General features: G+C 40.0%; 13 protein-coding genes and 1 non-coding gene across 20 annotated transcripts in view; 9 read left to right on the top strand and 5 right to left on the bottom strand.

Annotated features, from left to right (window-relative positions):
• Positions 1-1,517: 1,517 nt before the first annotated feature.
• Positions 1,518-9,736, bottom strand: LOC115565422 (uncharacterized). 2 transcript variants are annotated; one of them, XM_089264087.1, is made up of 5 exons: positions 9,642-9,736; positions 4,639-5,012; positions 4,383-4,509; positions 2,011-3,327; positions 1,518-1,925 (listed from the first exon to the last, which is right to left on the bottom strand). In XM_089264087.1, the coding sequence occupies exons 2-5, from the start codon at positions 4,957-4,959 to the stop codon at positions 1,786-1,788; spliced, it is 1,905 nt and encodes a 634-aa protein (XP_089120213.1). In that variant the 5' UTR covers positions 4,960-5,012; positions 9,642-9,736; the 3' UTR covers positions 1,518-1,785. The 2 variants fall into 2 exon arrangements, with proteins under 2 accessions (XP_089120213.1, XP_030246438.1); XM_030390578.2 differs by lacking the exon at positions 9,642-9,736 and having other exon boundaries at positions 4,639-5,025.
• Positions 9,737-16,073: 6,337 nt separating this feature from the next.
• Positions 16,074-16,146, bottom strand: TRNAM-CAU (transfer RNA methionine (anticodon CAU)). The gene has a single exon. It is a non-coding gene; the product is annotated as a tRNA-Met (tRNA).
• A 6,598-nt stretch (positions 16,147-22,744) lies between these two features.
• Positions 22,745-48,273, top strand: LOC115564554 (uncharacterized). Of its 3 annotated transcripts, none has more exons than XM_089263303.1 (5): positions 22,745-22,936; positions 24,146-24,399; positions 45,621-47,067; positions 47,147-47,338; positions 47,401-48,273. In XM_089263303.1, the coding sequence occupies exons 2-5, from the start codon at positions 24,319-24,321 to the stop codon at positions 47,619-47,621; spliced, it is 1,941 nt and encodes a 646-aa protein (XP_089119429.1). In that variant the 5' UTR covers positions 22,745-22,936; positions 24,146-24,318; the 3' UTR covers positions 47,622-48,273. The 3 variants fall into 3 exon arrangements, with proteins under 3 accessions (XP_089119429.1, XP_089119428.1, XP_089119430.1); XM_089263302.1 differs by having other exon boundaries at positions 22,745-23,243; XM_089263304.1 differs by lacking the exon at positions 22,745-22,936 and adding an exon at positions 23,250-23,579.
• Positions 48,274-51,513: 3,240 nt separating this feature from the next.
• LOC115564553 (monocarboxylate transporter 9) lies at positions 51,514-58,667 on the top strand. Its single transcript, XM_030389006.2, has 5 exons — positions 51,514-51,850; positions 51,992-53,077; positions 57,913-58,057; positions 58,124-58,244; positions 58,311-58,667. The coding sequence occupies exons 1-5, from the start codon at positions 51,749-51,751 to the stop codon at positions 58,561-58,563; spliced, it is 1,707 nt and encodes a 568-aa protein (XP_030244866.1). The 5' UTR covers positions 51,514-51,748; the 3' UTR covers positions 58,564-58,667.
• A 320-nt stretch (positions 58,668-58,987) lies between these two features.
• Positions 58,988-60,025, top strand: LOC115564556 (uncharacterized). Its single transcript, XM_030389009.2, has 3 exons — positions 58,988-59,424; positions 59,481-59,600; positions 59,665-60,025. The coding sequence occupies exons 1-3, from the start codon at positions 59,116-59,118 to the stop codon at positions 59,845-59,847; spliced, it is 612 nt and encodes a 203-aa protein (XP_030244869.1). The 5' UTR covers positions 58,988-59,115; the 3' UTR covers positions 59,848-60,025.
• Positions 60,026-60,170: 145 nt separating this feature from the next.
• LOC115564555 (uncharacterized) lies at positions 60,171-61,467 on the top strand. The gene has a single exon (XM_030389008.2). The coding sequence runs from the start codon at positions 60,201-60,203 to the stop codon at positions 61,353-61,355; it is 1,155 nt and encodes a 384-aa protein (XP_030244868.1). The 5' UTR covers positions 60,171-60,200; the 3' UTR covers positions 61,356-61,467.
• A 2,544-nt stretch (positions 61,468-64,011) lies between these two features.
• Fim (plastin-2 fimbrin) lies at positions 64,012-82,286 on the bottom strand. 2 transcript variants are annotated; one of them, XM_089263265.1, is made up of 6 exons: positions 71,238-71,397; positions 70,680-70,852; positions 66,541-67,651; positions 66,175-66,453; positions 64,900-65,153; positions 64,012-64,821 (listed from the first exon to the last, which is right to left on the bottom strand). In XM_089263265.1, the coding sequence occupies exons 2-6, from the start codon at positions 70,755-70,757 to the stop codon at positions 64,621-64,623; spliced, it is 1,923 nt and encodes a 640-aa protein (XP_089119391.1). In that variant the 5' UTR covers positions 70,758-70,852; positions 71,238-71,397; the 3' UTR covers positions 64,012-64,620. The 2 variants fall into 2 exon arrangements, with proteins under 2 accessions (XP_089119391.1, XP_089119392.1); XM_089263266.1 differs by lacking the exons at positions 70,680-70,852; positions 71,238-71,397 and adding an exon at positions 81,422-82,286.
• A 526-nt stretch (positions 82,287-82,812) lies between these two features.
• Positions 82,813-88,144, top strand: SMC3 (structural maintenance of chromosomes 3). The gene is made up of 5 exons (XM_018108940.3): positions 82,813-82,966; positions 83,025-83,139; positions 83,208-83,347; positions 83,410-86,529; positions 86,613-88,144. The coding sequence occupies exons 1-5, from the start codon at positions 82,952-82,954 to the stop codon at positions 86,823-86,825; spliced, it is 3,603 nt and encodes a 1,200-aa protein (XP_017964429.1). The 5' UTR covers positions 82,813-82,951; the 3' UTR covers positions 86,826-88,144.
• LOC108656720 (uncharacterized) lies at positions 87,193-88,108 on the bottom strand. Its single transcript, XM_018108957.3, has one exon. The coding sequence runs from the start codon at positions 88,106-88,108 to the stop codon at positions 87,449-87,451; it is 660 nt and encodes a 219-aa protein (XP_017964446.1). The 3' UTR covers positions 87,193-87,448.
• A 340-nt stretch (positions 88,145-88,484) lies between the features above and the next one.
• LOC108656724 (Germ cell nuclear acidic peptidase) lies at positions 88,485-92,297 on the top strand. Its single transcript, XM_018108961.3, has 5 exons — positions 88,485-90,398; positions 90,467-90,763; positions 90,821-91,448; positions 91,507-91,767; positions 91,824-92,297. Exons 1-5 carry the CDS (start codon positions 88,607-88,609, stop codon positions 92,119-92,121), a joined length of 3,276 nt encoding a protein of 1,091 aa, XP_017964450.1. The 5' UTR covers positions 88,485-88,606; the 3' UTR covers positions 92,122-92,297.
• Positions 92,298-92,550: 253 nt separating this feature from the next.
• LOC149090542 (germ cell nuclear acidic protein-like) lies at positions 92,551-94,384 on the top strand. Its single transcript, XM_089263522.1, has 4 exons — positions 92,551-92,811; positions 93,074-93,643; positions 93,716-93,976; positions 94,033-94,384. Exons 1-4 carry the CDS (start codon positions 92,606-92,608, stop codon positions 94,328-94,330), a joined length of 1,335 nt encoding a protein of 444 aa, XP_089119648.1. The 5' UTR covers positions 92,551-92,605; the 3' UTR covers positions 94,331-94,384.
• A 358-nt stretch (positions 94,385-94,742) lies between these two features.
• Positions 94,743-97,598, top strand: deltaCOP (coatomer subunit delta). The gene is made up of 8 exons (XM_018108952.3): positions 94,743-94,990; positions 95,086-95,125; positions 95,225-95,448; positions 95,512-95,933; positions 96,026-96,220; positions 96,283-96,596; positions 96,682-96,793; positions 96,860-97,598. The coding sequence occupies exons 1-8, from the start codon at positions 94,988-94,990 to the stop codon at positions 97,152-97,154; spliced, it is 1,605 nt and encodes a 534-aa protein (XP_017964441.1). The 5' UTR covers positions 94,743-94,987; the 3' UTR covers positions 97,155-97,598.
• Positions 97,599-97,716: 118 nt separating this feature from the next.
• Lamtor5 (Late endosomal/lysosomal adaptor, MAPK and MTOR activator 5) lies at positions 97,717-98,935 on the top strand. Its single transcript, XM_018108959.3, has 4 exons — positions 97,717-97,877; positions 97,933-97,994; positions 98,158-98,275; positions 98,341-98,935. The coding sequence occupies exons 1-4, from the start codon at positions 97,843-97,845 to the stop codon at positions 98,453-98,455; spliced, it is 330 nt and encodes a 109-aa protein (XP_017964448.1). The 5' UTR covers positions 97,717-97,842; the 3' UTR covers positions 98,456-98,935.
• Positions 98,936-111,473: 12,538 nt separating this feature from the next.
• Positions 111,474-135,312, bottom strand: part of LOC115565388 (RNA exonuclease prage) — an 86,406-nt gene continuing 62,567 nt past the window's right edge. For 2 of the 3 annotated variants that reach the window (XM_089263299.1, XM_089263301.1), the window contains 2 exons: positions 127,126-127,530; positions 111,474-114,466 (listed from right to left, as the gene is read on the bottom strand). In XM_089263299.1, coding sequence (XP_089119425.1) covers positions 112,275-114,466; positions 127,126-127,530 — 2,597 coding nt within the window. In that variant the 3' untranslated portion in view covers positions 111,474-112,274. Of the gene's footprint in view, positions 114,467-127,125; positions 127,531-127,702; positions 128,033-135,312 lie in introns of those variants that run through there. The other variant, XM_089263300.1, reaches the window with a different exon arrangement.

The following is a 135,312-nucleotide window of genomic DNA, read 5'->3' as shown; positions in this document are numbered from 1 at the left end:
AGACAAAACAACAAAAACAAATAAGCTTGCTAGGCGACTAGGGGATGCCCTGAACCTCACGCACAGTGACTATAAATGGGCTTACTTAAGCATAGGCAAAACGTGAGAATGACATTCAAATACAGTCAAGTCTCGATTACCGAAAAACGCAATAAGCCGAAAAAATTCCCTCTCAATAACTCTCGATAATTTGAATTTCTGTGTTTTATTTCGGTTAACTTTAAGGGAAAAGGGTATGGCAAATAGGAGTAAAAGATTAGAGAAACAAAGTCTGTGTATTCATTACAGGAGTCCACAGGAAGTTAAAGTTAACCCTCTTTTATAGTATTCAAGCTAACGCTTAAAAATTCAATAAACATGATCGATTTTTATCGATATTAAGGGATGAGTTATCGTAAGAAATAATAAATGTCTACAGCTTTTTAGACCTCTATTTCAAATATAAGATTTCAAGTCTCTAGATTTGTTGGCTTATTAGATCACTGCAACATACCGATGCATGGACAGATGGACGACCAAATAGAAAAGTGGAAACGGTCTTACGGACACTGCAAGATCGCCCATCAGATAAGATCAACGCATGCTCCTAATATGTTTCTTGGTATCTGACATGTCTTCGCCTGTCGCTTGCATACATTATCACATAACCAATATACCCCGCATTAACGTTTTCAATGGGCCCAGTGTATAAATAGACGTCAAGCCGAAGATTAGATATGCTTGCATACTTGGCAATAATATTTATAGCATCTGTGCGAATTATTTGCAATCACAATTTCTGAGAAAAAACCAACGAAAAAAACGTGATTTAGATAAACTAATGTACATATAGGTATATATGTATAAGTATGTATGTATATATACATATGCATGTGTATATGTTTAGAGCGAGGTCTGCTCAAAAAGTAACGCTAGTGCTGCATCTTGTATTGATGTTCCCCACCTGTGCCGATAAGTCTGAATATTTTGAGTACTTGGGTAATGCTCGTCATCGACTTTTCTCTAGTCCATCAAATCAAGCACTACTACAACTGGACTATCCCTGACTGGACTATCCAAAATCTAGTTTTATAAGACTTTGTTTTGTTCCCTGTCAATTGAAGAGATCTATGAAAGATTTGACTGCAGTTCTAAGACCATCGGAAATCCACATATATTATATTTATATATACATATATGTATACGTAAAAGCCAATCTGATCTATGCTAGAAAGTGAATTCGAATTGTCTTAAAGGTCCAGATATGTCTCTTAATATTCAACCTATCTGTACTCAAAACAGCTGGAACTGCTTCCCTGTCGAGCGTTACAAACTGCATTGAAGTCTGTCATAGGGCCGAGATGGGGTTTGTTGTGTCTAGAGCCACAATTGAAATGCTGGTTGGTAAATCAATTGTTAATTGATTGGCGCACGCGTTAAATTTGTTTGTGATGTAAACAAATAAAAAAAACAACAACAACAACAAAAATTATAGGCAAACCAAAAAAAGAAACACTTGAAATCCAATTAAAGTCGCGTTTTGTCAATTGTTCAGCTTAGGCATATTATTAACAGTAAAAAATAATTTGCTACATTCAATTATATATACAAAATGTACAATGTATTTTTAAACTAAATCACAAAAAAAAAAAAAAAAAAAAAAAAAAAAGCATACAACATACAACATAGACAACAATAAAAAAAATCTTGGCTAGACTAGGAGTTACATATGGATTAGGATGATGAACAATGTGTGATGGGATTGGCATGGGATTGGCTTGGGTTTGGCATGCGTCCAGCTGGAGCTCACTTGAAGTCGGCATCGGTGACTGGCGGGGACTTGCGACGTCGGGAACGAATCCAGTCCTCGATGTACCAAAGGCTAATGGCCGTAACGCAAAGCATATTGAAACAGTTAAGGACCACCGGAGTGCTGTGTATCAGGCCTGGTAGTGGGACAGGGAGTAAGCAAGGACATTGGCAGATTAGTGAATGCGACAGGAGCGTGCAGGAATTACCACAACTACTCACCGATCATCGGCCCGAAGACCATGGAGAATGTGCCCGACATCAGCAGCTGGAGCCCGGCGGCGGCTGGCAGACGCTTCAGCGGCACATAGCTGGGTATGATCAGGGACCAGAAGACGGTGCGGAAGGCCTTGTTCAGGCCCAGCCAGAGAAAGATGGAGATCATCACGTAGAAATTGGTGGTCATCGAGAGCAGGAACCGGCCCAGGCACATGCCCAGGATGCCGACCACAAAGAACGTGCGATTGCTCCAACTGAACCTGGCCGTGATCAGTGGGATGAGGAAGCGTATGATCAGATCGAAGAAGCCCAGCAGCGACATGGCGAACGCTATCTGATTGCTGTTGAAGCCCAGATTGTTCAGTATGAAGGGCGTCAGGATGGCGAAATTGATTTCCACAAAATTGATCAGCGTAATGCCCACGGCCAGGTTCACGTAGGTGATGTCGCGCAGCAGATCCAGATCGAAGAATATGACGATCTTCTGCAGGAAGGACAGCTTCTTGCGGCGCTCCAGCTCCTGTTCGTCCTCTAGCTGCTGCTGCTCCTTGGCCGTCAGCTGTGACGTCGCCTTCAGCGGCTGCGTTTGCTCCCGACTCTCGATCTCGTACTCGTACTCGGGCTCATCCGGATCGTGCGGCTCCTCCTTGATGCTGTGGCTCACCGAGATGCTGCGATGCTGCCGGCCGCCACCCGAGTCACGGCTGCTGAGACGCCTCAGCTCCAAGTGGCCATTCTCGCCCTGCTGCACCCGATTCCGTGTGCCGCTGCTGTTCAGCGACGCCCGGGAGCCGAACCAGCCGTCGTTGGCGCGCGGCAGCACCGGCGTCTCGGGCTCCACCACATGCTTGATAATGTCATCGTCCTCCTCGTCGGCCAGCGCCTGCGTCTTCTCCGGCTGCAGCGCCTCCGCATCCTTGTTGCGCTTCACCACATGCCACTTCACCGGCTGATAGATCAGCGAGCAGGCGATCGTGTGCAGCGAGGCGCCCGCAAACAGCAGGACGGTACTGACCACACCGAACTCCCGCAGCAGGAACGTGGCAAAGTAGGGGCACACGATGGGTCCCAGCCCGGCAACGCCGAACTGGTACGCCGTTGCGGTGCGCCGCTTCAGCTTGAAGTACGTGTTGACCGCCAGCGAGGAGGCAGACACTGTCAGGCCGCGGCCGAAGCCGTAGATGATCGAGAAGCTCAGCAGGTAAATGGTGAAGGTGTTGGCGAACACCATCCAGAACAGGCCCACAAAGGTCAGCACCGACCCGACCAGCGCCACGACACGGTACGTGAACCGACGGAACAATGGACCGTTCAGCAAACCTGCGAGCATATTGAAAGAAATTGACTTTAGATGGAGATTTCGGGAAGTTGACTAGCGGGGAGATAAGTCAGAGGGCTCTTCTAGGCGGGAGTGCACGACTACGAGATACTATTGAATATGCGCAGAACTGTGTTGGTTCTTCTAGACAAGGTAGAGTGCTCTGGTAGGAAGTGGACGACTACAAGATACCCTAATTCAATCATTCTAGATAATAAGAATACTCGTGTCGGGAGTGCACGACTACGAGATACCACTGAGTATATGCAGAGATGGGTTGGAAGCGTGCTCTGATAGAGAGCGAACGACTACAAGATACCCTAGTTCAATCATTCTAGATAATAAGAATTCCCTTGTTGGAAGTACATGACTATGAGATACCATAGGCTATACGCACATCTGTTCCTTCCATCAGTCTACACAAGTAACAGAGCTCTGTTTAGGAGTGCATGACTATCAGCTACCCTATCATAGTATTTCCATCAATCTAAATTGGTAAGTGCGACCTGGTAGGGACTGCACGACTATGAGATGCCCTGTACTCTGCGTAGATTTCGTTTTCGTCATTTTAGACGATTTATAGTGCTCTACTTGCAATTACATCACTAGCAGATACCCCACGCTCCCTAAACAGCTGTTGCTTCCATTATTCTAGGCAAGGAAAAGTGCTCTAGTATAGTTGACCGACTGAGATACACTCATCCAATAACAGACCAAAAGACACCCTCTATTCAGCTGATTGTCTTCTCAAGAGTATATATACCTAAAGAACTCTACCCATAGACTCTTGTAAGCGGAACGTCATAAACAATCGTGTTTATCAATTTACAAAAAAAGGACACAATCAATATACCCTTTTGAATATCAATAACAGAGTATTTCTAATGCAATTTCTGCACTAACTGCAATGCCTGACATCAACTCGAGCAAAACTGACTAAGCAGCGGGTATCGTTGCTCATTCATAAATAGGCTATACTTTAGGCTATGCTGGAATTCCTGGCATTTACAGCACTCGTTTACTAACTGTCTGGCACTCGGCTAATCCCGCAACTCACCTGTAAAGGCCGAAACGGCAATTTGTGTGTTGATAATGGTCGTCAGCTCGGAGCTGGTGATGCCCAAACGCTCGAAGTGGACACGAAAGATGACGCCAAACTGTTGAGCCAACGCAAACGTGACCAGCTGTAGATGTCAATAGAGATAGAGAGAGAGAGAGAGAGATTATTGAATCTGATTATGTATATATACAGATACCCCCCTCTTTCTCCATAAGGAGAGAGACAGAGAGAGAGAGAGAGTGCGGCTACTCACAATATTGATGCCACTGGAGATGGCCACCAACCAGCCCCAGCCGCCATCGGGCGCCACAAAATCATCGCCCAGATCGCCCTTGTCCCGTCGCTTCTTCTTCTTCTTCTTCTTCTTGCTGGGCTGTGCTGTTGCTGTTGTTGTTTGGGTCTGCTTGGGTGGCTGTTCGTCATACTTTGGCGGCTGCTCCTTGGCCACGTTTAGTCTTAGAGCGTTACTGTTGTTGTTGTTGTTGTTGTTGTTGCTGGTGGCGGTATTGCTGCTGCTCATGTTGTTGTCGCTGCTGGGCGGGCTGCTGTTGCTGCCATTTTTGTAATCAGTCATCGTTAAATGTTCGCCTTATGCTAGCATCACTGGGTGGTCACTGGGATCGAAGTCTGCAAAAGTTGTGCTTGGATTAAAGGCAGTTGTATATGAGAGGGAGAGAGAGGAAGACTAAGAGGGGGGGGAGGGGGAGTGTAACTAGCAGTCATACAACAACATTTCACTGGCCAGCCCATCTCGTCTACAGATCATAACCTCTGGCCAAGCTAATGCCTCAATCGCTTCGACTCTCTCTCCCGCTCTATAGCTCACTCTTTTCCTATCTAGTGGCTCATCTCATATCAATACATGTTTTCAATTACATTAACTAGTTCCCTTCCATAAGTTCAGTGCAAATAATACAAAACTCTGTCAAGCTCGATTCGATTGACTTTGTTTATTGGGAGCACATAATCATCGACACGTTATTAATTAAAAGCTTTCTTCGGCGGCGTTACGTTAAAGTGCTCTCAATATATATATACATATATATGTGTATACATACAACGCCAAGAAAACAATAAAACCAAGCGAATATCGACTCAGATAAGATTAGATGTTAGCCAATGCGAAACATGTTATTATTGGAACTCACATATTTAGCCAAGAGAAGGTGTTTGTTCAACTGATTTCGCGCACAGACTTGTTAATTAATCTCATAATCATTAAACCATAATCAGCTGAATCTAAGCGATTCTCTGGTACTAGCTAGCTATATAAACACATATATACATAATCATACGTCAAAAATCGTATATGGAATGCCGTATATTGAGTAAACCAATTGATTTCAGTCTGCTAGCTAAGTATATCGTATATCGTACATTGAATATCGTAAGTGGAATTAGTCTCTTAAATTCGTATACAGTATATTGAACATTGAATATCGTATGTGGCATATCGTATACTGAGCAAACATGTATTATCAATCAATTTAAGTCAGTTAGCTAAGTATATCGTATATCGTACATTGAATATCGTAAGTGGAATTAGTGTGTTAAATTCGTCAGTTAGCTAAGTATATCGTATATCGTACATTGAATATCATATGTGGAATCAGTCAGTTTAATACGTATACCCGCATATCGTACATTGAATGTCGTATTTGCTATATCCTATAATGGGCATAAGTGGTAAGAAAAAATATCAATCGGATAGTTAGCTATATAACACATATATCGTAGATCGAATATCGTATGTTGATAAAAGGTTTTGACATTCAATATAAATTAGAATCACTTTTCTCAGGTAGCTGTGTCATTTTCGAATATCGTATATCGTGTTCAATAAAATATTGTCAACCAAAAATAAACCCAATCGACGTTATGTTATCGTAAAGTCTAATAGCGTATATGCCTTGCCTACAAACACTTTAGGCTATTGGCTATACACATATATACATATATCACGTAACGTAGAACGTATATCGTATATCGAGTGTCGTATCTTGAACAAATGTATTGTCAACCAACAATATTTCCAATGACTTAAGTTGGGAGAATACATTTTTCGCATATCGTCTATGGAATCTCGTAAATCGTACATCGTAAACTAGGCAAATGTATGGCGAGTTAACAATAGCTACAATTATTTCAGTCTGTTCGCAATGATATAAATCGAACTGCCAATTAATTGCCTTCAATTACATTCACTTCAGTCTGTTTGTTATGTATTTCATATGACCTCAAACGTATTGCCAATCAACAGTTACCAAGTGTAAATCGTAAATCGAATATCGTTTACCGGGGATTTCCATTCAACTATGCCGAAAACTTGCACCCGCATGGAACGGCCCAAACTCAATGTGGCCCCTGAACGCACTGACCACCAAATATATTTCATTTGCTCTCTCTCTCTCTCTCTCCCTCTCTCTCTGTCTCTCTCCCTCTCTCTCTCTCTCTCTCTCTCTCTGTCCCTCTCTCTCTCTCTCTCTCTATCTATCTCTTCACATAATTAAGCTAACTACACACACAAGGTAACACCCATTGTATAAAATGATTGGTGTCGTTCTTGTCCTTATCGCGGCATTGCAATATTTTAGAATTGATATCGAATTGGCTCTCATATCGGTGGCCCTTGACAAGCCGACCAATATCGCATTGACCAACTCATAAATGCCAATGACGGCGATATCATGTCAGCCATATCTTTAGCTTTTCACTCCATAGAAAAGAAAAACAAAAAAAAAATACATAAACACCAAATCCCAACTATTGACAACGTCAAACAGAGAAATTGGCACGCGGTGATAAGCTAAGCCGCACAGTTACACTTAAGTGCACGCCTCCTCCTCCTACTCCTCTAAAAAATAGTAGTAATAGTTCACTCTAGGTTTGCCTAGGGCTCTTTCAAAACTAACACCGCTAGAACTATGCTCAGCTCTAGAGCAACTAAGCTCAACTATCAGCATCAAACTCAAACTCAGAGCCAGAGCTAGAGCTGGACATTATCCAGATGATAAGCTAAGCAAGCGCGAGTCGAGCTTTAGAACCGCGTACGATTAACAATATTACAAGCTATACGTATATACATACATATAAATATACAGAGAGAGGGAGAATATGTATTTTGTAACAACTTTGAATCACTTTGTCTGTCATCCATATGGAAGGTCGCTAAAAATTGAAATTGAAATTGCTTGCTAGCGAACTGTAATTACTATTAGTTTTTCTACTCAAATAACGCTTTCAAATAAAAAATATAATTTATTTTTAATATTATTTTGATGATGCCCACAGACAGCGCTAAAAGTAAGCAATTAATAGAATATTTTGGTATTGTATTTCTTTTTAGAATAATATAATATAAATAATATATCTGTTGTATGTATAGGTAAAAAAGTTGCAAAAGAAAAATTGAAGAATAAAATATATTTTCATTTATTTTTTCTCTTACCAAATTGTTCTATATATTATTTATTATTTATTATTTAAGTCATATATATTAGATTTTATGGCGTAATATTCATATTTTTCAATCGTAATATTCTACGAGAAATCATGGAATATGCATTTGTCTTTGCCTTAGATTCTGCAGAAATATATAGATCATCAATCTACATATATAGTAAGGTATCTAACAAGTTATATATATGATCTATAAGATATGAGATTGTAAAGGAAAGTATCCAACATATAATATAATATAATTTCATTTCTCAGTTTTTCTTTTGTTACACTTGTCTAAGAGATCCTATAAGAAAAACACTTATAGCACATTTCTTGTGGAGATACGTATGTGGTATATATAAATACAAACATGTTTTGCGCTTTTATTTTCCACATAGATTACATATATTAGATGTTCAATAGAAAAATATGTGAAGAATTTATATAAAATATAAAAGAACTTTGCATTCTTTCGTATTACCCATATTTGCATTGCTTTTCTCAGTTTCCCAGTGAAATTGTGATTTATACTTTGAATTGACTCATTGTGGAGCACAAATTACGAAACAATTTTGATAAATCAATTAGAGCTTTATAGATTATGTGGGCTATAAATCCGAATCGACTGACTCCGAATCGAATGACTTCAATACAATTTATGATGTGAACAATGTTTATTTGGACTCGCTAGACTCTCTCGGTAATATATTTAGTGTATATATGTAGATTCACACTAGAGCTAAACCAGCTGACATAATAATAGTTTTTCTTTTATTTTCGTCTCTTTTCTTCTTGAAATGTGTAAAACGTGGCCGAAGCAATCAATCATGAGTGACGAATACATATGCCAGGCACTGTTGTGCCTCAATGGGACTCAAGGCAAGCAAAGTGATTGCATATGCATATGACATTACTGGAGATACTATAAGGCCCAACGATGATATGCCTAACCCGACTGAACCATTCAATCACACGCTTTTCGAACGGAAGTGGGCCACTGTGCGAAAATCAGCTGCCCACTGTCGCCCACTGTAAAACTCGCTTTTATTGACAGCGTAAATCAACCAAACAAACTTAGATACATACACACACACATACATATGTAGCTATAATCGTGCATAGTCTATATGTATGTATGTATGTATATATAAGTTGCGAATCATTGTGCGCTAGGAAGTCGTCAGTTTTGTGATTATGAAACTCAGTTTTCGATTCGAATGTACAAAAGTTCATGTAAAGACTTCCACACATTGAATGAAAAGAGGAGATTAGAGTGAGTTATGCTGTCATGGAAAATGTGCGAGACGCCTCAGGCCACTGTCAGCCACTGTTTAAATCAACTTTTCAAATGATCAACAAACGAATGGACGGATGGACAGGGGCTGGGTGCTGGGTGCTGACTTTTTGGCAACAAGGTGTTAAGCCGCGTGCGCGCCGCCGCAAAGCTTTTGGCGACGTGTGATTGATGGATTGATAGTTAACGGCATGACACCTGAGGTCTGCACCCGATCACGCCCTACGCATGATAAGGGGCGTGACCAGGCAAGGGGTGGGGGAGGGCGCTGGTGCTGAGCAGAGGATAACGAGTGCACGTGCTTTAGCTTTCCCTGGCAGCTAGCCAATGTCAAGCTCTTTCACCAAATATTTTTCACAACAAAAACACGCACTGCACACACACACACACACACACACACAAACACTTACAGACACACACAACGAGTGCCGGCATTCGTTCGAATGGACAAACAACAAAAACACAATTTCGATTTCGATTTCAATTTCAATTTCAGTTTCAAGAATAATTTCGACACTAACCAACAACGAACGACAACTTTTCCGCAACGTTCTCCAGCGCGAACTGAACCGAACAAATTTGTAAATTATAGTATTAACAGTCGCTAGCAAGCCACAAATACAAATGCAAACACAGCGCACCAATACACAAACGAACTCAAATTCAAATACAAATACAAATACAAAACAAACGCAGACAGAGACAGAGAGACACGCGCTCTCATCTATACGCAACTAACTGTTCTGCTCTTACCTTTACTCACTCTCTCTCCCTCCCTCTCTCTCTCTCTCGCACTCTCTTTTGTGTTCCATATTATTTGGCATGTCGAGCAACATTTTCAATATATGTATATGTATAATATATGTATGTATATATATGTATACTTTCGCTTGTCGCTGTGTGCGTATTATTTTGGTCTCTACTTTTTCGATATTTGGGCTCGACTGTTTCAAAATATACAAAAATATATAAATCATGGATCTCTTGCGATCGTTCAGTCCGAATGTTGAATGCTCTCTGGAAAAGTTTGTGATCGATATAGTATATGAGTTAAATGAGATATATTTGCTATATTATATGTGGTATATGTTATACGTTATGTGTTATATGTTATACATATGTTATGTGTCATATGTGTTATATGTGTTATATGTGTTATATGTGTCATATGTTATATGTTATATGTTATATGTTATATGTTATATGTTATATGTTATACGTTATACGTTATACGTTATACGTTATACGTTATACGTTATACGTTATACGTTATACGTTATACGTTATACGTTATACGTTATACGTTATACGTTATACGTTATATGTTATATGTTATATGTTATATGTTATATGTTATATGTTATATGTTATATGTTATATGTTATATGTTATATGTTATATGTTATATGTTTATGTTATATGTTATATGTTATATGTTATATGTTATATGTTATATGTTATATGTTATATGTTATATGTTATATGTTATATGTTATATGTTATATGTTATATGTTATATGTTATATGTTATATGTTATATGTTATATGTTATATGTTATATGTTATATGTTATATGTTATATGTTATATGTTATATGTTTATATGTTATATGTTATATGTTATATGTTATATGTTATATGTTATATGTTATATGTTATATGTTATATGTTATATGTTATGTTATCATGTTATATGTTATATGTTATATGTTATATGTTATGTTATATGTTATATGTTATATGTTATATGTTATATGTTATATGTTATATGTTATATGTTATATGTTATATGTTATATGTTATATGTTATATGTTATATGTTATATGTTATATGTTATATGTTATATGTTATATGTTATATGTTATATGTTATATGTTATATGTTATATGTTATATGTTATATGTTATATGTTATATGTTATATGTTATATGTTATATGTTATATGTTATATGTTATATGTTATATGTTATATGTTATATGTTATATGTTATATGTTATATGTTATATGTTATATGTTATATGTTATATGTTATATCTGTTATCTGTTATATGTTATATGTTATATGTTATATGTTATATGTTATATGTTATATGTTATATGTTATATGTTATATGTTATATGTTATATGTTATATGTTATATGTTATATGTTATATGTTATATGTTATATGTTATCTATGTTATGTTATATGTTATATGTTATATGTTATATGTTATATGTTATATGTTATATGTTATATGTTATATATGTTATATGTTATATGTTACATCTTATAAGGATATACCCCTATTACAAGAGTATAAAATCGAAAAGAAATAGTTATATGTATTTATACACACATATTTATTTTTTTCTGATAAGAATTTTTGCGACTTTGCGGCCCACGATTATCAGTGAATAGGCATACAAAAACACACAAACACACGCACACACGCACACACTAAGACACATAAATACATATTCATAAATACATTACGATAGGAGAAGCGATTACAGTTTGATTTGGCCGCCGTACGCACAGTGTGGCAGGCGAGCAGAACAAGCAAAGCGTAAAAGCAAAAACGACTAACTGTAAAAGTCACGATTACAAATATATGTATGTAGGTTCAAGGCAAATATAACGCCTTAACATCATCAGCAAATAGTTTTCTATTTCAATTTTGAGTTATTGTTGTTGTTGTGACTTCGCACCACTGTGACTCTGTCGTAGTGCCTGGCAATAAGCCATTGCCAAGGGTAATGCTTTTAGGCAAATTGAATATCAGATGTGTATCTAAGATCTTTAGGCCCCAGCCAAGCCATGCCACATATTGACTCGGCAAATGGAATTTCGCATCGGATATCTGATTCGATTCTATCGCTCTCTCTCTCTCTCTCTCTACTCTCTTTGTATGTAGTGGGTATGATAAAAGATATATGTATGTATATATAAATTCATAGAGTTGAGAACGAAGCTTAGTTTTGGTACATAACTTTTGATAATGAAATTGCAAGTAGAGTCCATTTCAAATTTAGAGTCCGACTTTTTTCAGCTTTCGATTGACATTCCCATTTATATTTAGATTCAGACGAATTGGACTAGGATTTACATTTGGATTGATTCCAACTAGGATTCTTGTTCAAATTTGATTTAAATTCACATTCATATTTAGATTCAGTCTAGGATTCATATTCGGATTTGAATTCAGCTTCAGATTTTGACTCACAGTTTACTACATTTTGATTCAGACTCAGACTTGGATTCAGGATTAGATTTATATTCATATTTATTTTCTGATTCAGACCAGGATTCATGCTCAGATTCATACTAGGGTTAAGTTTCCGATTTACACTCCGACTTTCATATATTTTGATTCAGATTCAGACTCGGATTCAAATTCATATCTTAGCTCAGATTCTTTGCAATACTATTAAAATATTCTATATACCTCGATTACTGTATGAAAATATAATGCGTATGTCCCGCATTAATTAAAGAATCGAATGCCCATTAGCACTGATATACAGACATGCCCAGGTAAAACTATCTTTATCAGCATATACTTACAGTTATATATTATTTATAGCTCTTCAGCCTTCAACTTTCTGATGTTGACTCGCTCCGTTAGATGGCCTTAACTATAATTTATATCGTAATGGGGCGGCTCTTTCAGTGGTCAGAACTGAAGCAGCAAAAAACATTCCATTTAATTGTGAACCTTTGGACATTACGCCTGCAATTTACAATTGTCGTTGATAAGCTGAGTTCTAATAATTGCTGTTTGGCTCTCTTTGGGCTGGGGTGCAAAGCGCAAAGTGGGTGTGTCTTCCGCACAGTTCCTATTCCAATCGGTGTCCCAACAAGTGAAACATATATACACACATAAAGATATATGTGTGTTTGGCTATATCAATAAAGACCTGCCCCCAAAAAAAGTTGATGATTACCAAAATCGAAACACATTTGTTGCAAATTTTAATCTCATCGACAAATAGACATATACGCACACATATTTATCATATATACTATGAAAAACTTTGACTCTCTCTTTTTGTTTCCATATGATATATCATCTGAGTTCATAACAGTTGAGAGTCCGAATTTTCGTAATGTTTAACAGCTGTTGAGGCAGTTTATTTTCTTTCTATTTTTTTTTTTTTTTGGGCTTTTTTTTTCCGATATCGACAGAACGTACGATCGCTTTTAGGGCAGCACAAAGTCCAAGGAGTCGAATACCACCTTGACTCAGCCGCAGCACGTTGTCGATAAGCTGATAATAGAGCGATAAAATTATAGACAAATTTGTTAAAAAGGAAACGCCGCTGCTCCGACTTAGTCGTTGCCCCTCGATCGCAAATCAAATTAGCAGTACTTAATATCAAATTGTAAGAATTTCAGCTCTAACTGAACTATCTTAGAATAGATCTGAAAGACAATCGATATGAAGCAGAGCAGAGTATTATAATTTATTTTGGTACTTGATAAAGGATTCTATAGATTTTTATTGCGATCGTTGTAATATTGTTTTGGAAAATAAATAAATAAATAAATAAGGAGTATAGGTTAATAAATGATTAGATATTAACTGCTAATTAGATTTTAATACATGCATTGATATATCATGTAGAAATGTGTCTATTTTTAGCGAAGACAAACAGACTTGGTATACCATGAAATTAAGTAGGTCTACATCTTAATTCTCTGTCTCTGTCTCGGCAAACTTCTAGGCTCAATTGGTTGTATTCTCCCGTGGAAAATCTGACTACAGAATTGTTAGTAACCCTCCTTAGCTGGTGTGAACTTACAAATATACATTTATGAAACATTTTATCGCACCTCCAACTATCATTAATTACAGCTTTTTTAAATAGTCAAACATATCATCGATACTACAACAAAGTATCCGAGTTAAGGTCATTCAAAGTTCAGTAAAAAAAAGCGTGTAAGCATTAACAAGCAGGCGTGACCGACTAGAAGATACCCTGAACTCAGTGCAGAGATATTATTCCAATCAATCCAAACCAATATGATAATGTTGTACAAACTGAACACCAATTCAATCTTAAAATGCACTGAGAACAATTTTTTCTTTATGCAACTATTCCTGCACACATGGAATCATATGTTGCCTACTTTGAGGCGCGCTCACTAAATTGTCTTCGCAGTAGAGCTATAAGAATTTTCCCTTTATATTTCTTATGCAAATCCACTGTTGAAATGGAAAGAGTCCATTATGAAGTGATTTCCAGTTTAACAGATAATAAACTACTTTTGTAGGTCTGATCATCCTATATTTCCATCCAATAGTCTCCCATCATAAACATCATATAATCATTGAGATCCTCCGCAGATCAAGGATATTGCTTATTCAGTGTCATCCTGGCTTTGTAGATATATCTATAAGTTGTATTGTAGAAAAATATTTATTAATATGTTTCAATACCATCAATAGCAAATCAAAATTTGTTAGTTTGTTATGCATGTAGACACATTTGAATATATAATTTTAATATGATGCAACAAATTTCGAATTAGAAAAAATCTTGTTGCAAGTAGAGCATTTCGTTAACGAGTTAAAACGTAGTACTATCCGAAACATAAACGTATAGTACTACGTAATAAATCGATAATAAATGTCTTAGCTTCGATTTTTTCTCTATGAACAGATTTCACATATAATTATAAAATACACTTCAATGAATTTTCAATTGTTTCGCTCATCAGCCAATTGAATGACAAATCTTTGATATCTGACTCCGGAACTTGTGAATAGAACTGGTCTGGCGCACGATATATTGATTTGAATATAATAAACTTTCTTTATAGAGCACATTTTCTTGTTGCACAGTTAAGCATTTGGCTAACGAGCTAGAATGTAGGACAATAACATAACTTATAGCACTACATACTAGTTCGAAAACAAATGTTTTAACTTTGTTTTTTACACCATGGACATAAGAACTTTGTTCATAGAGCACATTTTCTTGTTGCATGGTAAGGCATTTGGTTATCGAGTCAAAACGTAGTGATAACCGAAACATAAACGTACATCACGCCGTAATGCCTCGAAAACAGATGCATTAACTTTGATTTTTACACTACGGACCGATTTCATAAATAGCAATGAACTGTCAATTGTTTCCCTCATCACCGAAATGAATGGATATCTTGATATCTGACTCCGGAACTTGGGACTAGACTGGTCCGGAACGCTATATTAAATTGAATATAAGAAATTTTGATTATAGAGCACATATTCTTGTTGCACAGTAAAGCATTTGGTTTATGAACTAGAAAGTAGTGATAACCGAAACATAAACGTATCTCACTACCTTATAGTCCAATAACCAATGTTTTAACTTTGTGTTTTTAACTATGGACAGAAGAGCTTTGTTCATAGAGCACATTTTCTTGTTGCGCAGTAAAGCATTTGGTTAGTGAGACAAAACGTAGTGATGACCGAAACATAAACGCACATCACTCCGTAATGTCTCAAAAACAGATGCATTAACTTCGATTTTTACAGTATGGACCGATTTTACAAATTCCAATGAATTGTCAATTGTTTCGCTCACCAGCGAATTGAATGAAAAATCATTGATATGTGGCTCCGGAACTTGTGAATAGAACTGGTCTGGCGCACGATATATTGATTTGAATATAGGAAACTTTGTTTGTAGAGCACACTTTCTTGTTGCACAGTAAAGCATTTGGTTAACGAGCTAAAATGTAGTGATAATCGGAACATAAACGTATAGCACTACATAATAGTTCGAAAACAAATGTTTTAACTTTGATTTTTACACTGTGGACCGATTTCACTAATAGTTAGAAGATACATTTGTAGATACATTTTAAAATAGATTTCTTGTTTGACGATGCATCAAATTTTTTTTTGATTATGGGCGTATCTTAACGTGAATACAAAAAATCGTTATAGATAAACCGCATAATCAAGGAAAAAAATTGACATGCCCCGGGTGAGGCTCGAACTCACGACCTTAAGATTATGAGACTTACGCGCTGCCAACTGCGCCACCGAGGCCTTGAGAAGCTGCAGTATTGCAGCTGATCTAAGCTGCATGGCCAAATCGATGTATATATATATATATATATAGATATTTATGTATGCATCTATACATATAGATATGGTTATAAATTTACTTTGATTATTCGAATTCATATCATGTTGCACATGCAATGCTCTCAGCCCGGAAAATCTGCAATCAAGAAGTATATTGAAAGCACTCGTTGATTGTAGACCGCCAGAACAAGGACATAGCATTAGTCGAATTCAGAAAAATAATATATACACACTCAGAAACATACATATATACATGCACTATATAGTATAGCAACACAATTTGACTTTTACTTCATTTTTTTCAAACTCGAAAAGTGTTGCATAGCTCCGAGCGCATTCCTTGATAGTATATAACATTGCATGCTTCTAGGCTTTTCTAATATCGAACTTACCGAACAATGAATATTATGAATATTGACAAGATATATTAGTAATGCGAAGTAGATTTGTCAACACAATAGATTTTAACTCGTTCAATTAGATCACGAGAAATGCGTACGTATATCTACGATACGATATATTAAATATCACTAAGACACTTTGTTTATATTTCACAGTTGGCAGTTTGATAGTTAAAAGTTTTTCCGATTTTCCTGTAGTAAGTACTAAAGTAAAGCACTTTGTGCCCGAGCTAGAACTTAGTGATAACCGAAGCAATCGTATTCCATCTACTCGTTTATAGCTCGAAAACAAATGTTTTACGTTAGATTTTGAAATAGGCCGATTGCAAATTGAATGAAAGATCATTCATATCTGATTCTAGAACGATATACACAATAGAGAACATATTCTTGTTGCACAGTAAAGCATTTGGTTTATGAACTAGAATGTAGTGATGACCGAAACATAAACTTACATCACTACCTTATAGTCCAAAAACCAATGTTTTAACTTTGGACATAAGAACTTTGTTCATAGAGCACATTTTCTTGTTGCATAGTAAGGCATTTGGTTATCGAGTCAAAACGTAGTGATAACCGAAACATAAACGTACATCACGCCGTAATGTCTCGAAAACAGATGCATTAACTTTGATTTTTACACTACGGACCGATTTCACAAATTTCTATGAAATTTTATTTGCATCGCTCATCACCGAAATGAATGGAAAATCATTGATATCTGACTCCGGAACTTGGGACTAGACTGGTCCGGAACGCTATATTAAATTGAATATAAGAAATTTTGATTATAGAGCACATTTTCTTGTTGCACAGTAAAGCATTTGGCTTATGAACTAGAAAGTAGTGATAACCGAAACATAAACGTATCTCACTACCTTATAGTCCAATAACCAATGTTTTAACTTTGTGTTTTTAACTATGGACAGAAGAACTTTGTTTAGAGCATATTTTCTTGTTGCGCAGTAAAGCATTTGGTTAGTGAGACAAAACGTAGTGATAACCCAAACATAAACGTACATCACTCCGTAATGTCTCAAAAACAGATGCATTAACTTTGATTTTTACAGTATGGACCGATTTTACAAATTCCAATGAATTGTCAATTGTTTCGCTCATCAGCGAATTGAATGACAAATCTTTGATATCTGACTCCGGAACTTGTGAATAGAACTGGTCTGGCGCACGATATATTGATTTGAATATAAGAAACTTTCTTTATAGAGCACATTTTCTTGTTGCACAGTTAAGCATTTGGCTAACGAGCTAGAATGTAGGACAATAACATAACGTATAGCACTACATACTAGTTCGAAAACAAATGTTTTAACTTTGTTTTTTACACTATGGACTTAAGAACTTTGTTCATACAGCACATTTTCTTGTTGCATAGTAAGGCATTTGGCTATCGAGTCAAAACGTAGTGATAACCGAAACATAAACGTACATCACGCCGTACTGTCTCGAAAACAGATGCATTAACTTTGATTTTTACACTACGGACCGATTGCACAAATTTCAATGAATTTTCATTTGCATAGCTCATTACTGAATTGAATGAAAAATCTTTGATATCTGACTCCGGAACTTGGGAATAGAACTGGTCCGGAACGCAATTGAATTGAATATAAGAAATTTTGATTATAGAGCACATTTTCTTGTTGCACAGTAAAGCATTTGGTTTATGAACTAGAAAGTAGTGATAACCGAAACATAAACGTATCTCACTACCTTATAGTCCAATAACCAATGTTTTAACTTTGTGTTTTTACCTATGGACAGAAGAACTTTGTTTATAGAGCATATTTTCATGTTGCATAGTAGGGCATTTGGTTACGGAGTAATGTACGTTTATTTTCGGTTATCACTACGTTAACCGAAACATAAACGTACATCACTCCGTAATGTCTCGAAAACAGATGCATTAACTTTGATTTTTAAACTACCGATCGATTTCACTAATTTCAATGAATTGTCAATTGTTTCGTTCATCAACGAATTGAATGAAAAATCATTGATATCTGAATCCGGAACTTGGGACTAGAACTGGTCCGGGGCATCGTTCAAATAGAGCACGTGAATATCACGAGAAATTCATATGTAAGCTTTTGCTATATGTGTATGTATGTGCATAAACTCATGTACGTAAGCAACACGCGAATCAATCAATATAGAGATAATATTGATGTTGAATTATATACATATATATATGTATGCAACATATGCTCAAAAGTATATCGAACAGCATTGTGAGCAAACATTGCATACATATGTGTATGTACAATATATACACCTACGTATATTGTATTCTCCACTTGGATGTAAACGGGTTTGCTGGTAATACATATGTATGTACATGTACTCTGTTTTTTTCTGATCAGCTGGCAATGGATAGTAGTTGTATTAGTTTGTGGAGATGCCACAAAGGGTTATCAACTGAGCAAGTACAACGCATACATTGCCCTCTCTCTCTCTCACTCTCTCTCTCTCTCACACTCATTCACTCACTCTCTTGCTATCATTCTCACTGCTGTAAATGAAACCAGTTTCACCTTCAGCTCAGCTGGCCAACAGCTGAGTGATGGATGCACTCAAGACGATAATTACGGAGAGTCTACAAAATTAATTTGGGTACGGATACATACGTAAAGCTATAACTAAGATTAGATCTATGTACATATGTAGCAGATATGTAAGAGCTATGAGCGTCAAATACAAGCTTATAGAATTATATACATACATACATACATATATGAATGTATATGTATGTAATATGTATTTGAGTAAGTTTTGCTAAACGTCCCTTCTCAATGCCTTGGACTATGGACTAGCCAGAACTGCATACATACATACATACATATATCGATGCACTATTTAGGACTAGCCCGGAAATATATGTATGTACATACATATGTATGTATGTATGTAGCCAGCTAACTGTTGTTCCCGTATCCAATGCTAAACAAATTTGTCGTCTTGTTGTGTTTGTTGTTGTATTTTGTCGCTTCAGACAACGGAACTAAAAGTATATCACTCTGTCAATCAAACACTTTATCAGTGCGTCAGTTAGTTAATTTCCTTTTTCGCCCATTGCCATGCAGTGGATTGCATGGGGGCAATTTGTTAAGGCGTGTGCTTTGTCAGCAATAACAACAATCAGAGAGATTCGTCTATCAACAAATATACATACATATGTATGTATGTATGTATGTAGGTAGGTATTTGTAATTATGTGGGTATATATTATAAGGCAATATAAATATAATAATAAATACATGATTAAGTGAATACTAACAGCGAGAGTAATAAAGTTACTAATCTCTTTAATCTGCCAACTTTCTATGACGAATCATTCCATAGCTTCGTTTACAGCGCATTGCACAACGCGCAGTTGCTAAGTGGAAATAGCTAAAGGAAAATGAGAAAAGTAAATAAATCAAATACAGTAGTTCACTTCAATTTAACTGCTCCATACCTTCTAGTCTCCTTCTCTCTCTCTCTCTCTCTCTCTCTCTCTTTCTCTCTACCCATTGTAGCGCATTATACAATTCGTATTTGCCGCATCAAATTATTCCCAACAAAACAAAATAAAGGGCAAAGCAAAAAGCAAAATGACGCGAATACACTTCAGTTGATTTAGCGACACCGATAACTGTACAAACTCGCCCACTCTTTGGCTCCCTGTCTCCCTTGCTCTTCATTGTTTGCTTGCCATGATTCTTGTCAAAAATGTAAATTTTCCAAGAGGTTGCCTGTAATACGATATAAATATATACATACATACATACGTATGCTAATGCCTACACATACATACATACATCCGTATGTTTTGGCAGGCATTTTACTGTTGTCCTCTTACAAGACAATAAAACTTATTAAGCTGTTCGTTCGCGAAAGTTCTAAGCACCGTCAGACTTGCACCTCTCTCTCTCTCTCTCTTTCCCTTTCTCTCTCTGAGATTATTTGCATGCAGACACACACACACGCATACAGATTTACGCAGGCATAGGCACGTACATCTATTTGCGCATATGCGTGTGTGTCAGCATATGACGTCACTAGAGGAGAAGCAACAAGTAAAAGTAACAACAATCAGGAAGCGAATGTAACAAACAATCCGCCGGCAACATGGACTAGTGTATGTACATACACACATATATACATATGTCCATGAGGCAGGCTTGTTTGCATTCTTTTTTTCTTGCTCTCATTATCGATTCTTTATTAAGTCTTTTTTTTTTGTTTTTTTTTTTTTGGGAGAGCACACACTGGCCAGCAGAGCAGCTTAACATTGTCCACACACGGCGCGGGGGAGCGCGAGCGGGCGATTGTGGTACGCATATATTACATACATACATATGTATGTATGTGTTCGTAAATGTAGCAAGTGCCTTTGCAAACAAATCTACATAGCTACAAGCACATACATATGTACATCTGCCCAACATGCGTGTATGCGTATGTATGTATGTATGTCGCAGCACTAGACCGAAAAACACGTAAAAGACACGAAACTGGATGTTCGTGTAAACTTGTGTGTGTGTGTGTGAGTGTGTGTGCCGCGTGCGAATTTCATTTGAGATTTTAAGTTTTCAGCTTTTCAATGTTCATTTCCATTTCAGTGTCTGTCAATGTCGGCAGATAGTTGATGATATTTTTTAAATTTATGTATAGATGTTTTATTTATTTTTGTTTGTCAAGTTTCCTGACACATTGCTAAGAGATGGATGTACATACATACATACTTAGACAATAGTAATTATTTTTTTTTTAATATGGAGAAAATTTCGAAAAATTTTCCTCGCTCCAACAGGAAGCATAAAATTTACTAAAACAATATTTTGGAGTCATAATAATGAAATGTTTGTATATACATATGTATGTACATATGTTTATCTACTTGCGATGTATGTTTGTATGCATGTATGTATGTATGAATATTAACTGGTTACAGATTAGCAAGAGTAGAACAACAGACGACGCAGTAAAGTCGATAGCGAAGTCTGCTGATGACAGCGCCCCGAAAGGTTCTTGAAATAGTTCAACAGACAACCTGCGTGACCTCGAGCCTGGAACATTTCCAGTAAAGTATATACATACGTAAATAAATATGTATGCATGTGTATGCTAAGTAATCAGGTTTTAAAACTTTTATATTAATCCCGAAAATCCCTCTCCGAAGTAAATACAATATACAATATACAATATAGTACATACACATATGTATGTACATATGTATATGCATATAGGCAAGCAAAACTCTTCTGCACACACGCATACACACACACACACACAACAATCATACGTCGAAGATCTGCAAGGCAAAAGCAACAAGTTACAAAACAGCGGGAGTGAGCGAATGGATGGATAGCGTTAATGTTAAGCAGACAAAGAGAGCGGGAGAGCAAGTAAGAAAGAGAGAGAGGTGAGAGAGAGGAAGACATGCAAAAATTGGGAGCGCGTTTGCGCAACTGACTCAACGGATAAGCGAACAATGTGTTGAATTCACAACGCAGGCAACACAGAGTGCACCTTGCAGCAAGACGCCCAGCAACGAATGTTACTCCAGCCATGGCCAAGACAAAGAATAAACATAAGCGAGCTGATACACATACATATGTACATACATCCATGTATGTTTGTCTGTGTACATTTGTGCTTGCAGACATGTGTTTATATACACGTGCAAGCAAAAGCCATACATACATACATACATACATACATACATATATACAAATGTATATCTTTCATGTGTGCATGAACCTCAACAAAGAAACAGACAAGGAGGAGCGGCTAAAAGTTAGCAGAGGCGTAATTAGTCTGCGCAGTAAAAGAAAAGAAAAGAAAAAATAACAAAAACAAGTCAACGTAGCTTTTGTAGGATTTGTTTTGTTTTGGGGTTGCGCTTTTGGCAAAGGCAGCTGAGTAAAAAAAATGACCAGAGGAGCAGCAGCAGACAATGCTCTCGGGCATTAGAACGTGATCTTGATATACACTGACTCAGCAGCGCAGCTGTCCCACACACTCGTTCTCTCCAATAGAGTCCACTTCACGCTCTCTTCCGCTCTCGCTCTCGCTCTGACTTGCTCTCTCCATTTTAACGGCCAGGCAGAGAGACAGGCAGACAGGCAGGCAGGCAGGCAGGCAGGCAGTCAGGCGGCGACGTCGACGGCCAGTCAGTATCGATTGAACAGTCGCGCGTAACACATCGAACCGATGCGGAGAGCCCGGCTAGGCCCCCACACCCCCGTTTGTAATAAATAGCGTTGCACGAAGCGACCACGCTAGCAAACGGCAAGAATACGCTGAGAACGACGGAGGCGGCACAGCCAACCAGCAACGCGAGAGAGGCAACAGAATACAAAATATATAAAAAAAAAAAAACAACATAAAAATAAAATACAAAAACTAAAGCAAAGAAAGAACAAAAACAGACAGTTAGAACAGCTGGAAATTAAGGCAAAATTTGACGAAACGTAGACGAGCCTAAAAGAGAAAACAAATATTACCATTCAATATTTTAATTTTTTATTTTTTAATTTTTTTTTTACGTTCGTTCCAAATTCAATTTAGCGCGTTTTCGGCTTTAAACTTAATGTTTTTTATAATTCCGCTTAAAACGTGCCTTGTAACTTAATATACATATAATTTGTTGAGGTAAATATATACAAATATATGTACTTATGTATGAATATTTGAAAAGCATTTTCGTACTTGCTTCTGTGGCGGTTTTCAGTTATAATAAATCATTATAAAATACAAATTGTAAATTACGAATGGAAAAAACGTCGCTCAGATAAGAAACGAAACCGAGAAATACGCGAGAAATTTGATAAAATAAAAATAAATAAATATATACATGCATACATATACATATGTATATATTTATATATGCATTCATATAGATCGGAATATATCAAATATAAAAACAAGTTACATGAACAAGTTATAATCTAAATAGAAAAGAAATCAAAAGCAAACAAAATTAACAAGGTAATGCTACAGATTTGACACTCACACACTCACACACACACACACACACCCATAAGCAGTCAAGTAAATAAAAATAAATTAGCAACTACAACAAAAATAACCTTGGCACCACGTTAGAAAACAAAAAAGGAGCAAAGTAAAAAGTAAAAAGTAAAAAAATAAAAAAAAAAAATAAAAATAAAAACAATCAGCTCAAATACACAATAAGAAGAAACGTTGTTTTCTGAACATTGACAAAACACATTTTTTCCCCCAATTTTTATTTTCATTTTCTTTGTGCTTGCGTTGGCGACAAATATCGAAACACGAGCAAAATTCTACAATAAAAAAACAACAGAATTCTAAAAAAAAAAAAAACAACAACAACAAACACGCAAACGCAAACAAACAAAACCCAACGCGACGCTCCATAAAAATAAAAAAAGAAACGAAAAACGAACAACGCAACGCGCGAAAAATTTCTCAAAGAAAAAAAAACACAAGAACGGCACGAAGCTGGCGCAAAAGAGAACAACAAAAAATCAAATAAAACAAAATAAAATAAAATAATATTCATGATTCTTTAGATACCGTCGATGCACTTACTATATAGACGAAGGACGGGCACAACAACAAAAGAAATTGCACACCTGATACACCCAAAGGCAGTGAAAAGAATATAAAAGAAAGACAACAACAACAAAGACTAGAGAAATCAGTCAAGCAACAACTAACAACAACAGCAACAACAACAACAACAATGACAACAAAACCACCAAGAAAAGTGGCACCCGATGGCGGCTGGGGCTGGGTTGCCTGCTTCGGCGTCAGTTTGGTCAACGTAAGTTTGAATTCAACTAATTTTAGAGATAATCTTAGTAGTTCGTAAGTAAATAGTCTCTCTGTTGTACAGCCGCGTTAGCAGTTAGGATAGGTTAGTTTTAGAAATGTGCGTCATTTACGATAAGATTCTTGTGGGCAAGTTTTTATAGGTGGGGTATGTTGGTTTACTCACCATTATTCCGCGAAGCATATGAGACACTCTACTCAAGAGCTCTGCCAGTAAATGGATACAGTGTATTCCAGTCCTTGAGCCGGTTAGCAACTGAGTTTATATCTGGTGTTGTAGCTTCGCATGTCGTTCCATTGAGGTACTTCTACATAGTTGGTTTGGCACTACCACAAGCCCAGTTCTAAAAGTCATACACATACATTTATATTACAAGGCACTGGGTTCAGATGATATTTCAGACTTACAGCTTAACTGCACTCAGCTTGAACTTTCGAGTATTATCGATTCCCGATTTGGGAACATTTGTCATTTTTTATTCGTTAATAAATTGCACTTTAATCAATTGCTAATTACTCCGAAGTTCTGCTAATGATAATAGCTTTATTATATATATAAACAAGTAAGAAGACTCTAGTCGAGACTGCTCGACTAGGAGATACCCTGAACCCTCCAAGCTGATATTCTTATCATTCTGCACTTCTTTTATGCACGCACACATACATACACATGCATCCACCCTCACGTGCCTGTGCTCTGCTAACTGCGCAGTAAGCAGCGACTGTGCTTGGGCTGCGCTGCAGTGTGGGCAATAGTATGAGAATTTATTTGATGAATAACTTTTTTTGTAGACATGCAATCTTAATGAAATTTTCAGAGCGTAATCATATGGTCAAAATGTGTGTACATTCTAAAGCACAAGTCTCTAGTACTTGAAATACGTTTTTTACGAATTGGGGGCGAAGGGGGCGTGGTATCCAAAATCTGTTGATTACAAAATGTTTGTATTTATCATATATATATACACAGTAAATCTGAAGTCTCCACGTCTAATAGTACTCCGATGAGGCTCAAAAAACAAAATCAATTTTTCGATTATTCTCGATAAAAAAGTTATCGGATGAGTTATCGAAAAAATAAAGCAAACTCGTACTGCGTATGGTATACACGAGTATGCACAAAAAATTTCAGCTCTCTAGCTCTTATATCTTCTGAGATCTCGGCGTTCATACGGACGGACGGACGGACGGACGGACGGACGGACGGACGGACGGACGGACGGACGGACGGACGGACGGACGGACAGACGGACAGGGCTATATCGACTCAGCTCGTCGTGCTGATCAAGAATATATATACTTTATGGGGTCTGCGATGATTCCTTCTGCCTGTTACATACTTTTACACAAAAACATTATACCCTGATTTCCCATTTTCAATGGGTTCAGGGTATAAAAAAAGTTCTTATGTAAAAATGACAAACTTGAGGCATCATTATCGGATAAGTACGAAATCCCCAAAGGATCCGTTGCACACAATACAAGCAGCGTAAAGTCTTTAAGAAAGTCGACATGCATATGCCTCTATATGCATTTACATGTGTGTATATCAATATGGAACCACGTATATATTGCGAGCTCTCGATGGTACCTGACACATTTAGGCTGCGCAACGAGTTGCAAACAATTGCGCTTGACACTGAGCAAATAGCACAATATTGATAAACAAGTAAACACTGGCTGTGTGGGTCGGTAGTGCACGACTAGTAAATACTCTGACCCGACTTTGTGCACTTCACTTGGTATTTCTCACTCTCAGTTTCACTCGCTGATATTGCTGCGGGGTTGTTTAGAGATTGCGAGCAATACATGACACATCGTATACCGTCATATATTGCTCGCCAACTCTGAACAGCCCGAGCTGGGAACACACCAACACATGCACGAATCTCATAAGTCGCACTTAACGAAGGATCTTCACTGACCTCCGCCACACGGGAAAACTCTCTCTTCGAATCGGTTGTTGCTGGTGGCAGCCTTGTATGCTTGTCCAGAATATCTTAATAAGGAACACTCAAAAAGTTATTGAGATCTTCTGAGCAAAGCACAAAGGGCACCAATTATATAGAAACATATGTATATTCACTATGATTCACAATGGTATTATTACTTATTAATATAGATTCATCATACGAATTACACAAAAAAATCTTTGATTGCTGCCAAGAAGAGTCATAAGCTTCACTCTATAACTTTGTACTTGATTTCCATGCAAAAGTAACAAAGCTACAGTGTGAAATCTCCTGAATCTTAATCGAAGATGCTATAGATATATTAAGGCACAATGCACGTTGATGGTAAATTGGCCCTAGAAATATGCACGTCGACGATTTTAGCGATATATATTAAAAAACACGCTAAAATTGCCGGTGTGCAAAACCTATAGGACCACAAATTTTCTACTAGATAAGGAACCGATTTTTGTTATATATATATATATATATATATATATATATATATATATATATGGATATGTATGTAGATAGGTAGTAAACGTTGCTCACTTAGACCTATGAGTTTTACAAGACGGCTCACTTGGCGATATTAAGAGACACGCCAAGTAACCGTCCTGTAGGACCCATAAAGCTAAGCCATGAAACTAGTCTAGTATTTTTTTTTTTTAATTTCGAAGACTTTTTTTAAGGCCTTGAGCCCAAGACTAAGAATGTCCTTTGCTATCGCTGAAAAAAATCTCGGTTATTTCGAATATTTACATATGCAGATAATTACGTTGATTACTTAACCCCATGAATTTCGGAGTTCGGCACTGTCGACGATATGTATTAAAAGACACGTCAAAGAGCCGAACTTCAAAACCCATAAGACCAATCCAAACTTTATTCGATTTCACTATAGAAATTTTTCTGCTAGATAAAGAAAATATTTTTTATTTCTATAGATGGATATGTATGTATATAATAAATGTTGAACACTTAGCATCATGAATCTTGCAAGTCGGCACGTTTGGCGATATGTATTGAAAGACACGCCAAAATGCCGATGTACAAAATCCATAATACTAACCCATAACACTAGAGAAAATTCAGGTTACTTGTTTTTTTTTTTTTTAACGATAAATATTAGAAAAAACTTTAAAAAGGCGTTGAGCACAAGACTAAGAATGTCCTTTGATATCGGTGTAAAAATGTTCGATTATTTCGATATATATGAATATATATATTATATATTTGTTAAAAGACACGTGATGGGGCCGCACTTCGAAACACATAAGCTACAAATTGGTTTTGATGGCACTATAAAAATTCCCTGTTCTATAAAGAACAGATTTATATACATAATAATATTTATGTAGATAATTCACGTTGTTTACTTAGCCATCTGAGTTTCACCGTGCGGTCCCTTGACGATATGCATTAAAAGAAACGTCAACAGGCCGCACGACTAAACCAAACTGCATTTGATCTCACTACAGACATTTTCCTGGTAGATAAAGAAATGATTTTTGATTTATATAGATGGGTATGTATCTAGACAGTAAACGTTGCTAACTTAGCACCATGAATTTTGCAGGTCGACCCCTTAGCGATTGAAAGACACGCTAAGCGACCGAGCTACAAGATCCTTAATACCAATCAATAAAACTAGTCTAGAATAAATTTTCCATTATTTTGAATATGTAACTATGAATGTAGATAATTTACGTTACTTACTTAACCCCACGAATTTCGCTGTTCGGCTTTTGGACGAAACTTCGAAACCCATAAGACTAATCCAAACTTAAGTTGATTTCACTATAGAAATTTTAAAGCTAGATAAAGAACTGATTTTTGTTATATGGATTATATGGATATGTATGTAGATAGTAAACGTTGCTCACTTAGCGTCATGAATTTTGCAAGTCGGCCTCTTGGCGATATGTATTGAAAGACACGCCAAGCGACCGAGTTACAAGACCCATAATACTAATCCATAAAACTAGTCTAGAATTCCGAAGACGAAGGACTAAAAATGTCTTTTGCCATCGCTGTATAAATTTTCGATTATTTTGAATATGCAGATAATTACGTTGATTACTAAACCCCATGAATTTCGGAATTCGGCGCTTTAGACGATATGTATTATGGGACACGCCAAAGAGCCGAGTTGCGAAACCCATAAGACCAATCCAAACTTTATTTGATTTCACTATAGAAAATTTCCTGCTAGATAAAGAAATGATTTTTGATTTATATAGTTGGACATGTATGTATGTAGATAATAAATGTTGAACACTTAGCATCATGAATCTTGCAAGTCGGCACGCTTGGCGATATGTATTGAAAGACTCGCCAAAATGCCGATGTACAAAATCCATAATACTAACCCATAACACTAGAGACAATGCAGATTTCCCTTTTTTTTTTAATTAAGAATGTCCTTTGCTATCTGTGTGAAAATATTCGAATATTTCGATACATATGAATATGTATGTAGTCTATTCACGTTGATTATTTAGCTTCATGAATTTCGGTGTTCAGTCCTATTGTCAATATTTGTTAAAAGACACGTGAAAGGGCCGCACTTCGAATCCCATAAGCTAAGAATTTCATTTGCTAGCACTTTAATAAATCCTTGTTCTATAAAGAACAGATTTTTATATATATATATGAATATTTATGTAGATAATTCACGTTGCTTACTTAGCCATCTGAGTTCCACCGTGCGGTCCCTTGACGATATGCATTAAAAGACACGTCAACAGGCGGCACGCTGTAACCCAGAAGACTAAACCAAACTGCATTTGATTTCACTAGACTACACTATCCTGGTAGATAATGAACGGAATTTCGATATATAGATGAGTATTAAAACCATACCCCTGTATGACTTCACTTACATTTATATAAGATATGGAATAGATTCATAGGCAGTGCATCGTGTTTATTAAGCCCATGAATTTTGCAACATGACAATTTCAACGTACATATAAAAACAGGTTGAAATAGCCTTGATGCAAAACCCATAAGCCCTAGAAAGATTTCCTGTTAAATAAAGAATGGATTTTTGTTATTTATATATATAGATTTTTATATAGATAAAACCCTTTGCTTATGAAGCCCCATGAGTTTCGCACACTAACTCTCTTAACGATATGTATAATAAACACGTTAAGGGGCTACTCTGCGAAGCCCATAAGACCGATCCGAACACCTTTTGGTCACACTAAAAAAAGAAACTTTTATGTAGATAATTGAGTAATTTTCATGATTTTATAAAATCTAATGATAGATATATAATCTAATTCTGAAGAATGAAGTATAGAAATAATAACATTCAATCAATTTTTAGCGTATTTTTTTTTTTTTTTTTTTGTTAGTAAGACTCCAATACGAATAGAAGGACAGCATGAAAAATGAACTCTATAAAAAATATTTTTGGAAGAGAGAGTAGTTCTTTAACAAAGTTAAAGTTCAGAAAGTCAAGTATCTTGGCAAGTTTTAGATTCAAAACCTCTAATAATACGAAACACTAATTGCCTAGTAACCCATAAAAGAAATATACAATTGTAATAAAAATCAAACTTTGATAAGATTAACAACTCTCAAAAAATGCCCAGATATTGGCATAAAAAGTTTCTGTTTTGGTCGCACGACAATTCCCACAAACCGATTAAGCACACACAGAAAACACTTGAGAGTTTTGGGCATACTTTGACATTTTAATGCGCATATTAAAAATTGAAACACCCTCGTAAAACTTAATTGATGTCAAATTCTAGCCCCGTTTATATTTCCACAAAAAACACGTATCAACAATATGCAGTTTTATGGGCGTAATACGAAAGCAAACAAGTAAAAGTGGAATAGCGGGGAGGGAGCGGCTGGGTAATACCCTAAACGCAGCTGCTATTACGATTATTTCTTTCTTGAAAGGGATTCGCATGGAGTTTACTAAAGAACCTGAAAATTATCGATTATAATATGAGATCTATGATAGCTGCTGTACTGACTGAGATTACTAGATGATAAGACGGAGATTGACTGAACTCTTTATCGGGATAGGGAATATATGTATATAGTAAATTAATTTACCCCGAGCGCCGTTTCTCAATAAGTTCTAGGTATAGAAAGCAAAAAGCAAACCAAATCATTTAGATCATCATTGCCATCGCCCTCATAATGACTGTTCACGTATGTTTGCTTAGTTTTTGATAACGTAAAATCAGTCGATTATATGACCAAGCCCAGTGGCTGGTTAATCTGTTTGCTTTACGTTATCATTCGCAATACGTTTAATCGCCCATTTAATCATTGGCGAGGCAAATTTGCTCTTTTGAATGGATGCTTATAGAATAATGGAATCAGCTGTGAAATGAAGCTCAGAGAGCCAGAGGCTCGATAAGCTAAATCTAAATAGTATCTCTCTCTCTCTGTCTCTCTCTCTCTCTCTTTATATCTCTCCGTATACTGTTATTCGAGAATAGCAAAATTTAATCATCTCATTAAGTTATTGCCAAATAGTGTGCGAATCTAATTTGAGCGCTTTTCGCTTATGGATCCTATCACGTGAGCTGCGTTTATGGCCCTCTGCGCACATGGCTGGCTCCGAAGATAAAAAATGGAATTCTTATTAAAAATTATTGTTTGCATGGACTATAAAAAAATTAATAGGAGAGTATCGAAGCTTGAATACACTGACCTATACAAAGAATAGATTTTTTTTTAATTTAAATTCTTTTCAAGGAACTCTCTTATGCGAAATAAGAAAAAGAAACTGAAAACAGACTTATCTAAGCTGAAATTGAAGAAATAGATTAGTAACAAAATATTATTAGGTCTATCAAATAAGTATTTACGAGTATCTAAAAGTAGCATCTACTACTAAATTACAGCTATACTAATATACTACAGTAGTTAGTATTAAAATACTATCTACTAATTAAAGTACGATTCACTAATGGAAATACTATCTACTAGTAAAATACTAATAACAATACTAGAGTGCTATCAACTATTAGTAGTACTAAAGATAATACTGCAATCTCACTATCTAAAGTACGATCTATCGATAACTGCAATGTTTTGAATTCAAAATAAAAATATTTATATAACTGTTTATTATTTGATTATTATTTATGTATTATTTTCCAAAGCCTGTTAAACTCTATAGAGTATATTGAAAGAGCAAATATGTATAATTATATCTAATCAAATAAATATTTGGATCTAAGTATATATTTTAGATAGATATATTTTACAATAGATATCTAATCAAATATATTTTTAGATTTTATATGGATATATTTTATATACATTTTATGTATCAATTTCGCACTTGAAAATGTCGATAAGCCTCTTTTATATATTATATATATTTATAGAGTCGAATCAAAAGCTCACTCACAGCGCCGCACATTAATTAATAAATTTTTAAAGTCCAAAACAATTTATACAAAAATAAAAAAAGGAAAGATAATAGCAGAGACAATAAACCTACAAACACGTGCCGAACCTACAATTTGTTAATTTTTTTTTATATACGATTAAATTGGGATTCGAACTCGAAATAAGTTTTGAATTAATACGAAATTGCATTGCATCATTTCTCTGCAAGCTAAACAAAAGAGATTGTAGTACTAGCTAGGAATATATACATATATATATATATACAAATGTGTATATATGTACAATATATAAATATAGCTAAATCCACAATTGTGTGTGAGCTCATCGTATAATTGCCGCATTCAGCCGGAACCGAGCTAATCGCGTCGATTTTCCTATAATCAGCTCTAGATATACAATTCGATGTTGGCTCTGGCAAACTACAAAACAAATTCGATTTCCAGACGTTGATAAACCGTGCCAAGAGTCAAATAAATAAACGTCAAAGCATAAATATTGAATTCCACAATATTTCATTGTGATATATCTTATAGAGCAATGACTTGAACATTCCGGAGAAAGAGTAGAATGCGCAAACGGCTGGATAATGCTCGTTCTTAAGGTAGACAGTTTATATGTCTATATTTGTCTAGAACTTAAGAGTGGAACAGGAGTCCACTATATCTGGAATTATGGAAATCGCTCGAACTAGAGTTATTCTGACTCCAAAAAGATAAACCAAAGAGTTTCTCATGCAAAAAGAGATCCATAATAAACGCAAATCAAATGAATCAAACCTATATGCTCTGCCCGCCCCGACTGAGCGAGCATGCAAATTAATATTGAGCAATCTCTGCGTGGACTTTGTACACATTTAGCTGTTGTCGGGCTTTTTTTTTGCACCTCACAACGCAAAACGCCCACAAACTCGGAACTTTCTTCCACTCGTCTATATAGATAGTTGTCATACATACATATGTATGTACATGTGTGTGTGTATGGGTGTGTGTTACAGTGTTTACCCATAAATTATATCGATGCGGGGCTGTTTGGCTGTTCCGTTTGCATTTGCCTTTGTCGATTCTCAGAGTCAATACTCGAATTGAAGCTCTACCGTTGACAATGCGCTAGCTGCTCTTACTATTTGTGATAATATGCGAATCAGCCAAAGCGCTCCCTTCCCACTATAATAACTAGAAGGAGGAAGAAGGCGAAGAAGAAGAAGAAGCAGACGAAGCACTGCCCGGTTTTCATGTCGTTGCATCAATTTAGCAAAATCCAAGCGATATAACAAATATCGTCATTGATTTGGGGTTTTTTTTTTTTTTTTGCTTTTTAGCTTTTGCTTTCAGTTTTTATTTTCATGCTCGCTTCATGATAACCGATAGGAGTATATATGTTTTGATATATAGCGAGACTAGCGTGCCTATGTATAGATATTAGAGTTTCTTTACCCTTACTATGATCTGGTATAAGTTGGAAGTCCTTAATTCAAGTCTAAGCTTATTGCCAAAAAAATATCTATACAGATACATACACTCACGACTATCGGACATGACATGTTGCTCGCTTTGATATATGTACATCTACCCTAAAAGATGTGAATACAGCTAGATATAGATATAGATATAGATATAGATATTTCTGCCACTCGTTTGTCAAAATTCCAGCACCCAAAATAATAATCTTTCACTTATACCACATATAATGAGGACGAAATAAATTAAAAATACCCTGAAAGCTACGTTATGGTAGACACCTCTCGAAGTAACGTTGTAAATCTTCACTAAAAATTGTCTAAAAATTATATATACATACACCTACATACATATATGGGAAAAAGCTATTTAAGATTTTGACAGCTAATATAAATCATAATTTAACGATCATCCTATTTGTGGCATTCATAATGGACTTTAAGTGAATTACTCTATTCATATCGGTAAACACGCCGATGACCTACGAAGGTAGAAGTCCAAAATTGGTTAGTAAATGCTCGCTCTGCTTGAGTTCGAGCAATTCAAAGTGTTTTTGGAAACAAGGAGCGCGTATTATGCAGTCGTTGATGCCCAACTGAAATATTCTCTCACTTGTTTGCTTTTGTGTTTTGTTTTCACTAGATTTTTGTATTCCGTTTTGTATTTTGTCGTTTTCTTATCGACAGCGGGGCGATTAACACCTCGGCACGTTGTCGCTAAAGTTCTCAGAAAAGAGCCATGGGTATAGCCAAGCGCAAGACCAGACAGAATATCGTATACCAAAGCGTCAATTTAATCAAATATTGGCAAATACGTTTCGTATATCGTCTATATATATACATATATAGCAGCATATTATTCATAGACCTTTTGTGTCCTCAAAAGCCGGTTTCGATTTGCTGCTCTCAATGATGAAGTCACAGCGAAAACAAACAATGGCCCAAGAACGATATGTCTCATTTATTATAATGCTAATTATGGCAGCGTAATCCATAAAAATAGTCTACATATATGTATGTATATCAGATATATGACATTTATTTTCTTGTTTATGATCGAAATTCGATGGGATTTGCATTGTTAATTAATTTCGGCTGTACATACACGCAGGAATATCTTATGAATATTCAGCGCTCCAATTTGTCAACCAAAGTGAATGCAGAAGAAGAAGAAACTGAACTTTTAGTGTGCATTGAACTCAAATCGCACAGCAAATAAGATAATCTGCCAATGCTTAGCCGCTTTTCGAGTGCTCGATAAACAGACAAAGTATTTGAGATAAGTTCCCAAATAAATACGAAATATACTGAACTAAATCAAGATATTTTCATCAGAGTAATCAAAAATATGGAATATACAATATATATGTATATACTTGAGCAAAATCCATCCATAAATTTGATTGCTTTGACTTAAAAAACGTTCGATAACTCAAATCGATTTTTATCGAAAAGTATTTGAAAGCATTTGTTAGGAAATTGAGCTGAATATATAATATGAACATATTGAAGAGCGCTAGACTGCGCCCCATCAATAATATTGTGAATAATGTATGCTCTATCAAGTCAATCATGTCTTCACAAACTCAACCAATAAAAGCAAAATACATCAATTCCCATTGAGTGCAGAGCCAATGGAAAAAGAAACAACATTCATAACAGAACAAAATAGTTATATATAGCTATACAGAAGTCACATTCCCTTCGAAGCACATTCACCGAACTATAAAGACTTCCGTAATTGAATTGAATTCATGGCACAGTTAGCAGATCTGTCATAATTATATATTTAAGAGTCGAGTGCTGGACTAACTTTTCGCCGCAATTACTTTGTGTAAATGAGTTGAAGTCTCATTTACACACAAATATTATCTAATTGCTCAAAGCTATAATTATATATGACTTCAAGATTGATACGACACAGTCTTCAGAACGAACTCAACAGCAAGTGAGAAATCTAAAGAGAATGCACGACTGTGAGATACCGTAACTGTAGAGTGAAACTTGAGTAAAATTTGCAATCTACAAACTGAAACAAAGGGAATGAGCTGGCGAAGGAATAATATATAGTCAGTTCATATTGCGTGTGGTATATAAGAAAGTGGATTATAATATATATATATATATAAGATATATAGATATAAGAAGTATAGATATAAGAAATATAGGTATAAGATATAAGATATATAGATATAAGATATATAGATAAAAAATGTATAGATATAAGATATATAGATAAAAGATATATAGATGTTCAAGTCTCTAAGATCCCATGGCGAAGAGAAGACTATATAGAATCAGAATCCTGCCTCCAACTTCTACGCTATCGTCTAACATTTTCGGTTAACCAATCTACCCTAAAAGCTCATGTGCAATAGGTATCAAAATTAGTCTAGAAAATTTTTAATTTTTCATTTTTATATTGGACAAAGTTAATTGATATGATAATTTCGGCGCGTTGCTATAAACTCTTAGCATAAACATAAAAAAGCAATAGTAATTAAAGACTAAGACAAACAACAAACAAACAAACAAACATATAATAAACAATAAACGAACTACACAAAAATCTGCACAGCTAAAAAATACCCTGCATTGCCGAAATTTAGCTGCCTTTGCAGGAGCCTCTTCAGCTCTTCCGACGTAGACTTGGTACACTTGCTCTAAGTAACTTAACTTAAATGAGTTGAGCAAACAAAATTTGCCACACAAATTGTGTTTGGACATTAGCAAACAATAAAGCAAAGTAATCAAAGGGATATTGGCAGGTAAATGCGAAAAAAAATAAAAGAAAATAGTTGATCGCTGCAAGACTTGCGCTAATTGCCTAGAAGACATGGCCAACTGCAAATGGTCTGAATTTGTTTTGGCTATTTGATATGGAATCGATGCTAATGCCACAGTCACGAAGCAGACGTTCAATAAACCATAGACGGGGCAACGGTGCGGACGGACGGTGGACCACAACGGGCAGCACGTGCATGGCGAATAGTCGAACGGTTGAAAAAGGCTCCGGAAAAGCGAACTGCATTGTGAGCTGCATTCAATGTCAGCGTTGAGCAATGCTCGCGCGGCAGGCCATGACGACAACTGTGGCCAATCAGGTTTTAGTTACAGCAACAGCAACAACAACAACAACAATGAACGTGCAGCTGACGATGCTGCTGCTGCTGATCACGTGACTTTATTGCAACTTGTGTTTTGCTGTTTCCTGCTGCAACGGTTGCTGCTGCTGTTGTTGCTGCTACTGCTGCTGCTGTTGTTGCTAGTGTTGCTGCTGCTGCTGCTGCTGTTGTTGTTGCTATTGCTGCTGCTGCTGCAGCTGCTGCTGCTGATCACGTGACTTTGTTGCAACTTGTGTTTTGCTGTTTCCTGCTGCAACGGTTGCTGCTGCTGCTGTTGCTGCTACTGCTGCTGCTGTTGTTGCTAGTGTTGCTGCTGCTGCTGCTGCTGTTGTTGTTGCTATTGCTGCTGCTGCTGCAGCTGCTGCTGCTGATCACGTGACTTTGTTGCAACTTGTGTTTTGCTGTTTCCTGCTGCAACGGTTGCTGCTGCTGCTGTTGTTGTTGTTGTTGCTGGTGCTGCTGCTGCTACTGCTACTGCTGCTGCTGCTGCTGCTGCTGCTGCTGCTACTGATGCTGCTGCTGCTGCTGCTACTGCTGCTGCTGCTGCAGCTGCTGCTACTGCTGCTGCTGCTGTTGCTGTTGCTGCTGCTGTTGCTGCTATTGCTGTTGCTGCTGTTGCTGCTACTACTACTGCTGCTGCTGATCACGTGACTGTGTTGCAACTTGTGTTTTTCTTCCTGCTGCAACTGTTGCTGCTGCTGCTCCTGCTGCTTCTCCTGCTGCTGCTGCTACTGCTGCTACTGCTACTACTGCTGCTGATCAGCAACTTGTGTTTTGCTGTTTCCTGCTGCAACTGTTGCTGCTGCTGTTTGTTGCCCCAAAAAAAAAAACTTGTTTGCAGTTCAACAGCGTGCACTGACAATTGTTTCTAGCTGCTGTATGTAATTATATATATACATATATATATATATATATATATATATATATATATATATATATATATATATATATATATATATATATATATATATATATAGAGAGAGAGAGAGAGAGGTATATATATATATATATATGTCTTTGGATAAATCACATGATTGCGATCATGCGAAGCGCGAGTGAGCCGCCAGTACGGCCGGCCAAACACCCGCTACGCTGCTGCTGCTGCTGCTGTCCAGCCTTCAATGCTTCAACCGCTCAAGCGTTCAATTCAACTCGAGAGTCCAGTTCGTTACACATATACATACATCTTTATATATATATATATGTATATGTACGTCTGTTCGTATATCTGCTCGACATTTTAATTGAAATGTTTGACAGTGGAAAGCAGACCCAGTCGCAAGTCACATTCACAGTGAGTGCTGTGTGTCCACATAGTGAAATGTACTTCACAGTTAATTGCTTCAATTGCCAACACACACACACACACAGACACACGCACACACACAGACACAATAAATTCAATTCAAATTTATTTAACATCGATCTTTGAGACACACAGCCCTACCGCCTCTTCCTCTCTCGCTCTCTCTTCCTCTCTTTCGCACCCTCTGTTATCCCTACAACAACCAGTTCGTTCCCCAAGCCATTGCCCATTAAACAAAACGCATTTTTCAATTAACGCAAATGAATATGAGCCACAAATGAGAAACAATATAGATTATACATACATACATACATACATACAATATATATATTTGGGGCAGGGGTATGCTCCTCTCAAGTTGAAGGCGATTTTGTTAACAAACTCGTAAAATTACACAAAGCGTAAATTTGTTTTTAATTATGAGCGAGTCGACGAAACATTTAATATTGAACGAACTGTACAAAATGCCATTGAACTTAGCCACAGCTCAGCTACAGTTAAGACGAAATACAATTTACATTAAACATATGTGCATAAATATATCTACTGTTTAGATAGTAGCAACAAGTCTACGAGTCTATTCACAAAAGGCTAATCAACTCTAGATGTTTTGCCATACTCCACGCAATGTAAATACTCAGATATGCAAGTTGAGTTGAAAGACGTGGCAGAGTCTCTAAGATAGTCCGTCAGTATGAGGTGGAGACTTGAAGCTATATATATTTTATATATTCGATATATACAGAAGGTAATACGATTATTTAATAATTAATATTTATCATTTCTATTCGGAAACAACTTGTCTACTTATGCAACGATTTACGGCATATTCCAGTCGGTCATTCTTAACTAGAGGACCCTGATTTGTTCACATATGAAAGATTCAGGGTATCTCCTAGTCAAATACTCTCTTGCTAACGCTTAGTCGGGAAATCTGAACTAGAGAACTCACTTGTTAACATATGCACAGATTCAGGGTATTCCCTAGTCGGATACTCCCAGCTAGAGCACTCTTGTTCACATACGTAACAATTTAGGGTATCTTCCAGTCGGGCATTCTCAACTGATCTTCACATATGCAAAGATTCAGGGTATCTCCTAGTCGAATACTCCCAACTAAAGGATTTTTGTTCACATACGCAACAATTTAAGGTATCCCCTAGTCGGGCATTCTCAAGGCGAACTCATATGCAACAATTGAGGGTATCTCCTAGTAGGTTATTCTCACATATGCAATGATTGAGAGTATCTCCTATTCGGTCATTCTCAACTGGAGGACTCTTGTTTGCATATGCAAAGATTCAGGGTATCTCCTAGTCGAATACTTCCAACTAGATGCAACAATTTAGGGTATCCCCTAGTCGGGCATTCTCAACTGACCTGCACATATGAAGGGGATTCAGGGTATTCCCTAGTCGAATACTTCCAACTAGAGCACCCGCAACAATTTAGGGTATCCCTTAGTCGGGCACTTTCAACTAGTGACCTAACTTGTTCACATATGCAAAGATTCAGGGTATACTCTAGTCGAGCATTCTCAACTAGAGTAGTTTGCATAAATAATCTACATATATTCAAGTCGAAATTATTCCGTTTAGTAATTCTGCTGATTGAAGAATTTAGCTTTTCACTAGCTAAATACCAGAACGGTATTACAATTGCTGTTCCCAGCGCAACTTCAGTGAGCCGCAAGTTCGGGAAGAGAAGGGACGCTTACATCCAAACCCAGTAACGCATGGTAGCCAGAGCTCTGAATGATGGAATACGTCAGGAAATGAAATTCCACGCATTGGACTGGCCAGAGTGGAGAGCAGAGTGCGGCGACACTAGGTGTGCCAGCTTTACTGCTTTTACTCGGAACGAAGCGCTCTCTAAAATTAAAATAAAATAGTAAAAACAACAAAGACGGAAAACATCGCAAGTTAAAAAAAAAAACAGCACAAAATATGTCACGCAAAAGTTAATGGGAAATCAATAGAACAAAAACAAAAGCACTGGCAATGACAATGACGATGACGATGACGATGACGACCACGACGATGGCAATGGCAATGGCAACAACGACAACGACAACGACAACGACGTCGAGGACACGAACAGCCAAATGTCTGTGGTTCATTGAAGCTTGATTTACGACGGTCACCAGACGGCGGCAACATCTAGGAGGAAAGAACCTTAGAGCTTCCGAACCGAAACGAATCGGGTCGAGACAAGACGAGTCGAGTTGAGCTGACGACGTCATCTTCCGTCTGTAGCTCTGCCTCACACCCAGACTCAAATAGCTGACGACGTCATCATGCCAAAAAAAAGAATAAAAAATACAAATTTCAAATACAAAAAAATGAAAATAAATAAATAAATTGATAACGACAATTGTCACGCAATTATCAAAGTGTCTGCGGCGCGAACGACGAATGCTCATATCTTGAACGAAGACACAAGCCAATAATTAGAAAAAATAGAATAGAATAAAATATATAGAGAGAGCTTTACATTCCGTCAGGCACGACGATTGCTCGTGCGCGTAACTGAACTTTGACCCAACTTGAACTGACCTGTCAGACGCGGGCACGTGATAGGTATTCTAATTCCAAAACATATTTTTATAAATAGAATACAGAATGTGCAATGTTTAGTTACGATATTCGATATAAAATATGATATTTAACTACCATAACTGAGATCTGAGGTATACAATATTTAAGATACTCCTATTTATCAACGAAAATTATATATATAATCAACTATAATAGGCTAACTCTACTATCTATCTATCAATATTCTACGATATAATACATCTAAGATAATAGATATCTATGATGAAGATATCTCTGATATAAATTAGATATCAAGATTTCTACTAACATTCAATATCTACGATCTAGGTATACAATATGTAAGATACTCCTATTTATCAACGAAAATTATATATATAATCGACTATAATAGGCTAACTCTACTATCTATCTATCAATATTCTACGATATAATACATCTAAGATAATAGATATCTATGATGAAGATATCTATGATATAATTTAGATATCAAGATTTCTACTAACATTCAATATCTACGATCTAAGACAGAATCAGAATGATTGCAGTATAATATGGTATATGTAGAGGAACCTAGATCCCCAGCAGCCGACTCTGTTATGAAAATATAGCTAGATCGTTAAACATCATATATATACCAGTTATAATATAGGAATTCTGCTTTCTATAAATGCATTGCTCAAAATATTCAGCAAAACTCATATTAAATATATAGGTATATATATTATATTATGATTTATGCGAGCTGCTAAATCTAAAACTGGCCTGACCGGCAAACAGCCCATACCAAAATTGTACATTTGTAGTGTATACTATATATTCAGTTTAGGTATAACTCGAAATATATACGTATAAGAATGTATGTATATATGTAAGTTCTAAGTTATATATGTATGTGTATATAGCTTGCTTTTTGTCGAACATCCAAATATCACGTTAATTTCACGCAAGTGCTCACCGCGACTAGTTGTAAATTGGATTGGAAAATATTGCACAAATGTTTACAAATAATAAAAAAAAAAATCTAGTAGTACACAAACGCACACACACACACGACAAAGTCGCACCCTTTTGAACAGCTAGGACCAGAAAGGGGCGTTCGAGGCGTGTTTGTTGTTGGTCAATAAATATAAATCTAAAGCTGATTTAGAGCATTTGCGGCTTAGCGATTTTTGTTTGACTTTTGCTGTTTTGCGCTAAAAAAAAAGAAGAGAACCGGACAGACAAATACACATAAACATACACGTATATATGTTAATGTATTTGCATAATCAATGGAAACGACTGTGAATCGAATGAGTCAATGTTTTGGACAACAACTCAACAACAACAATAGAAAAAAAAACACTTCAAACATTTCTAATGCAAAAGTCGAACGATGATGATGATAATGATAAGCTCATACAAATTATACAGCAATGATTAGCTGCCTACAGATAAGAAACCATATGAATTTCTCTCTGAATGTAGGACTACGCTTATGTGCCACTGTACAAGCAGATTATCATAAGTCTACATCGGAACAGTTCTAATCAGACCTTGAAAACCAATGATGATAATAACAATTTAATTAATTTAATATATTGTGATGAATTGGTTAGGAGATCCATGGAGATGGATACAGTATAAAGCAAACTGAAATGATGGGGACAGACATATCATATAGGGATAGTAGCCATCTATACATATCCATATCTACATTCATATATAAATACATATCTATGAGTTGTATTGATATAAATGATATGATGATGATGATAATACTAAATTATAGAAAAATGAAATATATATATAATGTAAATTCTTATACGACAGGAGTTTATATATGAGATAGGAATACAAGAGAAAGAGATCGTCTCATATATACGCAATCATATTAGTAGATATAGCTGATAGAGGTAACCTTAATAGGGTCAGTTCTTGGCAAGTATATGAACTATTTATATTGATATATAGACACAACTGTAGACAAGGATATAGACAATCTGTACTCTGGTATATTGATAACTATAGAGTATATGTTGTATACTCAATTGTAGACTAGAATATATACTATACAGTAGACTCCATATATACTATATAGTACACTCCATATATACTATATAGTAGACTCCATATATACTATATAGTAGACTCCATATATACTATATAGTAGACTCCATATATACTATATAGTAGACTCCATATATACTATATAGTAGACTCCATGTATACTACTCTATATAGACTTAACTGAAGGCTATATGGGACTATGTTATTCGAACTCTGATTAATACATTCAACTGTCTATAAACGCACACACTTCCAATCAAAGATGCTTAAAATTCCTAGCATACAGACAGATCTTAATGCGAGATATTATCCAAATCCCAACTACCAGTATGTATAGCACAATCTATATATATATATATATGTGTGTCTATGTATACAACACATTCGCATATTTGGTGCGATAAGCTAACCGAGTTGGTGCGAATCAATTTCTGCCATGTCGCGATCACATGCGATTTGACAAAATCAAAGTGCGCCCAATTATAGAAACCCCTTTAGCTCGATCGCTAGGCAACAAACTAGCTATGGCCATTGGCTGTTGCCTGTTGGCCATATCGTATTTGGTATTTGGGGAGCGTGTGTTTATTCTGACATTGCGCGAGCGCGTGTTGCTTTCTAGTTTCAATTATGATTGGTGATAATTCAATTATCGAGCAATTAACGTTTTGAATGAAGCGTCCATAAACATCTAATACGAATTTTACGAATTCTAGACCGTGGGCTCTGTGCCAGCAAGGGGCGGGAGGCAGGAGTGGGTGGAGTGAAATGAAAAGCAATAGACGCGAGAGCGAATGTAAGAATCAATAACAGCCATAATCAATAAATAATCGTTGCAAAGTCACAAATAAAGCACTTCACGAATTATTATCACCGTTATCATCATCATCATCATCATCATCATCATTATAGGCGTCGATAAACGTATATATGATATATTTCAAGCACCTGTTTTAAGCTGGAAAACAACTAGAAAATATCGTCACTCTATAAATTGCCTGAGGAGTGGATCTATAGATAAAACTGGAAAGGAATTGATTCTCGCTCGCTCTCCTTCCTCTCTCTGATTTAGGAAACAACCGTCGACTTATGTAATCTCTTTCAGTATACGGCTTCTCATGGAAGTCTTACAATAGATAATATGCATTAGAGATTTAACCGCTCAAGCTCTTGGAATTCATGAGATTCTTAACTGAGCTGATAGATGCAGATCTCGAATTGAATTTCATATCGAATAAATTAACGGCGAATAAATGAAATATTCATTCGGCAAACAGCTGAGAGAGTTTCAATGGCAGTACAAAAATGGAGCGCGTGAATATCAAACTAAATATCCAGTTGAATACAAATGAATTCACTGTCTGGGGGTAGGGCATGGAGGAGGGTCTGAAGGTTTCGCGACCCGAAACATCGTTGCCCTCATTTTAGTTTTCTCATCGCACTTTTTGGACAGTGGAATCATTAGCCTGTTGCATGATATGCGAGTGAAGGTTATTTGAGTTGAGGGCTTGACAAATGACAGAATTTCAAGTGCATTGATACATATATATCACATTGGTATTACAGAAGAAAATTGACATTAGTTAGCCATACGTAATGGTGTGCTATGCTATGGGGTAGAGATAGGTTCTCTGTCAACTTACCTGTGCCAGCCTTATCGTACTTACGGCACGGCTGCGCTGCGACTGCGCTGCTGCTGCTGATAGTGAGTCGAAATACGATGACGTTGCCATTGACTATCGCATTGAGTTCATAATTCTGCTGATTAACAATTGTTTGGCCGATAAATCACGCGGCTGGGCTCCAACAAATTGGCCAATATAAAAAGCGGGCTAAGGTCGTATATTATAGACTCGCGTCAATCGGTAGGGGCCTTATCCATGGCTTCCTTAACCCAAGTGCATCTGTCACAAAGTTGACAATTAATAACTTGTTAATAAATAATAACGAGCTGACGACTTACCCGAGCAATAAAAATGCTGGACAAGAATTATTGTAGATAGATTATTGTAGAGGCGTCAGGCATTAGATTTAGCCTTTTGCTAAGCAATCCTGTAAGCATAATAATCACATAATCATTATCAGTCGGGGAGTCAATCGGTTCATAAATATGCATGCTCTTCAATCAATCAATCAATCGTTAGGTACATCAGTGAGTGGAAACCGTCTTATATATACACTGTTCAATCAGTGTGTCCTTCAACCTATCTTTTATGTAAGTCAGCTCGTCCGTCAATCAGGCAATACACATTGTATTCAGTCAGTCAGTCATACATTTTTATTGATAAACTGATAGCTGGTCAATCAAACAATCAATTTCGTATAATCAATAAATTATTTAGTCGTTCAATCAGTATGAATTGTGTTTAGTCTCTATCAATCTCTATCAATCAGCAAATCAAAAATGGTAATTGATGATGGAACAATTTGATTATATGTATTATTATGGATAAGTCAATTGTGTAACAGTTTGTATTGACTGATTGATGGATTAGTCTATACTTTGCTTAACTGACTAGCTATACAATTGATTGACTAACTAATTGTAGCTGTTCAACTGTAACTGTTGTAACTGTTCAATTAGTTAATCAATCAATTGTATTACCACTCAGTTACACAATAGACTAATCCAACAATCAATCATCACAAACTGTTTTACATATACTGTTCAATCAATCAATCAATCAGTCAACAAGGCAGACCGAACTATATACAGATTATTAAAACTCAATCATTCACAAAATAACTGTATGTTATATATACATATATAAATCAGTCAACCATGAAGAATCATTACAAACTGTTTTACGAATACTGTTCAATCAATCAATCAGTCAACAACGCAGACCGAGCTATATACAGATTATTATTCAGAAGCAAAAGCAGAATTAAAACTCAATCATTCACAATATAACTGTATATATAATCATATATACATCAGTCAACCATGAAGATCTAGGCTTAAATATAATTAAAAGTCAGCTACGGTTACGGTACAACATTGGCTATAACTGTTATATGATGCCATATAAAATTGCTCATAATTTGTCAACTCGTTTTCCGATTCATCTCGCTCACCTGTAAGTCTCTCCCGTTCTCTCTCTCTTTCTCTCGCTCTGCTTGGGTACAGCAGGGGCATAGGCACCGGGGTGCTATCAAATTCGAGACCGGAACCTTCAATCGCTGTTCAGATAACGGCATTTCGCTTGAAAGAACTTTTGCCTCAGTGCTCTTATATAAGGGAGCTGAGTGCACGTCCCTCACTTGGGGCGCTCCTCCTCCTCCTCCAGCAGCAGCTGGAAGATTGTGTAACCTCTAGTTAGTTAATGCTCGAGCCGATAACAGTTGGTAAACTCCATTTACTTCTTACTTACAGCTGGCGACCCGCTCGATTGAGCCGTCGTTTGGCCTGCTGTTTGGGGACACGCTGCGCGATCTCAGTGTGGGCACCACCGGAGCGGCCGTCATCATCAGCACGATGGACGTGTGCATGAACTTCTCGGGCCTGTTTGTGGGGCCGCTGCTTAAGGAGTTCTCCTACCGCAAGGTGGCCATCGCTGGCTCCCTGCTGTGCGGCCTGGGCCTGGCCCTGACCTCGCCGGCAACGACAATGGCCCACATACTGAGCACGTACAGTGTGATCAACGGCATCGGCGTCGGGCTGTCCACGTCGGCGGCGTTTGTGGCGCTCAATCATTACTTCAAGCATAAGCGCGGCCAGGCGGTGGGCCTCTCCATGGCCGGCACGGCGATGGGCATGCTGATAATGCCGCAGCTGGTGCGAATTCTGCTGGAGGCGTATGACTTTCGTGGTGCGGTCCTCTTGCTGGCGGGCGTGGCGCTGAACGCAATTGTCGGCTCGGTGCTGCTGCAGCCCGTCAAGTGGCACATGAAGGAGGAGTTCGATGACGAGGAGCTGATGTGCATCTCGGCGCTGCCGACGCCGCAGCCCCAGCTGACGGCCGGCACTGGGGCAGCAGCGAATCCGGCGCCCACCTTCAATGTGATCAAAGAGGATGGCAACGAGGAGGATGCACTGCCGGAGCTGAATACGCTGCTCTTCAACAAGCATCACCATCAGCACGGCCATCCGTCGATGCGCAAGAATTACTCCGAAATGGCCATGAACACGATGAACGGCTCCCGACTGGGCCTGACCAAGCGGCCGACCTTTCCGCGCATCATGTCCCTGGCCGGTGTGCAGTCCGCGGACGTGGGCAGCGGCAGCGGCGGCTATCCCTCACAGGCGGAGATCAATACGACGCAGTTGCGCTGCCGCAAGGCGTCGGTCACCTCGAATCTGTCCTACATGGACTTCACCGGCTCCATACTCCAGGTCCATTTGAATACCGGCGACGATGAGTTCGAGCGCAATGATCTGGAGCTGCGACGCGTTGGCACCGCCACCGGCAGCATTCTGGGCGGGCATCGTGACAGCTTCATCAAAATGAAACCCACCGAGCTGGAGAAGCAGCAGACCGAACTGGACAACGAGGAGGCCAAGAAGAACGCCAAGAAGCCGGGCTTCTGGCGTCGTTTCGCCGATCTCCTGGACATAGCCATGCTCAAGGACAAGATGTTTCTCAATCTGCTGTTCGGCCTGTCCATCTTCTACGTGGCCGAGATGAACTTCAAAATGGTGACGCCCTTCTTCTTTGCCAACCTGGGCTACTCCAAGTCCGATGTGGCCTACTGTCTGTCGATAACAGCCATCACGGACATTGCAGCGCGTATCGTACTGCCGCCCATCTTCGACAGGACCACGATCAAGAAACGCACCATCTTCCTGGTCTCGATCATCTTTGTGGCCATCACGCGCTCCAGTACGTACCGAGTGGAGGGCACACTCAATGAATCATCCATCTCTAATCCATATATATATATACTATATTTCCATTGCAGTTATGGCAGAGCAAACGGATTGGACACAGCTCATGGTCTGGCTATCCATTTGCGGCTTCTTCCGCGGCTCGGCGCTAAGCAACTTCACGCTGACCGTCTCCGAGTATTGTTCGCTGGAGAAGCTGCCCTCGGCCTTTGGCTGGCATCTGGTGGGCAAGGCGTTGTTTGTCATCAGCTTCGGCCCCCTGATCGGTGAGCTCCACTCCATGGAATTGCATAGCATTGCAACTAATTAACGGACTGTTCGATTTCAGGTCTCATTCGTGATCTAACCAAGAGCTATCCCATTTGCATTCATGCGCAGAGCGTTTGCATTATGATCTGCGCCGTTGCCTGGGGCATTGAGTATTTGGTGGAGTTTATTCAGTCGCGTCGTCGCACCGCCGATGTGTCGCAGGAGGGCGCAGCTGAAGCAGCGTCAGCGTCAGCGTCAGCGACAGCGACAGCGCCAGCCGGCCAGGATGTCAAGCTGTAATATGAAGGCCAAAGATCAACAGAGAATCAAACAGAGATGCAGAATATAAACAACAACAACAACAACAACAACAACAACAAAAGAAAAACTCATCAAATGCAAACTACTTAATACTTAATTAACATAGACATAGATACTTAATAAAAAAAAAAAAATCTGTCATTGTGGGCTATTTGCAGAGAGTGTTGGCTGATCTAGCTAACTACACAAAATGCTAAATGGCCCAGGGAAAAACTAAAAATATTATACTGTGTAGCCCTCCTCCCCTCTAATTGTATTAAACTCTCATTTGCCAGTCTACTATATATATATATATATATATATATATACACATATGTGTGTAAAGTTCGTTCCACTTGAGATCTGCTAGTGGAACGATCTTTGACATCATTCATACCTATTAGTCTCTATTATTATTTTATCAACATTTTTTTTTTTTTTTTTTTGTTTACTTATTGTATGAACTTGTATGTGATAGTTCAAAGATAGATGTAAGTTAGAACGTAAAGCGAGCATATTTTACAAAGTACACAAAAAAACATAGCTGTACAATATTAATATGAACAAAAGGCATTAAAAAAAACAACAACGACAACAACAACAAATCAAACAAACAATAAATGAAGAACTGGCTTTAAAATTGATATACAAATATACATATATGTTTATATATATACTGTTTATATATATATACGACCATGGAACAGCCCCTACAAATATATCTGTATAAAACCATAAATGTATACATATAAATATATACCTAGCCTAACTATAGAAAAGAGCTAAAAAAAAAACAATAACTGGAAATGGAATTGTTTTACCAATTTACACCTGATTCATATGCCTATTTATAGAAACATTTACAAACATATACACAAACGAGCCAGAAGCCAACTTAAATGAACTGAGTTAACAAAATAAAGTTAAATTGAAACAGGATTTATATAGATATACACCTAAACACACATGCTGGCACCTGTGAAGGTGCTGAAAAAGCATGAACTAAACTTGCAGATGCCAATGGGTAACACACTAAACAGAGAGAGAAAGAGAGAGAGAGAGAGAGCGGAGAGAAGGCAGCTGGGAGAGTTAGCTGGTGAGATAGAGAAATGGATATGCACAAGGTACTGAAGAATGGAGATGGAGCTATAGATAGAAAGATGTAAGGGCAAAGCAGAGATAGTAACTGAAATGTATTTTAGAAGAAATATATACAGCTAGGCAGAGACAGAGAAAAATAAATGTATCTAAGGAGATATATATGTACATCTTATATAATAAAAGAAGATATCAGAGATACACATAGAGAGAGAAAGAGAGAGAGAGATGGGTTATACTACAAGAATGAACGACAAAGATCCAATATAAAAGATAGAGAAATGGGAAGAAACAGAACATCTATGCAAACAGTGAGAGAAAGTGACAAAAAATCAGAAATATAAATACAGATACAGAAAGACAGAAATCAACAACGATATATGTATAGAGAGAAAGAGGAAGAGACAGAGAGATTAGAGAAAGAGGGAGAGAGAGAGAGAGAGAGATTAGAGAAAGAGGGAGACAGATTAGAGAAAGGGAGAGAGTAGAGAAAGGGAGAGAGAGTAGAGAAAGAGGGAGAGAGAGATTAGAGAAAGAGGGAGACAGATTAGAGAAAGAGGGAGAGATAGATTAGAGAAAGAGGGAGACAGATTAGAGAAAGAGAGAGAGTAGAGAAAGGGAGAGAGAGTAGATAAAGAGGGAGAGAGAGATTAGAGAAAGAGGGATAGAGAGATTAGAGAAAGAGGAACAGAGAGAGATTAGAGAAAGAGGAACAGAGAGAAAGAGAGAGAGAGAGAGTAGAGAAAGAGGGAGAGAAAACCCTATGTAAAGAGAAAGACAGTATACTATAGGTAAAGAAAGATATAAATATAGTAGAATAAACAAACAGATGGATAAGAACAAAATCTAGAGAGGGGAACGAAATGTATATTGAGGATTAGAGCTAGAGAAAGGTAGAGAGGGTGAAAAAAGAAGAAGAAAAAGAGTTACACAAACAAAGAGAGAGAGAGTGAGGAGAGAGTGTGGGCGTAACCATCATCTATCGACGTCTAGCCTAACCGAGCTAAAAAGAAATACACAAAGGATACAGTGAGATGAATGAAGATAATGTTCAACAATATATATTCAATTGAATGAAAATAACCCACCAGAAGCGAGCAACAAAATGTTAACTACAAATATACATATATGCAACTGCATTAGGTTCTCCATTTAGCCAATAAAATGCCAGACAGCTAACATGCAACACGACAAGTACACCTACATAGATAGCTACAGGTGTGTATATGCATGTATATGTGTGCCTATGCAAATGCCTAGCTGGACATGCGAATAATGCCTTATTGTAAGATATATAGAAATCGGAACATAAATGACAAGAAAATTATAATCAGAATAATGATAAGAGATCAACGGAAAGCAATAAGTGTTGCTAAAGTGTATAGAAAATGCCATGACCAAAATCCATACTGTCCAGATTGGGCTACAAGAATATAGTATATATATATGGCAGCTGTATGCCACGCCCACATTAACACAAAATATTGAAAACTCACAGTATGTACTTAAAAACTTGAAACGGATTATGTTGAGTGTAGTATATAAAGCCCGATTTTTTTTGTATGAATATATATGTATGTACATGCATGTATGCATATAACATATATGATATGTATTACCGTATACTTGTTTAGAAATCTAGTAATTATATTTAGAGAAACAGTGTTATCTTTTGGATATGCATTGACGATATTGCCTTATACATAGCATATATATATATATATAACTAGATGATATATTATCAAATTTAAATAAAGTGATATAATAACAACAGAGAATTTCAATTGGGGCGTGTATCTCTCAGACGGCTATAACAGATTTTTATGACGGTGCCGGTATCTACCAGTCGAGCAACGTCTGAGAGTAGTCGAAGGCCGTTCGAAATAAAAACAAACTGTAAGCGATAATGGTAGTTCCGTAAAATCAACTCGATTGTAAAGCAATAACTGTCTCTTTCCATATGGCAAATATGACGAAATTGATAATGCTAATGACAATGATAATTATTACATAGCAAAGATCTTGGCGAGGAAACCAAACATGAGGGTACGTCGGGCGAAAAAGTGCCCCTAATGCGTGAAGAATAAATTTAGATTGGTATAAATTATACGTCCGTTAGTCTCCAGCGACATTTCTAGTGAGGCAAGATGCTTCAGGCTCCGTATGCACTTGCTATAAATCTCACGGGGATTTCAGAGAGATGGCACTCTTTATCTAAACAACCAGACCATACGCTGCTGGCACTGTAAATAGTTGACTGATAACGAAAACTATACGAAATGATAGCTGATGATTGTTGATACCAAGAATTCTTGTTTTGCCAGAAAGAGAACAACTAGATCGTTGCTGGGGGAAAAGCACGCGACTGGGAGATACCCTGAGATCTATAGAGATCTGCATCAAAACTTGCATATTTATATATTCATTATGGGAACCTATACAATGAAGTAAAATTCTAGACGACTTGGGGTATATCTTATATCTTTTTATCGATAACAAAATGAGAGTTAATGAAAAAACTCGTACTACACATTGTAGTTTACAAGATCTCAAAGATCACACGAAGGTATAGACGAGAGCGTGGTAGAGTCAATAGAGCCTATATTCTTGATGAAGATGGTGAGCTGGGGTGGCTCTACCACGCCTTCACTCTCACAGAACCATCATGCCGCAACCCCCCCAATTTCAAAGAGTCCGGGGTATAGCGAGTGCTGTGCTGTGGACCGATGGTAAATAAAAGGTAGATCCCATCTGAACGAGACTACTCTATGTGAATGGTTCTTGCCACGGAAGTTTCTGACACGGCCATTCCAGCGTTAGGCGCTGTCCAAGCATCCATAGAGAGGCACACTTTTAGCTGGCCCTAATCTAATCAGCCTTCAGTCTTTATGGCTTAAACTAGCACCACAATTCAAACTAATTGCTACTGTCAGCAGTCAGAGGCTGATGATTAATAGTCAAACGGATGATGAGCTCTTCAATCTAGTCCCGGCGCGATTCACTCACCGGACGACTTCCGAGCAGCTAAGATGACTGCCGCAGCAACGTCAGCCAAATCCAAATCCTATCAATGGGTGGCCCCCGATGGAGGCTGGGGCATACTCGTCTGCATTGGCATGGCGCTGCCATTCGTAAGTGTGAACTGCAAATGGAAGAGAGGAGGAGAGCTATATAGTATATACATGCATATATTTAGTACATATGTATATGTGTATACCTACCCTCTATATACCACATATATATCTGATCCATGAAGGCGCCGCTTCTTACAGATCAGCGGCCTGGCAGCGTTGCCCTCGTTCGGCTTAATCTTCGGCGACTTCCTGAAGAGCATCGGCGCCGAGACGAGCGCCATTGCCATCATAACCAGCTCGTTCTTTTGCTCGTTGAGCTTTGCGGGACTCTTCTCCGGCTCGCTGTTCCGAAAGTTTGGCATGCGGCCCGTGGGCCTGGCCGGTGGCATCCTTTACTTTGTGGGCACGGGCATGCAGGTGTTTGCCAATACAACGCTGCAGCTGATCCTTGCGTTCAGTTTGCTGCAGGGCACCGGATTCGGCCTAATCATTCCCACCAGCTATACGTCGTTTAACAACTATTTCGTGAAGAATCGCGTCATGTGGATGAGCTTCGCCCAGTCGCTGATTGGCCTCGGCTCGATGGTCTATCCCATTCTGATGCAGATGCTGATGCAGACGTACGGCTTCCGTGGCTGTCTCCTGGTTCTGACGGGCATCAATGCGCACGCCGTGCTGGGCATGCTGCTCATGCATCCCGTCGAGTGGCATATGCGGCGCGTGCCCGTCGAGGAGGAGGAGGAGGCCCAGCAGTTGCAGCCCCTCGCTCAGCCAACGGTCGTGGTGCACATTCAGCCAGAGACGCCATTGACGCCGATACCAGAGCTCGAGTTCGGGCCAAAGGCAAATGGTGGAGCTGCGCCGGTTACCGATTCATTGCCAGTGTCACGGCTGGGCTCACGTCGTGTCTCCCATGTGGACGAGCATATGCTGAAGCTGATTTCCAGTCGCTCCTCCAGCATCACCAGCCTGGGCAACTGGTCTGGCCCGATAGTTGTCACCGATGCCTCGCCACAGATGCAGCACAGCCTGCAGGCATCGCGACGCCATTCCATTGTCAGCGATCCCATTGCCAATGCCCCGAATGCGGTGCCCAGTGCATCCGTTGGCAGTGCTGTGGCCAAGCGCAGCTGCTGGGGCGCCATTGCCGATTTCCTCGATCTGCCGCTGCTCAAGCAACCCATTTACGTTAACATCGTGCTGGGCATCACGTTCGCTCTATACTCGGACATCGCATTCTTCACCATTCATCCGTCCTATCTGTTTGAACTGGGCTACAGCAAGGTAAGTCATTATTCATATAGTCATAATATATTAAATATAAGTTCGAGTTGAATTGGAATTTACTCATTTCATCTTTTAAGTCACGCCGTATTCCCAATACGACTTCACTTCACTTAATCTCAACATCAAGAACTCTATTCATAATTTGATAGTATTAAATTCACTGTCCTCCATTTTGATTCTTTGCTATCTCCATCTCTCTCACTCTCACTCTCTCTCTCTCTCTCTCTCTCTCTCTCTCTCTCTCTCTCTCTCTCTCTCTCTCTCTCTCTCTCTCTCTCTCTCTCTCTCTCTCTCTTTCTACATACATACATATATATTAACACAAGCGTCTGTCAACGCCATAAGATTTTCTTATTCTCTAAAACATCTGAAATTCCTTCACTGATTTCACTGTATTAAAATCACTTTTATATTTATGCACGCATATCGAACTCTTCAACTCTATTAAATCTTAACTGTCACGCATGCTTTTTGTGCATTTTTTATTTCATTCTCCCCTATAACTTCACGTAACGTCAAATAGAAACGCGCGAATATCCAATGTAAAACTATCCGCCATAATAATTCTTTGCTTTGCTTTGCATTCATATACTTTCCATTTAGTATGCATACACACATACTCATACATACATGCATATGCATGTGAAGCAGCACCATGATCTTTTCTTATTCTCTTATTTCGTTATACACACGAACGTCCACGCGCATTCGCAACCTTCAAATACTAACTAGCTTATGTACTTCGTTTTTCCGTCTCCTTTATGCCTTCATGTATGTATGTATGTATGTGTATGCACACGAATGTGCCAAACTGTCTACCATCTTGATTCTTTGCTTTCTCGCATTCTCCTTGCTTACTTTCCGTTTGCTATTCATATACACGTACATACATACATTTGTATGCGTGCATATTTTCTTATTCTCCTTCTTAAGTTTAGCTAACCTCGTCTTCTTTATGCCTTCCCCTATGTGTATACACAAGAATGCGCCGAACTGTCTACCATCTTGATTCTTTCCCCTCACGCGTTCTCCTTATATACTTGTCATACATATATACATACATATGTATATATGTAGCATATGCACTTATTGAAGCAACGCCATATTGGTTTTTGATTCTCTTTTATATGCTATTTGGCCAAATCTGAAACAGAAATTCTTTCTTAACTGTCTTAAATTAAAAATTAAAAAAAAAAAAAATGTGTAAAACTGTTCGCAAATTTTCTTCTAATAAGTTGTCTGAACTTTTTTGAATTTATGTGTATAAATAAAATCATAAATAAAATAATATAAAAAAATAATAAAATAAATAAAATAATATAAAAAAATAAATTAAATAATATAAAAAAATAATTATATACATACATTAAATCAGAAAGTACACCGTGTATATGTACTTACTTTTTCATTCTTCTACATAGCTTCACATAATATTAGGAATCACTTTCGTAATTTTATTTTATTTCACTCACTTTTATTTGCTTTCTATTTATTAGAGCTGTTCGCATATTTTATTAAACTAGATTCACTTTTATTTAAGCTATTTTAATTATTTACTGTTTCACAACCTCATACTTCAATCACTTCTTTGCGACTAACTTGATCGGATTAAGTGAATTTACTTTTATATATATGCATGCAGAGCTGTCCGCCATCTTAATTCTGCTCCTTATATACACGATTTGTCATTTTTCATTTATTACTCAATTTATTTTATTAAATTCACTTTTATATACTCGCTTGTATAGAGCTTTCCGTTTTCTTGATTCTCAATTTTATTTCCTCGATTTGTAATTTTTCAAACCAACTTCAGAACTTCACTTGACTGTAAACTAGATTCACTTTTATTTAAGCTTTTTTTTTAAGAGAAATTATAAAATATATTTATTCACAACCTCACACTTCAAACACTCCTTTGCGACTAACTTGATCGGATTAACTGAATTTACTTTTATATGCTCGCAGGGCTGTCCGCCATCTTAATTCTGCTCTCTATATACACGATTTGCCAATTTCATTTATTACTCAATTTATTTTATTAAATTCACTTTATGTACTACCGCTCTTGCTTTTTCATTTTCCTATGTGTTCATAATTTTACCTAACGAAAAACTCTTACACTAATTTTTATAGATTATTCACTTTGCTATTTTAAATATTTACTGTCGCGCGTGCGCACTTCATATAGCGGCCTTTTCATTATTCTACATCACTTTGCATTTCTTTTCTACTAATTTGATTTTATTAAATTCACTTCTTTTTTTTTACTCGCATGTATAGAGCTTTCCGTTTTCTTGATTCTCAACTTCATTTCGATTTTTAATTTTTCAACTCAACTTCACAACCTCACACTTCAAGCACTCCTTTTCGACTAACTTGATTGTATTGAATGTATTTACTTTTATATATTCGCAGCGCCGTCCGCCATATTGATTTTGCTCGATTTGTCATTTTTCTACATAGCTTCACATATTCCCAATCATCAAGCATTCCTTTATGTTATGTTATGTACTTGCTGTCCGCCATGTTTATTCTGCACTTTATATACTTGCTTTTTTCCCCTACCCAGCAAAGAAATCTATCACTAATTTAATTGTACTAAATTTATTTTTATATACTCTTTCTTTTCTTAAAGCTTTCCTCCAGTTTTATTCTTTTTATAAATAACTGCTTTTTCATTTTCCCACATAACATAAAAAATTCCTCTACTAATTTGATTGTAGAGCTGTCAATAATTTTTATTCTGCGCACTTTATATACCTGGCTTTTTATATCATAATTCGTCGATGGCCCTCGTAGCTAGCACGTTTAATAATTTTTAGATTTATATTTTTTATATTATCTAATAAAAACATAATAATAATATATCATAATTTCACCTAACTTCAAACTTCAAGAATTGCTTTTTTCTTTATTCTATTTAATTTCATTTTTATACGTATTTAATTTTATTTCATAAATGCATTTTACTTAATTCTCTTTTATTTGCACAATTTCGAATTTTTCGCGCACCCTTTGTGCTTTTCATTTGTGCGCTTTAGCTGCGCGCGCTTAAGTCTTATATACACATACACACAAAATCGGGTAGCCTAACTATTTGCTCATGCACACAAAATTCGCAGCCCATGTACCTGCACACACACACACACACACACACAAACGTTTGTCCGCAAAAGTCTTCGCATGCCAGCCGCCATTTTGAATCAGCGCGGCAAAGTTTTGCGCAGGCCTAGAACTGTAAAATATTCTCTGTTATATACTTTGCTTTGCGTTTGCGCACACTTTCGTAAATAAGCATGCGCGAGTACATTGAAATTAACATTTGAAAATATTAGAGAAATATACAAACATATGTATGTATGTATGAATTTTATAAAAGCTTCGATTTTCTTTACTTGTTGCCAAAATAATAGACACACTTTCAGCAATGTTCATAGCAAAGCACTTTCGTACAACAAAAAAATAAAAAAAAATATGTAGATAAAAAATCTATATGCGTAAATATATTTATATATGTATGTATGTATGTATTTGTGTACTGACACATTCACAGCAAAAATTTGAAGTCTTTATACATCGCCATAATAATTCCTTGCTTTGCTTTGCATTCATATACTTTCCATTTACTTGCATACACACACACATGAAGTTTTCTTATTCTCTTTCTACGCCTGCCTCAGACATCAAGAATTCCGTTATACGCACGACGCGTGCTTGCAACCTCCAAAAACTAACTTGCTTATGTACCTAATTTTATTTCATATACATATGTACATATGTATGTATTTATTCAATTCTCTTTTATTTGCTTAAGTTTTCTTTATTTTATTTTATTTCATTTTTTATACATATTTAATTTTATTTCATAAATGAATTTTATTCAATTCTCTTTTATTTGCACAATTTAAAATTTTCCGCGCACCTTTTGTGCTTTTCATTTGTGTTCTTTATATACACATACTCACAAAATTGGCAGCCCTTGTACATACCTGCACACACACACACCCACGCAAACGGTTGTCCACAGAAGTCTCTGCTTGCCATCCACCATTTTGAATCAGCGCGGCAACGTCTTGCGTAGGCCTAGAAATGCACAAAAATCTCCGTTATATACTTTGCTTTGCGTTTGCGCGCACTTTCGTAGATAAGCATGCGCAAGTACATTGAAATGAACAATTGAAAATTCTAGAGAAATATATGTATGCATTTTTTTGAAAGCTTCAATTTTCTTTTTGTATCGCCAAAATAATAGACTCGCTTCAAAAAATGTTCATAGCAATGCACTTTCACACGCAAAAAAATAAAATAAAAAGATATGCAAAAATATTTATATATATATGTATTTATGTACTTACACATTCACAGCAAAAATTTTAAGTCTTTATACATTTATCACTTTATCACTTTGAATTCACAAGAAACAAGAAAACGAGATGATTTTTCAGAAAAGCAGCTTCCTCTGCGGCGTCCAAACGTAAACTGACTAAATAAATATTCTAGACTTTATGACGAGCAACCTCTGCCGGCAGAATTTTTGGCCGTTTTTAATAGGCAGAAAGCTAAGTTGGTCTCTAATTGTCTCATTCGCACGCCTAGCTAAAACTGCAGCCGAAGAAGAGATCAATAGGCAATCGGTCGTGCGATTTGGCAGTTTTCGGTGGGCAAAGAACCGTTGCTTCTTGGCGCTGCCAGCATTTAGAGAGATTGTTAGAGTTCAGTGTCATGGGAAATTTAAAAGTTCGTTCGCTCACATCAAAATCAGTTCAGTTCATTTTATTTTCATAACAAATATATGTTGCTATTATGTTACATATGTACTTATCAATTTTCAGCCTGATACTGCAAATATCATAGCTATTGGTGCAGCTGCGGATCTGCTATCACGCATATTTCTGGCCATTACTGCGTGTTTCATTCAAGTGCCTGCACGTTACATTTACTTGGCTGGTTCACTTTTCACTGTTTTTACCAGATTTGGTGAGTGGCATACATATGACTAGAAAATAATACCAAATCAATTAATCTCTTTATTTATCACTACAGCTTTCAACGGCATTACTGATTTCGTAGGAATGGCTTGCATCACAGCCGTGCTTGGTTTCTTGCGCACTTGGATTCATGTTCCGCTGCCCTTGGTGTTTGCCGATTACTTGCCAAAAGATCGGTACGGTAACTCAATTTTAAATTGCCAAAACTATGTGACAGTAGACTTTGTTTTTGTTTTTCACAGGTTTGCCAGTGGCTACGGTCTGTTCATGTTTACACAGGGTAACGGAATGTTCATAATTGGTCCAATCGTGGGTTATATACGAGATCGCACACAAGACTATTTGTTGGTTTTTCACATTTTGAACGGCTTCATGGCCCTCTGCGCTGTGCCATGGATCATCGAAATTTTATGCGTTAAATTTCGCCGGCGCAACAAAATCGAACAGAACAATGTGTGTGAGCACGACAATGGCAACAACAGGATGGTGCACTAAAAACTGTTTGGATGTTCTCATTTTATGCTTATAAAATAAACGAATGTTAGTTTTCATACACCACACGTAGGTATAATTGAATAAAGAGAGAAGCGAACACAAAACCGTTTGATTTCCCATTTGAAATTTTAAGAAAAGCTCTACCAAGAATATAAAACTATCGAGCAGCTATCGAGTATGCATTCGAATTCAAATCAAGCAGTTATATAAGCATTATTTTCATATATGCATATATGAATATTTGTAACTATACATATATTTATATATTTGTTTATTTAAATTTTTGGTAAGCTCTATTAGTTTTTCATTCCAAATTTGAGCTTGTGCGCACACAATCATCGCATAACATTTATGTTATCGAGTGCGAGTGACATAGCATTCAGCTTATCGTTGTCCACGAACAGCTGATAGTTGTGGCATGCCGCCTGGTCACACTGGTCACACGACACATCATATTTGTTTTGCTTGTTTCTCTTTTGTGCCCCACTTACTTTTGCTGAACCCCATTCCCCCCTTCACAAAATAAAAAGATATCAATTAAGCTCTGAACAAATGGTACTGCAACAAATCAAAGTGCTCCTGCTGGGCATCGTAACGCTCTTCCGGCGCGCCCTCTGCTGTTTCTCGCGACGCCGCAAGCTTAGCCACAGTGGTGCCGACCAGCTCCAAGCCGTGACTATTGGCGATTTCCCTGCCACAGCGAAGCCGGCGTCGTCGAGCAGTGGCGGCGCCAAGGAGCGCGACTGGAACTCGTGGGACGACAGTCCGCGGACCGTCGAGGAGCACATCGAACAGTATCGCCAGCGCATGGCCCAGCCGCCCACACCGCCCAAAGAGGAGCCCGAGCCGGACTTCTTCAGCGTAAGTGTATGCCCGAAGCGCTCCGAGCACACGCTCTCATTTCTGTTCATGTGCAGGAATTGACGCCAGTGATCAAGCCGCAGCCAAAATACTATCTGGACGATGCGGCGCCGACGCCAGCGCCCACAGATTTCTCAAGACTGAAGGCACAAGACATTGTGCCCATTAGTGTTAATGTAAGTGTAGAGGCGAGAGCAAGTGCATCTGTGCGCGGTCAACTGATCAACGTTCGCTTTGCAGGCCGATCTCGAGGACTGGGTGGATGACAATGCCGGCGGCTGGGAGGAGCTGGACACCTCCCAGACGAAACAGATCATACGGGAAAAACGGCGCGAACTGCGACACCAGCGCCAGCCGACGCCCAAGGCGCCGCAGCCGAGCATCGGTGCCCAGCGGATCAGCGATGTGCAGCGCATCGCGTAGCCGACATCTGACATCTGCCAGCATCTGCTCTAATCCATTCCTCGATCCATTGGCAATCTATTTAGCGACAAGTTTTTAGCTACCAATTGGCCTTAGTTTAATGAACCCCAACCTGAGTTCTCTCTCGTTTTATTTTGCTTTTCGCCATGGTTGGGCACAATAAAGCGCCAGCCACGAATCTATGCCTTTCACTCGCACTTCCTCCAGTCGCCGTCGATTGCATTTCCTGACGCGCTGCGGTTTGCCATTGCCCAATCATCGGTGTCCAATTGGTTTGGCCACGCATCGCTGGATCGCCCGCTGGCGTATATAGGCAGCTGTCGCTCGAGGCAGCGCTTCAAATCGCAATCGAAATGTTGCTGCTGACGCTGTTGCTGGTCGGAGCGGTCGCTGGTGGCTACGATCACAGTGTCAACTACTGGCAGGCCTTTGCGCCGGGCAAGCTGCTGCAGCGGCTGGACGCACTCACCAATGCCGATGACCTGCAGCCGGGCCGGGCTGAGGCTCTGGCGGCACAGCTGCCTGTGGCCCAGGCCAAGCTGGACGAGGATGCGGATGCGGATGAGCTAGAAACGGAAACAGATGCAGCTGATGATGATGACGTGGACGTGGAACTGGAGCCGAATAGCCACAGCGTCGAAGGCCATTCTGGCGAGGATTACGAGCGCAATTACGAACAGTTTGTGCGGCAGTATTTCGATCGCATACCCGAGGACAGCGACGAGGAGGCGGCCGAGCTGGAGGAGAGCGTTGAGTCCCAGGCCGAGGCCAGCAATCTGCAGCAGCAGCAGAAGCCCAAGCAGACGCAGCCGTCCAGCTGCCGTCGCGTCCGTCGCCACGGCCAGCTGTGCGAAATATGCCGCGAGTCGCGCAACAACGAGGTCTCCGAGACGTGCAGCTACTCGCACGAGGAGCAGCCGGCGCAGTACGCCTACGGCAGTGGCAGCCAGTACAGGCGCTATCGGGACATAGCGCCCGAGGAGGATCAGAGCGAGGAGCAGCCAAGGCAGTCGATGCCGACACAGCGTCCGCGTCCGCGTCGCTCTGGCAAGCGGCACACGACAATTGTGCAGCCAGCAGGAGGCGCCACCAGGAGCAGCAGCGGCAGCAGCGGCGGTGAGAGCAGCAGTCTCTGTGAGCGTCGCCTGGTGGGCAAGAGCGTCTGCTACGAGTGCAAGGATGGCGGCGGGCAGCACCTACGCCGCTGCTACGACGCCGAGCTGAACAAGCTGAGCAAGAGCAGGAGCAGGAGCAGCGCTCAGCCGAACGCCAAGCAGTCGCAGCAGCAGCAGCGCATCTACAAGCGCACCATCAGCTACAGCTATGCCCAGGGCAGCCACAAGGGTGAGGGAGATGGCGATGGCGATGGCCTGACCACAGCGGCTCCAGCTTTGGCCATGAATAGTACCGTTATGCCAGCGCTGGCCACTACGGCGTCCCCGCCTCCTGCTCGTCGGCTAACCAAAGTTGTGCGCCGGCGTCTGCCAGCCAAAATTACTGCTACTTAGTGGGCGTGGCAATGGCAATACTATACAAATCTATTGATTGTGTGTTTTTTTTTTTTCTAATTCTGTTTCGTATAATCTAATCTGTCTCTAATCTATATAAACCTACATATATGTATGTGTATATTGTAAGCTAAGCACTTGGCAATCGCGTTTATTCCAGACAACTTCGAGTTTTTCCTCTTTTGAGCTTGAATAAAACAACTACAAAATATATAGATCATTTTTAAATTTCATAAAGTTTATTAAACTTGAGGTTTTTCTAGGCCCATGTGCTAAATTACATTTTTGTAAATTCAAAAAAAAATTTTAAAAATATTTTTAACAAATTTTATAAAGCTCAAGAATCTAGAAAATAAATTAAAAAAATATATATATGTTCAAATTTTTCTAAAAGTAAAAAAAAAAACACATTTAAAATAAAAAAAATAAAAAAAAATTGAAAATCAAAAACAAATAGTTTGTGCAATTCCAGAATAAGACAAAATGAAATAAATAAATAAATAAATAAATAAATAAATAAAAAAAATAAAAAGTAATAAATCCTATATAAAAATAAATAAAAAAGCAAAATAAATTGAATATTTTTTAAAGAAAGGGTATCAATAAAAATTTTTGTATTTGAAAAAAAAAATCAAAGCCTAAATAAAATAAAATAAAAAATAAATAGAATGTCAGGGTATAATGAGAAGAATTTAATATTTGTCAATTTTTTTATTATTATTAATATTTCCTTTTTTTTTTAATATTGCAAAAAGTTTAGAACTAGAAAATATAAATAAGTAAATGTTTTGCGAAACTCCAGATTTATAAAAAAAAATAGATAGTTTTTTTTTTTTTTTAATTATGAATATCCCAATCTTAACACTGAGCAGCTCACTCTTTAGGAATAATTTGAGAGATCTCCCTTCTGGCTATATTTATCCGCATTCCGAACTTCTCTAGTTCAGAAACCCTCAGAGATATGTATGTAGATTGGCCAAAACACTCTGAAGACTGAGGAGATCTCTCTCTAAATATAGTTTCAAAAGTTCCGAGTAGATCATCTTAATTCCTGTTGTAGTCCAAGTTTAGTGCCATTAAATCTGAAAGTCTTACTCTCTCTCTCTCTCATTCTCTCTCTCCCTCTCTCTCTCCTCTCTCACTTTCTGATTGCCTTAGCTTAACGTTGCTGATCAGCATTAGGACTTTATGACGCATGAACTTTGCACACACAAAAAAAAAACCAAAGCAAAAAAAAAAAAAGCAATAATTGAGATCACATTAGTTAGATAAGCCGTTGCTTGGATCCACGTGAGGGCGCTTATCAGGGCCAGGCGAATGCGATTGGCAACTATAATTGATTTCAGATTGTGTGACAATATATATGTATATATATATATATGTATATATACTCTACCTCTACATAAATATATGTATATGTACACATCATATATGTATGTGACTGGGTTGCGACACCTGCCCCCCATTGGAGCAGCTGGCGAAAAGTGCTTACGACTCGAGATTGCATTCCATATATTATTGCAGTGCTTACAGAACGGCGATTCGCTTCACCTAGCCTCGCTCTAATCAAAAGTGGGCAAAACTTTTGAATTAGCTGTTGAATTTTGGTTGTGCAATCAAATGAAATGTCAACGAATATGATTTCGTTCTTCTTCTTCTTCTTGTTGTTTGTTTGCTTTATTTCGATTACTTGTTGCTTTTTTATAATACATACATACATTATTATTGATTTCTGTTTTAATTCGTTCTTTATTTTCTCGATCCACATTTCTGATCTGTCTGTCCGCCGGCCTCATTGCACTAGGAAATCAAGTAAGATCGTTGCAGAATACTCATTCACGTTCATTTCGAAACATTTTCCCATTTGCCACGCCTCCAATTGATGCATATACACATAGTAGAGGGCAATAGAGGATGTCATCATCTCTATGTAGCTGTAAGAGTGGACAAGCTTTTGCCACGCCCCTAATGGGCGTAGATATATGAGCTTCAATTCTCTAGCTCTTCAATTATCTTGGTTTCTGCGATGCCGAAAAATGCATTGCCACGCCTACTAAGTTTCAAGTGTGTAGCTTCAATGGCGGATAGACGGACGGACAGACAGACAGAGAAGCGGAAGGACATTGCACATAATCAATATACCCATTTCACTCTCGTGAATGAGTATACAAATAAAAGCTCGATAGTGACGGCTATTGCTCTCTCGCTCACTGCTTGTGTTTGTCTGTGTGTGTGAGTGTGTCTGCCATCTCACTCTAATACGTAACTGAAGAATGAATGTCTATACATATGTATCGATATATCAATATGTATGTATGTATGTTATATATGCCATTTGCAGCAGCGGGAGAATGAAGTTAACTGTTTTCATCTCAGGTCAAATTCTAGATGCAAAAATAGAATTATGCATACAAATATATATATATATATATGCATATGAATATAAATATCTATGTACGTATATATGCTTAGTATTTGCACATATCTATGTATATATGCATGTATAGCTATATGTATATGTATATGTATGTGTATGTGCATATATTACAATATATTTTAGTTACTGTTATTACAAATGTTTCTTGCACGCTCGCATCGTAGACGTAAACAGAAGAGGCCAAACCTTTATTTATAAAATAAGGTTTCGTTTTTGTTGTTTTCGTTTTCTTTTTGTTTTTTTTTTTTTTTTAGTTTATATAATTAAACAATACATTTTTGTTAAAAAAAAAGTAGACATATTTATATATACATATTTCGTATGTATATTGTTATATATAAATTAACAACACAAAAGGTGTTGTGTATGGGGTATGTTGTTGTTGATGTTGTTGTTGTTGTGGTTGTTTCTCTTCTTTCCTTTTTTTTTTTTTAGGTTTTCTCTCGTGTTTTTGTTTCTTTTGTTAACTTTTTACGCTTAATTACAATAGCAAAAAAATAATACAATAAAAATAATAATAATAATATTAAAAAAAAAAAAATTCTAAAAGAACGTTACAAGAACAATTTGCAGCTCGTTGATGATGATTGTTGTTGCTGTTGTTGTTGTTGTTGTTGCGCCACTAATTTTTGCAAGTTAGTTTCAGTTTGATTACGGCCAAGACACAATCCGTACGTATTGCTTACATTCCGTTTGTTGTTGTGGTTTTTTTTTACAATTTGTTGTTGTTGTTGTTTAGTTGTAGGTGTAATTGAGTTGTTGCTGTGTTTGTTGTTGTTGGTGGTGGTGGTGGTGCTGTTGTTGCAATTCAATTGCTGTTGTTGCAATTCAATTGCTGTTGTTGCTGTTGTTGTGGTTGTTCTGATCAACGCTATCCATGTTGGGCACATAGTCGAGCGCCATCATGCAGGCAAAGACGGTCATCACCATCTTGGGCTTGACCTCGGTTATGTCCTCGGGCAGGGCATAGACACGGGCGCCAATCTTGCGCGCCATGGATATGGCATACTTGGCATTGGCCAGGTTGTCCTGAAAACATAAAAAAATCCAAATTGAATATTGAATGGAGTCGAGTACACATTGACTTGGCTAACTGCCGGCACGTACCTCCTGTGTGCCGCTGGTGCGCACCAGCTCATAGTTGATGCTGCCCTCCTTGATGGCATCTATCAGATCGATCACGATCTTGCCATCGGCAATCGCTGGATCGTTGAAGTTCCTCAACTGCGACTGCTTGCCGGCGTCGGAGAGCCGTGTGTTCACCCACTGCACGATCTCCTTCTCGATGATGGGATTGCCCGTGTTGGCCAGCCGGGAGAGAATCGACAGAGTGTAGGCGCGCATCAGCTGCCAGATGAGAGCTGTAAAAGAAACGGGGAAAGCCCGATTAGAGCTCGCCTAGACTCTCGGTAATTTCAGTTCAGCTTAGCTCAATAGATGTCTGGGAGATGCCCGTGTAGCTAAATCTCTATCTCTATATATCTCCATTTCTCTTTCATTTCCCAATCTCTAATCAATATTTTTCCACCTCTATATATCTTCATATCTCTCTCTATATTTCCCTATCTCTATTTCTCTATATCTTTATCTCGCTTTCTCTTCATATTTCTGTATCTTAATTTTTCTATAACTCTTTTCTTAATATTTATATCTCTATATACCTATATTCATTTCCCTATCTCTAATCACTAAATCTCTACCTCTATATATCTCTATTTCTCTTCATTTCCCTATCTCTAATCGCTATTTCTCCACCTCTATATATCTCTATCTCTCTCTATATTTCCTTTTCTTAATATTTATATCTCTATATACCTATATCCATTTCCCTATCTCTAATCACTACTTCTCCACCTCTATATATCTCCATCTCTCTCCATATGTCTCTATCTCTATTTCTCTATATCTTTATCTCACTTTCTCTTCATATCTCTGTATCTCTATATTTCTATAACTCTTTTCTTAAGATTTCTAACTCTATATACCTATATCTTAATATCTGTTCCCATCTCTCTCTCGCTCCCTTTCGTTTTCCCTATATATTTCTCTCTCTATATTTTTCTTTCTATCTCTCTCTATATCTCATTTCTCTATCTCGTTATTTATCTCTGTCTTTATCTTTCATATACATATACATCTTCTAATATCTCTACCTCTCTCTAAGTCTATCTCTATACCTATATATCTCTTTCTCCATATCTATCTCTGTCTCTCTCTATAACTCCATACCTCTACCTATCTATATTTATCTCTCTATATATCTCCATATCTCCATATATCCCTTGTTCTATCCTTCTATCTCTCTCTCTATACCTCCATATCTCTATCTCTCTCTCTCTCTCTCTCTATACAACTATTTCGCCTCCTCCTCCTTCCACATACCCAGCGTGAGCGTGGCATTGCCATCGTTCAGATCCTGTCCAGCAATGCCGACCAGCGAGAACTTCAACTGTTTGCCCAGATCAACGGCATAGTTGCAGTTCTCCAGCTTCTCCATGAACTTGCGCAGCGGGGTGAAGCGCTTGTGGACGCGACTCCAGTTGACGATGCCCGGCTTGATGACATCGAACAGCTGGAAGATGACCAGGCCGTCGGCCAGATCCGAGTACAGCCAGTTGACGTGCGGCGCCACGCCCATCGAGTTCATCCAGTTGCGATAGGCTGCAAGGCAAAGACGACGAAGAAGAAGACGAAGATGGAGGGAGATTAAAACGGGAATTGCAGACAGCGGCAGAGAATCACACTTACTCTTCTCCTCGCGCGTCTCCTCGATGGACTCGAGACCCTCGATCTGCTCGGGCTTGTCCAGGCCGGGATGATTGTTGAACAGATTGGCCACAAAGGCCAAGTTCAGCTTGTAGACGCCGTTGACGACATCCTGGGCCGTCAGGAAGCTGCGGCAGTTCAGCTTGGCCGCCTGCTGGAGCATGATCTCGGCGCGCTGCTGCAGATCGGACTCGCGCAACGCATCCAGATTGACGTCGGCCTCGTTGCCGGCTATCTGCTTGAGCAGATGCGAGTAGATCTCCGAATCGACAATGTCCGACTGGAAGTTGGTGCAGCGGCGCGAGATGCCGGCGCGCTCCAAATGATGATTCACCCAGCGCAACAGTATGGCCTCTGGCGACATTTTCATCAGATCCTCCAGCCGCTCATTGTCGAACAGCAGGCCGGCCAGCCCGGGACAGCTGTCCAGTGTGATGTGACTGAACAGGCCAATCCGAATGATCTGCCAGAGCAGACCGAGCACCAGATGCGGCTTGCCCTTGGCCAGATCGTGGGCATCGATGTTCACGATGTTGCAGCCGATGGCCTGCGAGGAGACGAGCGCCAGTGTCAGATTCTCGAACTCCCTGTAGACGGTCAGGTTCTTCTTGTTGATGGCGCGCTCGTCGATTGTGTCGGGGCAGGAGTGATTGATGATCTTGCACAGCAAGATGCCGTCGCTGATCGACTGGTAGAGCCGTTTGCCCTCCGGATCGATGGGCAGCAGATGCTGCAGGTCCTTGTCATGGCCCAGATTTGAGTTGATCCAGTCGGAGAAGGCCAGCTGCTCCTCGAGCCGCACCGAGTGTGTGGTGCCCTCGGACGATATGCTGGACATGCCGCCTAACGTCTCCAGGTTCTCCTTCTTGGACACCACAGTTTTGAATGTGCTCGCCACATCCTTGGACTTGAGGTCCAAGCAGAGCGTCTCGAACTCATCCAGATTCAGTTTGCCCTGATGCGCCGTGCGCTGTTTGCCTTTGAACTCGTCGATCATCTCGCGCACCTGGTAGCCGGCCAGCTTGAAGCCCACCTGATTGAGGGCGTCCTTCAGCTCGTTCAGATCGATGAAGCCATCGTTGTTCGCATCCAGCTGCAATCGCACAAGATCGAGACAGACATTGGATTAATCTCAGCACACAACAGCTCCCCCCCCATCTATCGTCATCGACTACAGCGAACGATGACTAACACGCCCATCTTACTCATGGCCGCACTTCTAGTTCGATTCGCTGACTCAGCGCCTCCCATTTACCTACGATCGAGTGGATTGACTAATGCCAATGCTAAACAGATGCCAGGCAGCGATCGATCTAGTAGTGGCATATGGACACACATTACCTCAGCTATGTAAAGAGAGACAGAGAGAGAGAGAGAGAGCAGTGATCACACTCCCATTGCCATTCCCATCTCTTGCTCCCGCCACTCTGATGGCTTCTCTGCTATCTGGGGCGCTCTTATCAGCCGCCTTGATTAATTACCCGCCCTCGCCCAGTCCCAGTTTCGTCTTGCTTGCCATCACTGCAATTGGATCGTTGGTAAATATCTTGCCAAGGCTTTCCCGAAGCCCTCCGCACGCCCCCCTTTCAGCCACAGGCCCAGCCCCAAAGGCGCTTGCATATCATTTCACAGTGTCTGGAAATGATTATCGGACAGCTCAACTGACGTATGCGTCAATATATATACATATATTAAGAGAGAGAGAGAGATAGAGAGAGATATGTACATATATACGTATATATGCATGCGTAATTGAACTATCATTGTGACAGCTTAGCGAATCGTGCGCAATCGTTATCGATATCGGAATGCCGCAAACGTTGCGATCATCAGCATTGAAGTGGCATGCGTAATGCCGGAATGCCACAATACCGGAATGTGACAAGGTTTTTCCCTTTTATTTATATATATGCGTATGTATATAAATATATATTTATATTTGTTGTTATGAATTTTAGCAAAAACTATATCGAGTTTAATATTTCATAATAAGTATTAAATATTTAAATTAAATATTTCATAATGTTATTAATCTTATAATTTACGACAACAAAAGTAGTGCAAGATATATGCAATTTGTATATATGTATACACAAAAAAAAATAATAATAATAATAATAATAATTTTTAATAAATTAATTTTTTTTTTTAATATTAACATAAATAATATTTATTTTTTTATATTTTGAATACTCTTTATATTATACTTTTCAGTATATCTAATTTTTATATTTTATATTATATTATTTATATATATAATTTTATATTTTTTATATATATGGATAATTTATATTTGTATTTTTAATAAAAAAAAAACACATATATATATATATATATATATATATATATATATATATATATATATATATATATATATATATATATATGTATAGATTTATATACTTTGAATAATTCTTACATTTGGTATGTTTTTTATATTTAAAAACAATTGTAATATTTTTTCAAAATTTAATATTAAAATATTATATATATTTATATAAATAAAAAATTATATTTTTATATTTTTAAGATTTTTATATTTTTAAAATTTTTATATTTTTTTAATTTTCATATTTTTTAAATTTTTATATATTAAATATTTTTTAAAATATTATTTGTTTAATGTAATTCAGTTATTATATTCTCATTGTTTCTTTAAAAAATTTAATTTATTGTTGCGTACTTTTTTTATATTAACTATGTATTTTAGAATAATAAAAAATAGTCCATATTTTTAATGCCATATTATAAAGAAGCCAAAAATCTTAGGTCCCTAATTAGCCTTGGGCAGTAGTCAATGTATTAATAATGAAGGCTAGATTAGTAAACAGAGCACAAATTTGAATGTAAATAACTCTAGAAAACATAAGATATAATGATATAGTATATATGATATAGTAGGCATTACTATTAAATACCCTAAGCTTGAAGAAACTTTTCCAGAGAGAGCTACGAGCCTAAGGTTCTAAGATTATAGAAATTTCCCTTAGTGAAATATCTATTCGAATCCCAGGCCAGGCCAGCCTAGCCCAGTTCCGTCCCCATCCCGTGCAGTCCAACCCATGGAGCTTTTATAATGTGCGTCAAACTGGGTGATTGGCAATCGAGAACGTTATTTCGTTTTCTGTTTTCTGTTCTTTGCCCACCTCAAACGGAGAAGTGCAAACACATTTCGGCATGGGCTAAGGAACCGCAAGCGCTTTCTGACTCTGGTGTGAAATTCTCATCATGGCCAGATATAGGCATGTATAAATGGTATGGCTCGTATGTATTTTGTGTTTGTGCTGTTTGGCTCGATGTTGTTGTCGACGATGATGATGATGATGATGATGATAATGATGATGATGATGATGTTGGCGGTTTCGTTCGTTTGCTTCGCGTTGCCCGATAAGATAAGGTTTTGTGGTAAAATGGCAACAAAATCGAAAATAGCACCAGTTCAGTTATATGGTAATGCTTACGACCGCATATAGGTATATATATATGCATGTATATATACCCATATAAGGGGAGAAAGAATGGAAACGAATGACTGATGTGGTGGTGCCTGCACGGGTGGCCTAAATGCTCTAGGCCAAATAGTTTCGCTGTGATAACACCACGCAATGGCGAAATGGCAAGCCTGGAATGACTGACATTAGGCGGAAGTTCGATTTGGCCCTGTGGTCAGTTGATTGTGATTTCGAGGCGCGTGAACTTTATCAAAGGTGTTCACTGTAACTGTCTATAAAATCCAACAACAGCAGAGCGCATATTTGCTGCTGTTTGCTGTTGTTGTTCGCCTGTCTGTGTTATCGATTCTGAAACGACAATAAAGTGTTCCCGACAACAATGGCAAACGACAATGCTGTGGAGAGAGACAGAGAGAGAGCAAACACCTCTTGATTACGTGAGTCCGTGAGTAATAAAATTAGAATTTGTATTTGAAATCGCAGAGGAACTATTCAAAAATGCAATTGCAAATGAGCTAGTGGCGCCATCTAGATGTCGCATACATGTCGACGTAATAGAGAAACGAGCGGAGACAATGCAACTTGCATGATTATGTGGCGCCATCTAGATGTCACCACCATATAAAACCACACATTCACATTCACATTTCAATATATGTATGTACATACTTCGGGCAACATTTCCTCCAGATTTTGTCTGAACTCCTCCACAGACTCGTGCTGCTCAATGTTTAATATATCGGCCATATTTCTTTGATATTATTTATTTCGTTGGAACTTTTTTTTTTCTGTATATTCGATTTGAATGTTCTCTTAAATTCTTGCGCTTAGCCACTTAATTTCTGAGCAAAATAAACAAAAACAAAACAGAACAAAAAATTATGCGTGAATTAAGTAAATTGACTGAAGACAAATACACACGCACACGCAGAAACGAAAACAAAAACAAAATGCGCTGCTCAAGGAAAGGAAACAGCGAAAGGCAAAGAGCACGCGCACACACAAACACGCACACACGGACACACGATCGATTTGAGAGCGCGGCACGAGTGCTTGGACGACAGGCGACAGAACTTACAGCACCGTTACGTGCAAAATCAATGAGAGCGCGAGCCGTGAATGCAGCGAGAGCGTTGGAGCTTTGGCACAGGTCGCGAGCGAGAGTGAGAGAGCGAGAGAGCAATCAGGATTTATGGGAAATACACTGGAATTCAAATTGTAATTTACTCTGCGTTCCGGCGTTTTGCTGTGGGCGCCTCTGGACGAGCTGTACTACTAATTGAGCGCCTGACGCAGTGCGCACTATTTATGCCTTTTCTATTATCAGAAGGTAGCAGGCAGCAGGCAGCAGGCAGAGCCAGAACCAACAGGCCCACTCGCTCATTCGCCCACCTCTCCCACAAATCGAACGCGCAGCAGTTTTTTTCTTTCTTTCTTCTCTATCTCTTCTTCTTTCATATTTGATAACGGCTGAGCGAGCAGCCGGCGGCAAATCGATCGCTGGAAAACCAAACCATATTGAAGAGCGTCTGTTTTTATGCCCTGAATCATCCACATATGCATGGATTGCCTCGCTCTTGCGGCACTACTGTATCGTTCGTATTCTGATTATATTTCAGTATGGATATTATTGACAAATAGGGGTTAGTCACATTGCTTATTTTAACGAAACCAAGCAAGCAGCTCCATAAGTTTCTCTTACCATATCGGAGTTAGTCATTGCGCTGAATGTCCCCCTTTTAATTTGCATACTTCAATTCGATTCAGTTTCGATTTAATTAGTCTGACACTTGATTTCATTAAAAAAAAAACCGGAGTCATATGAGCTCACAATTAGCTTTTCTCAATGTGAGTGCGTGTGTGTGTGTGTGTGTGCATTGGTATTTTGGTCATTCGCTCTGATAAGAGACAGCCAATCAGCTCAACCAAGCGAACAAACCAACAACAACAACAACAGTAAGCACTCGTATACCTTGCTCTACATTGAATTCCCAAACGTCAGCTAGCCAATCAGTCAGTCAGTCAGTTAGTCAGTCAGTTAGCCAATCCGTCAATCAGTTAACAAGAATTGTAGCGATATCGATTAAGCATATCAGATTACATTCGATTAGCGCCTGTTGTTGTAATAGAGTTGTCATAACACTCGATCAGTTAAGCTGCACTTGTCCAAGATTCTAACTTGTGTTCGCCAGCCATAAAGCTAATCGAAATTCACTAATTTCGGGTAATCTCTGTCAGATTGTAGACTCTAGTAATCTGAGATTGAAATCCGTTTGAGACAATATGTATGTGAGTATAATAAAAACTTGACTAAAGCAGCAAAGAGTCAACTCCTTGCGCTGTTATTGCCATGTTATTGAACTGTTAGTGTTATATCTTATCTTATCGAGCTGTTATTGTTATAACTGCTCTCCAAAGCTCATCTAAATTGATTCGACCAGAATATAAAAACTTCTTCAACAAGTTTTGCATATTTTGTTCATATGCTTGAGAGCATTCAACGCCTGATCGATTGTTATGTAAATGTCCAAAAGGTCTTTCTCTTTTTTATTTCTTAAACAATATGAATATATTTCAACTTCTTTTGGCGGAAACTGTGGCAACTCTTGTCTCAGTGCCAAAAAAAACCAAAAACCAAAAAAAAAGAACCTTTGGAAAATTGCTTACGCATCGAAATTGTATCTCTGCTCGAATACCTTACGTAAGTCGATGTATTTGAAGTAGGTATGTAAGCGGTCATAACTCAAATGTACTTCAGATATGATGAACTGAACGATTTGAGAGAGCGAGAGAGAGAGAGAGAGCTGTACTCAACTAACATGTCACTTAAACGTAATTGGTTTTTTAATAGCCATGGTATCAGCCAGGGAATTATGTGCCAATTGCCGTTCGCCAACTGTGATGTGTTGTTAAACATAAATTTAAAAGCGTTTGGCCCAAAAAAACTGATAAGAAACTATTTGCCGATAGGGAGTTAGTTAGCTATTAAAACTCTGGCCTGAAAGACAGTCGAGCTCTTTGCTCGTCATGTCCTATAATAAGTATATGATTCCCTTTTGTATGTATGCTTCCTTGAGATATGCTCTGTTTTATTTGATTTCGCCTCGTGATGACGAATCCCAAGATCTCTCCATTCACACAAAGGCCAAGCATTGTTCTAGCTGAAAGTCTTTCAGTTCATGGACTTGCCAGCTGTTTAAATTATTTCTTTTGATGGTCTACTTTTGACGGCGACTGTGCCTTGTGCCTGTGCACTGTGCTCGCACTTTATCATTCTGTTCTGTTCATTGTTCTGCAGCCCTTTCCATTCCATTCAGTTCAGCTGACAGCAGGTTAACATTTCATATGTGAATATACTATATACTATATATACATGTACGTAGTGCTTACAATTGTGTTTAAACAGCTTTCGATTTACGTGCTGTGCTTTCATCAATTGCTCCAATTCATAAATGCGACTCAGTTTCCAAATTATCGATGACATAACGATAACATTTTGAATATATATTTTCCCACATTTGTTATATGATTATGTAATATAGATTATATATGAACATTTTTATACATTTATCAATTGCAAACATGTTTTGCATTTGCATAAATATACTAGGAAAATCAATTAATATAAACCATTGGCACTTGACATTGCTAGTGTTAAGTAACTATCTATTATCAAATGGGAATTCATTGATTGAGGGTGCTGTAAATGTATGCAGTAGATGGAGGAAAGTGTGACAGAGACAGAGACAGAGATAGAGTATATCTATACTTAATTTAAGACGAACAACTGAGTCGATCTAAGCATATTCCAGCTTATGTGTCTTACGAGATTAAAGCCTTCATACTTGGAATCTCATAAGTCAGAAAGGCTAGAGTACTAGACTTAGGACCTATAGCTAAATACCTTGCTTTGAAATACGTAATGAATGTACTAAATCACATTCACATATGAATGAAAGGTAACCAAATCTAGCTCTAGATTTATTGATTATAGTTATATATAATAATGTCATATATTATAAATAGATTTCATTATTATGCTGCGAAATTTGTTAAAGTCTATCTAGAAGAAAATGTTTACAACAATGAAAGTCCGTAAGAGCAGCTCAAGAGAGAGATAGAGGGAAAGAGAGAGAGAGAGAGAGAGTGCGTCTCTGAGACTATGTGTGTGTGTGTGTATGTGAGGATGTGTATGTCTATGCACTATCGTTTATTAAAGAAGCCCAAAATGCTTTAAATAGCAGCGTCCAAGTCTAGTACTCCCAGCACTAGATAACTTCCATGTTTTGCTTCCTCTCAACTAATAACATGTATTAGTGAACTACACTGAACTGTGACAAAAATGAGTCAAACATCTCAAGTGTGTGTCTACATATCTCTCCCCCTAGGTCTCTCTGTAAGCATACGAGTTGGAAAGGTACTTTTTATTTACCTTGAGCTCTGGCAAGTTCAAGTACGTTTCTTGGCCTTTCCACTGTCATTGCCTAGAAGCATTTTCACAGTCAGAGACAGAAGACACACACACACACAAACAGAGAGAGAGAGAGAGAACAGCCAAGAAGGTAAGCCAGGTAAAGAGGTCAGAATGGAACGGCATACGGCCAACACTTAGACACACGCACCGTAATTATGATTCTTTTGACAAAGAGACGACGCGCGAAAGTTTTGTTAATGAACTTTTGCTGTGATTGTCATTTGGAGTCAATTTACGGCAAATGAAGTTCATTAGCGGGCCAAAAGATGCTAAACGCTGTTTACTGTCTTTGCCTCTGCCTCTACCGCTGCCTCTACCGCTGCTGCCTCTACCGCGTTCATTCTCCCTTGGACACTGGCCTTTAGTAGCTTGGTTATTACCTGTTTGAGCGTGCGTTCGGGTCATGTCTAATGACATGTCGCGGCTTTAATGGCTGCCCTCTGTGACGCAAGCAACTCGTTTTTGCTTCCCCCACCCACCAGGAGGGAGCTACCAAATTGCCCTCAATATAGTGCACAGTTATGTATTCACACACACGCAGAGCTCTATCTATGTATGTCTGTATGTATGTATGACTCTCTATGCATTGTATTTATCGCATTTGTACTTTGTTATGGTCTTATTTGCTATTGTTGCTATTTTTCGCTTTCGTTGAACCGGTTTCGTGGCCTGGAACCAGTTCACTAGTCAAATTCCAATTGCTCATGCCAGGCACGAACCTTTGTGGCAGCAGCAGCTAGCGGGGCTTTAACGCTGGCCCAAAACTGCATGCAGCTCCAGCTCCAACTCCAACTCTAACTGAAGCCCGACCTCGACAACAAAGGCGGCATTACATCAGCGCTTGACGTTGATTGAATCGACAACATCGGCAACGGCATCGCTGACTAACTCGAACAGCATTGAAAAACATGTTAATCAACACTGTCACAGTCAGTGTGCGTTGTAGTCGAGTATCTAGCGAACATATCTATGCATGCCACAGAGCATTGCTCATTGCCGTCGATCGTAAATAGTCAAAGGAAATCAATTGAACAAAAACTAATAATGAGCCCAGCCCAGTCCATGATTATGCATATGCCAATGTATTTACAGTTCTTGCCGTCTCAGTCAACTAAATGGCTTTAAGTACAGGGGCGGGGAAAGACTATCATAGAAAGTAGTTGGCACCCGACAAAAGTGAGCTGTTTAATGAGATTTATTCTTTATATATAGCTGGGTATTCATAATAAGCGTGTTATCGATTTATCGATATTTGTTTCATACGAACATCGACAAGTTCCCTTGCATTCGAAGTGCTCAAATCATCCCTCGATTTCAGCCCAGGCCTTAAAGTGGCTCAGTCCATCTATAACTCTATCAAACCCCACAGCCATGTGATGCCGCACTCACAATAGCCACCCCAAGATTTTCACACTTACTAGCACCCATAACTCAAGCGATCTATGATAGACCGACGCTATGCTACGATTGGGGCGTTCAAGAGGGCAGCGGAGGAGTGTTTCGAGCGTGGGAAAAAAACATTTACTCAAGTCTCTAATAGCAAATAGCTGTTGCATAGTAATTTATGGCATAAGGGGGCGTGGTATCCAAAACCTACCAACTATAAAATCTTTGTATACATTACATGGAATTGCACAGAAAATCTTACGTCTCCATCTCTAATAGTATTCAAATTTCATTTGAAAAAGTAAGGCAAATAATTGATTATTATCGATAATAGAAAAAGGGTTTGGGTTATCGACAAATATGATAAACTCGTACGTGCGTTTGGTATATAAGAGTATACGTGTAGAGTTTCAAGTCTTTAGCTTTAGTGGTTTACGAGATCTGGACGCTTATACGACGGACGTATAGGAGGACGTGACTAGATCAACTCAGCTATGTCAGCTGTGGGTTCTGCCACGCCTTCTTCCGTCTGCTATATATAATTAACATATAATGATCATGATTTAGTCATTATCAAACGTAATCGAATGTGTAATAATAATTTGTATATTGATTTATATTTTAATAATAATAATAATTTGTGCAAACGCAAATAGTTGAAACAATAATATTAATAATAATAGTTTACTTTAACATTATAGTAATTTCATTGTTAATAACAATACATATTTTATAATTATATATACATGAAAAAAACTCTCTCTGTAATTTGTTTATTGACAATTTTGTCACCTGCACCAGCGTCCAGAGCGTTGTTGTCAATTCGTGTTGTCGTCTTCATCAACTTTATTATTGTTGTTGTTGTTGCTGATGTTGCTGTTGTTGTTGTTGTTGCTGTTGTTGTTGGTTATCATGGAAGTCAATTGATATTTGTAACACGTACAGCAAATTTGACTCTGCGCGCTTGCCGACTCGAGTCGACTCAACTGAACTCAACTCGCTTGCATGTAATAAATTTTTATGTAGAAATTGGCAATGCGACCAACAAGATAAAGAGTCGAGCATTATGCACACAGAGAGAGAGAGAGAGAGAGAGAGTGAGAGGGAGAGGGAGACATTACTTACTCGACAAGCTAAGTGAATTGTATAATCAGTAGTGACACATATCCGCCGCATAGACAAGCCCAATGACCACTTGCCACTGGCCACGGACTCGACATTTTGTAGGTTTGTATATACATATATTCATACATACATATATAGTTTTTTCATGCCAGGGGCGTGGCCCTTGCCGGCGGCGACTGATTGCAATTTGTTGTGCATGAAACATAATACGGTATGTATGTATGTATATTAGTCACAAGGATAAATGACGACTAAATGACTCAGCCAATTGGGGAAACTACGCGCGAACAGACGGAACTCATAATAGAGTCGAGACTTACGATTTATGTGAGGGTGGACTGGTAGCGAAGGGTAGGGCAGGGAGTGGGGGTGAGCACACACACACACACACACACACACACACACACACACACACACACACACACACACACACACACACACACACACACACACACACACACACACACACACACACACACACACACACACACACACACCCTGAGGGCGTGTGTTAATTAGTTTAAACGCCGCTTGGCCGCATGACAAATTAACAGTTAGCTGCTGCTGCTGCCAGCCCCAACAAATATTGGTAATGAGGCAGTAAATCGTTCGTTGTCTCTGTTTACATGGCTACGCCTCTGCCGCTGCCGCTGCCCCTGAACCTGACGCCCACGCTGTCCCGCAGCCTCCCTTCGTCTCTCTCTCTCTCTCTCTCTCTCTCTCTCTCTCTCTCTCGCTCTTTGTGCAAAGTGAAAACTCGCCAGGCAAATAAACTGATCAAAATATATACACATACTTTGGGAATGCAACAACACACGCACACACACTCATACACACATATATGAACGTTGTTATCGTCGCCATAAAGTAACTGGTAATCCGAGTTCAAGGAACTCTGCACGCAAAAAAAAAAAAAAAAAACAAACCAAAAGAAAGCTTAAAAAAAAAAAAACTTTTGCATAAGGACAAACGACAAGTGACAGCTCCAAAAAAGAGAGAAAAAAAAAACAGCCAGACAACGAGACGGACAGAGTTGCCACACAGCTGGCATGCGATGCAATAAACGCATTAAAAATCACTTTCGCTGCGCACAGTGGGGCCAAAGCCGTTATGATCAAACTGAAATCTATTTTGGGAACTCAAAAATCTATATATGCACAAAAATATATACATATATTCGCTACATATAACATTTCAACATATTATATGAAATGCCAATGGATGGATTTACAACTCATATTAGTACTAGGATATTGTATATTTATGTACATACATTTATAAGGAAAAATCATATTTATGAAAATGATATATGATATTCAAATTATCATCGTTTCAAATGCTATTGCAAACATCACAAACTTTCGTTGTACGACATTTAATGCTCATTCGAGCTACTTTTCATTTTGCATTAGTGTCTGGGAATTATTATATTATTATATAACATAAGAGCTTCGGGATTTGAAAAAAAAAAGATAAAGTGTTTAATACAAATTTTTATTGTATAATAGCATAATAAATAAGCATTAATGCATATATTTTATTTAATGATTTCTTTACGCTTATCACGTATTTTACAGTTAACACACGTACACACACACATACACATACACACGGACACAGTGTGCACAGTAAATATGTAAATTTGTTTTCTTTATTTTGTTGCATTTCAAATTCCAATAGCACTGATGTCATATGTCATATGCACATGCATGCACACACACACACACATGTAAGCATATGTATGCATGTATATATGTATGTATGCCTGCATTTATTGTTATCTACATGACAAACACATAGGCGAAATCGTTTGTCTCAATTTGAATGCAACACGAACCACTGTGCTGCTCGTGTTGCACGACTTTTGAATGGCACTGTAAATCGTTTTGCATATGCATTAATAAAACGATGGAACGTCATATGGGCTTTGTCTAAATGTAAAGAATGCTTAAGTGGATGCATAAGTAGCGTTCTCCTTAAATGTGCCCCACCTCTCTCTCTCCCTCTCTCTCTCTATCACACTCGCTAGGCAGTGCCCTTTGCACTTAAAGTGCACTTGATAAAAGCCATGCCACAGCAGCTACGCAAACAACAACAACCGCAATTGTTATTGTTGTTGTTGCTGAGAATGGGCACAGAAGAAAAGAAAATAAAAACAACAACTGCGCAGACCTAATAAACGCTGCTCGATGAATTATGTGCTGCTCGTCTCTATTCAACTTAAGACATGCATGCACAAAGTAAGCGGGCTGATAAACCATAAAAGTACGTAAGCATGTATGCATAAAGCATGCACACACACAAACACATAAACTCTCTCACTCACTCGCTCACTCTATAACAAAATGCAAGACTTTGCAGCAATTACTGCTGACACTCCCACACACACGCACACAAACCGACGCTAAGACAAACAACAGCAAATGCTTTGTGCGCGAGTGTGGCAACTCTGTCTCTGATTGACATAAACAAAAGCAGAGTCAAAAGCAAAGCGGCGGCCACTTAAATGCGGAACAAGTCCCGACCTCGTGCGCTCTCTGTCACTCTTATGTCTGTGTGCCTGCATTAGTCATTCGCCGCAGCAGCAAAAGCTTTGATTAATAAAATCAACAGCAACAACAACAATAACAAAATCCACATTTAAGTGTCAATCAGCGCGAGATCCAGTATAATTTAGCCTGCCACCGCCTACGCTGCACTCATTGTTATTTTAAGCAGCACTCCTCTCTCTCACTGGTTCTCTCGCTCCTCCTCTCTCTCTCTCGCTGTTAGTTTCATTTGTCCTTTTTATCGTTTCGCTTGCCACGCATATTTATAAGTACGCGCGCGAGCGCACTCGTAACAATGCCACATTGTGTTTTGATTACCGCTACGCGCGTGCGCTCCCGCGCCGCTTGCTTAACTGTTAACAAACGCAAATGCATTAAGCGGTGAGTGGGCGGACGAAGACGAAGCAATAGCAATTACAGTTGGCAAATCGAAAAGCTACACCTGAAAGCTATTAAATGTGTGAGACAACTGTGCACGTGTGTATGTCTGTCTTGGTGAGTGTGTATGTGTGTGGGTGTAAATACTCTAAAGAAATTGTACACAATTACTGTTGCCCCTTGAACCAGACAGCGGGGCCAAAGCAAAGTCGCTGCTGATGTACTACAGTGATGGCTCGCTCAGTCAGACAGCTCAACAGCTGCGACTAGGTCAGCGCAATATGTAAATTTATTGGAATCTATGCGATTTTGTACACATACATATGTGTTATTAGTGCTCATTTTTCATAACACTGCATGCAACCTAGCATACACATACATATTCGCCTAGCAGAGTTTATACTGTAGTTGCTCTTCGACTTTGGCTTGCTGTTGTCGCTGAGTCGTAGTTTTTCACGCTCTCCCATCTTTGCCAGAGCCACCGTCTCTGCCTCTCAGTCTTTGTCTATGCCTCCACCGCTGTCTGTGTATGTGTCCATGTGTGTGTGTGTGTTTTTATTTTAAGCTGAAACTGGTTTTTGTTTGCCTTCTTTGCGCTCTGTCGTGTTGTCATACTATGAAAATACTTTAGCCCCTGCATACCCACATACAAACATTGCTCCTATGTGTGCGTATGAGTGTGCATGTGTGTATTATTCAAATGTTATTTTCGCGAAATTCATATGGAATTCCAAGTAAAGTGAAAGAAGCATGCGTTGTTGTCTTGCCCGTTGCCTAGTTTGACGAGGATTAGTCATGTGGGTGTCGAAGGTGGGGGGCAGGCTACCATAGACATTGAACTTGTGCGTCAGCAGGGGCAAACAGCGCATGCGCTGCTGCTGAGCTGCTGCGTTGCTGCGTTGCTGCGTTGATACGCTGCGGCTGTGTCTCTTGATTTTGCACTCTGCCTCTTCTGCATGCACGGCCAGAGCACAAGACATGGCGCGGCCACCACCCAAGAGAACTTGTTTTTCCCCCATGCACTGCGCTGCGCTCCCCCACGCACACACATACTCAAACAGACACACACACATACATTTACATAAGTATATGTATATTTATACATGTGTATAAGTGTATGCATGCGCTGGCTGGCGCATTACCGTTAGTTGTTGTTGATGTCGCTCTCTTCATGGGGGGTTGTTGAAGGCCATTGTCGCTGTCGCCGTCGCTGCCGCTGCTGCTGTTGCTGCTACAGTCGACGCCGACGCCCACATGCACCGGTTAACGGTTTTGCGACGCAGCCTTTAAGTGACTCATGCAATTGAGATACGAATGTAAGCCCAGCCCCAAAAGCCCTTCTACACGGTCGCCCAAAATTTATCATACACTTGCACATATCGATCTAACACAAAAGATGATATGTATGCATGTATATACACATATGCATACATATTAATATTTAATTGGATAGTTGTATATGTAAGTTATGCTAAGCGCCGTTTTGATTCTAAACTCACCTCTGTAAATTTCTCTTTTATCTCGGCCTTTTCATCATTGGATAAAGTTTTTGTAAATTTGTTTAATGTTGCCATTTTGTTGCTGTTGTTGTTGTTGCTGTTGTTGTTGGTGGTGCTGCTGGTTGGTGCTGTTCTCGTTGCTGTTGCTTTTTCTTAATTGTTATATTGGCTATTAGTTAAATAAATTATAGTTAATTTCACTTTATCGCCACAGTCGCGTTGCCTCTGCCACTACCTCGGTCGCTGTCGCAGTCGCTGTTGCTGTTGCTGTCGCCGTTTTGCCGCTCTCTTATTGTTTTTGTTGTGCGAAAAACTGCGTCGCTGCCGTCTTCTTATGTGTTGTTGTGCTGGTGGTGGGTTTGTTTGCCCGCTACAGAAGAAGAAGATGAAGATGGGTTTGGGGGGAGGCAGCAGTGACACTTTCTTTTGGGTGGCGTTGGCGGCGGCGGCGGCTTTTATTTATGGCTGTTATTGTTGTTAATTCTTTTACACGCTACTGCGCTGGATAATTGCTATTTTGCTATTTCGCTATTTATTTTCCAATTTTTGTGTTCTCCTCTTTCTTTCGAGCTATGTTTTGGCACACGATGCACGACTTTTTTGCACTTAACAAAATATATATCTATAGATGTATGTAAGCCCAACAAATCTGGTCCCACTCTCCACTTGTATTTACACGACGCTGAAAGCTCAGCTTATTGCTTATTTTGGTTATTATTCGGCTGCAGCGGGTTTGCCGGCTTTTGTTTGCGTACACTTTCTTATATAGCAATCAATAACAATAACTCGACAACTTTATATATTGCTGGCGGGGCACACCAACCATGCGCAAGAAAGTCTGAATTAAAACTGATATGGCGTTTAGCAGTGTGCCCGCTAATCGCATACAAGAAGATATACATAAAATACTAAAACTTACATTTAAATGTCGCGCACAAAAAAATACCCAACGAAATTTGAAAAGGGGTATAGACTGTTACAATAATTGTACTATTACTGAAACAATTACTGTAAATTGAAAATAGGTTAGTAATAAGACCAAATAACCATTTCTGAAACACTTAATAATATATGATATTAATATTCAGTTACGTACTTAATTTAAAAATTAACATGGGAACAGTTAAGGGCTCTACTGGAAGTTAACATAGTTCTGTTAACGCGAATTTGAGCCGTTAATGTGCGGGTAGAGGTATTAATGATGGGTTGCTTATTAAATTATGGAGTTTAGAAATTTAAAAAGCAGCATGTGAGCAGATTATATCGTAACTGTAAGAATGCTGCTATCACTTAACATTTTTAGAATTTTAAAGTGACGTCTTAATTTAAAAATTGTCGTGGGAACAGACCATGGCGCTATTTGTAGTTAACATAATGCTGTTAGTGCAAATTGCAGCTGACGCGGGAATAAGTCTTGTAGTGTTTCTCGAACACAAACGCTGTATGAAAAACAAGTGGCAACCCTGTTCTGGCGCAAATAACAATATTGTGGTTTAGCTGACAATTTATGTGTGTTTGTGCCAAAATAAAATGCACATTAAACAGGTGGGTAAATCATGACCCCCTGTGCGCCTCTCCTCAACTAATTGACGCTTCTTTCCAGATTATTATACAAGGCTTTAAAAGTTACAAGGACCAGACGGTGGTGGAACCATTCGATAAGCGTCACAACGTCGTCGTCGGACGCAATGGCTCTGGCAAAAGTAATTTCTTCTACGGTGAGTGCTGCATTCATATGCGTATATGTAAATATATAATATTGCTGGTGCCAACGAATTCACAATAGCTATACAATTCGTGCTGAGCGATGAGTTCACCCATCTGCGTCCGGAGCAGCGCCAAGCCTTGCTGCACGAGGGAACAGGCGCTCGGGTCATCTCGGCCTATGTGGAGATTATATTCGACAATTCGGACAATCGTGTGCCGGTAAGTGGAATGCCATAGATTCACTCAAACATCCTTTTCATGTGGTGCTCAACTGTTTGCAGATCGACAAGGAGGAAATTTACTTGAGGCGCGTCATTGGCGCCAAGAAGGATCAGTATTTTTTGAATAAAAAGGTTGTGCCGCGCAATGAGGTCGTCAATCTGCTGGAGTCGGCTGGCTTCTCCAGCTCCAATCCCTACTACATTGTCAAACAGGGCAAGATCAATCAAATGGCCACCGCCGCGGACTCCTATCGATTGAAGCTGCTGCGCGAGGTGGCGGGCACGCGTGTCTATGATGAGCGCAAGGAGGAGTCTCTGAATCTGCTGCGAGAAACCGATGGCAAAGTGGAGAAAATCAGTGAATATCTGAAGACGATCGAGGACAGGCTGCAGACGCTTGAGGAGGAGAAGGAGGAGCTTAAGGAGTACCAGAAATGGGACAAGACACGACGCACTCTCGAGTATATACGCTACGAGACGGAGCTAAAGGACACACGGCGCGCTCTCGAGGAGCTGCAGCTGCAGCGTAAATCCTCGTCGGACAAAAAGAAGAACTACAACATTGAGATACAGAAGGCGCAGGAGAAGATCAAGGAGGTGCAGAAGAATCTGAAGGAGGCCAAGAAGAAGGTGCTCAGCACAAAGGAGGAGCGCTCCGTCCTGATGACCGAACAACAACAATTGCTGCGCGAGAAGACCAAATTGGATCTCACCATTGTTGATCTCAATGACGAGGTGCAGGGCGACAACAAGTCGAAGGAGCGGGCCGATCAGGAGCTCAAGAATCTCAAGGTGACGATAGCGGAGCGTGAGCACGAGCTGGACGATGTGAAGCCCAAGTACGAGGCGATGAAGCGCAAGGAGGAGGATTGCTCGCGCGAGCTGCAGCTGAAGGAGCAGAAGCGCAAGGAGCTCTATGCCAAACAGGGGCGTGGCTCGCAGTTCTCGTCGCGCGAGGATCGCGACAAGTGGATCCACAATGAGCTCAAATCGATCAGCAAACAGACCAAGGATAAAATCAATCATCACGCCAAACTGGTGGAGGACCTCAAGAAAGATGCCACGTCCGAGAAGGATCTGGGCACCAAAATCGAGGAGCACTCCTCCGAGCTGGAACAGCTGCGCCTCCAGATCGACGAGCACAACAAAAAGTACTACGAACTGAAGAAGACCAAGGATCAGTATCAGTCCATGCGCAACGAGCTGTGGCGCAAAGAGACCCAGATGACCCAGCAGCTGCAGACCCAAAAGGAGGAGCTCTCACGTGCAGATCAAGCGCTGCGCAGCATGGCCGGCAAGCCCATCCTCAATGGCTGCGACTCGGTGCGCAAGGTGCTCGACAGCTTCGTGGAACGCGGTGGCCAGTCGGCGGCAATCGCTCGGGCATATTACGGGCCGGTCATTGAGAACTTCAGCTGCGATAAGACGATCTATACGGCCGTCGAGGTGACCGCTGCGAATCGTCTGTTCCATCACATTGTCGAATCGGAATACGAGGGCACACAGATCCTGAAGGAGATGAACAAACTGAAGCTGCCCGGCGAGGTGACGTTCATGCCGCTGAATCGGCTGCAGGTGAAGGTGCACGACTATCCGGACGATCCCGACTCGATTCCGATGATATCGAAGCTCAAGTACGACGAGCAGCACGACAAGGCGCTGCGTTATATATTCGGCAAGACCCTCATCTGCCGTAATCTGGAGCGTGCCACGGAACTGGCCAAGAGCACAGGGCTCGACTGTGTCACACTCGACGGCGACCAGGTGTCGTCGAAGGGTTCGCTCACCGGCGGCTACTTCAATACGTCGCGCTCGCGCCTGGAGATGCAGAAGAAGCGCACGGAGTACACGCAACAGATCGCCGAGTTCGAGAAGAAGCTGAGCAAGCTGCGCAACGAGCTGAAGTCGACGGAGAACAACATCAATTCGATTGTGTCCGAGATGCAGAAGACGGAGACCAAGCAGGGCAAGTCGAAGGATGCCTTCGAGAAGGTGCAGGGCGAGATTCGGCTGATGAAGGAGGAGCTGGTGCGCATCGAGAAGTATCGGGCGCCCAAGGAGCGCTCGCTGGCCCAGTGCAAGGCCTCGCTGGAGGCGATGAACAGCACCAAGGCCAGTTTGGAGGCGGAGCTGAAGCAGGAGCTCATGTCCACGCTCTCCGTGCAGGATCAGCGTGAGATTGATCAGCTGAACGATGACATCCGCCGTCTCAACCAGGAGAACAAGGAGGCCTTCACCCAGCGCATGCAGCTGGAGGTGCGCAAGAATAAGCTGGATAATCTATTGATCAACAATCTATTTAGGCGGCGGGACGAGTTGATACAGGCGCTGCAGGAGATCTCAGTGGAGGATCGCAAGCGCAAGCTGAACAATTGCAAGACGGAGCTGGTGTCCACGGAGAAGCGCATCAAGAAGGTCAACGCTGACCTGGAGGAGATTGAGAAGCGTGTTAACGAGGCCGTGCAATTGCAGAAGGAGCTGCAGCTGGAATTGGAGACCTATGTGCGCAAGGAGAAGGAGGCCGAGGAGAACATCAACAAGGATAGCAAACAACTGGAGAAATGGACCACCAAAGAGAACATGCTCAATCAGAAGATCGACGAGTGCACCGAGAAGATCGCCAGTCTGGGTGCACTGCCTCAGGTGGATGCCGCCTACACACGCCTCTCGCTGAAGAACATCTTCAAGGAGCTGGAGAAGGCCAATCAGCATCTGAAGAAGTACAACCATGTGAACAAGAAGGCGCTCGATCAGTTCCTTAGCTTCTCGGAGCAAAAGGAGAAGCTGTACAGGCGCAAGGAGGAGCTGGATGTGGGCGACCAGAAGATTCACATGCTCATCCATTCGCTGGAGATGCAAAAGGTCGAGGCCATACAGTTCACCTTCCGGCAGGTGGCGCAGAACTTCACCAAGGTGTTCAAGAAGCTGGTGCCCCAAGGCGCCGGATATTTGATACTGAAGACGAAGGACAACGAGGGCGAGGAAATGGAGAAGGAGGTGGCCAATTCGGATGCCTTCACGGGCATCGGCATACGGGTCTCCTTTACGGGCGTCGATGCCGAAATGCGTGAAATGAATCAGCTATCCGGCGGACAGAAATCTCTGGTTGCCCTTGCCCTCATCTTCTCCATACAGAAATGCGATCCGGCGCCCTTCTATCTATTCGATGAGATCGATCAGGTGAGTAGTTGATCCGTTGGCATTTGAATGCTCATGTGCTAATCTCTCTCTCACACACTCTCTCTGTCTCCATTCTTTGACAGGCTCTGGATGCCATGCATCGCAAGGCAGTGGCTGACATGATACACGAGCTGAGCGACACAGCCCAGTTTATTACCACAACATTTAGGCCCGAATTGCTGGAGAATGCCCATAAGTTCTACGGCGTGCGGTTTCGCAACAAGGTCAGTCACATTGATTGCGTGACCCGGGAGCAGGCCAAGGACTTTGTCGAGGATGACAATACACACGCCTAGATGCGTCTGCAGCTTTCCCACCTCCTCTTCCATCTCCCTCTGACACTATCTGTCCCGCTCCCACTTCTCTTCCCACTCTTTCTACATTCAAGCATTTTTTAGTGATTAGGCGTATAGGTTTTATTTCTTTACTTGAATAACTCTTACTACATATAGAAACTTGATTTTAACTGGACTTTCCTTAAAACTATATATTTGTTAAGCCTAAAGATTGTCTATATTGTAGTAAGTCTCGTACTTGATCTGGCCAAGCAAAGTCTCGCGCATTATCTTCGGCTAAATGCTCTGAGGGCTTGCGACCATCATCAATGAATGAGCTTCACAGTATATATTTATGTAATCCTAATAAATTGCAAAAATGCACATGTATTTAGATCAATTGCCGAGTGTTTATTCCACACAGATTGCGAATATAAAAACGTTCGTTTATTAACTAAATATGCATACGAATGAAATGCATATTAACAAGTATATATGTATGTATATAAAAAACATCAACTCTTAATTAATATAAATATGTATCGAGGTGTTGTGCTAAATGCAGCATCAATCCAACATTTGGTTAACACGATTGCCTGGTCCCATCGTCATCCATCCCCGATCCTCGATCCTCTTCATCATCATCATCTCCTGTTCTCGATCATCTCTTGGGCTGCATTAATGGCAAATATGACGGAGAAACACATGCCAACCGTTCCGACCTCCAGGGGCGAAATGTTGTATCTCAATGTTAGCCGCCAGAGCACAAAATGATTGAGCAGCACCAACAGGGCCAGGCCCAGGGACCACCAAAACTCATCGCCGATGGCTATGTGCCACAGGCAGAACACATTCCACAGCACACAGAGAGCGAGATTAAGGCGTTCCAGCCGAGCCAAGACTGTGGCCAGCTTCGACTTCTCGTTGAGGCAGCTGCGCACGCTAACCAGCGCCAAGAGGCTGATGTATAAACTGAATACAATGGGGTGCCAGCTGGAGCTGCCAGCGAAGTTTGGTTGCGGGCCACCAAAGCTCTGGAGTTGGCCGACGATCAGCGTGACAAAGATGACTGGCGAATAGCGTAGTGATAGCTCGCAGATGCGTCGCTGCACCTGGCCAGGATTGGGATGCGTGCAGTGCAGAATGCAGAAGACGCTGTGTGCAAATAATAATCCATATGCGGCTAGCGCGTACCGGCCGATGCTGTAGTGTTTCAGTGCCCAGCCGGAACTGACGGCCAGCACAAAGTTGAGCAGGCCCAGGGACAGCTTGGAAGACAGGGAGCCGATGGCACTGACAGCCATTGCGACATATGCTCAAAACAAACAAACAAACGAAACTACACTTGATTCTGTTATTGCCTTTGACCGAGGTGCCGCCGCCACTTATCGATGATTGACTAAAGTGTCCGATAGTAGTAGACGATATTTAGTGCTGGGTAATTACATGCAGCCGTTGCCGATTCAAATGAGTTTTTCTACTGACAAGTAATGCAAATATATTTATTTGTATCAAGCTATAAATACTTTAAGTGTAACATATTTTAAAATTAATCAATTACTTATATAGTCTTTCACCTTAGGCAAAGTGTAGCAACGAAATCTCTGGTCTGTGGTGAAATAATTGCAATAAGAAATTCAAATAGTTCACTGGCTCACGAACTACTTATCCAACACTGGATCAAGCGGATGCTGCTTGCTTCGACGCCCGCGATAGATTTGTATTTTTATTTGTGATACGTTTTGCATTGCTATTCTTCTGCTGCATTTTTACAGTTACTTAGTTTAAAGAACGTCAACAAAATGGCGGATCCGAATGGATTCAAGCTTTTCAGATCAGTTGATCCGACGACCGTCAACGTGCCGATCAAGGAGAAATTCGCCAAACTGACGCTTTCTTCGAACAAGAAACAACAGTTAGCTCGAAAAACTACGCCGCAACCGAAGCCCCAACTAGAGCAGCAATCAGCTAAAAACAGTAACGTGAGTCGACAATTGCTGGGCGAGCTAAATGATCTAGCTGTTGCCAAATCCTACGAGCATCCACTGCTGCGCAGCGATTCCTCATCGTCCCACACAATGGGGCAGGAGCACACGCCAAAAGCAGACGACGCCAGGTCGCAGCTCGATGTCTCCGACTATATGGAAACGCTCCATATGAGCTGCACACAGCAGACAATCGACGTGGATGTGGAAGCCCTATCCACGCAGGTGACCAATCTGACAATGCAGTCCGAAAAGAGGCTGCCGCAGGAGGAATCCATTTGCATCTCATCGACCACTGCAGAAAGTGACGACGATAGTGCTTCGTGCATTACCATATCAGATAGCAGTGTAAGTGAGCATGGACAGCAGCAAACTGTTGACAAGGAACCGGAGCAGACGAGCATGGCGGTCAGCGAGCAACTGCCTCCAACAGCACCTAACCTATCCAATGCCAAGGTGCAGCGCATAGAAGCCTTTCTGCGTGACGTCTCCTTCGAGCGCCATGAGATTCTACGCCGTGGCTGCACGGACATGTCAGGTGACATCACACGACTGGCCAGTGCTGACACGGAATCCATGAGCATAGGCGACGTGGACTGCACGGAACTGCTGTCTGTGTCCCAGTGGCAGGCCGATAGCAGTAAACGCCTTGCGGACAACGATACGGAGATCGGTCCAACGTGCTCCGAAGAGCAAGTGGATAGCAGCAAACGCCTCGCAGACAACGATACGGAGGTCAACACAGTGTGCTCCGAGGAACAAGTGGATAGCAGCAAACGCCTCGCGGACAACGATACGGAGGTCAACACAGAGCTCAACACCGTATGCTCCGAGGAGGAAGTGAACAGCAGCAAACGCTTGGCGAACAACGATACGGAGGTCAACACAGTGTGCTCCGAGGACAGCAGCAAGCGGCTGGCAAACGATGACACAGAGGTAAACACACCCGACTTGGAGGTGCCGCTATCCGATGTATCTGGCCAACTGTCAACTCTGGATGAAACAATTCCAGAGACCAGCAGTGAGCTGGAGCACTCGCCGGCTAAACCCGCTTCTGCCTCATCGGCAGAGCCACAGGAATCAGAGCATTCGGCCGTCATACAAGTGAGCAGCATTAGTATATCGGCAAGGATCAACATTAAGATACACATACCCACGCTGGACTCGAGCTCGGAAGTGGAGCAGAGCATTATAGATACGACGCCGACGTCAAAGGAGCCCCCCGACCTTTGTCAGCAGAAAGAGCAGAAGGAGCAGGAAATGGAGAATGAGCAAGAGCATGATCGCGAGAAGGAGCAGGAGCAGGAACAGCAGCAAGACCGAGAGTGCTCTGTTCTGGGTAGCGATGCTTCTGAGGATGAGCAATTTCTGACACAAGCTGAAAAGCTGTTGAATCAACTGTATGGCAAATCCTGGCAAACTCCGGACGTCATACGCACACTGAAACGTTCCAGCGGCAGCGGGGGCAAAACTGCGTCCGTTGGAGCGGTAAGGCGTACGCCACTCACCGAGATCAAGCGTCAGCCCAGGCAGCCCAAGGCAGTGACAGCTAAAAAGGCGGCCCAGGCGGCACACCCCAATGACAGTGGCGTGGGTGACTTTAGCATTTGTAAATATATAATAATATATAGATACAGAATATATATCTATTCTGAGAATATTTTCCCGATTCCTCAGTTAGACGGGCTCTAAACTCCAATAAATTCAACTCCACGCAACTGCCCAGGGCCGTCTGCAGCGAGAGGCGTCCAGGCAGGCCACAGGTGCGCACCAAACACATTGACGAGGAACGCTGGCGGGCTCTGATCGATACGGACAGTGGCACGGATGCCTCCGATGACGACGATGCCAATGCCACGGAGAGCAGTGAGACAAGTGATGACGAGGAGGAGGACAACGGTCACGTCACCTACTTGGATCTGACCAAGAAAGAGGTCGAGGTGGTCAGCGATCCGGATGAGCAGGTTACTGGATGTGAGTATATTCTGTACGAGAGAAAAACATTCCTATATTTTGTCCCGCACCACGCAGCATCCAAACAACACAAACGACTTGATGATATTTTGCGGAAGTGTCGGGCCACAGATAAACCGAAGCTACCAGCGACGCCAGCGACCCCAGTGACGCCAATGACAACACCAGCCTCATCGAATCCCACACGCCGGCAGCTATTTACACCCAACACAGGCTACGAGGACAACAGTGAAGCTATCAAAATAGTTGATCAGGCGATCGATCTGAATAGTTTGGAGCAATTGGAGCTTATATATTTACCGGGCACTAACGTGCACAAGCGCATCCAGGAAGTGAAGAAACAGCTCGGGATGGAAGTGGCAACGCCCAAAGCTAAGCCGGTATTTAAGAAGCGGACACCAAAACCCAGTCCACCTCCAATCAGGGCTGGGGTGCCAGTCCAGAAAGAGATCGCATTGAGTAAGCCATGTGGCTTCTTAAAATCGCTGGAGCCGGGTATCCCTCGTGAACTATGTGAGAGTACAGCATATTACTATCGTGAAAACTACATGAAAGTTAAGGATCGCTTGACCAATGTGTTATACAATATGTATAACTCTCAGGTATTCAATGAAGAACTAAAAGTGGAAGTCTCCTGGACGGCCAGGCTGCGTAACACGGCCGGCAATTGCCGCAACAGGACCGAGTAAGTAATGAGAAGATAAATGTGAAGTCAAGAGTCAAATCTCCTATTTTCTTTGCAGCCGGAATGGAGTGCGCAGCAGCAAGATCGAGCTGAGCGACAAGGTGCTCACCAGTGCCGATCGTCTTCGCTCAACTCTAATTCATGAGCTCTGCCATGCCGCTGCTTGGATATTCAACGGGGCCAGCGGACATGGCGCCGTCTGGAAGAGCTGGACAAAGCGTGCCAATGACAAGTTTCCAGATTTGCCACCAATCACTGTATGCCACAATTACCAAATTGACTATAAATACACTTACAAATGCAGTGGTTGCGGCGCCTCGTAAGTAGCCCAGGATTTGATTGCTAGTCGAAGTTTACCTCTACCTCCTCTTGCAGATCAAACGCTCACTCCAAGTCGCGCAAGAAGAACGGTCTTCACTGTCGCTTCTGTCATATTCCAGTTGATATATTTCTAAACAAGAAAAACAAGCTGGGCGTCATTGTACAGACTCCGGTACGCCCGCCATCGGGCTTTGCCAAATACGTTCAGGATAACTTTCAGAGATGCAAACGAAATGCTGTGGGTGGAGATGTGATGCGCATCCTGGCTGCCGAGTATGCAAAAGAGAAGGCCCTTACTAAGCAGTCAGCCATCACCGAGCAAATGTTAAATTTGTCTTTAGTTAGTGATTAGAAATCAATTCGAAAGAGCCAATTATGTTATTGATTAGAAATTATGAATTATGAAAAAATGTAGGATTCATTTAGATTCATATGTATTATATTCAGTTTACAACTGTTTGTATTGTGCAAACGTGTGTATATTTTAGTTCAATATTTTTAACTAAAACCGAGCTCAAATTAGCAACTGCAACCTGATTTGTGTTATCATTTTAAGTGCTGTGCAATTCATTGTGATTTGCGACAGCAGTGGCGATAGACACTTGATGCTATCGATAGCACACACTACCGGCAGCTATGGCTTCAAAATAGAGATTCGTTTTAAGTGTCCTACAGTTTGACGAATTAAAATATACAAAATGAAATGCACATGCCAGAGTGAGCATGTCTTCAATTTTATAGTGACAAGAAAATATGTTACTATTCCACCTTCTCGATTCTGCCGCATATTTAATTGAGCCAGAACTCGGCCGCAGAAAGAGCAGAAGGAGAAGGAAATGGAACAGAAACAGCAGCAAGAACGAGAGTTTTCCGTTCTGGGTAGCTATGCTTCGGAGGATGAGCAATTTCTGACACAAGCTGAAAAGCTGTTGAATCAACTGTGTGGCAAATCCTGGCAAACTCCGGACGTCATACGCACCCTGAAACACTGGCATTGGGCAGATCTAGTGAGCCATGAATTTGAGTTTAGAACTGAGCCGTGGTAGGCTCTCCATATACAGTTTATATTCATTATTTAGTTTTGAGTAGTAACAGTTGTTAGGATATACTAGTTTAAAATTATAGAAAACAAGATTAACACAAAAATCGAATTGTGGGAAGTCGGAGGATACCTAAAAAGACTTCCACGCACAGACCATCGATTTATAGTATACTACAACAGTTTAGTTGCTGTAAGCGGAAAACATTCCTATATATTGTCCCGCATCACTCAGCATCCAAACAACACAAACGACTTGATGATATTTGCGGAAGTATCGGGCCACAGATAAACCGAAGATACCAGCGACGCCAGTGACGACACCATCCTCATCGAACCCCACACGCCGGCAGCTATTTACACCCAGCACAGGCTACGAGGACAACAGTGAAGCTATCAAAATAGTTAATCAGGCGATCGATCTGAATAGTTTGGAGCAATTGGAGCTCATATATTTACCGGGCACTAACGTGCACAAGCGCATCCAGGAAGTGAAGAAACAGTTCGGGATGGGAGTGGCAAAACGCAAAGCTAAGCCGGTAATTCAGAAGCGGACACCAAAATGCACTGCACCTCCAATCAGGGCTCGCCAGGAAAAGATGGCATTGAATGAGCCATGTAGCTTTTTTAAATCGCTGGAGCCGGGTATCCCTCCTGAATTCTGTGAGAGTACAGCGTATTTCTATCGTGAAAACTACATGAAAGTTAAGGAGTGCTTGGCCAAGATGTTATACATTTTGTATAATAAGCAAGTTTTTCATAATAAACTAGATGTGGAAATCACCTGGTCGCCCAGGCTGCAATGCACGGCCGGCCATTGCAAAAATAAGGCCGAGTAAGTATTGAGAAGATAAATGTGAAGCGAATCATAAATGCCCAAGAGTTAAATCTCTTATTTGCTTTGCAGCCGGAATGGAGTGCGCAGCAGTAGGATCGAGCTGAGCGACAAGGTGCTCACCAGTGCCGATCGTCTTCGCTCAATTCTAATTCATGAGCTATGCCATGCCGCTGCATGGATATTCAACGGGGCCGACGGACATGGCGTCGCCTGGAGGGCCTGGGCAGCACGTGCCAATGAAAAGTTTCCAGATTTGCCACCAATCACTGTATGCCACAAATATAAAATTTTCTATAAATACACTTACAAATGCAGATCTTGCCGTGCCACGTAAGTAGCATAGGATTTGATAGCTAGTCGAAGTTTACCTCTCCCTCCTCTTGCAGAACACACGCTCACTCCAAGTCGCGCAAGAGGACCGGTCTAATCTGTCGCTTGTGCAAAAAAAAAATTAAAATATTTCTAAACAGGAAAACCAAGCGAGGCGTCAGGCAGACTCCGGTGCGCCCGCCATTGGGCTTTGCCAAATACTTTCAGGATAACTATCATAAATGCAGACGTAATGCTGTGGGTGGGAACGTGATGCGCATCCTGGCTGTCGAATATGCAAAAGAGAAGGCCCTTGCTGAGCAGTCACCCATCACCAAATACATAAATAAATACTTAAAGTTCTTCTTTAGATAGTGATTCAAATTTAAAAAAAGCTAATTATTGATTAGAAATTATGAACATTCGAATAATCCCAAAATAAGAAAATTAATAAAGTTTAGAATTCATTTAGATGTGTATATGCAGTTTACAGCTGTTTGTATTGATGTACAAACGTGTGTATTTTTTAAATGGCGTCAGTATTTTTAACTAAAATAAACCGAACTCATTTCAAGTGCTGTGCAATTAATCGATTTGCGACAGCAGTGGCGGTAGACACTTGATGCTATCGATAGCACACACTACCGGCTGCTGTGACGTTAAAAAAGAGATTCGTTTTAAGTGTCCTACAGTTTGATGAATTAAGATATACAAAATTAAATGCACACATGCCGGAGTGAGCATGTCTTCAATTTTATAGTGACAAGTAAACACGTTACTATTCCACCTTCTCGATTCTGCCGTATATTCAATCGAATCTGTGCGCTTTGAGCTGCCATCACTAGCACACATACGAACGCAATCGTAAACATTAAGTTGCAGAACCGAACACGTCAGCTACGCGGATGCGGATTGATTAACAGCGATTTGTTTTGATCATTCCAAATCAGTAAATCTACCGCTCGAACTACATACATTACAGCTAGGTATTTTCAGGTATTCATTTGCTGACTCAATTACCGCTGCATCAAAATGGTAAGCCCGCATAGACACGCATACGCACACACACAGACGTACATACGTCTACGTCGGCTGTTTTGCTTATCTCATTTGTGTTTGATTAATCCCAGGTACTCATTGCTGCAGCAGTCTGCACAAAGAATGGCAAAGGTAAGTCACTCAATATGGTTTAATTAAACTGTTTAAATGTCTAACCTCACATATTCACATTCTATAATACACGCAATGCACACGCACATACATACATAGTCATATTGTCACGTCAGTTCGTAGAGATGACGAAGGCGCGCATCGAGGGACTGCTAGCAGCATTCCCCAAGCTGATGACCGCCGGCAAGCAGCACACGTATGTGGAGACAGACTCGGTGCGCTATGTCTATCAGCCGATGGAGAAGCTCTATATGCTGCTCATTACCACAAAGGCCAGCAATATACTGGAGGACTTGGAAACGCTGCGTCTGTTCTCCAAAGTGGTGCGTGAATGCCAATATGCATTAGTAGTTTTAGATTTTCATTTATATGTGCTTTCCACACAGATTCCAGAGTACAGTCACTCGCTGGACGAGAAGGAGATTGTGGAGAATGCATTCAATTTGATATTTGCCTTCGACGAGATTGTCGCCCTTGGCTATAGGGAGAGCGTGAATCTGGCGCAAATCAAGACATTCGTTGAGATGGATTCGCACGAGGAGAAGGTCTACCAGGCCGTGCGTCAGACACAGGAGCGCGAGGCACGCCAGAAGATGCGTGAGAAGGCCAAGGAGCTGCAGCGTCAACGCATGGAGGCCACCAAGCGCGGTGGCCCCTCCATGGGCGGCATGGGCGGACGCAGCGGTGGCTTCAGCGCCGACAGCTTCGGCAGCAGCGGCATCAGCACTGGCGGCGGTGGCAGCGGAAGCGGTGCACCATCCATTGAGATGGAGAACAAGCATATGTCCTCCTCTAGCAAGCCGGCAATGTAAGCTAAAACTGATAGCGATCATTGATATGGGATTAATTTACATGAATATTTTCGCTATCCCTCTCTCCCCATTTCTAACACGCTTGCAGAAAGCCCGTTTCGCGCAATGCGCTCAAATTAGGCGGCAAGTCCAAGGACGTGGACAGCTTTGTTGATCAGCTGAAGAGCGAGGGCGAGAAGATTGCCAACCTGGCGCCAGCTGTGCCTGCGGGCAGTGCTGGTGCAGCGGCCAGCGCCAGTGCAGCGGCAAAGGCTAAAATCTCAGCGGACATTCATACAGAAAGGTAATGATACGAACTGCGTTGTCTCTGTGAACACTTTAATTTAAACTGCATTTCTTTTCCAGTGTCCATCTCAAAATGGAGGATAAGCTGGTGGTGCGTCTTGGTCGTGATGGCGGCGTACAACAGTTCGAGCTTAGCGGCTTGCTAACGCTGCGCATTACCGACGAGAATCTGGGACGGATCAAGGTGAAGCTGGCCAACAATGATACACAGGGCATACAGTTGCAGACGCATCCGAATGTTGACAAGGAGCTATTCAAGACACGCGCCATGATCGGACTCAAGAATCCAGCCAAGCCGTTCCCCCTCAACACCGATGTGGGCGTACTCAAGTGGCGCTTCATTACACAGGACGAATCGGCCATTCCTTTGACCAGTGAGCTCATCCGCTTTCCGCTTCTCTCTCTATTAGTAATTAATTGTCTATATCTATCTGTCTCTCTCTGATCCATTCCATGCAGTTAACTGTTGGCCTTCGGACAACGGAGAAGGCGGCTGCGATGTGAACATTGAATATGAATTGGAGACACAGCATCTGGAGTTGCAGGATGTCGTCATCATTATACCATTGCCGTAAGGAGGATTGCATTAGCCATCCATCCCTCTATCCATCTTAATGGTAATTCTTTCCTATTGCAGCTTGAACGTCCAGCCTTCTGTGGCCGAATACGATGGTACCTACAACTATGATGCTCGCAAGCATGTGCTGCAGTGGCACATTCCCATCATCGATGCTGAGAATAAGTCGGGATCGATGGAATTCAGCTGCAGTGCCTCCATACCGAGCGACTTCTTCCCCTTGCAAGTGTCGTTTGTCTCAAAGACGCCGTATGCGGCAATAAGCGCGCTGGATGTCGTACAGGTTGACACTGATTCCTCTGTCAAGTATTCAAGTGAAACGATTCTATTCGTGGAGAAGTACGAGATCGTTTAAACTATATACACATCCACACACACACACACATATATATATAACACTGAAGAAAGAAACACACACACACACGACATGAAAAGAGAAATACACTATCAGCAGTAGTAGTATATATACATACCTAGTATCAATACATACCCTTATATTTTTGAGCGATTTTTCGCATTATGTACGATTATAAATGTTAAAGATATATTTTGGCCTAAAACACGCATCCAGCCGCAACATGGCTAGCAGTAATTCCAAATGGGCGTGCTCCACAACCATCATCATAGAGTATAATACATAAGGTAAAATACACAAATATTTTATTAAATGCTCGGTATGCAGTTTATAATTTGATTTCGAACCACAAAAATTGTTAAATATATTTAGCATTGTAAACGAGAATTTGATTTAATGCAGTCGCCTGCCTAAAAATTGCAATAAAATATATGTTAATAACAACTCGACTACTTTTTGTTTATTTTGTATTTGAATCTATTGTAGCGCTTAAATTCAAATTGATTTTTAATAAGAGTACACAAGTGCTGCAAGTGGCGCTCACGTATTTTGCAACACTGAAGTCAATCTGTGGCCACCCCCATTTATCGATTGCCAACGATTTCGATAGTCCAGCTCGGAATTAGCATTGTTTTGGTTTATTCTTTGTTTTCGTTTTTACAATTGTTGGTAAATTGAAGTTAAACAAATGGAGCAGCAACTGGAAAAAGTGTTGAGCGAAATGTATGTATTGCGTAATAATCCACCGTCCAAACCAACAATAACTTGCTCCTTGCAGCTTAACACAACAAGACACCGTGGGTGCCTTAGTGGCGAATCGGCAAGGCCTCTGCTTGGGCGGTGAGTGAAGTAAAAAAAGCATTATCAGTATGCATGCAAGAGTGTGCATCTGTGTGGGCATGGCCACATACACATATATGCTTTAATCTGTCGTAAACAAGCCTGTTTTATTTTATATGTATGTTGTTAATTGTTTTTGCCGTTTCCTTCAACTTTTGCACAGCCAAGGGCAACATTAATCCCAACGTCTCTGGCATTGGAATGGCCATATCCGAGCAGGTGGCCAAGCTGGAGCCCAACAGCACTCTTCCGGCAACTGTTTGTCTGTACAGTGGCAATAAGTAAGCAGACATCCGTTAGCCGATTCGCAGACACCCATTTAATTATTGTTTATTTCCCCTTGCAGGCGCTGTGTCATACAAAAGGATGGCGATATAACTGGCATCATTTATAAGCAAACAACACCAGCAACAGCAACAACAGCAGCATCAGCAGCAGCATCGACATCGGCCAGCAATTAGCAATGCTATGCGAGTACATACATACATACATAAATAGCTCGTACCTTTGGCCAAAGTGAGACAAATTTCTTCCAAATGCGCTCGAGTATTGATTGCAGCAATAGCCGGCGACATTCGTAGCCGTTTAGCCTTTAAGAGCTGGCAGAGTGTGTGCACTTTTTGTTGATTTGTTTTAACTGGCGTATATTATTTGTATATTTCCATATCCTACTATTTTCTTTTATTATTTTTTTTATATATCTATATGTAAATGTAACGAATACAATTATGTCGTACTGCATCGTAGCGAGTTAAGCAACAATTGATTATGTGCTCGAAAAACTGAAAAGCTTAATTCAAAACACTTAGGTAGCATTTGTGTATATATAGATTTTGTACGATTAAGCCTGAACAGTGATCAAAGCATAATTACAAATATAATGATGAACATGTTGTATCGCAATAATATTAATAACGTGATATTGCGAAATGTATGGTAAATCCAGTTTTCTAAGTTGCCAAATTCTCTTGTGTTTGCCTCCTGCTATCACAGGAGTAGTATTAGTGTATGGCTGAGAGCTTTCATTGAGTTAAGCTCTTGTAAAAGCTTTTATCCGAGTGAGTTTGCGTCTTCGGCTGCTCGCCTCTCAGTTTTGGCTTGCGTCCTTTAATTTGCACTTCGTTAAGGTGGGAGAGCGAGACAGCGATAGCTGTTGCTGAGTGTAGCCGCGACTGTTGCTATTTAGCTCATTCGCACAGGACTGTTATGATTTCCAGAAGAGAATGAGCAGAAGCGACTAGAAATTGCCATTCACATTGTGAAAGAATGCAAACTGCGAATTTGTTGTTGCGCGCAGTTCAAAATATTTCAAATTATGAATGAAGGTGACCAAACTTTAACTTTAATATCGAAAATTTTAGCAAACCTATGCTAATGGCAACTGTAGTCAAAATATGCATTAGTGAAAGCCATCAGACACTGATCAAAGGCCAACTACAAGCGCCAAAGAGTCTCGAGTTGCTTTTTCGTATTGGCCAAAGCTCGGCACGCCACAAATACATACTTGCAAGTCTTCCAGCTAGCTTACCTACCTGGCTTAGTATAATTATTATTAATACTCACCTATGTGCGCGCCTATCTGCTCGTAATTACTCAATCATAACGGCGCCTGTTCGTGCTGCCTGCGAGCGCCTCGTCTTTGAATTTTCCGGATTGGGCAACATTGAGGAAATGCAGCTACGCCTACATACACTACATCATAAAAAGAGAGAAATAAAAAATATGATATATTGTCGTCATGCAATATGCAACATGCAACAGTCTCATAAGAGACTCCCCAACAAATTGCCGTTAATTTCAGCCCACAAGTTTTTCTGCATTTTCAAAAAAAAAAACCTTTTTTTTTCGTATTAGTTTTTATCTCATTTTTTATAAATATTTTGAAAGTGGTGTGACAAGCTGGCCAACCGCCCATCACACACATTAAACATCGAGTTGATGCACAAATTAAGTTTTACAGGCAATTTTGGCAATATGTTTGAGTGTTTGGAGCTGAATTTTGAGTTGGTGTTTAAGTTGGAGTTTGAGTTGGAGTGGAGTGCGCCCCCAAGGGTGTTTGCGTCGAAGCTAAACAAGTTTCTTTATTGCCAATTGCCACATAGTGCCGACAGCCGTTTAGCGACCACAGCCATGATAAACAGAGAAGAAGAAGAAGAAGAGCTAGAGTAAAATATCATGTGTCAATTCGATGGCATCGCAAGCTGTGCCGAATCGAGAGGGGCTGAAGAAACAATGTATACAACCTATATATTCTTCAAGTCCATGAGCGGGTATTCAAAGTAATCAATGAATAGAAAGAGAAAAAGAGGGGAAGAGAGAGAGAGAGAGAGACAGTAGAGACCAGTAGAAATAAGGCCAGGGATAACGAATGGGAGACAGACAGAGAATGCTGAGATAGGCAGGGTTGAGCATAGTTGATAGCTACGAAAGAGTGAGAATATAAGAGTGAAAGGTAAGAAAGAGAGCGAAAAAATACTAAAAGCAGAGTTGAGAGAGATAGAGCGACAGAAAAAGACGGAGAGACAGAAATACTGGGAAAATGTGAATAAGACCAGAGTTTGAGTATAAGAAAAAGCAGAAATGGGAAGAATGAGATAGAGAAAGAGGAAAAGAGAGTGGAGGAAAAATATTAAAGGGAAGTTAGAAGAGATAGTGAGCGAGAGAGAGAGAGAGAGAGAGCGAAAAACTAAACGACAGACTGATTGAGACAGCGAGATATGATGCTTAGATATAGAATAAAAGAGTATGAGAATAAAATGTAGAAGGAGTCATCTCTTGCGTGGAGAGGAGGTGGATATAGTAAAGTAGGGAAACCGAGAAGGTAGGTAGGTAGAAGGTAGAAAGATAGAGAGATGAAGATTGAGATTGAGATTGAGATTGCGAGAGAGAGAGAAAGAGAAAGAGAAAGAGAGAGAGAGACAGAGACAGAGAGAGAGAGAGAGACAGAGAGAGAAATGGATAAGAAAATAAAGCGTGGTATGAAAGATATATATGTATGTAGGTCTTACAAAAAATCTATATTATTCATTAGGAAGCACTAGAGCATATTTTTTCAGGCTGATCAAAGATGAAAAATATGAAATGCAGCAAAGCAGAATGGAGAGAATTGGAAATGCAAACAGAAGGAAAAGGAAAAGAAACTGCGTTTGGAGCTTAGACTAAAGAGAAAGAGCCAGATGGAAAAACCAGAGCTGTCCTAGGACAGCTCTATAGCTGCTCAAGTTTAGCTAGGCATGTGTGAGTGTATGGAATGGAAAGCAGTTGGACATTATCAGAGCCTTTGATGGAAAATGGCAACAAGGAGATGCTATAAAGGTTCAGCTGAAGAAATCTATGGCCGCCATTCCCGTAGACAGCCGCAGCAGGTGCAGCAGCGCCGTATTGGTATTTGGATGCAGTTGGCGCACTGATCACCTGGAGGCCATTGTGCCTCCGAGCTCAATGGAAACAGATGTAAGGCATGGGCAAATAATCACAAGTGAATGCAATTGTTGGGCGAGGGACAATAGCGGAGTTTGTGTGTTTGTCGAGCACCAATAAAGTACATTGGCAAATATATGTTGATTCATTTGTGCAAATATGTGAGCTTGATGCGAATAAGAGAGAGAGAGAGAGAGAGAGAGAGAGAGAGAGAGAGGGAGAGAGGAGAGCGCGTGAAAATGTTCTTTATCAAACAGCAAAGTTTAAACAAGCTTTGTGCGAATTTATTTGCCTGTCTATGTACATAATTATTGAAATATGCAGGTAAGCTACAGTTAAGTGTGTGTGTGTGTGTGTGTGTGTGTGCGTGTGTGTGTGTGTGTGTGTGTGTGTGTGTGTGTGTGTGTGTGTGTGTGTGTGTGCTGCAGCCTTGAACTTTCACTAACTACGCCAATAATCCAGGGCCAATGCAGCGTGGGGCATTCCACTTGACTCTCTGCATCTCTCTCTCTCTCTCTCTCTCTCGCTCTCTCTCACTCGCTCTCTGCATGTGGGTGTGAAACGCTCACGCATCTGCATGTAAAACTCGTTGCTGTATTCGAAATTCGAATTGAAGCGACAAACGGCAGCTGATAAACAAAATTGAAATTGAAATTGGCCGCCAAGGCGGGTTTATTTAGTCGGCCAAAGCCACCGAAAGCCACCTTCAACTTGACTAAGCGTTCCATCGACACAGCGGCACAGCAGGTTGTCTCACTTTCGCTTTCGAGAAGTTGCCTGCGGCAGCTGAGAGAAGCCATGGCAAACGATTGAACCAGTTCAGCTAGACAGTTAGAATGCCGTCTCTAACTAAACTTGCAGATTAACTGAGAGCCTGCTAGAAGCGAGAGGCGAGAAGCGTAACCATTGGACTAGATAAGCTTGGGGCAGACAGCAAAACTATCCAGTAGCTGAGCAGCGAATAGCTTAGAGAGAAGCTAGCGAGACTAATTTAGATAAGTTTGCCTGGGAAAGAAAGTCAAGCAGTCTATAGCAAACGGTATGGAGTATTGGATAAGATTTTTTTTAAGATATCATATGAGGAAAATCATGGACGATGATCATACAATTCAGTTAGAAGCGAGAATCGTAAATTAGATAAGTTGCTCAACAGCAGCTCAACAGCGAATAGCTTAGAGAGAAGCTAGCGCCATTCATTAGATAAGCTTGTTCTAGTGCAGCGAGACTAATTTAGATAAGTTTGCCTGGGAAAGAAAGTCAAGCAGTCTACAGCAAACGATATGGAGTATTAGATAAGTTTTTTTTAGATATCATATAAGGAAAATTATGGACAATGGATGGACTTGCAATTCAGTTAGAAGCGAGAAGCGTATCTATGAAATTAGATAAGTCAACAGCAGCTCAACAGCGAATTGCTCAGCGACTTGGCAAGAGAGAAGTCGTTTGGCCGTTAACTAGATAAGCTTGTTAGATGGGCGCGAGAAGCGTATTCACTCGTTTCGATAAGTTTGTGCGGGCAGTGCAAAGCAGCCAGAGCGCTAGCTGCTTGCCCAACTTTCGCTTTCAAGAAGTTGCTTAGCTCAGCGACGACCGCCAGACAAAAGAAAGAAGTCGATTAGATAAGTGGCCCAAGGCGAAATGCAGAGCCAAGCAACCAATTGCCAATTCTCTGAAAGAAGCGAGCAAATCAAATGAGATAAGTGAGCGACGATCGAGCAGCAGCGGCTCTTGGGGCCTTTCCCTTTTGGTAAAAGCAGCAGCGAAAGCGAGAAAGGTGGCCCAAGCTGGGAGCAAAAGAGACAAGTTGCACAATATACTACCTACATACATACATATATATGTGATTAGAGGTGTATGTGTATGTATATGTCACCTTCTGCCAAAAATAACGTAAAATCTTGCAACATTTCATTAGATTTGTAGCTGGAAATTGTTGTTGACTCTTGACCACAAGCTCATAGAGCAAGCAAGCAGATAGATATACATAGATACATATATCAAGCAAGTATATACATATACATATATTGTGAAGAATTATGTGACCACAGTTGCCCCTAGACGACTTATGCTTGAGTTATGCCAAGCATAAAGATTTTTGTTCATGGCAATATATTTCAACGACATGATAAATCTTGTAGTCTCTCTTTGTTTTTGCTAGATATATGTACACATATGTACATATATCTATGATCGAAGGCCCGGCGAGCGACATAAATTTAAATGCCAAAATAGCATAGATAAGAAATTGATAAGAAATTCTCTATGGCAGCTCGCTGAGTTTGCCTCACGTCATTTCATTGGCGAATCCAAATCAGCTCAATTGATTGCATGCAAATTGCATTATTCAGAATCTCATGTATGGAGAATTATGTCATGTGGCCGCGGAGGCGCCAAACTTAGCTCAAGCCAGAGACAGAGACAGAGACAGAGATAGAGTCAGAGAGTCAGGCGCTTTACAAAAAATAATCACGTCACCAAAGACCAAAATGACGACATTTGGCCGGCGACGTTAGCTTCGATTTCAAATATGTACAAACAGCCACACACACACACACACACATTTGGTATTGTTTACAATTCATTTTTGTTTTGGTTTCAATGTTGTATAATGGAACAGCATCGGCGCCAACAAAATTGCATTCGCTTCCATAACAAATCACGTTCTGTTTGGCAGGCACGAGCTATCACCTCCAGCTGGCATATGCTGCAGCAGCAACCACAACAACAACAACAATTGCTACTATTATTACCATTATTATTGTTAGTAATGGAAATCAAAAAGAGTAAAGCAAATATCATAAATAAGTGTATAAACAACAATAACACTGTCACTGATATCAACAAAATTTGCTTCTATTTACGTTTATATTACGACACATTCGAAGAAAGAAGCAGAAAATTAAATAAATATGCTCACACGTCTGATTCACGCCGAACTCGTCTTAGCCATATTTGGTTAAATCCAAAAATTTATTGAATTTTTACACGCATTTACAATACAGACAAACGTGCATGATTCATGCGTCGCGTTTTAGCCATATGTTTCATAAACAGAAAAAACAATCTGAAGTGAGCATTAAATGCGTTCATATTTATTGTCTGTCCATTTAAGGCAACTTTCTTTGCCTGAGTCATTTGAAAATGCGCGCCAAGTGCGCTAGCGCAGCTGCAATTGCACTCGTTGCTCAACACTGACCAATGACGCTGTTATCAACCATTGCAATTTACTATCGATAGGCCGATAGGTGTGCGAAATATTCTTTTACGCTGTTTGAATATGTTTAGCTAGAGCCATTATGTATGTATGTATATATTGTGTACATTGTTTATTTATATCTAGCTTAGATAAAGGTACATATACATATTTGTTGATAATGGATAGCAAATATTTAGTAATACATACATGTATATACATATGTATTTGCACAAACCTGCATCGCAGTTAGATTAACTCTCTTGCCTAAGGTCGCTTGCACCTGTTGGCGCTCTATTGGCCATCTTTTATCTACATACATAGCTGATAAAGCATCTGTTATCTGTCTATTTTCGAAATTTCAATTGCATAAGAAACATACACACACATACACATACAGCTATGTGTATACTATATGTGCATATGTTTTGCAGCTATATGTATGTATGTATAAACATATATAAATACTGTTTATCATCGCTTATTTATTTACATGATTTATTCAATTTTTGTTGCTCATTCGCTTGCGTGTATATAGAGCATTAGGGCGCGGGTGTCGATCATCCTACATACAATGTTGTATAAATTTTGCAGTATATATACACACACACACACAAACATACACATGCATGTATGTATGTATATCGCTAGTTGTCTAAATACATCTCGACAATGTCTATTCGACAATTTAAAACAATCGATGCGATTTTTAGCACAAATGTGCCAAACACGAACATTCAATTTATATTTAGTCGATCGCCTTCATACGTCAAATGATAGCACAGCTCTCCCACTTCCCGCCTCACCGCCTCTCCGCATCCCAACTGGCCGCTCGCCTCATACCCCCCATGCCCCATGCTCCTCGCTCTTCCGTCTTTATATGGGGGCTTAAAGCGAGCTGAACGTTTCTAACACTAACCGAAACAAAAAAGCAAATAAAAATTGAGTAAAATTAAATTAAATGAAAAACACACACACATACGCACATACACACGCACACAGCTGCAAAAGCTGATATTCGGCAAAAGTTTGTTAAGTTGCATTGCCAGTTGGCGAATCACCCAACCTGCCCCAAGTGGCACAGCCTCTGCTCCCTGCTCCCTGCTCCCTGCTCGTCTCCGCTCTCTGCTGGCTGCTGCAGAAGTCATCTGCACACAATTTGGTATTTCGTCATCTGGAGAAACACTTTCTACTTTCACTGCAGCACACACACACACACACACACGCACACGCATACATATACTGTGAGCCAAATTGCAGCGCTGAGCTAAGGGCCAGCTGTTGAAAATCGAGTTTATACCTCCGCACACACCTTGACATCATTCGAAACGGGAATCGGTCAGTGGGCGTCATACCAGAGCTCGTAGAGCACCGCAAGTAGTTGCTGGAGTGCGCCGTGTAAACCAGATACGTACGTACCGTTTGCCCCTCAGACTGTATGTGGTTCCATTTGACCGTATTTCCGTTCGTTCATACTTCTACCCGTTCTATCCTCTGCCCGTTCATTCTTCAGCTCGTCCGTCCGTCTATCCGTTCCTCTGTTCATCCTTCTATACAGCTATCCTTCCATTCGTTTATTTGACCGTCTTTCTATATACATATAGACTTCAAATTTAGAATATATGTATGTACATACATTATTCTAAATACAGTCGGAACTATCTTTTTTCTCATTTCTTAATAAATCATCTCGTTTTCCTATACGTTCATACTTCTACCCGTTCTATCCTCTGCCCGTTCATTCTTCAGCTCGTCCGTCCTTCTATCCCTTCCTCTGTTCATCCTTCTATACGGCTGTCCTTCCGTTTGCCTATCTGTCCGCCTTTCTATATACACATAGACTTGAAATTTAGAACATACATACATATGTACATATATTCCTTTATTCTAAATACAGTCTGAACTATCTTTTTTTTCCCATTTCTCAATAAATCATCTCATTTTCCTATTATCTCCAATCAATCATTCAATTTCGTCTTTTTTTAGCTGTAGATTTCCAATTGTCTGCGTGGATTTCTGTGATAAATACACAGATTTTATTATATATTACGCATTTCAGCTGGCTCCCCTACCCCTTCGCCCACATACACAAGCAATACGAAAGGCAAATACTAGAGACGTTTGCTTTGGCACATGAACACATCTGGTTGCTATTATCACGCTCTGAAAATTTGCTTAAGAAAGTCCAACTAGATGAAAAGTTATTCAACAATTAAGCTCGCTAAGCAAAGCCGTCGCGACGGCGCAGCTCAAGCGCAGTCGCTGCGTAAACTGCGCAGTTAGCGGCACGCGTGCCTAAGCCTCTGCGTGTGTGTGTGTGTGTGTGTGTGTGTGTGTGTGTGTGTGTGTGTGTTGTTTGCTGTTTTGTTTGTTATGTGCGCTATAGACGAAGGGGGCAATGACTGGCGCAGCAGCTATGCGCCTTGTGCAGGGCATCAGCTAGTCAGGCACTGCCGCTTGGAGCGATTCTTGCTTGTTTGTATACCCTGAATAGAGTGAAAGCAGGGTGTAAAGGTTTTGTTGGAATGTATGTATGGAGGGGGTGTGGCAGACCCCAAAATAGAATCCGGGTATGACGACGTGATCGTCGCTATACCCGGATAACGCTACAGCCATCCAAGTTTGTTCACATATGTATGTAAGTTTGTCTTGGGATTAAAATTTTCGTCGCAATACGTCGCCGTACGGACGCTATAAGCGAAGTTGCTATAGTCGGATTCTACTGCGCTTAGGTATAAATTTCTGATCCTTATCTAGTCAGGTCTATCCACCAGAGCCTTGCAATTTTATCAGTATTTCGAATTTGATCGATAACTACTGACGTTTCAAACTTATCGATTGAAGACCTTATACAAAATCAGCTAAGAAATTTCAACTCCTGCATTCCTAGAGCTAGAGCCTGTAAATTTTGCACTTCGATTCATGTATATTTAAAATAATTTTGATTTTTATTAGATGTTGTATTAGCACTCGCACTTTTGTCGAAATCTCACTTGAAGATCAGTAACAAATATAGTTCGATTTCTTCCAAAATGCCAAATCTTGAATGGAATATGCTAAAGTTCTCATTAGGCTCGATCATTCCAGATCATTTTCTAGTCGTGCCTTCTGGCTAGAGTTTTCTTGGCGGTTTCATTGTACTTCTAGACCTAATATGTTTGTGTCTGGTAGTGCTTCGGCTGCTAATTGTTTTCTTTCTTATTTTAGCGATAGATTGCAAACGCTTTAACACTTCCTGGTTACTTAGTTGAGCAAATAGTAGTTGATGGCACGCACCCACACCCCTACCGGCACCCGCACCCCTACCAGCACCCGCTCAGCTGAGCACACATGTAAAGCAGAGTTCGACAGACAGACGGGCAGACAGCTGATATTGCTGGCGGTACCAAACAGTTGCTCATTTGTTTGTCGCTTTAATATTATCATCATCATCATCATCATCATTATTATCATTACTACTATGGCTATAATGACGATTTTCATTATCAGCGAGCGATGGCTGGCTTTGGCATGCTTTCATCTTGCATTGACCTCAAAAAGCCGTGTCGTGTATGGTATCATATGGCCCAGATACAACACATACACACACACACACACACACACACACACATACAAAGGTGGCATGAACGCACTGCGGATGATGGCTATGAAGGTGACACGAGCATGGTCATGTAACAGCTGTTAATCAAATATAATTGAAATAGATTATTGCTACTATTATTATTATGCTTACGTCGATGCGACTCTGTGAGAACTACTCTCGATTCTCCATCATCAACATCTTTGCCGCGTCGCGACGCTGCCAGGCCAGCCCTATGAATATAGTTAGCTGGGGCTCAAAGGTCAGCTGCGGCTACCTCAAATCAATTGTATTCAATTAATGTCCAGCTCAAGTGCCAACAGCAAAAGAAAGGCAAGAAAATGAGGGAAAAGAAAAGTATCGCAAAACTTAATTTAGACTGTAAACAAATTGTAGTTTAATAGAGATTATGCAAAACCATTCCGAGGCAGCCAAAGAATTGCCAGAGCGCAGCTGTAGATACGAGGGCTCTTTAAATAGTCATGCAAAGTTGCTAAAAAAACTGTTGTAATTTTTTTACAAATTATTTTATTATCAAATATTTTTTTTTTCTAATTTTTGATTTTGATTTTTGAAGATCAACCAACCTGATAAAGACTTTTATCAACGTTTTTCCCCTGATGAACTCAGACTTTTATGCCACAGCGCAGCTCTAAATACGAGGGCTCTTTAAATAGTCATGCAAAGTTGCTAAAAATTCTGTTGTAATTTTTTTACAAATTATTTTATTATCAAATGTTTTTTTTGATTTTGATTTTTGAAGATCAACCTGATGAAGACTTTTATCAAAGTTTTTCCCATGATGAACTCAGACTTACAACAGCTCCAGCTGATCTTATTGTGGCTCCAACGAGCCACGCCTTTTATTTACAGATCTTACCTACTGGCAACAGTTCTCTTAAAACATCCCTATTCAAGCGTGCCAGCTCTTGACGCTTTCATGGGGACGATTGCGAGTGGGTATTTACGACCTTCCCTATTGTCCAAGCCATCTAGTATAGAATTTTGCCTTAAGCTGAAATTATACGCCGTGGGAAACCATAGAATTAGATATACTTCTCGAACTCCATATCGATTTTAAGTTCCATGTCGACTTCGGTCTCTACCTTGATTTAGATTTTCATCTCTATTTCGATATTCATCCCCATTTCAAACCTCATAACGATTTAGAATTCGATCATCATTTGCATATACAATTCGATCTCTATCAGGAAATCGATATCTATATCAAATTCCGTATTCATCTTGACGATCTCTCGATTGCCATAACTATTTCGAGCATATTCTTATTGCGATATCTCTATAAGAATTCCGATCTCCATCTGCATCTCCATCCACATCGATCTCTATGTGGAATTCGATCTCTATCTTACATTCTCTATAGCCAACTCTAGATCGATTTCAAGCTCGATCTCGATTTCGATCTTTTGATCCCAAATCCAACCCCTTAAATAAAAAATGGTTTGTTTTTTTTTCTGTAAATTTTAAATCGTTTGAAAACAACTTAATGTTTCATTTATTTTCTGCATCGTTTTCATTTTATTTTTGTTTGTTTTTTTTTTTTTAATTTTATTTTTTTGTTTTTGTTTTGTTTACTCTTTTCTGTGTGTGTCAATCAAGAACTGCATTTTTGCATTTCACAATTTGATTTTCAATATAAAAATACATTCGCTTCCGCCACACGTCTCTCGCTCGGTTGGCTGCTGCCGCTGCTAGGAACATCATCAATTCTACATTTAAATATGTGTGTAATTGTTGTTGTTGTTGTTGTTGTTGGAGAATCTTGCTTGACACATAATCGTATTTATACATATATACATACATGTGTGTATATATGTGTTTGCAGCATTTTTGTCTTGGAAACAATCATTACAAAATAGTAGTAAAAATCTACGAACTACTACTACAAAAAAAAAATTATTTATATCTGTATATGTATGTGTATGTATGTATGTATATACATATATACATATATATATCTATTACAATATTTGATAATATAATCTTAAATTGTAAATCTTTAGACTAATTAATATTATTGTTGTAGTAGTTGTAGTTTGATGTTGTTGTTGTTGTTGTTCTATGTAAAAATTATACACTTGAAGAAATTTTTAATGAACTTTTTGCATATATACACGTCGATATATGCGCGTATGTGTTCTTCCTCTATATATATATATATATTTCTAAATTGGCATGAATTTCAATCAAAATAAATAGGCATATGCTAAAAAAAAAAAAATAATAAAAACTAAACTAACATAATTCTATATATGGTAATATCTATAAAATTTTTGCTCTTTTTACTTTGACTTTGATTTGTTTACTTCTGTTTATGAGATGCTTCACATTCGTACTTTGGGCCGAAAACAAATTATGGGCGAGAAAAAAAAAACATGATTTAAAAATTAAAATTATTTTTAAATTTACAAAAATTAGTGGAGTGATTTTTGTCAGTTTCTTTTCTTTTTTTGTGTTTTTTTTTTATATATATATTTTTTATTTTAATAATTCTTTATTTTCCTATGCATTTTTTTGTTGTTGTTTTTTGTTTTTTGCTTTTTGTAAATATGTGAGAAAGTGAAAAAAACATCACAGCTAAAACTTCAGTACATTTTTCTTGTGGTTACTTCGAAAATAATATATAATAACTATTATTATTATTATTAGTATTATAAAAATATCGAAATTAGAGAAAGGTTTGCGGAAAGAAAGAATGAATTAAAAAAAAAAAAAAAAAAACAAAGAACAAACAACAAAAGGGTGTGGGTGGGGTCTCATTAGAAGATAGACAGAGACATGAGACAGAGACAGAGACAGAGACAGAGACAGAGACAGATACAGATACAGAGATACAGAGACCATACAGAGACAGAGACAGAGACAGATACAGAGACATATACATATAGACATACAGAGACAGAGACAGAGACATACATAGACAGACATATACAGATATAGACAGATACATAGACATATACATAGACAGAGATACAGATACATAGACAGAGACATATACATATACATATACATATACATATACATATACATATACATATACATATACATATACATATACATATACATATACATATACATATACATATACATATACATATACATATACATATACATATACATATACATACAGATCTCTGTATATGTTTACATATTTATGGGCATATCAATAGATCTCTATACATATACATATGTATATATACACACATATTACATATATATATATCGTCGTATAACTAAAAATAGACTTTGCTCTATATAAACGACATTTTGTCAGTTTTGTTTGTTTTGTTTTCGCTTTCCTATTCCAAATTATTGTTTGCTTTTTTTTTCTTTTCTTTTTTTTTTTTTGGTCAATTTCCTTGTCGCTTTTATTATTTCCTTTTACATAATTGCATTTGTGCGTGTGCGTGTGCGTGTGTGTATATATGTGATTCTCGTTTGGGGATTTCTTTCTCAGTTCGCAATGGCGTTGCCCAAGCCAAGCTGCTTCGTCAGATTGGGGCGCCAATGCTGATGAGTTGGGTCGATTCAGCGGGGTTGGTGGGGGTGACTAAGGGGGGGGCGTGCGGTGTGGGCCTCGAATTTAGATGAGGCGGGGCTAAAAAAAAAACAACACACATAGATAGACATGGGACAAGTACAGGGGGATGGACAGAATTTAGCAGGGAGCACAACAGGAGGGCGTGGTCCGTGGGGCTTGTTAATGGTTCAATGGGGACTATTATTTCGGATGTGCAATGTAGGCCAAACATAGACTGAGATTAAATACAAAAAGCGATCATCCGTGTGTGCGTGTGTGTGTGTGTGTGTGTGTGGGTGTGTGTAAGGGGGGGTATCACTCCAAAAAAAAAAAAAAAAAAAAAAAAAACAATTTTCACTAAAACTAGAAACGTCTTACAGACTAAAAGTACTTGGGTTGCCCCGCCCATAGATCTGATACGATACGGCGATACAGTGAATGCGACCCGCCCCCTGGCCAGAGCTTGGACGTCTTTGTGTGTGTGTGTGAGTGTGTGGGGGGCGTGGACGCTGTGATTGTTGAGTTGTCCACATTAAGACATATCTTCTAATCCTCCCAGGCAACGCCGGCGGCCAGCTCACGGCGCACACGCCACAGCATCAGCTCCATGCAGGCGCGCGAATCCTCGAAACTGCTGTGTCCGGTGGCACCGTCCCCGCTCTGGATCTCGCGATTGAGATGCGTCTTGGTCAGGTGGCGCAGGGCCCGACGATAGGGGAATCCGCTTGTGTGCGGAAACGCAATCGATGTGTCGATCAGCGTATTGTGGACAATGCGCAGTGCGCGCAAATCATTGTCCAGCCCATGGCCGATCAGTATGGTGTCCGCATCGATCAGCTCAAGCAGATCGCGCTGCACCTCGGCCAGCGACTTGCAGCCGTTCGCCTTGAGATCCTTGGCGGTGACGCCCGAGAAGCGTGTATTATAGTCAACAATATCGGCATCCGGCCGCACATAATGCTCGTACACCAGCTGCCCGTTGAGGGCCACCAGCGATACTTTGGTGACGTCCAGGCCGCGGCCCGTATAGCTCATCTCGCAGTCGAGCGCATAGACGGCGGGCGGCTCACGGTTGCGGGCCGACGTGCCGCTGCGCGGTCGTGTATGGACAAAATCATGATAGGGCCCATTCACGCCCACCACCGATCCGGTCCACACATGGAGATCGTGATGCGTGCAACCGGGATCCGATTCCTCGGTGCCATTGCAACAGGTCCAGCGGCTCACCCAGACATTGCCATCGTAGCAGCGATGGTATTTGCCCCAATGGTATGTGCACTCCTCGCGCGTCAAATACTGTCCGCTCTGGTCGTCCACCAGAAACTCGCGCTTGCAGCGCACACACTCCTTGGCCAGGGTGCGCTCCACCGTCGGGTAGTTGCAATACAGCTCCAGTCCATAGCTGCTCTCGGCACTCGGTGCCGATTCGCATTCGCTGCCGCTCCATTCGCCTCCCGATTCCGAGTCGATCGAACGTGGCGATATATTGCCCGAATCAGTGGATATTGCTGTTGGGCTGTCGCTGCTGCTGTCGTTGTTGTTGTCGTTCTCGTTGTCGTTCTCGTTGTCGTTGTCATTTTGGTTGCTGTTGCCGGTGGCATTGGTGCTGCTGTTGCCGCTGGTGGTGCTGCTGTTGCTGCTGCTGCTGATGCGGCCGGTGCCGCCGCCAATGATCTCGTCGGGATGGCCCACCACCTCCTGCCCGCCAGCATATTCGAAATTGCTCGTATTCAGGCCATCATGGCAATTGATCACCGTCAATGCCGACTCGGCCACGGCCATCACATGCGCGGCCGCAAAGCTCATGTGCGGCAGACACTTGAAGATCTCAATGGCGCCGTCGTGCACCACACTGGCCACCGGGAACCCATAGACGCGCAACAGATTCTGATCGATCAGATAGCGACGCAGCTGGCGCATCAGCGCCCCATCATCGATGTCCAGGCGCTCGTATTGACGCAGCGGCGGCACCAGGAAATTCAAATTCTGGCGCTGTTGGGCCTTGTGCAGCTGGCGCTCTTCGCGTTGCCAGCTCGTAATCGATTTGACTCCATGCTTGTTGTTGTTGTTGTTGCGCTGGTTGTTGTACTGGTTGCTGCTGTTGCTATTGTTGTGGCGTATGCTGCTGCAGCTGCTGCCAAGGGGTGAGCCGCCAGGTGAGCTCACAGCGGATGATGAATTGGAGCTGTTGAATTTCATGTTGTTGCCGTTGCCGTTGTTGTTGTTGCTGTTGTTGTTGTTGTGGCCGCCGTTGTTGTTGTTGTGCATTCTGTTGTTGTTGCTGTTGTAGTTGTTGTTGCACTTGTTTTGCTTTGCCTTGCCACGCTTGGAATTGCAATTGTTGCCGTTGTTACCGTTGTTGCAGTTATTATTGTTGTTGTTGTTGTTGTTATTGTTGTTGTTGCGCCACTTGCCCTTGCACTTGCCGTTAGCTTTATTATTCGGCTGCTGTTGCTCCTGTGGCACCTGCACCTGTATCTGCACTTGCACCTGTCCAGCCGTCTGCTTCAACGCCTGCGCCTTCTGCTGACGCTTCGAGCGCGACTTGTTGCCGTTGCCGTTGTTGTTGCCGTTGCCGTTGCCGTTGTTGTTGCCGCTACTTTGCTGATTGCCCGGATTGTTGCCCACTCGGCATTTGGACTTGTTTAGGTGCTCGTCGCTGGAATTTATGTCCTCGCTGGTTGCCTCGCTGCTGGTGCTGTTACGATGTCCGGGATTGTGCTGGCCCAGGAATTTCTCTGCAAAGAGCCAATACGAGAAAATACATATATATATATATATTTGTTTTAGTATTTGTTAACTTTTTGCTGTTTTATCGCGTTTATCATTATTAGATTTTCAACTGTTTGAACTGATTCTAGATTTTTAAATTCATTTGATGAACGATTTGATTCGAAACTGAAAATGTTTAGCCTGTGATGTGAAAATAAACAGACCTTTCCCAGCCGACTTTGTTTGCTTAGCTTACTTGTTTGAACTAGTTGAATTTGTTATATTTCTATAGTTAGATTATATGGGATTTATGGGATCAGTGAAAGCATGAGTATTTGATTCGTTAATGAATTCGTTTTCGCTCTAAATTGCAGTGTTAATCTACGAAAAATACAGTTCTATCAGTGAGCTAGTTCAAGTGAACAAGTACAAGTGAAAAAGTTCAACTGAACAAGTTCTAGTGAACTAGTTCAAGTGAACAAGTTCTACTGAACCATTTCAAGTGAATAAGTTCCAGTGAACTAGTTTCAGTGAACAAGTTCTAATGGAATAGTTGCAATGAAATAGTTCTAGTGAAATTGAATAAGTTCTAGTGAACTAGTTCAAGGGAACAAGTTCTACTGAACTATGTCAAGTGAACAAGGTCTACTGAACCAGTTCAAGTGAATAAGTTCCAGTGAACTAGTTTCAGTGAACAAGTTCTAGTGAAATAATTCCAATGAAATAATGCTAGTGAACTCATCCCAATGAACAAGTTCCATTGAACTAGTTCCAATGAACTAGTTTCAGTTAACTTAAGTTATAAAATACATTATTTCATATAACTTTGTTATTATCAAATGCAGCTCATTTTGGAACTAGTTCTAGTTCCTTGTCTAATCATGTTTTTTTTTCCTAATTTAATGACTACGTTTGTGTATTGCATCGTGTTCACTTCTGAATGAGTTTTAGCTCTTTGCTGAATCGCTAGTTCCAGCGCTCGTTCACTGAATCTCTCCTATATTCCAATACTCAATTCATTAGGAATTTTTGTTTGAATTTCTTCTGATCCGATGAATAAATTTGCCATTCATAAGCAAGCTCATGAGACCATTGCTATGAACTAGTTCGCCTGAGCTAGCTCAGCCAACACATACTTCTGAAGCGTGTCAGCTAGGTTGCCTATCCAGCTGGCGTAGTATTCCATAAATTAAAACTCATTCAAACTAAACAGATTTCCATTTAATGCGCTCTGTTACGCTCATGAACTAGTTCGCTTATGCGTTACCAGCTAGTTAAGCTTTACGTCGCCTCGCGCCTCCGCCCCCGCACCCGCCTCAGGAAACCCATAGACAATCTGTGCACAAATTCCGTATGTGAGTACCCACATCTATATATAATTATTTCGTCTTTTTTTTTTTCAGCTATAGTAAATTTGCTTGACGTCAATTTACGTTTGCTAATTGCTGAGTTGATAACAAATTCGTCTGTATGTGTGAGTGTGTGCATGTGTGTGTGTGTGTATGCGTAAGCATGCGTGTGAGTCTATGTGTGTGTGTGTGTGTGTGTGTGTGTGTGTGTGTGTGTGTGGGTTTGTTTGTGAATCGCTCTTATCAGCCGGTCGGCATCGTTGCGCGCGCCACGTGCTTCTCATTTTGTGACTTTGCTCGGCATTCATAATACAATTTATTGCCAAAAAAGAACGAAGCAGAAGGCATATGCTCAGCTATGAATACCCTGTAATACGACAAGCCTATGCAGATTGGCATTACTTGTATATAAGAAAAAGTGCTTTACGGCGTATCTATGCGTCGCTCATAGCTGACTTTAGTTGACCTCAAGCTTTACGGAATGAGAGAGTTGGAGAGGGAGAGAGAGAGAGAGGGGGGAGAGGGGGAGGGAGTGAGGCAGCTAGTGAGAGAGAGAGTGACATATGTTTGCTTTTGCCTTATAGAGGAAACAAACAGCAGAGGCGCGTGGCCGCCTGTCTTACACACAAGACGATGATGATGATGATAACGTTGATGATGATGTTCAGTTATTACTCATGAGCAACATAATTATAATGAGCCGAAAAATGACTTCCGCATTTTCTGGGCAGCTCATTCAAGCCGCAAAAGGGGCGTAGTAACAGCTCGCTGTTGTCAAGCAACCACAAAGGGGGGGCGTGGCGAGGCTTGGGGGGATCGCTAAAGCTCCAGCTCAGGTCGGACAACGTGCTGTTGATTGTTAGCAACAACACGTGGCCAAGCGTCAATCTAAAGCTAAACGTGTATTCAGCCAGAGGCCAGCTGTTGCTTATCTAAGCGGCGACAACAACAATAACAAATTGTTATCTATTTATGCACTGCATTTGCTGCTTCCTATTTGCACAGCCAATTTGTTAAGTTTTTGTTGGCATTTTAGCTTCCCACGGCAATTTGATGGCTGATAAATTGCGTGCGATGGAGAGAGAGAGAGAGAGGGGGAGGGGGAGAGAGGGAGAGAGAAGTGCAGCACAGCAAGATATACACATAAATATATATATATACATACATTATATCAATATGTATTATAGTCACACACTCACGCACATCATATCATAGCAGTTTGTTGACTCTGCTTGCGATCGAAGGACATATCGGATATCCAATATATGTATGTATACTCTATATGTGGAGCTCTATTTAGCATCGTAGCTGGCTCGCTGGCTGGGCGCGTGACTTGTGTGGGCAATTGGCCAATAAGGCAAGCCAGGCCAAGCCGAGCTGAGCCAATCGCTGGCTTTGCATGTCAAGCAAATTTCTCCGCATCAACTCATAAATCACGCATACGCAGCGTTGCCAGGCGGCGGACCCAGCAGCAGCAGCAGCTGAGCAGCTGCCAATTATTGTTTACATATGTGCAACACGTACTTTAACACGCATTGAGCACTGTTTGGCCCAGCGATTAGATAAACGAACTTCCCGAACACACACATACACAGGAACACACTCTTTGCGCTTTATCGCGCACACACACACACACACACACATACGCGCCAAAATCTTCAACAACCTTGAAATTCATATAAATATTCATGTGCGCGCATAACAAGTGTAGATACGCGATTAAAACGTAAACATAACATAATTATGCGAGGTGCGTTTCAAACGTATTCGCCGATGAGCGACAGAAGAGGAGTGAGGGAGAGAGAGAGAGAAGAATAAAATAGTGTCTGTTGCAGACAGCGGACATGAGGGCAAACACAAGTGCGCCAGTGGGGAGTACTCGACTTGAAGTTACCCGGAGGAGAACAATGTTCAGATACTTATGCAATCAGGCATGATAGGCGATAAGGGCGATCTAGAGGGCAGTGTGGGACAGACTATCAGACATGACAGACATGAGAGGAGAAGAATCTAGAAGGATGCATAAGAGTAGATACTTAGATATAGATATAGATATAGAGATAGATATAGATATAGATATAGATATAGATATAGATATAGATATAGATATAGATATAGATATAGATATAGATATAGATATAGATATAGATATAGATATCGATATAGATATAGATATAGATATAGATATAGATATAGATATAGATATAGATATAGATATAGATATCGATATAGATATAGATATCTCGCTCTCGCTCGATCTCGCTCTCGCTCTCGCTCTAGCTATAGATCTAGATATCGATCTCGCTCTCTCTCTAGATATAGATATCGCTCTCGCTCTCGCTCTCGCTATAGATCTCGCTCTCGCTCTCGATCTCTAGCTCGATCTCTCTCTCGATCTAGATATCGCTCTAGCTCTCGCTCTCGCTCTCGCTCTCGCTCTCGCTCTCGCTCTCGCTCTCGCTCTCGCTCTCGCTATCGCTCTCGCTCTCGCTCTCGCTCTCGCTCTCGCTCTCGCTCTCGCGCTCTCTCTCTCGCTCTCGCTCTCGCTCCCCCTTCTCCTCCCTCTCTTCTTCCCCCTGTCCTCCCTCCGCCTGCACCGTGCGTGCACTTTCAGTATTTTCTCCCCACACTCACTTATTTCACATTTTAAAAACTATGCGCTAAATCAGTTGAATTTATGGATGATCCATTACTACAAAAACCAATGCTTAAAGCTCTAAATCAATTGAAAAAAAAAAAAAAAAAAAAAAAAAAAAACAGAAAATACTACTACGAGAAACGAAATTCATTTGCGAAAAGGAGTTTGAAATCGCTAAAGAGAGGGGACAAAAAAAAAAAAAAAAAAAAAACACGCAAATAAAGTTAAACAACGGACAAAAAAAAAAAAAAAAGTGGGAAATTGTAATCGGAGATATGGATAGAATGCTATAGATCACTGGCCGAGTGCGATGCGAATCTTAAGTGGAGATTAATGAATGTGATACGTTGAATGTCATTGGTTGAAGGCCCGCCAGACGTTTGACAAGCTATTAAGCTAGCGAAGATTTGCCTTGTTCTCAAAGATCTGATTAATGTCATTCTAGATGAAGCGACGCTGCGACACGGCCCCAAAGTCATTTAAATGAGCTTACAATTGACTCATGTTTTGCTTAAATATTATTATTATTGTTTTATTTTAGTTTTATTTTTATTTTGTATGACTTGGCGACTGCTACAAAGCCAACAACCATCCGAATATTAATAATAATAATAATAAACTATTAAAAAGTCCCTGATAAGATTGCACAGCGTATAAAATTGTGGCTACTGTGGCGAGCTTTACGATCAGTTCCCTGATAATCTATATATGCATAAACATAGTATGTATATTATATAGAGTAAATGTGGTATATATTCAGTATAAGTAATATATGTAGTATATGTAGTATATGTAGTATATGTAGTATATGTAGTATATGTAGTATATGCAGTATATGTAGTATTTGTAGTATATGTAGTATATGTAGTATATGTAGTATATGTAGTATATGTAGTATATGTAGTATATGTAGTATATGTAGTATATGTAGTATATGTAGTATATGTAGTATATGTAGTATATGTAGTATATGTAGTATGTATCGTATATGTAGTATATGTACTATTTGTAGTATGTGGCATATATAGTATATGTTATGTAGTATATGTGGTATATGTAGAATAAGTAGATATGCAATATATACAGTCCATAGTGCATAGTGTTGTATTAGAGTAGTAGTAGTAAAGTAGTATATATAGAGTACATATGGTGTATATAGCGTATACTTCGATTCTACAGCATAAGACTAATTGACAAATTGATGTAGCTATCACAAGCGCTCGATTTGTACATAATTTATGATCTATTTTTGTTTAATTTTCAGTCAGACTATTATCAATGGTGTTCCGTAGAGGTATCTGTACCGTATTCTCAGGTATGTTAGGCTTTAGTTTAGTGGGCTGGTGGACACAATTAGTTTCGTGCTAGTTGCCAGGGCGATAAGATGTTGCCAATGGCATTTGGTTTCGACTGTCTAGCTGCGGTTGTCAAGTGGACTTCGCGTTACCAGGCACCTAATCAGCGTCGGCTATCCCCAAAAATACTAATAATACTAAACAAAGAGAAACCCTAATTTAATATATACTATATGCATATATACTATATATACATAGAGTAACTAAAAATCAGCTCTGGCTGCTATGACACCGCGTCACGCTGTGAGCTCGTTGCTATGACACTCGCTGCACTTGCTAGCACTGCAGGCATTGATTTATTTATTTCTGTTTTTTTTTCTGTTCGTTGAAGATAACGTGACCCACATTTGATGTGAACGATGAAATTTTCAGCATGCGCTGGGCAATATGAGAGTCCACACTGATAATTCCCAGGCATAGCCAAACGCAGCTGGGCAATGGCCTTCGAGCCGAGTTCGCATTGCCAAATGGTGCGCCATTTCCTGTCCCTAGGCCAACCAGAAGACCAGGCCAAATATAATAAAGCAAGCTAAAGCTCGAGTTGGCACACACACACACACGTGCAGAAAGCTGAACTGAATAGGTATGCTTATGCGAGAGCACTTTATGTTGATTAGTTGGGTTTATGGCTATGCTAATGTTGTTGCTGTTGTTGTTGTTGTTGTTGCCCTGCGAGTTACGTACGTGACGATAAATCGCACTTGGGCAAGATTTAGGCGCGTTTTATATTTTCAACTAATATGCATTTATTTTGTAGCACGCATAATGAAACAAGTGAGCGCTGCTCGACGGACCAGATACTCTGTAAGCCGGAGAAGAGCCAGTCGGAAAATCTTTGCTCTTTAGATTTATCATTTCCATGGCAAATAAACCAAATGGAAATCTCAATGTAAATACTTTAAATACTGCAAACACCTTGTTGGCTGCTGTAAAATTACAGGGTATGCGAAACAAAGCATGCCAAACAGGCATTGAGGTCAAGACACCATAAACCGACGACGGCGAAGATGTCGTGTTTTATTCACATAGTCGTTTCGCATAAGTGAGAGTTGTAAAAATATGATAAGTATATATACATACATATATACAAGTATGTATATATATGTAAATGCATATTGTGGTTACAGAGGCTTACGAGTCGAGGCACGCAATCTTGAGCGATTGTAGCTAACAATAGCTATTATCATTATATAGATAATGCCAGCTGCTTTCGGATCTTGTAAATTATAGCCATGAGATAAGAACAGGCTAAAGATAATGTAAGTTGATATTTCGCGCTAGATAAAAGCCTATCGATAACTATATATATGTGGCTATATGCAAAGATACGAATTGCTATCGAAATATAGATGTATGCAAAGTCAGATGAAGTTAAAGATAGAGATAATCGCAAAGATAAAGATACAGATAAAGGTGGATAAAGGATATAGAGATAGAAGATACAGATAAAGATGAAAATAGAGATAAAAAGATTAATAAACAGATGCAGATAAAAATACAGATACATGGATAAGCATATAGATAAAGAGAAAGATAAAGATGAAGATGAAGTTGGGGGTATGTATCTATAGAAATACATGTAGATACATGATGAAGTTTTAGATACATGTAGTTATAGATACAGATACAGATACAGATACAGATACAGATACAGATACAGATACAGATACAGATACAGATACAGATACAGATACAGATGCAGATGCAGATGCAGATGCAGATGCAGATGCAGATGCAGATACAGATACAGATACAGATACAAATACAGATACAGATACAGATACAGATACAGATACAGATACAGATACAGATACAGATACAGATACAGATACAGATACAGATACAGATACAGATACAGATACAGATACAGATACAGATACAGATACAGATACAGATACAGATACAGATACAGATACAGATACAGATACAGATACAGATACAGATACAGATACAGATACAGATACAGATACAGATACAGACAACAATTCAGATGGAGATACGACGTTCGGCGAGCCTCTGGCAGATCCGATGTGAGCTGTTGCCCAAAGGCGAACGTGTTAGCCTTGGCCATTGAAGCTCGAGCTGTGCGTATTTCAAGTGGAAAATGAATGGAGGCAGTGGACGGTGGATGGGGAAAGGGGCAGGCGTAAGCCGTATAGCCGGCATCAAAAGGAATTGAGCACTCAAAAGAATTCAGCTTCAGCTGCTTCTTAATAGCGCGAGAATTCTGTGCCAGAGCATTTAATAGGTTAATAATGCGAAGACTCGGCGTAACTTCATTGTCATTGTGTGCGTGTGTGTGTGCGTGTGTGTGTGTCTATGCCACACCGTTAGCCGCTCCACTCTTCACATTCCACAGTCAACATTTTGTCTGAAGTCTGCGCTCTGCCACCTAAAAAGGCAACGAAATGAGTTCAAGTTTTTTGCTCCATCTTCGGATTACATAGCCCCTCCCCCCTCTCGCTAAGCGTCGCATTAACCTTAAAGCGATGCAGCGAGGCGTGAAGTGTGCAGCAGCTGCAGCAATTTCTTGGCCATACCGCAATAAGTTAATAACGCGCAACCTAAGCTCAAAATTGTTTTCAACAGAATTTTGATTAAATATCGGAAGCCGAGAAGGCCCCTTTTTTTTTCCTTCACTTCATCTATCTGTTGTTGTCCATTGTAAATTACGGAAGAGCAGACTTCGGTGTGATGAACAGAACACATAACAGCAGATAATTATCCATGTAGTTAAATTTAACACCTTAACTGTATAGCTGCTGGCAAGGCAAGGGATGTGAGATCTGAGATGTGAGAAATGATATGAGAATCATTAGGGTATTATATGTTCTATTAGCTAACGATCTAATGTCAGATTACCCAAGACACACATTTGGCACATTTGGAACTCATTTTTATAGGTAGATGAAGATTTCAGTGTGTGAAACTTTTATCAACTAACGACTAGGTTAACACATGTATTTCTCTCTAGCCAAAAATATACGACAATTTAATAAGAAGTTCTCTATGACACTCTGGCAACGCTTGCACAAATTTCACAGTAGAGCTAGAGCAGTTATAGAAATTTGTTGTCTCTATGATGATAAAAAGAATTAATGGAATTGACTCCCAGTTTCTATTGTTGCATATATCAGCAGTCTGGCAACGCTCTTGCATATTACACAAGAATTTGTACATTTATAGTATAGTTTTATTGAAAATCCAATACGAATCAGCTGAATTAGAAGTTCTGAATACTATACTATATATTAATATATCATCAGTCTGGCAACGCTTAGAGATATTTGACAAGAAGCCATAGATATAGCAGTTCTAAAGGTAGTCCATATATGTATATAGAACGATTTCCAATAACACCCGAATTAGCAGTTCTTCTGACCTTATTTATATGGTATGTATTATCAGTCTGGCAATGCTTCAACAGATTTCATGGGAAGCTAAAACTATAGCAGTTATATCAGATTATTGTCTACAGTATATGATGCCTTTCATATTATACTCCCTAGTTGCTCTCTGCTTCTCTTCTATTCTGGCCTAAATCAGCAATCTGGCAACGCTCACGCTGAAGAAATACGTCTAAGACCATTATAGCACACCTTTCAAAACTATTCCTGCTAATATTTCACTAGACTATCATCGTGTCAGATGCACTAGTTCAATTGGATTTCGAACTAGTTCCAGTTCGCTTATCAGGCAATGCGTGCATTGACTGACGCCATAAATGTTTTGCTGATGACAAATGACATTTTAAACGGTTTCCTAGCAAGCTATAATAATTTATGTATGTGTGTATGTGTGTGTGTATGTATTTTGAGTCAAAGTAGAGCTGCGGTTGCTCCAAGTGCTAATCAATGACAAAAATAATAATAAAACGAACTGAACTTATGTAATGGCCGAGAGCGAAGCAAATGAAATCAAGCTGATTGTTGACTTGGCTATCAGTTCGGGGCGTTTAAGCGGCATTTACTCCAGATATGAACGGAACACCGTCCGTGTGGGTGGCTGGAAGGTAGGGCATGACGAAGGCAGGAGGCAGCTGGCGAGGTGGGACGGTAGTGGTAGGTAGTGGAACCACAACGAGAGGCGGCAGTCCGTGTTTTGTTTTTGCTTTTTGTGCCTGTGTCAAAATCTGAATAGATCGAAACGCTAATCAGACGATTCTACGATTCTACGAGTATTGCGTCTTAATTTGTTGTTGGCATTGCTATAAATAAGTGCCATAACAGCGCTTTACAAGCGACAGCAAATGGAAATAAATAGAGAACAAACAAAGGCAAAAACAAAAAACAACCACAGAAAAAAAATGTCACTGGAAAGTTTTGGTAAGACAAAAAAAAAAAAAAAAAACAAATAAAAACAATCAAAATATTTATATAAATAAATTAAACAAACGAATGATAGAAAATAATTGAAAACGCCATGTGAAAATAGTTTTGAATTGTTTTGCTATATATAAACATATTTATGTATATCTGATGTATATACATATATATGTACATATATCGTATATCGTTGTCTTAATAATTAGTCTTATCATAACTCCGCTACGGCTGTACGTGATGACAAATTCAAATACCATGCTCAATTTTTTTTCTGTATTATTTTTAGTTTTTTGCTATATATAGTTTATATAAATATATGGCATATTCATAAAAAAAAAAAAACACATATGTTTCGCACGCAAAACAAAAATATTATTCCCAGCTTTTGTATTTTGTTTTTCTATTATTAATATTATTCATTTTTTTTCAAATTCAATACTTTATCAATTTTGATTATTCACATTTTATTTTGTTTTATATATATTCTTTTAATTATTTAATTTATTTTTATATTTATATATATGTTTATACGTTTTTATTCGTCTATATATTTTTGCTTTTTATTTATATTTAATTATTCATATTTTATTTTGTTTTATATATATTTTTTTAATTATTTAATTTAAGTATATATATTTTTTTTCGATTTTATTCGTCTATATATTTTTGCTATTTATTTCACTCTATTTTATTTTTATTTTTAGTATTCTTAGTATTTATGTATTTTTTTTTATTCATTTTTACTGATTATTTTATTTATTTTCTTTTGCATTTAATCATTTTTGTTTTTAATTATTTATTTTCTATTGTTCATTATTTTTTATTTTTTTCATATGTATATTTTTTATATATATTTAAAAATAATATGCTTTTTTATACACTTATTATTTATTTATTTTTTTAAACGTTTTTTTTAATATATTTTTTTTAATATTATATTTAAAAAAATATATGTTTTTTATATATTTATTATTTTTTTATTATTTTTAAACGTTTTCTTTAATATTTATTTAATATTTAATTCTCGCATTCATTTATATAATTTATTTTTCGATGCTTCCCTGCTCAAATAATTGTATTCCAAATTTTCGAATTGCATCATGATCATGTTCATTATCATTATCATTATCACCACGGCTGAGCAACTACGAAATTATCTATCACATGTCACCCTGTACACACACATCACGGTCAGGGTATTTTATAGTTCGGACTTTATTATTTCAGCCTTGTCGCAGCTTACTAAATTAAAAACTAAATCATATGAAATACTTTCTCAGCGTGAATTGCTTTATTTGTTTAGCTAATGAAGTTATATATATATATATTTTTTATGTTTTATTTCTATTTCTTCTTCTTGCCGCTCTACTCTTGGTATTTAATCATTTGTCATGTTTGAGTCTGAATTTTAATTGATTTTTGGCTGTGGCACATTTTTGCTGTTTGAAAGCGAAAGTCGAGCAACAGGCTGAAATCTATGTGTGCGTATGTGAGTGTGCGTGTGTGCGTGTTGGCAGCGACTTTCATTAAGGTTGTTGCGGTTAAGCTTAAGCGAAGATTTCCTGCAATTTTCCTATTTATGATTCTACATTTCAATTGCAAATTGAAATACCGCAGCCGAGGTCTGGAAATAGTTTTTGTTTTTTATTTTTTTTGCGAATCACAGAGAGAGGCCCGCATACTTAACCTCAAACTACCGAGCGTGTGCAATTGATTTGCAAAAAGATCCTTGGCTAAAAATACGCAACTTCCGTTCACTTGACCTGCGGCTAAACATCATCTGAAATCTTTACCTTAGTTATAGAAACTAAGCCCCAAAACTAGTTTAATTAGACGTGAGTGCGGCAGGGGAGGTTGTTTAGCCTGAGGAGCCAGCCAGCCCTTCATAAAAGCAATGTTATTGCTCAGATAGCCGCCGTGCGTTGGCCACGATATAGATAAGTGCGCGAATAAATAATACGAAATTGATTGAGTGAGGTTGAAAAACAACAACAACAACAAAATTGCGTTTTACAATTTCTGTTTGTTATGCTCATTCGCGAAAGTTGATGGGGTATATTGGTTTTGTGCAATGTTCATCTGAATGCAAAGTATTTCGATGAGATATGAATGGTCGTAGATAGTCTTGACTGTTAAATTCTCAAGTTGTTCCGCCCACTAAAGGTGTGGCATTTCAGAAAGCTAAGCAGTTGACGAGCTAGAGAGTTGAAATTTGGAATCTATGCTCAAGCATAGATAGCTCAGATGAGCTAAGATATGGTAGCTATATCTACGCCCATTGAGGGCATGGCTACACGCTCTTCTACTGCGCTCTTGCCCGTGAATGAGTATGCGGCAGTCGTTAACGCCCGTTTGCCAAGTTTTTACTTGTGTTTTCCTCGGGCTTTTCATTGTCTTTGCGGTTTTTCCAGCTGTGATTTTCCCACAGCCATTTGCTATCGAGCACATGGCCAGCTCTGGGCTGCCCACACCAGATGCTCGCCGTGGCAATGGCAATGACTGAACTGAGCCCTAAACAGATCGCGGCGCAGCAGCTCAGATCCCTTTGGCCACATTGAGCCACATTAGGCCAGATTCCTAGAGTCTAGTTCGAGCGCGAGCCATGGCTAATCATCCGCACTCGATCAGAACTCGTAACTGTATGTATAATTATGAGGCGCACTGTGTGTGTGCTTGGGCGGCGCGCTGACCCAATAAGGCGTTGGAAAGTCGACCCTAATTAAAGCGAGTGCGCGCTCTAAGTGCGTTGCTTTTGATTCAAGATACGAGCACAAATACACACACGTATCTATCTCTCTTTCTGTGTGTGTGTGTGTGTGACAGCTGATTAAGTTACTTTGGAGAAATCTGACGATGACGTCGCTACGACAACTGTGACTGATGAATCATTGTGAATGAGCGTGCGATTTGCGCGGAATTCTTATAAGCAACGGCGCAGCGAATTTAAATGCATGAATCAGACAAATGTGAGCAAGTTGTTGCTGCTGTTGTTGTTGCTGCTGTTGTTGTTGGACTCACCTTCGATGCATGAAGAATTCACATAGCGTTGCCAGGACGTTGCGTTGTTGGCAGCGGCGGCAGCAGCAGCAGCATTGGCGCGCTTCTGCATGTTGTAGGAGCCGTTCGATGCTTGTGCCTCCTGACGTTTGTTGTTGTAGCGTGCCTTGCGTGCGGCGCGACTGTTGTTGCACTGCTGTTGCTGCTGCTGCTGCTGCTGCTGTTGCTGCTGCTGTTGCTGTTGCTGCTGATAGTTGCCTGTTTGGGCAGCGGCTGCGGCGGCGGCGGCGGCAGCTGTTGCTGGGCCTGAGGTTATATTATATTTCTGCGAGCAGCGCTTATGCTGGCTGCTGTTGCCATTGGCGCTGTTGTTGTTGTTTTGATTGTTGGTGTTGGTGTTGCTGTTGAAGCGTTGCATGTTGTCATCTGCAAGAGAGAAACAGAGAGAGAGAGAGAGGGAATGATTAAATATGCATAACAATTGGCAATAAATGGAGCATAGCTATACATATATCACTACAGTTAACACCTCCCTATACATATATGTATCACTACAGTTAACACCTCCCCACCCCCCTCCACCCTGCACGCGACTTACAAATCTTGAGCAGATGCATCTGCAGGATATCTTCCAGATAGATATGCATTCTGTTGGCAGAGCTACACAAACGCGCAGAGTTCGTACTCAATGCGTGCGAACTGGGCCACCGATTTGGCCAATAGATATAGGTGCAGGTCCGGTCGTGTCCTATCCTATCCTATCCTGTCTGGTCTTGCTTCGTTGACTTTCGCCAGTGGCTCGCGATTCGCCCGCCTGCACTTGTCGTGCAAATCAAACTAAACGCCGCGATTAGCAGCGAGCGCGATATAAACAATTTGTGAGCTGGCCACTTAGTTGTTGTTGTGTGTATGTGTATGTGTGTGTGTGACTTGATTCGGTTTTCTTTCGTTCGTTCTTGGCACTAGAGAGAGAGAGAAGGCGATTGGCGCAGGACGGAAGGCAAGAATAAAACAAGAAATGTGAGCAAATGATATCAAATACACAGTTATACAATGCGCACGGCCATCGATGACGACACAAAACACATTGTGAATCATTCACAGTGAGTGACGACAACAAATGACAACAACAACAGCAGCAGCAGCAACAACAACGAGAGCAATGCAAATGCAATTGCAGTTGTTGTAGTTGTTGTTGTTGTTGTTAATTGTGCACGTGTCTTTCACCTGGCCGTGCGCACACACACACACACACACACAAACACATTCATACACACTAAGCGTGCTCAACTGGGCAATTCTTACAGTGCCTCAAAAGCTTCGCTTTTGCTTGGCAATAGGCTCGCCCTTCCGCTAGACAGTCTCTCTCTCCCTCTCCCTCTCTCTATCTCTGTCCCCTTCCCTGTTCCTGTCCCACTCTCTCTCTCTCGCGCGCGCGCTCGCAATAGTCCTTTGCTGTTGATTCTTCCAAAAATCGCGATTCTTTTCGATGCGATGCAATCACATTACAGAATTTGGATATTGTACAAATGAATTTTGATAACGATAAAAACGACGCGAATTATACGAAAAATTTATTTAGCTTTTTTACGGTTAAACACATATCGACAATATACAACATTCGACAAATACTTAAAACGTTATGAAAATTTTTCTATATATTTTCACTCACATTGAAATACGTTTTGATGAGTGTGTGAATGCTTTACATCTAACGGCCTACTACGGCAGAGTCTAGTATATACAATATATAGTACAAAATACCAAATAAATACAAAATACTATATACTAAATATATACACATATACATATATAGAGTTTACTGACTTCATGAACTGACACCGTCTCAAGAAATGGCTCTTTTGAGGGGTAGAACACCGTCTTGGTGAGTTTGTGCGGGTCTGCCTGACTAGCAGATACCGCGAGGCCTGCGTAGACCTGATATTATGATTTAAGCATACATATAAGCTGTCTCAAGTTAGCTCTCTTGGACGGTGCCTATAGACTTTACCCTAGGAAATGGAAATTGTTGAATAACTATTGCTCTAGTTAGACTTTTTTCATTTAATTTTTTGGAAAGTAATGCTCACATTTATCGATAAACGATAATCTTATATTATAAAGTAGAATTTTTTTCCTCAATTTTGATGATATAGGAGGATTAAAGTACCCCAGTAAAGTTTTCATTCCAATTGGAAGGTTTCGCAGCCTTGTGCTATTCAAACCCTGAAAACCGATGTTGTTTTATCGATTTTTATCGCTTATGGGAGTTGAGTCAGGTCAGGTTGAGTCAGCTTATGATATTGATGGATAAGCCCACAGCTTCCGGTCTCTTTGTAGCATTCCAAGATACCTGTGACCATGCGGACTTTCAGGCCTAGCAGACGCATCGCTTCAGCTCCTCCTGCTTAAGCATAAGCATACATTACGGCCTTTTGCCACGCCTTCTAGCGCCTATTACATACACCTCAACAAAGCCCCACTTCCCTTTTGCCCTGCCTTCTGAAACGTAAAGTGCTTTAGATTTACCAAATGCCCATAATTTGGAAATCTTCAAGTGAATAAGACTCACGCTCGCATATGCCACAAATAGGGGCAACAATTCTGACGAGTATATAAATTTCCCACTCATCATTGAGTGGAGGGGTGGCACAACCACTCCCCCCCCCACCGCCCACGCTGGCTTTCACTGTTATGGAATTTACGCTTAGAAAGGCGAAAAATAACGGCACACAAAGCCCACGCTTAATAAACAAAAACAAATAAATGCCAAACGCGAGAAGAAATAAATGTGGCTACACACCAAAATTTATAAATAAACAATACAACATATACATTTAAAAAACAAGAAAAAATTGACCAAATAAAACAAAAAAAAAAAAAAATAAATAAATAAAGAGAGAACAAAATGCCGAAAATTAAAAATTAAAATAAATACAAGAAAAAGGCAGAGCCAAAAGCGACTACAATAAACAGGTACCAGCTCGTGCCTAGCGCCGCTCCATGTGACTATGTGTGTGTGTGTGTGTGGCTATAACCCACCCACCACGCCTACCCCGTCATCCGTTGCGCCAATACAGTGAAAGATACTTGAAATTGTAGCGTAATTTTTGCCAAAAAAAAAAAAAAAAATAAAAATAAATAAATAAAAAAAACCAAATTCAAATTCAAAACAAAAGCACCCCAAACACCGCCCCGCCTCGCCCCGCCCCTAACCGCTGTCGAGACTAGCTCAGGTTGCCGCTCTCCACTTTTTATAGCGCCACCGCCCCCAGGCCCCGGCCGGCAGTTATGCGCTTTGATTTATGAAAGAAAAGACGTTGCCGACCGACGACGTCGAACGAAACGATACGAACTGATCGGATCGCGCCTGAATGGAATTGCGTAGTGGGTAAACTCGGCACCAGCAATAACAACAAGCTGACGAAGAAGAAGAAGAAAAAGAACAACGACAACAGAAAGTGATACTCCACAAGCTGAGTACACAGCACACGTAATACTCTGCTGCTCTGAGATAGAAACTCCAATAGACGAATGAATCAAAACTGAACAAACCGAGCTGAACTTGAACTAGCTGTTCGATCTATTCAAGTGCGTGTGGGTGTGTGTGTGGGTGTGTGGCTTGGTGTGTGTGCTATCATTTGATGCATAGTATATGACAGCTTAGAATACAATTCTATCTCTGTCACTCTGCTCCTCCCTTGCTCATGCCTTAGTTCTCTCTATCTCTCTCTACATATCTTTCTCGCTCTCTCTATTCCTACATATCTTTTTCTCTCGGTCTCTCACTCTCTCTCTCTCTATTCCTGCATACTTTTCTCTCTCTCTCTATTCCTGCATATCTTTTTCTCTCTCTCAGTCTCTCTGCATATTTCTCTCTTTATCTCTCTGTATCTCTCATAAACTCTTTCTCTTTCTCAAGCTTTCTCGCCTCATTTTCACTTTCATTGTCTCTGTGCTCTTCACCTACAGTCCTATTCTCTCTATGTCTTTCATACATTCTTTTCTCTTCAGTTCTCTAATTCTCTTCATTTTATTTCTTTCTTTCTCTCTCGCATTGTCTCTAATTCTTTCTCATTCTCTGTAACTCCCTATTTTTCTTACAATCTGCCTTATTCTCATTCTGTCTTTCTCAATGCTTCCATAATGGTCTCTCTCTCTCTTTTTCTTCATTCCAATCTCGAGCTCATTGACTATCTCTTTGTCTTTGTCTGTGTCTCTCTCTTGCCATATCCCGCCTCTCTCGTTTTCTCTCAATGTCTCTCTCTCTCTCTCTTTCGCACTCTTTCTCATTCTTACTATCCTTACACTTTTGCCCATGTTTACTATCACTCTCTCTCTCGCTCTCTCTCTCTCTCTCTCTCTATCTATCTTTCTCTCTCTCTCTTTCTCTCTCTCTCTCTATCTATCTTTCTCTCTCTCTCTCTCTCTGTCTGTCTCTGTCTCTATCTCTCTCTTTCTCACTGTCGCTGTCTCTCCTTTTCTCTCTCTCTCTCTCTCCCACTCTTTCTCATTGTGTTTTAGTATCATTCATTCATTATATCACTCCTAATTTCTCTCTTTCCTCTCTTCTATTCCACTCTCTCTCTGTCATTATCTATCTCTCTCCCTCCCTCTTCTCGCCCTCTCACTCTGTTGTTTACAATTTGTTCGATTAGCTAAACAGAACTAACTGTTTTTAATATCAATTATCATGAATTAGTTAGATGACGAATTCGTAATATCAAGAACTCTGAAGAACGAAAACAACAAAAAAATTCCCCAGTTAGCAATGATAATAAAATCGCTCACACCAATGTTGTTGTTGCTTTCCGGTTTAGTGTAAGTAATAAAACTATTTATAGAGAGTAACTAAAAATACCAACTATATATGTATGTATGTGTAGTATATATGTATATATGTATATGTATATACATATACATATTTGCATGCGCATTCCAATATATGGCAACGCTCGAGGCTTGTGCTATATTCATTAGACTCTCAATCAATTGCCTTTGCACTCTACTCTCTCTCTCTCTCTTTCGTTGTCTTGTTGTCTCTGTCTCGCGCTTTCTCAAGCGAGTTATCGCAAAGATTTCGCATATGAAATTAATGCAAAATCAGCCATTCACATGTGTCATAACTTTGAATATGATATCAACGCGAGTTCGTTGAATTGCCTCAGATACAGATATGCATACACACACACACACACACACACACACACACACTGTGTGCATTTGGCTTTGGCATCCCTGATTCTTGTTCACTTCTGTTTTTTTTTTTTTTCGCAACATTTTAGCCCATTTGGCGGCACGTCTGCAGCTTTGGCAGCGTTGCCAAAACGGAAATGCATCGCAATGCAAACGGCGCGTGTTGCTATTTGTGGCAACAAAAGCGCACAGCAGCATCGACAGCAACAACAACAACAACAACAAACATGATCATGACGCGAACAATCATTAATGATCATTGGCATCATTCATAAGTTCACACAGATACGAGCGAGCGTGTGTGCGTGACCAAAGTTGAATGAATCCCAACAAGACGCAAAGCGAGTGAGCGAGAGAGAGAGAGGCAGGGGAGAGGGAGAGGCAGGGGGAGGGGGGTTTGTTGGAGAAGTCCCACTCTCCGCGTTGAGCAAGACGGACAAAGGCAATGACGCAGACGCTCGAATTACAGCAGCAGCGGCAGCAAACCGAAACCAACCAACAAAAGAGATCATTTAGGGAAGAGCCGTCCAAAAGGCGACGCGAAAATCGAGCAAAAACAAAATGAAGAAAATATCAGCAACAGCAACAACTGGCAATTTCTCGCATGGCAACACAAATGCCACAGCAGCAACGTCGCCCAAGCGCATGCGCACACTCAGTAGTCCCCGTCCCCGTCCCTGCCCCAACCCCTACCGGCATCCGCCTGTAGCTCTACCCCATGCCAGACATGCCACAGGCAGCTGCTTCAGACTTCACATGCCCCATGTTGCTCTGGCTCAAGGACAAGCTCGCAACAGCTGCACCAGAGACTCGCCCAATGGGTCAATGGATGGATAGTTTCCCCAGCGCTATGCGTGATTCGAATCGAATCAATCGAAACGTATCTAAACTGTGCCTAGACGTGCGTGTAGTTCAGAGTTAGTCTCAGTCTCTCGCGGTTCGCCATAGTTCCACGACGATGACTTGCCAAAACTTTTGGACTGCGAACTTGTGCGATGTGCTAAGTATTTAAGATTCTGTCGCGTATTTCGATCCTAAACGGGTTTCTCATCAGCTCATAGACGAATGGACTTAACTTAAATACGTCCATGCATAGCGAGACATATGTATGTGTATGTATGTGTGTGTGTATCTATGTTTTAGGGGTGCTGAACCTCGAAAAGCCGCCTCTAGTTGCAAACTCGTTTTGGAAATCTTCACGCGCCTAAAAATCATAAATATACAAATGGCACATGTATAATAATAATAATAATACTACTACTTGAGAGGCATAATTTTGACTGAGGCCATCGACTGTATAATACTCGTTGAGGCGCTAAACAAGTGCTTTACAGGTTTCTGCTGCCGCTCAAGGGGGTCTACAGTGGGCTGATATCTCTAGAGTTGTAGATTCTAGAACTATCAAAGCTGTGACAGCTGCCGAAAGGCGCTCTATGGCCTTAGGAGCTATCGAATTGCCACGCCCAACAGCTGGTATATCCTAAGGGAGCATCTATAGTACCTAACATAACTGTCTTCCTTAAGGCTTTTGGCTCTAATGATTTCGAGAGTCAAATTTCTTAATTACCTACTCTGAAACTCTAGAGCCCATAGGTATATTTCCGATTTTGTTGGTGTGGGATTCAAGTTTGTTTCCAAGGTTCCATAAAAATGAAAGATAAGATATGGCAAATATATTTGCAAAATTCACATGGAAAACTTTAAAAGAATTGCACTTTCCCTATTTCTGACGTTCTCTGGGTGGGACCTATGATTCGATAATATTTTCAATTTCAAATTTCTTCTGCTAAAAGCAAATATTTATATACTCTATGAGCGAGCATAACGAGCAGTTAGGCTTCAGAAGAATCTTCTCATCTAATCTCTACCTGATGCTTCCTAGAATCCTCACTCGCTTGACAGATTGTCAAAAGCTAGAGATATCATGTAGATGCGAGCAGATAAATTGGTAGGCTCAATTCTTTCCACGAAATTGGCGAGAGTTTATAGAGTGCTAATTGTGGATCTTCTATAAATATATATATATATGCATATATTTTTAATGGCTGCGACAATGTTGTCGTCCGTTTAATAATCGTTTTGTTTCGCTTTCAATGCGATGCGATTGTAATAAGTAGTTGAATGATTTCCGAGTGGGCTTTAGCGCTATTAGAACCGGAAATTGTTAATGCCACTTTAATGTATTGTATAATTGTGGCCGGGCCATAAAAATAAATCCACTGAAAATGAAGCCATTCGCATTCAATTGCGTGCCTCGGAGTCAAATAGATTAACGCGCCGATGGCACAGACTCGGATCGGAGCGGCCAATGAATTGAGATTCATGTAAGACAAAATACAGGAAGAGATACGATTTGAAAAATCATTTGATGAATCGATTGAGTGAGAAAGAGAGAGAGAGGGGGTAGAGGTAGAGAGAGGTAGAGGTAGAGGTAGAGGTAGAGGTAGAGGTGGAGGCAGAGGTAGAGGTAGAGGTAGAGGTAGAGGTAGAGGTAAGGTAGAGGTAGAGGTAGAGTAGAGGTAGAGGTAGAGGTAGAGGTAGAGGTAGAGGTAGAGGTAGAGGTAGAGGTAGAGGTAGAGGTAGAGGTAGAGGTAGAGGTAGAGGTAGAGGTAGAGGTAGAGGTAGAGGCAGGCGGTAGAGGCAGGCGGTAGAGGCAGGCGGTAGAGGCAGGCGGTAGAGGCAGGCGGTAGACGCGTTATTAACCAGGCCAAGCCAGTTGCTAATCAGGGGGGAAATAGCTCACGCAATGCGACGCGACGCGATGACGTTCGTTGCTCGTCAATTATTTATTTAATGCTTGATTGCCCCCTCCAACTGCCACGCCCAATTATCAAAGTCACAGCCCCGCCTGCCGCACACAATTGCTGATTACAATTAAAATAGGAAAAGAGCGTGGTTGGCGCTGGCAAGAGATGAGCGTGCGTGTGCGGGGTGGAGGGGTACGGGGGTTAGGAGTGGTGCCGGGCGGCGGGAGGTGGGCGCGTCAATCAAGCGCACTTTAATAAACGTTCG

The sequence above is a fragment of the Drosophila navojoa genome, chromosome X, assembly GCF_054131105.1.
Source record: "Drosophila navojoa isolate 15081-1374.11 chromosome X, UAZ_NAV_1.0, whole genome shotgun sequence".
Lineage (NCBI taxonomy): Eukaryota > Metazoa > Arthropoda > Insecta > Diptera > Drosophilidae > Drosophila > Drosophila navojoa.
This window is presented reverse-complemented; position numbering and strand designations above follow the sequence as displayed.

Excerpts from the sequence above, each read along its gene's own strand:
- LOC115565422 (XM_089264087.1), bottom strand. The coding sequence starts at position 4,959 with ATGACTGATTACAAAAATGGCAGCAACAGCAGCCCGCCCAGCAGCGAC. Across the intron at positions 3,328-4,382 it reads TGCCGTTTCGGCCTTTACAG|GTTTGCTGAACGGTCCATTG; the intron begins GTGAGTTGCGGG and ends ATATGCTCGCAG. Across the intron at positions 1,926-2,010 it reads GGTCTTCGGGCCGATGATCG|GCCTGATACACAGCACTCCG; the intron begins GTGAGTAGTTGT and ends TCCCACTACCAG.
- LOC115564554 (XM_089263303.1), top strand. The coding sequence starts at position 24,319 with ATGACAACAAAACCACCAAGAAAAGTGGCACCCGATGGCGGCTGGGGC. Across the intron at positions 47,068-47,146 it reads TGTGGCCATCACGCGCTCCA|TTATGGCAGAGCAAACGGAT; the intron begins GTACGTACCGAG and ends TTTCCATTGCAG. Across the intron at positions 47,339-47,400 it reads CAGCTTCGGCCCCCTGATCG|GTCTCATTCGTGATCTAACC; the intron begins GTGAGCTCCACT and ends GTTCGATTTCAG.
- LOC115564553 (XM_030389006.2), top strand. The coding sequence starts at position 51,749 with ATGACTGCCGCAGCAACGTCAGCCAAATCCAAATCCTATCAATGGGTG. Across the intron at positions 51,851-51,991 it reads TTGGCATGGCGCTGCCATTC|ATCAGCGGCCTGGCAGCGTT; the intron begins GTAAGTGTGAAC and ends CGCTTCTTACAG. Across the intron at positions 58,245-58,310 it reads GATTACTTGCCAAAAGATCG|GTTTGCCAGTGGCTACGGTC; the intron begins GTACGGTAACTC and ends TGTTTTTCACAG.
- LOC115564556 (XM_030389009.2), top strand. The coding sequence starts at position 59,116 with ATGGTACTGCAACAAATCAAAGTGCTCCTGCTGGGCATCGTAACGCTC. Across the intron at positions 59,425-59,480 it reads CCGAGCCGGACTTCTTCAGC|GAATTGACGCCAGTGATCAA; the intron begins GTAAGTGTATGC and ends GTTCATGTGCAG. Across the intron at positions 59,601-59,664 it reads TTGTGCCCATTAGTGTTAAT|GCCGATCTCGAGGACTGGGT; the intron begins GTAAGTGTAGAG and ends TTCGCTTTGCAG.
- LOC115564555 (XM_030389008.2), top strand. The coding sequence starts at position 60,201 with ATGTTGCTGCTGACGCTGTTGCTGGTCGGAGCGGTCGCTGGTGGCTAC.
- Fim (XM_089263265.1), bottom strand. The coding sequence starts at position 70,757 with ATGGCCGATATATTAAACATTGAGCAGCACGAGTCTGTGGAGGAGTTC. Across the intron at positions 65,154-66,174 it reads CAATGCCACGCTCACGCTGG|CTCTCATCTGGCAGCTGATG; the intron begins GTATGTGGAAGG and ends TTTCTTTTACAG. Across the intron at positions 64,822-64,899 it reads GCACCAGCGGCACACAGGAG|GACAACCTGGCCAATGCCAA; the intron begins GTACGTGCCGGC and ends TTATGTTTTCAG.
- SMC3 (XM_018108940.3), top strand. Across the intron at positions 83,140-83,207 it reads CAAAAGTAATTTCTTCTACG|CTATACAATTCGTGCTGAGC; the intron begins GTGAGTGCTGCA and ends AATTCACAATAG. Across the intron at positions 83,348-83,409 it reads ATTCGGACAATCGTGTGCCG|ATCGACAAGGAGGAAATTTA; the intron begins GTAAGTGGAATG and ends AACTGTTTGCAG.
- LOC108656720 (XM_018108957.3), bottom strand. The coding sequence starts at position 88,108 with ATGGCTGTCAGTGCCATCGGCTCCCTGTCTTCCAAGCTGTCCCTGGGC.
- LOC108656724 (XM_018108961.3), top strand. The coding sequence starts at position 88,607 with ATGGCGGATCCGAATGGATTCAAGCTTTTCAGATCAGTTGATCCGACG. Across the intron at positions 90,399-90,466 it reads CGTGGGTGACTTTAGCATTT|TTAGACGGGCTCTAAACTCC; the intron begins GTAAATATATAA and ends CCGATTCCTCAG. Across the intron at positions 91,768-91,823 it reads TGCAGTGGTTGCGGCGCCTC|ATCAAACGCTCACTCCAAGT; the intron begins GTAAGTAGCCCA and ends CTCCTCTTGCAG.
- LOC149090542 (XM_089263522.1), top strand. The coding sequence starts at position 92,606 with ATGGAACAGAAACAGCAGCAAGAACGAGAGTTTTCCGTTCTGGGTAGC. Across the intron at positions 93,644-93,715 it reads CATTGCAAAAATAAGGCCGA|CCGGAATGGAGTGCGCAGCA; the intron begins GTAAGTATTGAG and ends TTTGCTTTGCAG. Across the intron at positions 93,977-94,032 it reads TGCAGATCTTGCCGTGCCAC|AACACACGCTCACTCCAAGT; the intron begins GTAAGTAGCATA and ends CTCCTCTTGCAG.
- deltaCOP (XM_018108952.3), top strand. Across the intron at positions 95,126-95,224 it reads CTGCACAAAGAATGGCAAAG|TCATATTGTCACGTCAGTTC; the intron begins GTAAGTCACTCA and ends ATACATACATAG. Across the intron at positions 95,934-96,025 it reads TCCTCTAGCAAGCCGGCAAT|AAAGCCCGTTTCGCGCAATG; the intron begins GTAAGCTAAAAC and ends ACACGCTTGCAG.
- Lamtor5 (XM_018108959.3), top strand. The coding sequence starts at position 97,843 with ATGGAGCAGCAACTGGAAAAAGTGTTGAGCGAAAT. Across the intron at positions 97,878-97,932 it reads GAAAAAGTGTTGAGCGAAAT|CTTAACACAACAAGACACCG; the intron begins GTATGTATTGCG and ends TGCTCCTTGCAG. Across the intron at positions 98,276-98,340 it reads TGTCTGTACAGTGGCAATAA|GCGCTGTGTCATACAAAAGG; the intron begins GTAAGCAGACAT and ends TTCCCCTTGCAG.